Source organism: Lytechinus variegatus, chromosome 12, assembly GCF_018143015.1.
Source record: "Lytechinus variegatus isolate NC3 chromosome 12, Lvar_3.0, whole genome shotgun sequence".
In the NCBI taxonomy this organism is placed as follows: domain Eukaryota; kingdom Metazoa; phylum Echinodermata; class Echinoidea; order Temnopleuroida; family Toxopneustidae; genus Lytechinus; species Lytechinus variegatus.
This window is the reverse complement of record NC_054751.1, coordinates 35,050,672-35,194,850: the sequence shown is the minus strand read 5'-3', so window position 1 is coordinate 35,194,850 and position 144,179 is coordinate 35,050,672. Positions and strand designations below refer to the sequence as shown.

Genomic DNA, 144,179 nt, shown 5'->3' with positions numbered 1-144,179 from the left:
AATGGGAAAGTTCCTTTTTCAAAAATAAATATGCGGTTTTTCGTGTTTTTTCGAAATAAAATACTCTTTTTAAAGTATACAAGTTAAGTTTTCAGGCTGGAATATTGCAAATTTTCAGCTTGTGCTTCGCACTCTCATTCGATTGGTGAAATACGCATCCTAAAGAGGTCACTAAATGCTTTCTTTAACAGGTTCCTTTTCTGGTCAGTATGTTTAAGCTGCGTTTTGTGCTCGTGTTAAATTTTTAGTTAGATGCACATTTTTTTAATGACAGCAGAAATCTGCTCGGATTTTTAAAAACTTATTTTCATTTTTTATTGAAATACCCTAAAGTTTTAGCTTGTGATTCACGCTTGCAACACCTCGCAATTATGCCATTTTAAGAATAATTGACCCCCCAAAACATTTTACAACTTCACCTTTTAATTTATTTTACCAAGCCGCTCGCTCATTACACTCTCTCCCGAAAAATAAAGCCTAAATATACGTTTTGCCATAATAAGAAATCACTTCAAAAAAGGTTTTTCTCTACTTAATCACTATCAAACACAATGACTTCAAGCAGATGATAATCTTAAGGGGAAAATATCACCAAAGTGTCCATTTTGACGTATGAGTTTCATTTTTTGGCTTTACCCCCCAAACAAAAATTCGTTCGACCGCCCTTGCCTTCCCATCCAACAATTGAACAGCAACAGTGTCCCCCGCCCCCTCCCCCTTGCCTCTGCTTTCCCAGTTTTCATTTTTCGGATTAACGAATCTTATTTTGTTTTCGGATTAACGAACCTTATTTCGTTTTCGGATTAACAAACCTTATTTCGTTTTCGGATTATCGAACCTTCGGAACAACGAACCTTATTTCGTTTTCGGATTATCGAACCTTCGGAATAACGAACTGTCGGAATAACGCCACAAATGTTCGGATTAACGAACCCTTTTTCGTTTTCGGATTAACGAACATCGAGGTATAGGCAATTTACGTGTTTTGGAATTCCGAACCTTCGGAATTACGAAGCTTCGGAATTACAAAGTGTAACCTAAAACATAACGATAATGTCTTTGTGGCAAATATTCTAAAGATCATTAACCAAGATGAAAATAATGCAAAACTCACGTAATATGGAAATCCCGCCATGTTATCCGAACCCCTCTTGATTTCGCTGCCCGATAGGTCCTAGCTAAAGCTACGCACTCAATTTATCATGAAAAAAAGTATGGTCAGTTCCCCCATGTCTGCGCGGTCTCCCAAGTCTGCGCACCCGCGTATCTGCGTGATTCTTGTATAAAAACACTCATTCAATGAACAAGGTTATGAAATTAACCTTGTTCTCAGTTACATCTTTATGTGTGGCAAATAAGGTTGACAATGTTTGGCTTATTTTCTCTTTTTCCTATGGACAAATGCTTGATTTTTTTACACTGTCAGTTTCCATTTAGAGCTTATCATTATATAACTTAGCTCTTAGGAAAATTTGATGCTTTAAATTAATTTTTGTTTATTAAAAATAGTGCTTGAAAAATGAAAACTTTCTTGCCATATTACTTTCCACCAATAGAGGGCGTACACAAAAATATGCCCAAAATTCAAGTTTTTGAGCACCCTGGTCAATACAAAAATTATTCTAAGTTACTAATGAAAATTGAATTGCAACTTTATAGAAATTAATAATTTTGGCCACGAAAATTGTATTTTAATGATTTTTTTAAAGTGTGTGCTCTATACAGCATTGGCATATCATAGTCCTACCTATAGAATCCCCACAGACAGGATGGTAGCAGTGAACCAGTGGCCCCTACTATTATTTCATTCCAGAACAAATAAAAAAAGAAGAAAATTTTGCAATCAGCCTGTAGATCTAAAGTTACAGGCTGAATGCAAAATTTTCTTCTTTTTTATTGGAAAAAGAAGTTCTGAGACAATGTAATGGGTCGTGCTTTACTACTTTCAACAAATGCAAACAGAGCAGAGCAAGATTCAATTTAGCCTACAATGTACTCACTGGATAAATATGGAATAAAATTGGATCATGTTGATTCAATCAGTAGACTGATTTAGCAACAGATGGCAACCTAAAGTAAATTTAGACCTATTTACTTCTGAATTTCATTTTTGCAGGTTTTTACTCATTAAAAATTGACCAAAGAAGGCAAACACGACTTTTCCAGTTGATGAATCAGTTCTTTCATTCAAGCAAAGATTGTGTGAGGAAATACTGACAATGGCTCTGAGTCCTACCCTGAGGTCTCGTTTCCAAGGGTGTTTAGTAGCTGCTGTGTCAGGTGATTGCCTTGGTGCTCCATATGAAATACATGGTGTTCCCCAGCTTGACACTTTCGGGTCCCTGACAGCATTCTTTCAACGGATCGGAACAGATATCAAAGAAAAAGGTGGATATTTTGTCAACTTTTCACTTTTTATCCTTGTATGTTGCAAAGAAAGTCACCCTTTGACTTTTATTACAGTTTTAATGAATGCACATTGTAAGATGAAGCTGTGAATTGATTTAGATTGTTTTGTTGAGAATTTATTTTCAATTCGTATGAAGGGGCCCAGTGTCTGCGCACCTAAACTTCAGGATTGAACACAAATTTCTTTTTACTTAACAACAAAATTTTTAGTTGATAGAGTTCCTTATTAAATCTTATAAAAATTTGAAAGAAACCTTGGCCAGTCATTTTCATATTGAATAAAAGAAAAATGGTACCCCATATCTGCGCACCCATTCACTTAGCACACGTTTTTGGGATTTTGATCAGAAAAGCTTCATTTTTAGGCCATCACATGAATGCCCCAAATTTAGTACATTTCCACCATTTTGAGTTCGATTTTTAAAAAGAATATAGGTCTACATGTATGTATTGTATGTGTAAAGTTTCAATTCAATTCAATTAAGAATTGATTGCAATTAATTAGTCAATCATAAAAATACAGGCCTGTATAAATTTGATAAAAACGTGGGATTGGGGGCCTCCGAAGTTAAAAAAAGACAACTTGTGGGTTGGGCAGCACCATGATACAATTAAATGCAAATCAATATAAGACATAAAGTACACAACAAATAACATTGAAGTACAATGGAAAAAACAATGGGCTAATAGAGGGGAAATAAACAAGAAATAATAATCATTAAATCATAGTGACCTACAGTGTGCTATTGGCAGGATTTTCATATTGAGAGAAAAAGTTCAAAGTTTTTTAAACTTCTGTAGAGTTTTACTTTGTTTAATATCATTATTCAAATCATTCCATAGCTTTATTTCTCTACAACGTAGAGTATTATCTAAAATTTTGGTTTTTGGAAGATATTGATGAAGATCAGCTGAATGATGCGTAAAGTGTGAATGGTATAGTTGGAACAAAATTGAAGGGGCTATTTTGAACGTGTTCCAACTTACCCCAATCTTTATGAATATGAGAAAGAAATGTAAACAGTATTTCACACTCTTTTGAACATGTTTTGTAAGCTATGCTTGTTTTGTTTCTGAGTTAGGTCTGAGTGTGCATTTAAGGTCTATTGTAGGCCCCTAATGCAATATTAACCCTCGGGGGGGGGGGGGTCAATTCGAGCCCCCTTGACAAATTTTGTCACTATGCTCTCGTGTGAAATTTTTTGACTTTACCATTCACTGACTTCTTATTTCAAGTCTTGCACATCATTTGAGACCAACTTTGCGATGCCCAGGCGCGATTTCAAAATTACACAAAATTTTATATGTGCATGTCAGACCCAAATTTGCTCAAAAACGTGATTCCTTACGTACAAGCTCAATGCACATTGTGTTTTTGAACCAAAAAATCATCAAATGTGATTATTTTTAATTATATTGGTTCAAATGGATTTATTTTATGCTATTTATGATCACAAGCGTGTACCTGACAAAGTTCATCAAGGAAAAAAGAAGGTTAAAAAAAACAAAGAAACAAAAATGAAAAAAACAAAAAATACATAAGAAATTATATTTGGTGCATTTTTTGTAGATATTTGTTATAAATGTAAAAAATTATACTCTCACCAAAATTTAGCATTTTCCTAGCTAAATAAATTGAGTTATTAAAGGCAAAAACATACACAAAAAACAAATTTAGGGCAAATTTCATATTCTTATTCGCATAATTAATCAATTAATTTTTTCAAAAATGTTCAAAATGTTCCAACTAACCCCAATCTCCCCTAAACATAAGAGCTAAGTCACAGATTTTCAATATTTAATAATCAAGAAATAATGAGTTTGTGTGACTATTAAAATGTGCATTACAAACTGTTCTTTTTAACAATTCTTTTGTGGTTGTTGCATACATCTCCTTTTACTAGAATGGCACAGATACATGTGTGTGCAAACAAGGGGGCACACAGAAGTGGGAGACCTTACCATACTGAATGCAAAAGCATTCTTTTCCCACTATCCAATTATACCAATAAAAAGATTGTGCAGTATTAAATGTATTACAGGTCTGATGAAACTTATTTTGACAGATGAGAAATAACAATAGTTTTCGGTTCAATATTGTAGGGATCATGATAGATATTTGATACATGATCATGTATTATGCCCACGTGCTATTAAACCATTAATTTTCAAATTAGTCATATGAATAAACCTTTTATTTATTTTCATTATCTTATCACAGATTACTTACGATACACAGATGATACGGCAATGTGTCGCTGTATAGCTGAATCACTTGTTGATAATAGGGGCAATTTCAACAGCAAGGATCTAGCTAAGAAGTAAGTTCTATCAGTTGAGAAGTATAAATTTGTCATTGTTTTACAGTTCGAATGCTTGGTTTAGTTCGAATGTGAAATGTGCATCGCAAAATCAGCTTTGTAGCTTGTAGTTGACTATCACTTTCTTTTCAAGAACATTGATTTCTTCACTCTAGATACTCTTGCATGCCGAGTTTTATATTAAAGGGGATTAAGGGAATGAAACCTTTGGAACAAGTAGGCTTATGTCGAAACAGAAAAATCAAAGAGTAAGAACAAAGAAAGTTTGAGAAAAATTGGACAAATAATGAGAAAGTCATGAGCATTTGAACTTTGCAATCACTAATGCAATTGAGATTCTCCCATTGGCAATGCGACAAGGATGTGTGATGTCACCACTGATCTCTCCACTAAACTGGATATGCAGGGACGGTCCTTTGTTTGAAGTCCGCAAGTTCTATTGTCCGCCATACCAGTTACCCCAAAAGGAACGCGATCCCTCCACTGCAGTTGCATTGGAGCGGTACGCTAGCTGTCTGCACACTGAAGCTTTCATTGCTTTTCATACAAAACATATATTTAAAGAAAATGATGATACTTATCCATGCTTTGATTTCCTCCCGTTTAGATTTTTTCAAATTCATTGTTCTGCATCCTCCCACAAAAAGATTTGACAAAACTTCAACATCTACAAAACTCTGCTGCCCGTCTCCTAACGTACACTAAAAAGTATGACTCCATCTCGCCAATCCTCCAGTCCTTACATTGGCTGCCTGTTGATAAAGGAATCACCTTCAAAATTCTATTACTAATACATCATTCAATTTATTCTCTCTTCCCCACATATCTCTGCAACTCTATCTCAAAATATCAGCCTTCACGTAGTCTCCCCGCTCATCATCTGAAGCTCTATTGCTCCCGACACCCAGAACAAAACACAAATGGGGGGACCATGCATTCTCTGTTATAGGACCAAAGCTATGGAATCAATTGCCTATCCAATTACTCCAAATTTCATCAACAGAAAGTTCAAGTCCCAGTTGAAAACTTATTTGATCTCCCATTAACAGTTTGATAGTGTGTATTTAGGAGGATTCAATTTCTTTTTTTTTTCATTTTCTATTGTTACATTTAGAAAACAGTTGTGTGTTGCGTTTATTTTCCTTGAAGCACCATGAGCAACGAAAGGTGGAACATTTTCAGCATTATTGTGTAGTTTTTTTCTCTCACCTACGAAGCAGAGTGAGACTATAGGCGCCGCTTTTCCGACGCGGCGGCGGCGGCGTCAACATCAAATCTTAACCTGAGGTTAAGTTTTTGAAATGACGTCGTAACTTAGAAAGTATATGGACCTAGTTAATAAAACTTGGCCATAAGGTTAATCAAGTATTACTGAACATCCTATTAGAGTTTCATGTCACATGACCAAGGTCAAAGGTCATTTAGGGTCAATGAACTTAGACCATGTTGGAGGGATCAACATCGAAATCTTAACCTGAGGTTAAGTTTTTGAAATGTCATCATAACTTAGAAAATATATGGACCTAGTTCATGAAACTTGGACATAAGGTTAATCAAGTATCACTGAACATCCTGCATGAGTTTCACGTCACATGTCCAAGGTCAAAGGTCATTTAGGGTCAATGAACTTTGGCCGAATTGCAGATATCTGTTGAATTCCCATCATAACTTTGAAAGTTTATGGATCTGATTCATGAAACTTGGACATAATAGTAATCAAGCATCACTGAACATTTTGTGCAAGTTTCAGGTCTCCTGATTAAGGTCAAAGGTCATTTAGGGTCAATGAACTTTGGCCGAATTGGGGGTATCTGTTGAATTACCATCATAACTTTGAAAGTTTATTGGTCTACATGTAGTTCATAAAACTTGGATATTATAGTAATCAAGTATCTCTGAACATCCTGTGCGCATTTCAGGTCACATGACCAAGGTCAAAGGTCAATGAACTTGGTGTATCTGTTGAATTACCATCATAACTTTGAAAGATTATGGATCTGATTCATGAAACTTGTACATAAGAGTAATCAAGTATCACTGAACATCCTGTGCGAGTTTCAGGTCACATGATCAAGGTCACAGGTCATGTAAGGTCAATGAACTTTGGCCATGTTGGGGTTTTTTGTTGAATAACCATCATATCTCTGTAAGTTTATTGGTCTAGTTCATAAAAAGTGGACATAAGAGTAACCATGTATCACTGAACATCTTGTGCGAGTTAGAGTAATATTCAAAGTCAGCACTGCTGCTATATAATAATAATATAGGATATTTATATTGCGCACATTTCCACCTTGTTAGGTGCTCAAGGCGCTCCTATATTACCCGGCTAAGCTAGGCGTTCATAGCGCACACAGCTTCTTAAGGAATTACTTCCTACCGGTACCCATTTACCTCACCTGGGTCGAGTGCAGCACATCGTGGATCAGTTTCTTGCTGAAGGAAATTACGCCATGGCTGGGATTCGAACCCACGACCCTCTGTTTCAAAGTCCGAAGACTAATCCACTGGGCCACAACGCTCCACATATATTGAACCGTGTGGTGCAGGTGAGACGGCCAGAGGCATTCCACTTGTTTCTCTATTCAATTCATCTTTTCCATGAGGTGAACTCACCCTTTAAGAGTGTCTCTCTCTCCCTCCGGCACACCCACCCTCCTCAATTATCCTTACCCCAGTTTGTTCATAGCATATGCGGGGGGGGGGGGGGTCCTGTCCCCCCTAAATTTTAGGTGGGGGACGGACCCACCCCCCTAAAATTTATGTTGATAACCTTAATTGTTTTTTGTTTTGCTTGTCAATTTTGTTTCCTGTGCCCCCCCCCCCTAAATTCAGGTGGACCCCTTTAAAATTATTGTGGTCCCCCCCCCTAAATTTCTTCTTTTTTTTTTTGCTTGACAATTTTTTTTACCTATGTCCAACCATAAATTTCAGGTGGACGCCCCCATCCCTAAATTTTTGGTCTTCTGCCGCCAATGGTTCATAGTTCCATTCTTGCACAATATCACTCCTGCTGTAAACTCATCTGTCTCTCCAACTCTCCCCCTCCCCCATCACAAATACACACTCGTCCCGATTAGTGCAATCATACGCAGCACAGGAGGGCATCTTTAACATTGTATCACATATAAATTCACATTGAAAAGTGCTGTAATAAGAGTTGATCTGGTAAGTAAAATTAGGAATTGACACTATTGCCATGAACACTATCTAGACTCTACTTTGATTTTGGCTTTTTTGGGGGAACTCTGAGTCCGGAGGTACATGTACACAATCAGCGTTATTATTCCTTATCCCAGCCAGTTAGTGGAGAGATCAGTGGATGTCACATGTGAACAACTTTCCCTTTGATGGACTATAAAATACCCTCCAAAAATGTCCCTTTTGCTTTTGCTTACAGTGATACAAACTGTTTATCCATGATGTATTTTTCAAAAATCTGTATGACATGCCCTCCTGTAGAAAGAACACATGATCTACTGATAGATGTGATAAAAGAGGCAATTTAAGTGAAATATATACTACAGTAATGAGGAGAGTTGTTCACAAGTGACATCACTCATCTTTGTCGCATTGCCAATATGAGGATCTACATATGATTAGTGATCGCAATATTCAAATGCTCATAACTCTCATTATTTGTCTGATTTTTCTCAAACTCTCCTTGATTTTTTTCTTTGATTTTTATGTTTTCACACAAGCTATCTTGTTCCAAAGGTTTCATTCTCATTTAACATTAAATGAATCGTCAGCCCCACAGGTACTTTGCACTCAAAGAGAGTTCTAGTCACACATTTGAACATTAAGCGAGTATGAGCAAAGAAATATTTAGAGTTTGTGGGTTCAAATCCCAGGTATGAAGTGATTTCCTTCAGCAAGAAATCTATCCACTTTGTGCAGAATGCAACCCACGTGTGGGAAATTGTAACCTAGCAGTAAGTGGGAATCTAGAAGTACATGTACATAGCACTTATTAATTCTTTATGTTTTGTTCTAAAAAGCCTGCCATGTTAAAGCCTGGGTGAAAATATCCAAAGTCCTTTGTACATGTAAATACACAAAGTTCTGTTAGATGACAACATATCTGCTAAATACAAGATCTTAATGTTATTGTTATTATATCATTTTTATTTCTTTCTTTAAAGGTTTGGGACAGAGTATACTAAGGAGCCTCAAAGAGGTTATGGAGGCAATGTCATCTCAGTCTTAAAGGCATTCAATAAAGAATTAGATGATCCCTTTGAACCAGCAAGGATGCAGTTCAATGGATCAGGTTCCTATGGCAACGGTGGAGCCATGAGGGTGGCCCCTGTCGCACTCTGCCCTGAAGCCAACTTTGAAGAAATGATTGAGGTATTTGTAAAATGCTTCAAGCGATTCTTAAGTCCTTAAAGGGGAAGTTCACCCTAACAAAAAGTTTATTGTAAAAATAGCAGAAAAAATAATCAAAAATATTTCCGAATGTTTGAGAAAAATTCATCAAATAATTAAAAAGTTATTAGAAATTCAATTATTTGATTTGTGACGTCATATGCGAGCAGCATTCCTACATAGCGAATGGTAAAAAATCAATGAAATGTCATTTTCTCAGAAAATTGAAAATAGTTTTCACTGTAACTTTTGTATATCAAAAGACAAATCATTTCACACCCAATCATGAAAAGAAAAAATTAAGTCATCAGGAACCATACAAAATTTGAAATTCATAGATTTTATATTACATAACACATGGGGCAGCTGCTCGTTTATGACGTCACAAATCCAAAATTTTGAACTCTACTAACTTTCTTACTCTTTAACGGATTTTCCTCAAACCTTCACCAATATTTTTTACTATTTTTTCTGCTATTTTTACAACAAAGTTTTCTTCAGGGTGAACTTCCCCTTTAAATTGGCATTGTGATGGTATCCTTGAAATCATTTTTTCTCTTGCAAATCTTTGAATTTTCCTTTCTAAAGATAGAAATTGGCAAATACTAAATTCATTCTTTATCAAAGTTAATTTATTTTTAATGTTTGAACTTTTAAAGGATAAAATGAAACAATGATTGAAAGATAAATTCTGATATTGTCAGTAAGACGAACAAAAGCAAACTGAAGAGGCACTCAAACAATTACCCCCCAAATATCCTTGTATTGCAGGTAGCTAAAGCAGAGTACTCTTTTGATCCATAGCAAATTCTTGATCAATTCTGGTGATTTCTCCAGACATTGCTGCCATTTGTAATTCACCACCTTATTCTCATCTTGTAGGTTGCTAAGCAGACTGCTCTATTGACTCATAGCAACTACCTTGGTTATTCTGGAGCCATCCTTCAGTGCTGTGCAATCCACCTAGCTTTGCACTCTGACCCCATGACCTTTGACACGGATGCTTTCATTGACAGACTCCTAGAGGTGATGGAGAAACAAGATGCCCCAGGTTCACCGGCTGCTAAGGTGTCACGGTGAGTCAGAGGTGTAGAACATTCCTTATAGACGCCTTGTCAAAAGTCATAGATATGTCTGTCCTTGCAGGATTCGTGTAGCATCTTTCCTGCAGGAATCCTGCAAACATGTTGTTCATAATAAATCATCACAGTCACCATGGATAGAAAAGACAATGTGAATTGCAAGAAAGCTGTGCTTCATAGCACCCTTATAGTGGGATCCCTGCTCATAGGCATGACACACACTCTTTTTACTATTGCCTATCCTATATCTTTATTTCCTAATTCGCTAGCTTAACCGGATTGATATTTTCCTATTGAGCCTCTTTCTTTGCAAAAGAAACATATACTATATAATTAATAAATTGGAATTATATTACCTTGAGATGCACCGTACTTCAGCTGCAGGGACAAGACATTTCTCTGCTCTCTCTCTCTTTCTTTTGACTTACATTTGTGATAAAACAGGAATCAGAAAAAGGAAGGTATATTCCTGGATTGTCAAATGTGCTTAATTGATAGACAAGTTTATCAATGTTCTTGACATTTGTTTAGACTCGTTCATTTATCCACTACTTTGTGGAAAATTGAATTCAAAGTTGATCTAGCAGCAATAAAAAAACACGTAACTGCAATTCATCTATGATCACTTAAACATTGTGAATTTTGTGTAAAAACTGAAGGGATCGAAAATATAAATGAGTTTTTAGAAGCGTGACTTGTCCGCTGCGTGCTGAAAACGGTCAATGATTCAAATGACACTTTTAAATGACTGCACACAGTTTAACTTTAACAATAGGAAACGTCATTGTTTCCTAATTCGCTAGCTTAACCGGAAATAAATATTTTCCTATTAAGCCTCTTTCTTTGCAAAAGAAACATATATACTATATAATTGATAAATTAGAATTATATTACCTTGAGAGGCACCGTACTTCAGCTGCAGAAAATGTCTTGTCCCTGCTCTCTCTAAGTCAAGACTAAAGAGCGGGTATGGTTTTATATAGGGTATCAATATTAAGAGTTTTTCATTTAATGATTAAGTTAGATCTTCCTTAAAACAAAAATAAGTTATCAAAGCGATGATCAATACTGGAATGATATGCTGAGATCAACTTTAAAACCATATTGCAATGATTTGCATAAAATTCAAATACCCAAATTCAATGACATAAACATTTTTTAAAGAGATTCTTTGATATATCTGTCTTTAAAAGAATCTGATGCCCATCTGCCGTGCCTTTTAAATAGGCGATCTGGTACTTAGATTTGGGCTGCTGCGGTAGCACCGCCCGCTCTCAAGCTATGTAACCCAAACTGTTTCGAGTTCACCCCGATAGCTTCCAGAACTTCTTTGAAATTCTCCCTACATCTCGAATAGGACATCTTTCCTTTTCTGAGTTTGTAACAATTCTGATATGTACAAAAAGTGAGAGGCCTGAACACAAAACCAATTTCATCTATATTTACTGGACATGTTGCTTTTCCAGTGGTAGAAACGATTACCCAGGCTCCTCTCAAAATTCGTCAGTCTTACTTTTCTCAAGGAAAACTTTCATGGGAGAATCAAATAACTCAATGTCACTTAGCTTAATGTTGGAAAGTTCATCGAATCTTAAAATTCCTGCATATGCTAACAATAACATAGAACAATTACGAAGATCTTTCACAGATCCAGAATCAAACTTATGAACGATACTCAAAAGCATGTCAGGAGTAACAGATTCTTTCCTATTCACGTGTCTTGCTAGGATCCTCTTGATCCCTTCTAAAATCAATTTCAAGAATGTTAAATTGGGTTCGACCTTGTTGCAAATAGCTACAAAATATAGCATCTAGATTAGGGAAAGTTTCCTGTTAACATTTTGAAGAGCTCCGTTTCGAGCAGCTTAGATTTTCCTGTCGTCATCAGAATCACTTCGAATCACTTGCGAGTTCCTCCGATAAGTACCCATCAATCACCTTATCAATCATCTTAATGATCAGACTTGTCTGCAGTCCTAATGAGCTTGTTACGGTTGAGGATATCATTTACTTTCTGAAGAGCAAATCACTGAAGCAGTATCTCTCTTCTTGATCGCCTTCGTCGCGGTTTGCACACGCTCAAGTTGGGAATTAATCAAATCAAATTGAAGCTTATATATAACCTTCGAATTTGAAATTTATTTTAACTGATTCAATCACTTTAGAAGTAGCTTCTATTTGTGAAGCTATAGTTGACCAACGTATTCCCCAATTCAACCAAGAGCCTCTTTGATAATATTTGCGATACATAGTCTGTGCTGATGATTTGAAACTGGCCTGGCTACCAGCCTGGCTATTGTCCATGCGGGTTAGGATTTACCGAATTGATTGTTACTGGGACCGAGCCCGCATTAGGCGATAAATTATTGTCAGGCTTTCGCAAAGAGGAGGGCAATGATCCCCAAAAACAAATTTGTCGGAGGATTCCGCCATTATATAGCTCTTACCTAGTGTACAATATACAGCTATACGACGTCGCTGAGCAAGAAAAGGTTACAATAAAACATGGATCCAACGAGGAGGATATAGAAGCGTGACTTGTCCGCTGCGTGCTGAAAACGGTCAATGATTCAAACGACTCTTACATGACTGCACACCGTTCAAACTTTCCCACCACCCCTGCTGATTTGTATACTTGAATGCAAAGCACGTAACCAAAAATTGGAAATGTCATTGGTTTGTAAGCAATTGGATTAAAAGCAGATGGTCTAATTCTCAGATTGTTTTAAAACCATTAGAGCTTAACCCTCTTGGTCTTTTGTGTCTATCAATTTGGTGTAACTATCCTAAAGGATAATAATCAGATGGTCATACTATCACCTTGTCGACATACATGTATGTATTGTTTTGCACTGGTGGATTTCACCAGGAAAATTAAAAAGCAGGAAAAAGAGAAAAGGGAGGGGGGAAAGAGAAGGAAAATGAAAAAAGTGAAAAGAATTATTAAGAAAAAAATAACATAAAAAATTAAAAACGGAAGGGAAGCGGGAAAGGAACGAAAGAGGAACGTGTGAGAAAGAACAAATCATTCTGATATAGGCTTACTTATACATTAGCATGATTAGTAAGAAAGGGAAATAAATTAAAAGATGACACAATAGCAAACAAAAGTGGGAAATTAAGGTAGAATGGAATGAGCCAAGAGCTAGTTTTGATTACGAAGAAAAGGGACAAGAAAGAAAGAAGAACTTAACAACACGACCAAGCTGCCAAGCCAGGAAAGATAGATGGACTGCATATAGTATTAAGCTTGCTAAATTTTATGCAATAATGGTCACAATCAGGACAAAAATGTCCCTAGCCAAAGGCTTGAAATATTCTCCTATAATTTGTTTTTGCCTTACCAATAGGTAAAGCTTTATTCTGGCAAGAATTACTGTCAAAAAATCTCTTAATGTTTACTTTGGCTAAATCTCCAACATGTCCAGTGAGCTACCGAGACCTCCACCCCATAACCCACACAACACAGTAGGGGCTCTTCATCTGTAACCTTCAAACGGCTCTATTACGCCCCCTGTATGGACCCTTCTTACATTAAGCTTTACTTTCAATCGCTGGTGTATGGGGGGGGTCTTGGTTCCATACCGAAGTAAAGAAAATGGAAGGCAACGTCATGAAATGAATGAAAAACAACAAAATATGTTGTTCTACGTTATTTGCTGAATATAATATAAAAATCTATCAAATAGCTAGAATTTCATTTTAAAAGGCTAATTTTTTTCGGGCTCACTTTGCTCGCCGACGCCTTTTTACAAATTTTCCCACATTGCTATATTGTGAGGCTCAAAACGTTTTTTTTTATAAATAGCGGCAATATGTAAGATTTAAAATGGCTTTGATATCAAGAGGTTCCGGGGGGGGGGGAGGGGGGTTGTCTCTGCCCCGTAACCCACCTGCATAGCACTGGCGGTTTGGCCTTGGCCCTTAAAATTTCTACAACCAAGAACAAAAAGAGAAAAGGAGGAATGAAAAGCAAAGGAAGAGTGCAAGATGATTTTAGGGCCTATTTACTGAATACAATGTCAAAAAATGTCTCAAAGTAAGATTATCATGAAAGGTTTTATTATTTCTTTCTCGCTCTGGACTTTTTTGCACCTCTTTTTTTTTTACTCTTCACGCTACCGCCGCATAGATCTTCTCGCACAATCATTAAAACAGGAATCCTGTTCACAGTAGCATACAGAAAAAAAAGCAAGGAAAGAGAGAAGGGTGAAAAGTGATATCATTTTCTGAATACTATGTCAAAGTCTGTCATAATATTTGATTTCTGATATAAAAATGTAAAAAATTTTGCTTGCTTGCTTTGCTCGCTCGCAACTTTTTTGTGAATAAATTCTGCCCGACACACCATATCTAGCCCCCTCACAAATTTTGCCTCATTACACCACTGCCTGTTCATACCATAAAGACTACAGAATGCCAGAACTCATGAGTCATGACCCATATTCACAAATGAGGTTCCAATTGTATCATGGTACATGAAATTGATTTATTTTACTTCAATTAGACACCCTTTACCAAAAGTATGCATTGATTGGATTGTTCTTTAGTGCATGCGATGAAATAAGCATATATGTTCACAAATCTGCATAGTCCATGGTTATGTTACATGGTGCAATCGAAACCTCTTGAGAATACAGGCCTATATGTCAGCATTTTTCAGGTAAGGACACTTTTCCGTAGGGCATGTGTATATATTACAGCACAAATATGAAAAATTAAAAAGGGGCACAAAAACAGGTTTTAACATGGTCTAGGTGCCTTGAAATAATTTGTGTTTATTGCTTATTTTGTCTTTTTTATCTTCTTCAGGACAAGTGATAACTCTACAACCACAGAAAGCCAGGGCACAGAGTACTGTAGGAGATTAAGGTTATTGAAGCCCCTCTTAGAGGAAGATGCTAATATCAAGAAAGTAGCAGCTGAATTAGGTAATCAACTTTGTTAACAGTGACACAATTCTTTGTTAACAGTGACATAAAGACTAAAAAACACCACAACATCAAGTTGATTTGGATGAATCCAAAGTTCCAAACACACATTTAAAAAATCACCAAATTGGATGTCAAATACAGATACTGATATTTGCTTAGTTTTATAAACTATAGTTGAATGCACCATTGGGGTAGTATTCAGATGTGAGAATCAATGATAGCTCTCTTCCTTTTTTTTATGTGAAATATCAAATGTTTTCAATTTTTGTAGATTTTATGATATAGACGCTCTTGCTTGATTCATGATAAATTATAACAGTGAGATCCCGCGTGGTTTAGGATAATAATAATAATAATAATAAAGCATTTAGGAACGCTATACATAGTACACTATATCATAGCGTTTACACTGTAGATCAATTTACAAATACTTAAAAAGCTACATCTATCCTGGATACAAGTACGTTTTCAACTGTTTCTTAAATCTTTGAAGAGAAGTTTCAGATCTAAATGTCATGGGAAGCTTGTTCCATTCTTTTGCCGCAGCAATAGTAAAACTATGTTCACCAGCCTTACTCCGGGTTGTCTGATAGGTTAGTCGAAGATGATCTCCACCTGACCGCAAACCTTCTCGTTTAGGATAATTATGAACCTAAAGTGCCTTTGATATACATTGGTACATGATCATGAAATGATTTATATACATACCAAAGAATCTTAAATGATATTCTTTGTTTAACTGGTAGCCAGTGTAATGCCCTTATTAATGGAATAGCATCATGTCTACGGTCAACTTTGTGAATAATACGTGCTGCCCAGTTTTGCAGACTCTGTAGTCGCCTTACGTGCATTTGGGGAACTTCTGTAAGGAGTGCATTACAATAATCGATCCGAGATAGTACATGACTACGTATCGCATGATGACATGCATCTACTGTTATGTACTTTCGTATGCGACATGTATTTCTTAATTGAAACCTAACAGATTTACATAAAAAATCAATTTGCTGTGTCATAGACATGTTACTATCCAAATATACACCAAGACTCTTAATTGAAGTTGATGGTAAGACTTGGGATGTACCAATATCAATAGAATTATTATCTAACCCACGAAGGTTATATGGTGAACCTACTACCAGAAATTCAGTTTTTGCTTCATTCAGCTTTAGTCTGTTACTATTCATCCATGTGCTGATGTCTGCAACACATACATAAAATCATGTGTTTTCAATGTAGGATGAAGTATTTCATTATTTATATAACATGGAAAAACAGTAAAGTGTGTGACATCATCGACTCCATCAGTTTTATATTGTCAATGTCATGTACATGTATATCACTGAACACTTAAAATTCAGGAAGAAATTATAATTAAAATTCCAAAACATTATTTCTTACTTTGGATTGAACGAAATACAGTGTTTTAGATTTGTTTGATTGTTTTCTCTATTCTCTTCAAATCTATTTGTTGTAGAAGTTAACTTATTTTTAAACTTTTAATTCAATTCTTATTATTAAAAGTGAGAATTTTAATTAAAGGAGAATGAAACCATTGGAACAAGAGAGCTTGTGTGAAAACAGAAAAATCAAAGAAACAAAAGTTTGAGAAAAATCGGGCAAATAATGAGAAAGTTATGAGCATTTGAATATTGCGATCACTAATGCTATGGAGATAGCAAATTGGCAATGCGATAAAGATGTGTGATGTCACTTGTGAACAACTCTCCCCATTACTTTAGTATATATTTCACTTGAATTGCTTCTTTTATCACATCTATCCATAGATCATGTGTTCTTTCTACATGAGGGCATGTAATACATATTTTTTAAGAATACATCATGGATAGAGAGTTTGTATCATCATAAGAAAAAGCAAAAAGATACATTTTAAGGGTATTTTATAGTCCACCAAAGGGAAAGTTGTTCATCAGTGACATCACACATCCTTGTCGCATTGCCAATGGGAGGATCTCCACAGCATTAGTGATTGCAATATTCAAATGCTCATAACTTTCTCATTATTTGTCCGATTTTTCTCAAACTTTCTTTATTCTTATTCGTTGATTTTTCTGTTTCTACACAAGCCTATTTGTTCCAAAGGTTTCATTCCCCTTTAATAATTTTTTAGAACAAGTGTCAAGATTGGTGAAATGAGGTAAAACAATAGACTTTTAATACATGAACAGACAAAAATATACACCAGAATTCTGTATCACAAATACACCAGAGATATCCAATTAAGTTTCTAGTATCCAATATGTAGTAAATTATGATATAATTAGTTATAAAACATTGAGACATTCTTATGTATTATTACTCAATGAAGATAGTTAGTATTTCTGTGGTCATCTTTTTTTTCTTTAGGAAATGAAATATCAGCTCACAAGAGTGTACCAGCAGCCATTTATTCCTTCCTCCGCTGCCGGACACCGGTAGAAGGCATCGATAACACCAACGCTCTTGAACGCACCATCCTCTATGCCATATCTTTGGATGGTGATACCGATACGATTGCTTCAATGGCAGGGGCCATAGCTGGGGCATTCTATGGCATTGAACAAATCTCTTCCGACTGGATGAATGTGTGTGAGGGAACGGATGTAGCCATTCTTCAGGCTGATGCTATCTATGATATACACTTTGGAAAGAATGAGAAAACCTAGTTTCTTTAGGATGGTTGGAATGTGGTTTTCATTGAACTGAAATAGAACTGAATAAAACTTGTTTTGCTATAGTCCAGGATAGGCCCCATAGAAACTTGACCAAACCTTTTTTTTTATATATACAATATTTTTTGATGGTTTCTTGTCATTTCGAGGGTGCTGATTACGAATCTGGATGATGCCACTCGTGTAACCTTGAGCATTTTCCCCAAATTGGCAAAATCCAATATGGCCGCCAAAATATGCAAATTACCCATGAAAATCCTAAAATTGTCCGCACATTGGCTATGAAATGCATGAAATCGTGTGGCAGGAGTGAAATACTCTCTGAAAAAAATAATTTTTGACAAAATATTTATTTTCCTGATCCTGCATGCAGACCCAAAATTACTCAAAAACGTGAATTTGTGTACAAATCCAATGCTAATACTAAGTGTTTTTAGCCAAAATTCATAAATGTATCATTATTTTTCCTTTTACTGCTTAAAATCAATTGATTTTCTCTTTTTTATGGTCAAAATAAAGTCCCCGACAATTTCCATTGAAAAAAACAATAAAAAACAAAAAGTCGAAAAACAAAGAAATACATAAGAATTTTAGAAAACAATAGAATACATAAGAAAATAAATGCGATGTTGAAATTTTTTTTAAATAAATGTGAAACAAAAATTAGCATTTCAGGGGCATTATCCTTACTATAATTTGGCTAATCTTGTGTGTCCTTCTGTTTGTTTGAAGCAGCTTTTCTCCGTGGTTTTCCACTCAATGGAGCTGGAATTTTTTCTGAACATGGTTAAATTGTTCACAGATTGTCATGAGGGGGGTTGTTTGTGGTATTTTGGTCGCATTATTTAAAGTTTTTTTACAATTCGTAACTTTTTGGCATTCCTTTTCGCAGCCCTGAGTATAGCTTCGAAGTTCCCAGTCCCTTTTACCTCTCTCGGGTCAGCGAAATACAAAGCATGCATGCCCGGCCCGCTGAGGATACCGCTACACGCGTCACTTGCACTTGTACTCTATGCAGCAGCAGTAATCGCAAATGCGTAACACAACTCACAAGCGATGTGTATTTCTTGCGACGGTACATGTTGCAAAACTTCATCACAAAGGTTTTATCTCCCGATTTCTTTGACATACAAACAATATTCTCACTTCACTGTCACCTGCTTGCTGATCAGGTGAGAATGAAGTGAGAATATTATTTGTAGGCCTAGAATCTATGTCAACATCAGTGAAATAGGGAGATAAAACCTTCATGATGAATCTTTGAGAAGGTTACTTTTTCTTGATAATTAGGTCAATCCAATGACCTACCTACCCAGTTTCATTAAAACATCCTTTATATTTAATCCTGTATTTTAACAGATTCAGCTACCTGCTACTCAATGCTCCAAAATCAAACTGTGCCAATGCTCTGTTGTACACAGTTCGTGCATGGTTAGTATTTTGACGTAAAATGTGATATTTATATTGAATGATTGATGCCGCAGTAAATCTAAATTCCAACGTAAAAGGAAGTTGTTTGGTTGAGTCAGATAATAAATTCAGTGCTAACTTTCAAAACCCAAAATTAAAATTGTCTTAAATAGATTTCCTATTAACCCTTTTATTTAAAGGCAAATTTGATCAGATTTTCTTCTGCAAATTGACAACACTGGCATTTTTTCTTTTTTTGCTACACACATTCAATAAAATTAATGTCTCTAAAATTCATTTACAAATAAATTAACTATATTTAACCCTAAATCTCTCGGGGTATTTTGATTCTTGTCATTCCCGGGGGGGGGGCATTATGGCCCCCCCTTAAGATCTCGGCCGCCGATCGCGTGAGCGACACAAAAATTTGCACGCTGGTAGTGTGCGATGTAATCTACAAGGCTGTATGGTAAAATTTTCCAAAATAATGAGATTTTATTTTATATGAATTAATTATGCTAATTTATGCATAAATCATACTTTTTGCTCTAATTCACTAAATAAAGCTCCTAGAATGCTAATTTTTGGTGAAAATTTTCTTTGTAGCATTCTTAACAATCGTAATTCAAAAAAAATTTGGTTTGGAAATAAATTTCTTATGTATTTTATTGTTTTATGAATTTCTTATGTATTTCTTTGTTTTTTTACTTTTTGTTTTTTATTGTTTTTTCAATGGAAATTGTTCCAGACATAATTCTGATCATAAACAAGGCAAAATTAATTAAGTTTAATCAGTAAAAGTAGAAATAATGATACATTTATGAATTTTGGCTAAATACGCAATTTGCATTGGATTTGTACATGAAATCACGTTTATGAGCAATTTTGGGTCTGACATGCACTTGCATAATGTTGCGTAATGTCGTAACCGCGTACCCGGGCGTCACAACTTTGGTCTCAAAATTTGCGCGAGACTTGAATGTAAAAAGTCAGTGAGCTGCGAGGTGAAAAAATTTCGCGCAGCAGATATATCGCAAAAATTGTTGAGGGGGGGCCATTATGGCCCCCCCCCCCCCGGGAGAAGTAGGGTTTGCCAATTCATATGTAAACTTTATTTCTGTGTGATTAACAAAATACAATTCTTTCTATTAAACATAAAAACCTGTGAGGTAATTAAAGTAAGAGTTTGAACACTTTATATATACACTATTACAACTACTACTTTTAATAATAATAACAATGATACTATTTTTTTGGGGGGGCGGGCGAAAATATGTTTTGCCCCCCCACTTTTTTGTTTTGGGGGGCGACTGATGCTTAACTTAATTGAACCTCCTATCTATATTGAAAGAGAAGTCTGCTATGAATCAGTTGTCTAAATATATTTCATCAATAAACTGCTTGGCTTTCAGTGTGAATAGGCAGTCTAGCTGTACATACAAGATTGTCACCCCCTCCCCCCCACACACTTTGATAAAGAAAAATGACTCCTACCCCCTGTGCTGCCACGGGTAATTGCTGCTAGTTTTATTAATTAGAGCAAACTTATGATTTTACGCATAAATTAGCATAATTAATGAAACATGAGATTTTTTGCAGAATTTGATGTTATAGTTTTGTAGATAATGCCATGGGTAACGTGTGTGCCAATTTTCGTCGCGATCGTGCGATCGACGGCCGAGATCATAAGGGGGGGCTGAATCAGCCCCCCCCCCCCCCGCCGTCTTCTTAGGCGTTGAAATAGCCCAGTCTATTTAGGGTTAAACATGATTTCTAACTAAATACATCAAATATTGGTCGTGGAGGTAATAAATGTTGTACTTTGAAATCCAAAATGGCTGCCATAGGTCCTAAAAGTATTGTGTACATTGTAACATGGGACATATAATTTTGAGAGAATTTGGCTTTGCTTGACTCTAAACATTGCATATAATTGTGAATTGTGAAAGGGTGAAATCTAAAACCATGGTTTCTACCAAAATGTATTATATCATGTGTAATTAAGTTGATAAATGCTGCATTTTAAATTGAAAATGGCCACCATAGGCCCTTATCGTATAATATACAATTTGAGTGGAGATAAACAATGTTCACAAAATGGGCATATGGCAGGCATTTTGAATGTTGAAATACAGTTTTTATCACCTGAATTACTTAAGATATGATATATTTTGTTATAAATCATGTTTTCAGACAATATTTCACTCATACATCTCCATTTGGCCAAGCAAAGCCAAATTCTGTTGAAATAATTTGTTCCCATTCACATTGTGCATAATACCATAAGGGCCTGTAGCGGCCATTTTGACTTTCAAATAACAGTATTTATCGCCTAACTGGCAGAATAAATGATACATCTTAATAGAAATTATGCTTTCAGACAATATTTTACTCATTGATCACTATTATGTGCATTTATGGTGCTCACTCCTGTGAATATTGGTTACCCACTTTGCATTGTACATGATACTGTTAATGTCTATGGCGGCCATTTTGAAAGTCAAAATACAGTATTTAACACAAACTTGAGACCTAAATGATATATTTCGTGATGATATATGTTTTTAGACTGTATCCCATTAATTTATCACATACATGTATATATGCATTTTAGTGCTCTCTCTTGTGATTTCTTTGCTCCTGTTTCTCATTGTGCATAATACTTTTAGGGCCTTTGGCAGCCATTTTGAATATCAAAATAAAACATTTTTTTTCAGAGAGTATTTCACTCCTGCCACACAATTTCATGCATTTCATAGCCAATGTGTGGACAATTTTAGGATTATCATGGGTAATTTGCATATTTTGGCGGCCATATTGGATTTTGCCAATTTGCGGAAAATGCTCAAGGTTACACGAGTGGCATCATTCAGATTCGGAATCAGCACCCTCGAATTGACAAGAAACCATCAAAAAATATTGTATATATAAAAACTACAAGGTTATGCCTCTTCTATCCTGGACTACTAGGGCCATGAGCATCTCTGGACAGTGGGTGCAGTCTATTAGACAATACCATTATGATTATTATAGAATTTTTATTTTTCAGTACTGTATAAACTGTGATTGGGGATGGTTTTATTTGCTAGATCATCTGTCAAAATTGAAACTTCTGTATATGGACATTGTTATATATATATGAAAATGAAACAAATATCGAATATACGCACCTGGGAAGCATTTCATTAATAATCAATAATTTGTAATTTTTTGACAAAGTCTATTGTATGTAACATTTACCATTGTAGAAATTAGATACTTGTGTAACTTTTGAAGGTTTCCATGGCGAAGAAGAATCGTGTAGTAGGTTTCACGGTACACCATGTATCTTTCTTGGGCGAGTGTTGGTCGTGAAAAGGACCACCCAATCTCGACGTTTTGACAAGTGTGTTCTTGTCGTCCTGAGGATGATTGGTTGGTCCTTTTCAGGACCAACACTTACCCAAGTAAGATACATGGTGTACCGTGAATCCTACTACACTATTCTCCTTCGCCATGGAAACCTTCAAAAGATACTTGTGCTTCTTAGCCAATCAAAATCAGAGAGGCCAGAAACGGATTTGTGTGAGATGCTCACAAAATTGTCAAACAAGAATACTTCTATTAAAATTATAAAATCTAGTGCTTGTTTTTCATAATTGTGACAGTTTTATTATCAGGGCCCCGTTGAGAAAGAGTTGCAATCAAACGCAACTCTAAAAATCATGCGCAACTTGATATTCAACCAATCAACAGCGCGCATTTGGGACTTGCGATTGATTTTTTGACTTGCGTTTAAACGCAACTCTTTCTGCAACGGGCCCCAGGTTTCATAATTTTTTTGTTCTAAGTGATGAACTTAAAATATTAAACATGCTTTTTTGTAGATATAACAGTGTTTAGTGGCTTTGTATCCTTGTATATGTATCATCTCAATTCTGATATTGTGCTTTTCCAATATTGCCCCCAAAAGCTCTTATAATTTATTAAATTATGTACAATTGATTATAGAATTAAACAAATTATAATTTTAAAAATCATAAAAAAGATTTTAAAAGATGATGATACTAATGAATTAAATTGTAAATTAATATTTTGAAGCTCACAGAGTCAACATTATATGTGAGTCAGAGAATAATATGGAGAAAGGGTCCCAGCTGAACAATGTCCTTAGGTGGGTATATATATATATATATATATATATATATATATACTCAGTACAATTGAATAGCTAATTTGCACAATCATAATGGCCAAATTTTCATAAGACGTATTGGATCTTATTCCTCAATCATAAAAAAATCCTCCTGGCCTGTTTTAGTTTACTGACACCCCTTCAAACGTTTGGGTACACCTGTAATATTGATATAAATTGGTAGATTTCAGTTTATCTACCAGGATTTCATCCTATGATCAAGGAAATATAGTGGTCCATGATATCAGAGGAGTATATTATTAATGAGAAGTCCTGCATTAATATTTGCTGAGGTATGGTTGTTTTGACCTGCAGGCCTGGGGGGTGTTTCATAAAGCTGTTCGTAAAGTTACGAACAACTTTACGCACGACTGGAACATGATCTTAGGTCATAACTCAATTACATAGGGATATCACAGAGCACAAGAAAGGATCACCAGTCGCTCATAAAGTCATTCGTATCTTACGAACAGCTTTATGAAACACCCACCTGGAATAAAGCCTGTCAGAGGCTGGCCAAAGGGCCCAATTAGTGGGTCATGTATTATTATTCTATCTCAAGATTGCATTTTGTGTGTGGCCCATCTACAAGGTGACTATGAAAAAAGAAATAACCCTGATTATTCCTGTTTAAAATAGCAAGTGTTCTAGAGTTCTTATATTGACATTCAGGTATAATAGTCCTAGCATTCTGTGTTACTGTTTTTATTATCAAAATTAGATTTAAAAGTGCACTTATCTGTTCGATATTAGTTTGTCCTAGTGATTGACAGTTTACCAAGTGAAACAACTTCATTATCAATCACTTAAAGAAGGAAACTCTTGAATTTTGAATAGGTTTTCTCCTGCAGTATGAAATGAACAAGTTTAATGTAATGAACATTGTCAAAATGGCAATGTATATTAAACTTGTTTGAAACAAAGAGGTCCGTATTCTGAAGTCAGGTTTAATAGACCATGGTTTAACTCTGTGCTAAAATTATGGGAGGCCAAAAGTGTCAAAATTTGTCTTAAGTTTTATTTTTCTTATGTTTACTGTGCTCTTTCCTGATTCATGGATGGTGAAGACAATCATCTATTCATACTTCCTCGACTATTATGAATGATTTGAGAGCCAAATGAGCTGAAATATGATATCTCTACCGTAAGTGATTTATGTAACAATTGGCTTTCAATACTTAAACGACAACTTTAAACCTGAGTTTAAGTTAACTCCGACTTCAGAATACGGGCTAGATAATTCCAGTTTACTCATTTGGAATCAAATCATTAGTCCTTAGATTAATTGTCAAGCCTTTGGATAATTCATTCCAGAAACACTCCTGTCCTCTTTCATGAATCGGCCACTGAAGATAAGGTCTGCCATCACTGAGATACAAGCGAGCAAGAAATGGTATCTCAGCATCTGGGATGTCTTCCAGAAAGATGGCAACAACAAATTCGGTCCGGGTGTCACTGACATGATCCATTGCAATTCGCAACTTGAGCATGAACCAGCGATCCTGAACAGCAGCTCTGCTGAGCACAATCAAAGTCTTGTAACTCCTACTCACAACATAGTCCACTGAATCTAAATAGTGCATTCCAGGAATAAGGTCCTTGTCACCAAACACCATCCTCTCAAACTGCGGAAGTTTTTCCTCGAGTGCCGGTTGGAGATGTTCTCTTATCCATTCTTCATCGTCCTCGTAGAAAATGATGTTCAGGTCAAACTCAAATTCGTTGTGGTCTCGTGCATCTCTGATCTCTTTGTATCCGAGAGCAGCCAATTTCAACAGAAAAAGTTTGAACCTTAACTGCCATCGATTGTAATAAACAATTCCGACACCTGCCACCAAGCAAATGGCCACCAGTGGAAGTACACAAACCAGAACAATGTTAATTCTACACAATTCTTCTATGTCAAAGTCAAGCAAAGGTTTTTGTCTAGTTCCTTCTAAAGATGCTAATGAACAGATAGTTTCGTCTTTATTTACCAGGTTCAAGGAGTTACTTAGCCAACTCAGGAGCCATGTTAAGTCACAGATACAATTAATTGGATTGACTGAAAGATCAAGAGATGAGAGTGATGTTTTTATATGTTGGAACGTACTTTGGTTCAGACTTGTCAGTTTGTTATCAGCTAATGACAGAGTGGTCAGATTTGCATTGGTTAAAAATATGCCTTTGTCTAGATATTCTAGTTTGTTTCCTTTAAGATTTATGCTTGTCACTTGTACTAATCCTTGAAATAACCTAGGATGAACAGTTTGAATGATATTCCCTCTTAAGCTGAGCTTCTGAAGTGACAACAACCCCTGAAAAGTGAGGTAGTGAACAGTTGAAATGTGGCAATATTCTATTCTCAGTTCTTCCAGTGCACTGAGCTCTCTGAAGGTGTACTTGGGTAAACTCTTCCCAAGATCGGTATTATCACTCAGATCTAGAGTTTTAAGGTTAAATAATCCATCAAAAATAGATACGTTCATTGCAGCATTCCAGAGATTATAATTACGGAGCTCTGACTCAAGCATATCTAAACTTACAAGTGATTTTGTTCCTTTAAAAGTTTCTTCTGGCACCAAAGGGCTAAAGGGGGCTACTAAATTGCTCATTGAAAGCCATCTTAGAGATGGGGTGTATAGTCTCATTTGAAAGACATTGCATTCTGACAAGTTGATGACTTCAAGATTATCAAGACCCGAAAAAGATTCGAGCATAAAGGTAGCAAGTCGATCATTGTCACTCAAATCCAAGAACGTCAAATTCTTAAGACCCCAAAATGTATGTGGAGTAATTTTGGTCAACACATTGCCAGCTAAGTGAAGTTCAGTCAAATCCACATTCCAGCTCCGACTCTCAGTGTTGATATATTTAAGTTGACTATATTCTATAGTCAAGACTTTTAAGCCATGCATACCTTCAAAGTAGTCCGGTTCAATCCTGGGTATATGTTCGTTCCCAAATGAGAGTTGATAAACCTGTGTCAAGTTGGAGAAGACATGAGGATACAGGTTGTCCAGTTCATTGTATGAGAACTCAAGATGACGAAGATGGTGGTCATGTAATGGCTTGAAGAAATCGTTTAGAAAGCCACTTACAGAGGCATTGATTATTACAATTTCATCTATTTCGCCAAGGGAAACTCCATAGAACAAATCTTTGAAGAACTTGAATGTCAAGGGATGGTCACCAATAATTAAAGAATTGACATGCAACGACTTAACCACTTCCGGGTCAACTGACTGGAGTGGATTGCCTAGTAGATCTAAAAGATTAATGTGGCAACCAAGATGGAACGTATCTGGATTTATTTGCTCAATTTTATTACCTGACAGGATCAATGAGTTTAAAGTACCGCAAGATCCCACATGAACGGATTTGAGATGATTATTGAAAAGTCCGACATATTCTAATTGTGGACTCCACTTAAGAATGTCATGATTGGGGAGAGCCTGTAAATTTGAAGAGAACAGGTTTAGAGTGGAAAGATTTCTGGACCATCGTAGAAGCCCTGCGTCTGGAAGAACAAGATGAGGATTATGGGATATATCAAGGTACATTAAATGTTTGAGTGGACGTAAAGCACTCTTTGCTATTACCCGGATATCATTCCGAGAAAGGTCCAAGCGAGTAATCAGAGGATATCTTTCAAACGACCAACTTAACAGAGAAGTGATGTTGTTTCCAAATAATTCAAAGCGCAAGATGTCTTCAAAAAGAGTTTGAGGAATCGAAGTGAGTCCACTGTTTCCGCAGAAGGCTGTCTTAAGCTCTACATTCAGTACACATCCCAGGCTCTCTTGGTCTAAAGTTGAAGGGATCGTTAACGACTCTCTTCTAAATAACTGAAATGTGAAGGGTATAAGACAACAAATCAGGATGCTGGTGTAAAATAGAGGGCCACTTTTGCCCATCATGAAGCTGTCTCTTATGTAATCACTGATCAATGACTTCTAAAGAACTACAAATTCTTGATCATAGATAGAATGTGACAGCTCAAAAAGTCATTTGACTGTGCTTTTGAGGAAGTTGGTCGCAATAAAAAGCACAGAAAAGCAGAAATTTGAGAAATTTTTATCAAGTACTTCCTGATTAATTCATAGTTGTGACATACAATCTTACAAATATTGAATAATGGATTGAAAGCAGCTCAGAATGTCAATCATCCTTTGAAATAATGTTACAAGCAAAAGTAAAAATTGATTTATTGTTGCTCTCATTATTTCTAGTGACAGGATGTAGTGGTGGGTGGGGTTATGTGGCTGTAGGAAGTCAATAGCTCATTTCAATCCAAGTTCAATGAGGCTGGAGGCAGATGGGCTCCATTTTATTTCCTCATAACCGGTTAATAAAGAGAAAAGAAAGAATATTGATCCTGATGATAGCCCTCGTTATGATTTCATTCCAAACCAAGTACATTTATTGAAAGTGTATCCAATATAAAGAATTTCAACCTGCTCATTAATTGATTTGCAAAGCTTACAACATCAATTCTCTCCTTTGCATGTGACTAAATTGTGCATATACATGTAACTATTTTGTGAAAAATTAGCAAAATTTTGAAATGTCATGACTCTCTTATTTTACGTATGATTTTGATGAAATTTTCAGTTTTATGCTTGTTGGATTTTTCTCTTTTTATTCAAATTCAAATTTTTGTTGGGGTGGACTTGCCCTTTAAATTTGTTCATGTTATGTCTCCCAAAAGCATGTTGACTTAAAGGTACTGTTTAACTTTGTGAGCAGCCGATTTAAAAAAATCTCAAACCAAGATAAAACATGTGTACAAGTGCATGTATTAGAACGATAAACCCTGAAAACAACCATTATTGAGAATGAAAAGCTAAAACTACAAGGCAAACCCCAATTTTGTCAATAGGCATCTTATAGACGCCTAAATAGTACACATAAGTGTATGGGATGAAATTTAGATGGTGTTTCCGGTCACTTTATATTTCAATTTTTGAAGCACTAAATAACTATTTTCGAACAAAATTTTTTCTGGGCTTCATTTGTGTAACATATAACAGACACAGGTGATAAGTGTGACCTTCTAGCTCAGATTTTTCAAGAGTCAAATCAGTGTTAACCAATCACTTTAAATGAAAAGATCAAACAAACTCAAATCAAAAATTAGAATTTAGCAAGAAATGGTACCTTGCCTATTCATGCCCATGCCATGTATTCTGATACCATCAATAAAATATTCATGAACAAAGTTTACTTTTATTGTTTCTATTTATAGCTCTACAACTACAAAATATTGTTTTCCTTTTCGGAATTCACATCCGATTTTGAAGTAATTTGTTATAAAATGTTTTTTTAATTGTATAATTCAAATCAATTTTGTATTGAGCTGGACTACAGTATATCATCCTATGTAAGATGAACATACCGGTTGAAGTTTTATGACCAAGATACATCTCAAATCATACTTGTCCAGGTTGTACCAAATGGTCCTCATAAAAATTAATATTCATCGGTAAAAGCTTGTATCTTGATTTAAAAAAAAAAAACAGCTCAGTTAATAGCATTATGAAAAAAAAGTGACACCCTTTTGAGTAGGAAGAGTTCTTTACAGGAACGAGGAGACTGTTTTTAGATAATTTGAGATTGCCACCACTGCCATAATACAGCATTTTAAGAGCAGTCATATAAATTTTGTAATCTTGAGATACGAGGTTTTAACAGCCAACCAACATAATGCAAGTATCTCACTTCCATTCTCGATATTTCTGCTATTCACATCTTCATTTTCTCTGCCTTATTGTTTTCCTTTTTCATTTCCTTTCTCCTTCACCACCACCACCATCATTGTCATCATCATCATCACCATCATTATCATCATCATCGTCATCATCATCATCACCATCATTGCCATCATCATCATCGCCATCATTATCATCATCATCATCACTACCATCTTTATCATCATCGCCATCATCACCATCTTCATCATCGCCATCTCATCACCATCAACGTCTTCATCAACATCATCACCATCATCATCACCATCATCTTCATCATCATCACCATCATCGCCATAATTATCATCACCATCATCATCACCATCATCACCATCATTATCACCATCATTATCATCATCATCGCCATCATCATTATCATCACCATCATCATTATCATCACCATCATCATCTTCATCATCTTCTTCATCATCACCATCATCATCATTGTCATCATCATTATCATCATCACCATCATCACCATCATCATCACCATCATCATCACCATCACCATTGATTTCCCCTTCTCCTCATCATCAATGTCCTCACACAATCCATTGACAAGACACTGTGATCTGAGTACAAGTTTTATTTTCAGCATTGAAAAATTAAAACAAATGGTAGATTTACATAGATTTTCAAACATAATCACATGGCTTAATATACAATTGAGCAAAAAAATAGATATAAAAATAAAATAAAACATTTGTATACAATCATACAAAAAACAGGGATTTGTTCTACAAAAACATGTCTATACATTGATTATTACATTATTAGCATCTTCTGTACAAGATAGACATATGAAATTATACATATTTCGCTCCATATATATGTAGAAAACACAGAAATTACTTGAAAATTCATACAAAAATATAAAATTTCCATTCAAAGTGTTGCATATATTCATGATCAGTAAATAATAATTTAATAATGAATTGAAGGAGAAAATTCAAATGTTAAACTCTGTGCTACATGCTACTTGTGATAAAAATGTATCCTGGGACCCGATTCATAAAAAGTTACAACTATGAGAACTTTGTCATCATGACAGCTATCATAATAATATATAGCATGCTAGTCATTTGTCTGCCTCTGATAAGAAGACAATTGAGAAAAAATATGAGATTTCAATTTATTCAAATATCAAATGTACATCTTCGAGTGTATATTTGCAATCAAATTGATAAATTACTGGAATTCCTTTTAAAAAGACTTTTAATCATCGTCAACTCAAATAACCATATCTTATTCCATAACTTATTTATAACAAGCAGCATATCAATTATTGCTCGTAAAATATGTGTTTGAATGTTTAAATATGATGAACATTAAATGATCTTTTTCTCAGTTAATTAATAACACTAACATGTATCCAATATATCCATTACAATAACCATTCTTTTATTCACTTCAAATAACATCTTTTATTTCACTTTAAATAGCACTTGAGTTTGAATTCCATCCAACGTGCAATAAGCATATATGAAAAGGCCACAACTTTAACCAAAAATGTATGGTTATATGTACATGTAAATTCACTATAATACCATTAAGTACCGTACATGTAACTAGACAAATTAAAAAAAATCATCTATCAGGCAAGTTTTAAAAGATGAGAATGAAATACTGAAAAATTTAAATGAAACACTGATAATTTTCATTTAAATAATCTTGAAACCTCAATGATTTGAATTCAGGGCAAGAATATACATGTAGTACATGAAGTCTTATTTTCTGTTTTATTATTAATACTTTAAGCTAAGTGATGTGTGATTGTACAATAGTAACCTGAATTTTATGGAGAGTGCTTATTTGGCAACATTTGAAATGGATCAACCTGGTATTTCATGATTCATTAATTTTTCCTCTACACATTGACTGCAATGATAATCAATGAAGTCAATATATAGATAGAAACATGACACAAGTAATACAAGACACCTCAGACCACTATCAGACTATCATACAAAAACAAAATAAAACATAAATTCTACAGGTTAAGCTAGGGTAAGTCAGACATCAAATCCTAGTCACTCTCCCACAGTAAGCATAACACTGCCTCACTCTTTCATACATTCATAACATGATATGTATCATTCTCCAATCTTTGAATAAAAAAACAGCTTTTAAGTATCCATAATTCAAGGTAATCGCTATCATTTAAAGGTGAGATATTCATTATTTCATTTCTAAAGTATTTTCTAAGTACATGTATCACTTTTCAGAGTCTCAACACCAAATTCAGATTACATATATATTTTTTTATTTGAAATAGTATAAATACCATTATCCCTTCCTGTAATTTTGACTAGTTATCATGTAGTTATTATCTTTGTACACTACTTAATTTTTGTTAAGGACTAAAGCATTAAAACACAACACTTTCCTTAATTTGAAGAGGTTTTAATTTGAATTTTTCTATATCAGAAATGGTCTAAAAATGATACCAAACTTCTTTCCTTATTGAATAGATGAGTCTGGATCCACATATCAAAAACTTAATGCTCAATCACAACTCATCACTCACATAATAATAATATGCAACATTTGTATTAAGCTCAAAGGATGGATACAAATGTTTCTAAGCGCTGCATACTATGGTATGCAGCACTTGGAAAATGTTACATATTAAATTATTATAATACCCAATTTGTTCAATTGTGCCCATGTGTTACCATATACGTGCATATCAATCCTACATATCTGTGTTACTTGACCATGATGTACTATCTTTACTTGATTGAAATATTCAAAGCCTTGCTAAAGCAGTCAATGTGTTGAATAAAATGGCATATGCTAAACAGTTTTGTTAGAAAAGTGTTAATATTTTCCTTTGGTCAAAAATACACAAATAAAAAATGTCTCAGATACAAAATAAAAAATGCAAGGATATAATCTTTGTATAATACATTCCTATCTAATATTGGATCAATTCATATTATTGAATCGTTACCAAAGCCTTGGAGAAACTTGAAATGTCCATATATTGATACCACTATTCTATCATGGAAATGTACCTTTTTTTTACTTGTCTACTTCGTGCAAGAACCAAATAGAGTTGAGTTTGTAATTTTACCAGGGAACTACTTTCATTTAAGTATCCAGTTGCATTAAACATGTCTTTCATTTCCAAAATCATGTTAATACATTATATCTCAACAAAGCTTTCTAGAATCTGTACTACATGTACAACAAAATTTTAATTATTGAAATAAATTCTATTAACCCCAATCAACAAGAAAGCAACTATGGTATAATGGTAGACAAAAAACTAAATCACAACTATCAATTGTATAAATTAAATAGAAAGTCACTACACATACAACACTTATAGATAGCATTGACAAAAATATATAAATAAAGATGATCATTATGAAAGTGAAAGCACAACAAGTAGATAGCTGAAAGGAGATAAGCATAAAAATATTACTCGGTTTAAAAAATACAAGATATATTCAAGAAAAGGTCTATATAAACAAGGGCTCAAAGCTGTAAATTATACATATCAAATCCAAATGTTTTAATTGGGGAAATCCCCTAATATCATAACATATATGAAATAACTTTTAATTAAACTCCAGGATATAGGGCTCTTTTTAAAGACTTAAAATTATGGTAACTCTCCCATTATGACAATTACGATGGTAACAGGGCTCAGCAGCCAATCACTATCAAGGTTACCATGGTAGTTATAATAATGTGAAAGTGAAAATAATTCTAAGTATTAATGAAGCAAGCCCCAAATGGATTAAAACATGTAAAAGTAAAGGATTTCATTTAAAATCTGGTTTAAAATTCATAAAATTAGACCACTGTATCATTGGATTATCAAGAGGGGTCCCAAATCTTATCTACCAATTTACTTCAAATGAAAAAACTAGAAACATAGAGCATCAAATACATTCAATCTCAACTCTACTTGCATAAGGATATCTAGATATCTGTGATAAAAGTGTCAACAGCAAATGATATGGAAATAGTTGAATATTTTGAAAATAATTAATGTACAAAACACAAAATCTAACCCTGTGGTACTCACACATTATATAGAAGTATTCAGAATTAGAGTATTTTATGAAAATAAACTATTATCAACAAACATGGTAACATCTGAATAACTCAAAATGCCTGTTAATAATTAATAATTTTATTTCACAATACACAAAACCTAACCCTGTGGCACTTTAAGATTAACAATATTTGTGAATTTTAAAGTGCATTTGCAATAATTGTCAAGAATGCCTGCATGTTATATACTTGTTGAATATCTATGCAAAAGGACCCTAAATGTCAACATCATAATAATATGTATCTAACACATTAACACACCCTAACACAGTCACACTACAAAGCTATGTGGCAAATAGTACAGCTAAATTATTTGTTTTTAAATGTTATACATGGCAATATGCTCAAAAGATATCTGTAAATGAAAAATATAAACCTATAAATAATGCAGAGTATACATGAAATATCAAAGAGAACATTGGTTTCTCTCTCTATGCAGATTGTCATGAAAGACATATCACACACATCAATGATAATCAAACTGTATATTTCATATTATATATCTCACATATTCTTATCTTGTGATTCAAACAGTGCAGTCACATGTTGTCTAGCTTACCGCATGTTTTCTATGAAAATCAAGCAATAGTCTGCCGTCCTATCCAATGTGTTTTATCTGATAATGACACTGCTAGTGGAAAAGTTAACACTAAGTCGAAGTCCCAGTAAATACAAAACATTTTCAGAATGTGAATAAAAAAATTAAAACAAAATGGAAGAGGTTTTGAAATTGTTACACTGTTTATTTTAAATGCTTGTGTGTTAAATCCCTGTATTGTAAATGGAGATAGAGCAATACACAGTCACTTTGTTTCTTTCATTGGATCAAAGTATTCAGTGCCTGCAGTTTTGAACAATCAGAATTGGTCCTTTGCATGTAGTAAAAACAAAACAAAATGCCATACACCAAAAACTAACAGAGTAGATAATATAAATGCAATGAAACCTGACAGGTTGTCTCTCTTTCCAGGCGGATGCTTGGTGTATTGTACTTCATCCCTTGATTGAACTGAATTACATGGTACAATTTTGAAAACTAAAGATTTGTTAAGCTATAGGCTGGTCTCTAATATCATGTGACGAGTGCCTGGCCTAAAGACAGTGGGTCCTGTTTTTCAAGACATTGATATGACTCAATTTGGAATACCATCCCAATACCTTCATAGTTTTTCTTTATGATATAACTAGACAGGTACCCAACCAACAGAACTAGCAATCCCACACGGCAGATGTAAACTGGTTTTTGCTCAAACATCTATTAGTAATCATGATCATCAATCATCAAAATACATTTCGCTTTCAAATATCTTCATGAAAAATGTGATCATTTCATACTGATTTTCAAATGAAAGACCTCAAGTCATCTGATACTGTATGAAGTTGGAACTTGACAATTACATCTTGCTTGTCATGTGACCTGTGCACAATGATGTCAGCTGACTACTAGACTGCATCATGTGATCCTTGTCATTTTTGTGAAGATTCTGGATCCCTTCAATGATTATAGATAGGTTTGGAACAAAACTGGTTGAATTCCTGGGAAGCTTTTCATGAAATAAGACTTGTCAGATATTCTTTCCAACAAAGTATGTCTATCCAACAGTTGCCATAGGAACTGTGCTTCTCTTCAAATCAAAATTGAAGAAAGTGGTCAAATCTGTCAGAAAAAATTGTTGATGACATGTTCCCCTTGATAAATTCACGAGGTCTTAATTCATTCTCTTTCATCATTCAACTCTTTCTTCCTCTCCCTTTTATTTCTTTATCTTATGGTCTTATTCAAACATTGCATACAACCACCAATATCTATTACTTGATCTTGACCTAAACAACAAGCTCTTCAATAGCTTAGGCCAAACCGAACTGTCACTAAGCATCAGAGTAATCAACAAGTACACATTTGGTTGTTATTTCAATCAAAATCTTTTGACGTGCCATCATGTGACCTCATCTCGACCAATCGCATTGCAATATTTGTGGTGGGTGGGGAAACATCTAATTTCCAAGCTCCGTTCAACAAAAAGATGGATTCTGGTTCGATTAAATTATTCCATCAAATTTCATTTGAAGGTCAAAGGTCATCGGAAGACAGGGGCTGCTACTTTCAGAATGGTTTTACCTTCGTCTTGAGCAAGTATCAGTGAGTTGGTCATGTGGTGCTCGATGAGCTGAACTGGTGTCTCAAATGCCTGAAATATAGATGATAAAAACAATGAGGACATCAAGAATGATGTTTGGTAATATCTCTGGTTGCAAAGCAAATATGGCATTTTACAATAAAGAGCCACACCTTTCATGCAAGAATCCCAGTCTTCCTTTCATCACAAATTCTCACAATTATTCAAGACAAAACAATCATTGAAAATGCAAGAAAATGATTTGGAAAGATGCATAGGACCTTTAGAGCAGGGTACAAAGGCATTGAGTATCTTTACTCAGTGGCATTCCAACATTGCCCATTATTTTTACTGTGTCTATAAAGAACCCAAAATGGAAAGACCAGGGCCCTGTTGTGCAAAGAGTTATGATTGATGCAATCAATCGCAACTATGGACGGCCAGCAACTTCAACATCTATAATGCATGTTTGTTCAAAATATTTTCTAGCTGTGATGTATATTCATGCATTCATTGTTTTCTTAAAAATTCACTATGCTTCTCTTTGCATAAAAAGGATATTGTGCAAATTATACGTAGAAAAAAATATGACACTGATGGATTTCCATAGAGTTACGATTTATTGAATCAATCATAACTCTTTGTACAACAGGGCGCTGGTGCCCACTGCATACTTTCTTAGCCTTAAAGGGGTGGTCCAGGCTGAAAATATTTATGTCTGAATACACAGAGTAGAATTCACTGAGCAAAACGCTGAAAATTTCATCAAAATCGGATAACAAATAATAAAGTTATTGAAGTTTAAAGTTTAGCAATATTTTGTGAAAACAGTCGTAATGAATATTCATTAGGCAAGCTGATGATGTCACATCTCCACTTTCCATTTTCTTATGTTATTACATAAAATCAGATTTTTTTCATTATTTCATACTTGTGTGAATAATATGTCTCCCTTATAATGAAATAAGTTGCAGCGATAAATATCTAATGCACTAAATCAGTTGTCAATCCAATTTTTCTAGTTCTTGGAGGAAAAAATTTGAATAAACCTAATTTCATATAATAAAATGCAAAAGAACAAGTGGAGATGTGACATCATCAGCCCACCTAATGAATATTCATGACAACTGTTTTTACAAAATATTACTAAACTTTAAAATTCAATAACTTTGCTATTTGTTGTCCGACTTTGACGAAATTTTCGGCATTTTGCTCAGTGAATTCTACTCTATTTATTAAGCTATAAATGCTTTCAGCCTGGACCACCCCTTTAATGGTAACTTCCTAGAATCCTTGATTTTGATTTGATATTCAGTATTATGACCATGGTAGTTACAATTGGAAGGTTACAATTGAAAGTTACCAGAATAGTAACTTTTATGCAACAATTGATTAATGTCCAGTCTCTGACTTCTCGGTAATGTGCCTGAAAGCTCATTAGATAAGAGAGTTTGTTAACCTGTTGAATTTGTAATAACAATCCTGGTGGGAGTTTCATAAAGCTGTTTGTAAGTTAAGAGCGACTTTAAGAACGACTGGTGATCTCTTCTTGTGGTAAAAGGTATTTTCATTGGCAATGATTTAGCGCATAAGAAAGGATCACCAGTCGTTCTTATAGTCACTCTTAACTTACGAACAGCTTTATGAAACAGCCCCCAGGTTTTTCAATCCAGTATAGTCCTGACTAAGGGGTAGCTTGGTTCACTGCACTCACACAGAAATCACACCAACCCTCCCTCCATCTTTTATTTATTCAGTGCATCCTCCTCCCTCAACCTAACCCTCAATACATACACTGACAGATACAGGGGGGGGGGCAAAGCTGGCAAGTGCTCCCCCCCCCCGCCTTTAAAAGTGAAGACGCTTTCGTGGGAAAATGTACCCCCCCCCCCTTTTTGGAAAATCCCTGGATCCGTCTCTGATACATACAATACATACATGCAGATAGGCTTTTATAGAGATCAAAAGTTCCATAGGACACCAAATTAAGCCATCCAAGGAAAGATGAATGGTATGAAATGGTTTCCTTCTGTGTATGCAGCAATAAGAAAGCATAAAATGGGCAACAAGGAAAAAACAAAGGTCACCACTGAAGATGACCACATTGTTATAAACTTACCAATTCATTTTCCTTCTTGGATCCTAAGGCATATCTCTGATCATTCCTCAATCTGATCTGAAGGTTTCTGACGCGCCCGTTGAACCATAGAGCCAAAGAATAGGGGTTAGCTGGGTCACCACGGGCACTGTTCCTCACAATAAACGATCCATCCTGATTGGTAAACAAAGAGGAAGGTTGTCATATTCCTCATATTTCAATTTTGAGGATACTTGATTACATAATTACCTCAAACAAATTTATAACAGAGGTCCCCACTACCGATTCCATCTCCGACCCAAACTACCATCTTAATTTCCCCTTTATCATAGCCTACTCTAATCACCGCAACCCCCAACTACCGCTTCCACTATAACCCCCAATACCTCCACTACTACTCCAGTCACCAATACCATCCCCCCCCCCCACCATCAACCCCCAACTACCGCTTCCACTATAACCCCCAATACTTCCACTACTATTCCAGTCACCAATACTACCACCCCCAATGTTCATACTATCTTTTTACCAACCAAACTAACACCGCCAATGGGATGAAATGGTACCTTTAGGTATCATATCTCACTGGACCAATTCATGCATTTACACATTTTACCCACTAGGAAAATAATGCTTTTGACCATAATCTTCTAACTTCCCACAATTCCCCCAAAATATACAATAACAATCATGTTTACAGACATATCAAGAGCAAAATACAATATTGAAACACAGCACTATACCTTTCTACATTGGTGAAGTATTTGTTCAGACTCCTGCCTTCCAACGTTACTGTGATACCAAGGGTGTCCTTCTAATTCATTTACCTGCAAGATAAACGATATTTCAACTGTAAATTTGTCAATGATTTCAAACCAAATTCACTTATTCAGCTGCAATCGTTTAGATTAGACAGGAATGACCAATGTATTTTATTATAAGAAATTAGGTTTATTCAAATTTTTTCCTCAAACAAACTAAAAAAATTGGATCAACAACTGATTTTATAGTGCATAAGATATTCATTGCTGCAATTTATTTCAGTATAAGGGAGAAATAATCATTCACACATAAAACCAAAAAATGATATAATTATGATTTTCATGTAATAAAATAACAAAAAGGAAGTGGTGAATAAGACATCATCAGCCCATTGAATGAATATTCATGACGACAAGCATTTACAAGTGACTGATTTCACTATATATGGCTAAACTTTGAAATTCAATAATTTCACAATTTCATGTTGTCAGATTTTGATGAAATTTTCAGCATTTTATTGCATGAATTTTACTCTTTTTATTTAGATATAAATATGTTCAGCCTGGAATTCCCATTTAATTTTTCTGACCTTCTGTGGAGGTGTTGGTGGTACAGGTTGCCTGATAGGACTTGGAGGTGCTCTGGATGCACTCGGTGTGGGTTTCGGTGGTTGAGATGGTGCAAGTCGTTCATTGATCTGGAGTACAGAGGACTGGTTCGGTGTTGGAAGTTGGGGCTCTGTCATATTAATTCGTTAGAGAAAACAATATCATTAATTTAAACAATATACAATTAAAATATACCGGATATCTACCAGGATTTCACAAACAGTTTGAGGGCAAATCTAGTAAAAAAAGACCCTTTTATTCATACTTACATGTTATGGTTACAACCTTTTCATCTTCTACTCATAGAGGGTATATAGCAAGGAACCTGCAATTTGTTCTAACTGCATGTTTCTACAGACAATCGTTAAACGGTATTACCTGCGTAAAGTATCTAGAACTTCCCTGTAGAAACAGACGAGATGCGGTTTATCGATGAACTGCATCACACAAAATACGGTAACTCATAACCACCTCTGAGATGAGGTTATTGCCGTGTTAATCCATTTAACTTTTCTGTAGAATTACACAGCGAAAATGCGTAACATGTCTGGCAGAGGTGAATGAACCAGGAAATGCAATTTTGCAGTATATTCGGCCTTTTCGATCTCGCCAGCTGACATACCACAATGCATGGCGAGGTCATAGATTGAATTTCCCGATTTCCAAATGGCCTGGTATTCGCGACGCAGAATGTGAGTTAATGGATTATTCGCTCTGTAGAAACAGGTTGGTTTAACCCTATACATAGCCCGGGGGGGCCTAAAAGGCCCCCCCCCCCTCGACATTTTTCGCGATAATTTCTAAATGGAAAAAAATAATACGCTGAAATTTCATGACTTTTTTCTTTCAAATCTCCCGCACATTTTGAGACCCTGTTACACATAAAATCTTTGTAATAACGGCCTCAAAAATTACTCACGCGATGGTCTTCTGCTTGAAGGCGGAAGAGGGGGCATTTCTGACTGCCATGACGGAGGTTCCACCATGTTGTTGTTGCTGCGCTTCCTAACTGTTGGAACATTTGGAACAGTGCCACTGTCACTACCGCTGGAACTGCTACTGCTCATGGAAGACTCTGATGATGTAGATGATGGGATCCCAGGTTTCCTCTGGACAGAATTATCCCCTGATGTGACTGGTCTCTGGACAACAGGGGAAGGGGTGTGCGTTGGAGAGGGGGGTTGAGGTTGGGGAGGAAACTGTTTAGGGACAGAGCGTGTGAATTTTGAAGGAGGAGGGGGTCTTCTTGAACTGTCAGTGTTGTTATTATCAACTTCAAATCGGTTTTTCATGTTCTGGACACGCGAGGAAATGTCAGATGAAGCATTGCTGTTTTTGTTCTCATTGTCATTGATCGGAGGTGGCATTGTCGGGATCCGCGTCGTACGAGGAGGCGACCTAGGAGGGTCTGGTCTTGTGCTCTCTGTACCATTTGGAAATTCAGGCATGGCCTTGGAAATAAGTGAGCTGTTTTCAAGGTTTGGTATCCTTCTGTTGGAGTGGGGTCTGGAAGGTATCGCGGGAGGAGCGTCCACAGAGGCCGTCGGAGGATTTGGCTTCTCTGGTCTTGGGGGTATGTGTACTTGAGGTGCTCCCCCTTGAGGAACGGTTGGAAGACGTCTGTTTTGAATATTCGGCTGAACTTTTCGAGCTGGCTGTTTGACTGAAAAATCACAGAAAAATAAAAATAATAAACAACAAGAACACCAAAAATGCTTCTTTCTTTATTCATTAAGGCTACTCTCACAAATACATTAACCCTTCTTGAGCAGTGCCCTTAAATAAGAGTAATTAACAAAGTATTGTCAAAAAGATTTAATTTTGTCGCAACATAATGCATGATTATTCTCTGTTTGTGGCTGCATGCCTAGCTGCCTTGTGCATTAATAAAATATCCATGATCATTAGTAATAATATATCTATTTGGAAGATTTGTCAATCGAAGAAAAAAAAATGGAAATTTGCATGGAATCTGCAATAATTTTCACAAATTACTGTACAAAATACATATCATGGTGCAACAAGAAGGGAATAGTTGGTGCCTTTGCATACTCTCATCAGGATAAAACTGTATTAAATAAATGAGAAAAAATTGTAAATGCTACTCACCCTCTAGATCTGGTTCCAAATAATTCTCATCTCCGGATTCCTGCAAAGAAAATGTGGAAAACATGCTCTTTTTTAACAAAAATTTGCAATACATCACTTGAAGAGAAAACATTCAACAAAAATACATTCTAAAGACACAATACTAAAGAGTGTTATGAAAATTTCAAAATGCAGGGCGTTGTCAATAAACTACATGCATGGCAAAGAAACCTCTTTCTTATCATCGCTATAAATAACTTTCTTGGTCATTATAGCACATTATTCGTCCTGATTATTTGGGTTTATGATTACACTTTAATAACAATACATTAATAATGAGACTTTATAAGAGGAAACTTCTTTTTGACCTCAAATTCTAATCAGTGAACAGAGAAAAATATCTGAAATAGGAAGTCAATAACTGATGAAGTGATAATATTCATGTTTATGGAATATCTCTACCAACTACTCCCCCCCCCCTTCAAAGAAATTTTGAAAAGAATGATTCTTCATTTATAATTACTCACCTCAGCATAGTCTTGTCCTTCTCCATCTAGAGTTGAAAAAAATAATTGAATCATAATAACATTTACTACCTGTATGTTAACTCTCAAAATATGAATTCTTACTTCTGGATGGACAGTATTAAAAATAAATCAAACAAAAGTTACACATTTTCATTTATTCTATTTCTAAGAAATATTGTAAATGATTTCATCTCATTTGATGGTTGAATACGTAAATATGAATAGATATAGTATAAACTCCTTAAAAAAAGTGTGGAAATCCGAGTTTGGCCATTAATTTCTCCAAAATCCCAAGTTTACACAATGCATTTTTTATATCATTCAAAAGATCATTTAATTCTCTTTAAAATGGTACCCTACATGTTATCATTATGGTTCACATGGAGGTGCAATGCCTTGAAATGTGGGGCAAGGTCAAAATTCAAAAGTTGCAAAATGACACAATATTGAAAGTCACTGTTCTTTTTTTCCATGGTGATGAGTGAGTTTCTCAGCGGTTTCTTTTGTTTTCATGCACCTTAACATCAACATGAACATGGAATCAAACACACCTCAGCAATTACATAATTTCTTCCAGAATCCTTTGGCACATATGTTTTATTTATACAAACAGACACTTTGGTGGTCATTTCATTGGATTCTGTATGAGCTCATTTTGATATCATTACCAAAACTGGCATTTACCTTTAATAAAAAAAAAATCACAATGCTTACCTGGAAATGCATATTCCTATGAGGGGTTTTAAAAAGAGAAAAAGGAAAGAAAATAAAACAGCTAGACTGTTAGAAACAGAGTAGTAAAAGTCTTCGAGCTCATTCAAATGCAGTAGTGTGTATGTGAAATATTAACAAAAAGTTCAGAAAAAAGCAAAAAAATTGAAAACTGTGGCTTCGATGGTGAGCCTTTGACAAAAACATTTTTTCTCACTTTTACAGTGACATGTCAATTTAAAAGAAGGTGGAAAAGGGAGGCTCTTGCCCCCCTTCCAATAAACTTACACATAAAAGAAAAATCAATTTTGATTATTGCGATTTCGCTAGAAAAAGAACAAAAAAATAATCCACCTCGACTTTACCAGACCATTCAATTCTAATTTAAAAATAAATTTTTTTTTAACCTGATTGCTTTGCTCACTTGCTTGTTGATATTCTTAAATACAACTTTCATATACTTGTCCCCCATCCTCTTCCTCCTTTCCCCCTCCCCTTCAACCTTCTCTCTTTCCCCTACCCAAGAAAGAATCATGTTTACATTGTACACTCACCTGTTCTTCCTCTGGCGTGATTGGTTGAGGCTGTACCCTGCTAGGAATGGGTGGGGCAGGAGGGTCGTTACTATGGTGATGACCTCCTGATTTGGGAAACTGAGGTATCCTCCTGCATAATGGTAAAGACATTTTGTTAAAGTATCAATAGCTTGTGAGGACAGAAATCTTGGTTTTCTCTAGCTAGCTTTCAATTTGAAAATATATAGGTTATTAGTCAAATACTTACATGTAAGTCAAATTCATGCCACTCTCACTGTAAAATGGAGCAAAATTCCTATAGTGATCTCTATGGTAGCAAAAATGTGTAATTTAATTCCCCCAAAGAAATCCTGCAGGCGATGAATGTGATTCATATATTGTTTATAACTAAAATATACAATATCTCCAAAGTTTATCTCAATGGTTTTTCCTCATCAATAATCTGATATGGCTTTTTAAAAAACTAGAGCAGAAAAAAAACATGTCACAAACTCTTTCTACCCACCGTGCTGACATTCTGAAGTGAACCAAGAATAGATCTTCAACAAATCTGATCCACTCAATTCAAATGCAACATATAGCTATCAATGAAGGAACATATACTATCTTACGTTTTGATTCTGATAACATTATCAAAGATTAAACATTCTAACACTGGTTCACCCTCTGAAAGATTACATGATATCAAAGGCCGTCAAATAAAACATACAAAACAGAATTTTGCAACGTCTAGGAACGTAAAAATGTTTGCAATAAGTTGCTAATTTTAGAACAGTGACTTGATTGGTTGATAGAATTATGCAATGATTGTCATGATTTGTCGTTGCCATTTTATGACTGATTGTAAATCTATATTACGTCCCCCAGAATTTGGTATGAGGAAGTTATAAGAGAAATTCAAAGTCTGATTAAATGTTGATCATTCGCTAGATCAGTGATAGGTCAACTTTAAACCAAATGAGCCTGTCAAAATAAAAAAAGGGAATTTTTGTTATATACATGTATGTATTCAAAAAGGCAGACCTAAAGCTTAAGAATGATATAGAACTCGTCAAAAATGATTATAATCTATATAACTATATAGAAGATATTCAAGAAAATATTTTAAATAGGTTTGAAGTTTTAAGTTCACTAGATGATGATAGGAATAACCAAAGAGGGGGAGGTGTTCTCCTTTCGGCTCGATCTCGTCTCCTTCCAAAGCGTCTACTGGATATTGAGTCTCCGGATATGGAAATGGTTATTTGTGAAATAACTTTAAAGAAGAAGGTTAAGTGGATTATTTGCTCAATCTACAGACCACCAAACTCTAAGACTGAATTTTTTGATAATCTTGAAAGGGTGGTAGATAGTATGCAGGCCCGAAGTAGGAAATATCAAGGTATTGTCTTTGTAGGGGACTTTAATATAAACTGGAAAGATGAGAACTGTAGAAATAGGGATAGATTGCTTCAGATATTTGAAACAATGAATATGACCCAATGTGTAACCGATATAACTAGACCACAGCTAGATGACCCAAGCAAAGGTTCAATAATTGATCTTGTTTTCGCTAATCGTCCTGAACTCCTTCAAAGTATTGATGTCACTTCAAACTGTGTCATTAGTGATCACCATGCAATATTGATTAGATTTCATGCTTGTACACCTCAATTACCAAAGTCAATTGTTCGGAAGTTTTTATGTTACCAAAAGGGGGACTATGAACATCTGAACAATCTTCTTAGGCTTGCTCCCTGGGACCTATTCATGAATGACAATGATGTTAATGAAAGCTGGGAAGGTTTTCTGGACTTATATCAAGCTGCTATTAATGATTGTATACCGCATAAAATCCAAAATAAAAGATTTTGCCCTTGGATAACACCAGAAATCAAGCGGCTAACTAATAAAGCTAAGAAGCTTTTCATTATTGCCAAATCGCATGTGAATGATCAAGAGGGTGTAAGGAATGAATGGTGGGCTAAGTACAAAGCAGTTCGCAATCTCGCCAAGCATGAATCTAACAAATCCTATTGGAATTATCTAAATGGGCTTTTCTCCATGCGAGATAACAGAAAACGATTTTTTGGATACATGCGCTCGCTGAGACGCAACCCAACTCCACCAATAATTTCTAGTCATAATGACAGAGTATTGAACAAGCCTGATGAGATTGCCAATTGTTTCTCTGATTATTTTGTTTCAGTGTTTAGTCCATGCGATTCTGACAATGTTCCGGAATTACCGAGTGTATGTAATTTCCCTATTGATTCAATGAGTACCCTTGATTTCCCTGCAAGTGAAATCATGAAGCTTATTGACAACCTATCATTGAACAAATCTCCAGGTATCGATGGGATTACTGCTGTTGTACTCAAGAAAGTTAAAAAACCGATATCAGTGGTATTACAGCGTATGTTCAGAATTTCACTTTCACTAGGTCAACTTCCCATTCAATGGAAACAGTCCATTGTAATTCCAGTTCATAAGTCTGGTAATCCCTCTGATTATCGTAATTATCGTCCGGTTGCACTCACTTCAATAGTTTGTAAGATGATGGAAACTTTTATTGACAGATCAATAGTGTCACATGTCGATTCATATGGTTTGCTCTCTCCAAAACAACACGGTTTCACTCCCAAAAGGTCATGTGTTACCCAATTACTTAATATCACCCATGACTGGTTAACGTCCCTGGATGTACTGCCCACCCCTTTAATCGATGCCATTTTCTTTGATTTTAGCAAGGCGTTTGACCGAATGCCGCATGGTCTTCTACTAATTAAATTATCAAAAAAATACAATATCTAGGGCGATACGTGGAAATGGATTAAATCTTTTGTTTGTGGGAGAGAGCAAACCGTTCAGTTCCGGGGCTCACGATCACGCTGGTCAAAAGTTACTTCAGGAATACCACAGGGAAGTGTATTAGGGCCAAGATTATTCAATCTGTTCGTTAATGATATTACTCATGTAGTAAAATCTCAATGTGTGCTCTTTGCAGATGACACGCTCTTATACCGAATAATACGAAATGAGTCCGATAAACAATTACTCCAATCTGACATTTCATGTGTAATTAACTGGTGTGAATCAAACAAAATGCAACTTAATGCTGCAAAAACTAAAGTTCTCAGGATTGCACCTCGTAAGAAAAATGTCGGGCAAACAGAGTACACAATTGACGAAACAATGATAGAACAAGTACATTCTGTCAAGTACCTCGGGGTCACCCTTAATTCTAGTGTGACCTGGGATGACCAGGTTGATAATGTTATTAAAAGGGCAAATAGAATGCTAGGTCTTATATCGAGATTAGGTAATGGCGTGTCACAACAGGCATTATTCTGTCTCTACAAATCACTTGTGTTGCCAATCTTAGAATACGGGGTCCCGTCATGGTACGTTTTCACTAGGAAACATATTGAGCCCTGGAAAGAGTTCAGCGAAGGGCAACGAGAGTAATCTTGAAACAAAGGCAACAGGAAATGTCTTACCCACAGCGCTTACAGACCCTTTCTTGGTTTACTCTCGAATCCAGAAGGAAGTATTTAATGATGTCATTTGTAATAAAAAACCTGTATAACATTGTATTATGTGAGGCAGTCAATGACAATATAACGGTCCGATCACGCCAGAGTGAACACACAATCCTATTCCACCACATGAAAGCCAGAACCGAACGTTTGCATCAAACTGCAATACATAGATTTCCAATTATATGGGAAAGTATGCCCTCACATATCAAAGATGAAATTGTATCTGGAAACATCTCAAAAGTTCTGAACCTCCTTCGTCGTGAAATTCTTTGTGCGGTTTTTGAATAATTAGATGTCTGATTTATAATATTTCTTTCTATAATGTTTAATTTATTATTTTCCTCATTGACCAATTTCAACTAAAGAGCAAGTTTATTCATAATTTATACACTAAATTTAATCCGGCCTATTTCAGCCTCAACATCATGTCATTTGATCTCTCTTATATGGTCTTATCAATTCTTATTGTCCTATATCCCATTATTTATGGTAGATGCAATATTATTTACAATTTTAAATTTACGATTGCTTTAATGTTTGATGCTTATCATTCTCATGCTTGTAGATACATAATGATGTGATTGGGGAGGCATTGTGGGGGTTGACTTGAGGTGACAAAGTCACATGAATGACCATTGTATTTTGCCGATTCTAAATATCTTATTTTTATTTTCACCATTACTGTTATGACCTGGATGGGGTTGGGAGGTTTGGGGAGGAAGACCTGTGGGTTATGGCTATTAAGTTAGCCTTTTCCATACCCAGGCAGCCTCTCCAACTCTCATCCAGGTCTTATTTTCTCTATCATGTACAAGTTTGATTGATCTTGTCTTTGATCTGTTTGTATTCTTTGTCTTTTGAATGCCAAATAAAATAATAATAATAATAATAGAGCATGAGATGTACATACTGTAAAACGTGTATGACAATTCTAATTCTCATGTTTGGTTTCATTTCACAGAGCTTTATATACTGACAGTAAGAATATTAATATATTCATCTTTTCAATTAAGCTAAAAGCACAAATGTCTACCCTAGTTCGTTTACTTTAAGGACTTCTTATAGGTTTTGAGCTTGGTGTTCACATACATAGATTACCATGGTGCTATTCAGCTTTTAAATTGAACAAAGCAATTTTTCAATCAATAAATGTTAAATAGTCTACTCCTAGACTGGCTTTTACATAGTCCTGTTCAATCGATGGTCTTCTTTGCAGGAAACATATATAGTATGTGCTTAACATTTATACTCTATAAGAAATAAATTGTGCCCATGGATTGAATTACTTGCGTTTATTAGAGACCTGTAGAGTTCAAATCAATCAGATCACCTTTTTAGATCACAACAAACAATCAGGTTCCATGGCCAATAAATTATATTGCATTTTAAAATTCATTTATGATTTTTTTTATTATTCCAATTTATAACCTAGTTTTTTCAAGAGAATGTTTGGTAGAATAAACCTATGTTGGGGCTATTACTTTTTAAGAGCATGAAAACAAATTGTTATGACACTTTGTAACCCACAGTCTACGTCAGTCTGACTTTGATTAATTGTATTTGTTCTCTTATTTCACATTTTATTAATATTTTGTATGTGCCGCTCAATTATTGTTTTATATGAAGTGATTACCTTGCAAATTTTTGCTCAAAGCACAGAACATTCAGCAATGCAGATTTTATATAGAGCTCTATCTAGTACACTTGATCAACCTTCCCTATTAAGTGCAGATTATATGTCTTTGCAGGACTTGTGTAAAGCAATGTAATATCTTTTTTATAACAATTATAAACATTCTTCTGACGAAAATGTAAAAAACACTAGATACTAGGAATATCTGTTTCTGGCCAATGAGATTAGTGGATTTCAGTATAGAATTAAAAGCACATTGCAACTTCAAGTTTTCTAACAGGTTCTAAAAAAAGACTAGAAGAATATAGTCTACATTGTCAAAATTGTTTAATACTCACGCTGGTGGAATCCTAGGACCTTGATTAATCCCATGCCGACTCTGCTGTTGACTCTTAAATAAAAAGAAAAGAGAGAAAAATTAAGTCGAATTTTGAGAAAACATTAACTCCAGTTTGGCTAATGATCATGAATTTGTTTCCAACATATAGCAACAAAATTACCACCACAGTGGCTGTATACACAAGTAAATGGAAGAGATGTGCCAAGTGATTTGGGTAGAAAATGAGTAGCTGATTTAAAATAAAGACTCCCATTCTGTGAATAGAAAAGAAATAATATTTAGTGTTGGATTTGCAAGCATACTCAGTTTAAAGCCAAGATTTATTAAATTCTTCATGTTTGGTTTACATAAACTGTGTGAGAAGTAACAAGATCAAGATCCTTATTGTTGTCGTAATCAACCCAGACTTCAAAGACTCTATCAAATCAGTGCTCACTGCAATTACTTGAGTTCAGCTGCAAGTAACATATGATAAAATACCACACAAATTTTATGTAAGCAAAAATTAAAAAAAATATTGATCTTGGGAATAATTATCAATTTAGAAGAAGCTTTTGAATTAAAAGAGGTCTATTTATACATGTAGTGTGTGGCAAATTAATGCATTGATCTATGCATTCTCCAAGAGAATACTTTATGCCTACACAAACAGGTGGTTAAAAGGATAGTCACCCTTTGACAAGTATGGACAATTGATTATCAACATCCTCCTAACCACTCCCTCTCATCTTCCACCCATCTCTATCCCCCTATCCTGCCTTCTGTCCCTCCCATCGTCTCTCCTCAATTCTCACAATCCCTTCCAGTCTGACAGGTAAGTTATAAGAACTTCTTCAGGCCCCAAATACCCAATAACTCTATATTGCATTTTAACTTTCGCCTAGATTCTTGTAAATTTTGCCCCGACAAAATTATTCCATGCTGTCAAGATCTAGCAGAGATTTAATTCCCTGGATCATATGGATGGCATAAAGCTTCTCAACACTGTCATGAATTTGTAGTGGTAAAAACACCTACCCAATATGTGTGCTTTGTATTTCAAAGTGACGTTTTCCATCAAGCCCTGAACTCCGTAACACAAAGGTGTGTAATCAATCGCTAAATACCATTGACCAATCAAGATCATCGTGGCATGTGCACTCTGTTTAAAAACACTGACTGGGAACAAATCAGTGTGATTCTTTCATATTTTCAATTCATCGCAAACCTTTGTGATACGGAGCCCTAGTTGGCCTATCTTTGCCTGATTAATATTTTTGGACAAAATGATTTCAAACCACATGGGGAAAAACTCTATGAACCTGAGCCGTGTTTTCAATGTACAGGTGTTAAATTGAATGGGACAGTAATCAAAGGGTGATTAACATGCACAAAGTGTGCAGCACTATAAAGGAAGATGTCTTTAATGTGAAAATGTCAAAATAATTATCTCCTTCCTCACCAAGAAGATGGAAGTTACAAATACTACTGGCTAAAAAGACTTGAAGGAATGCACACAGTGGAATACATTACAAAGGTGTCATGCACCTTCAAAAATCTCAAAAGGTTGTTGGGCATACATCTTTATAATGTGCACTACATAAACTTGATTTTCAGCAGTGATTTCAATTTTGTGAATTTGGCAACATAATGGACTTCACCTCTAACTGTCATAAACTAAGTGAGTGGAAATGCAATAAAATTCGAATTGTACTGCAGAGAATTTCCAGACTTCAAGCTGAATTGAAACCCCTTATATCAGGACAAAGTTTTATATCACCACACCATGACCCTTGAGACTTCACAAACTCCAGGAACTGTTTCACCAGTTCTCGATGCATTTTATGAAAGGAATTGTTAGATATTTCTATCTAACGTGTCAAAAGTTTTCCCCAACAGTTACCATAGTAACAGACACCTGTGCTTCTCAGCCAATCACAATCAAGGAAAGTTGTCAGACAACAAATGCTGATGAAACACTCATCTAGGAAGTGTTTTCTGAATGGAATTGTCTGATGTTTTATCAAACAATTACCATAGTAACAGCCAGAAACATGTGCTTCTCAGCTAATCAAAATCAAGAAAAAATGTTGGAGCTGAAAACTTGTCAGAAAACAAATGTTGATGAAACACATCCCAGAACTCAAGCTGATGCTTTTCAATGTTGGAATGCCATATTAACTTTGAATATCAATAGCCTCATCTACATATGACCATCATATATGACACTTTATGATGAGTCTTAAGCTTGAGGATTGAATTTATTAAATCCTCCTCCCAGAGATGTACTTTGGTCCCCATATCCTGGGGAAGGAAACCTAGGCTTGTAAGGCTTAACATGGATTTCACCAATTAGCATAGACCCATACATGTATGAATACATAGAGACTTGACATCAGTGGGTTGCTAGCTTGAAGGGGTACTTCAGAACAGACTGAAAAATCTCTCATTTGAATAAATAGGGTATAATCATTAAACATGACAGTGAAATTTTTATTATATCTGATGGAAAAAAGGTCATTACATTTTTAGTAATTTGCATTATTTCTGTAAATCTTTTTTTTTGGGGGGGGCCTGCACATCAACATGAATGTGCAAATGAATGAACTATAATGTAATTTCCATCGCTTTTCAGTTTTATAATCTATAAAATATAGGAATAATCAATGGTGATTAATGGGAATAATTCCAATTAAAATATATAGCATCAAAATGGTTCAGAGGTATTCATGAAATTTGTCAACCTGAAAATAGTACTGTCATTTAAGAAAGGCTGTGACGAGTGATGAGACACCTTGAATATTCTGAAAACATGCCACGTCACTCAACAGTAAAGGAGGTGTTAATGGATGATTATTATCACTTCAGTGGTAAGATCTGATAGTACTAAAACATACCATAATACTGAAATATTACACATTGGGTATCTCAAAACTGGATCCATTTAAATAGATTTTTACCCATACATGCTGCACAAAAATGTAAACTTCTAATAACTAATTCTATATATTCTAAAACTTCCCAAAGCTTTTATTCATGTTTTATGTAGAATGCATACTACAGAAAATTATTTACTCAAGAAATTTGTATTTTCCTCCTTTTGTAAGGAAGCCATCATAAAGAGGCAGATACAGCTTTCTGCTCAATATTCAATCTTCCTCACAAACATGTTTTGGAAGACAAAACCCGAATACAAGAGGGAGTCTATTTCATTAATGACTGTCATCGACCTCAGGAAGTGAAAATGAATTCAGACAGATTACTTCCTGTTGACCAATGTCTCTGTCAAACATCTGGGAATTTTTCAGTAATAAAGAAACTATTCAATTATGACCTATTAACCTCTTTACATTACAAAAAGAGACACCTTGAAAACATAGGAAAAATATGACTTTTCACTATTCTGTCACAAGGTCAACTGGATAGGACCTGGCAGTTATTAATTGGTTTGGAGCCAATGAAAAGTCTGTAAGTGTCTATATTGTTGCAGATTGAGTTGCATTTAAACACAACTAGAATAAATCAAGTGCAAGTCCTAATATAAATACATGCTTCTGATTGGGTAAAAGTCCAAGTTGCATTCAATTTCTAGAGTTGCATTTGATTGCAAGTTTCTCTGCAACAGGCACTTTGTTTTTGAAACCATAGGCCTATAAAATGAAGGCTCATTTGGTAAAGCATACCTTGAAGTGAACTGATATCCCTTTCAGGTCTAAGTTTTAGTCGGCCAAATTGGTTTAAAAGAGTTTCAGAGTTGGTCTGACCATTGCCATTATCTTCTCATAAAAAGGGGCAATTTATGGATTTTATGAGATTTATTATAACTATGTTTATAAACAAGTGAACAATTATTTAATTGAACACAATTCTATTTCCATGCTCATCACAGCCTCACACTGATTCTAAGTCCTCAGATGCTGCACAAGTTTTAATCACTAAAATTCCACTTTCATACACACCCTTGAAGTTCTGTATTTGTGCAAGAAGCCACGGCGCTCACTCACATTATTTAATTGATGAAATCTGTCTTGGGCCAGCCTGGGGCGCGGGCAGCGTACACAAAGTTTACATACAATGCAGTGACGTAATTAATGCCTGATAATTCAAGCTATAGCTTTTTGCCACGCCATATGACTTAGGCCTAAAGCAAGTTATATTATGTAGCATAACTTGCTCTCAGTGTTTACAACGTGTACACGACCCAAAAACAGGCCGTGCATCAAAAATGGACTTTCAAACTGGGTCTCCTCCCCATCATCCCAGGCCCTAATAAAACAAGGGTTTATCACAAAGAAAAAGTGAAGCATTGTGGCCCAGTGGATTAGTCTCCGGACTTTGAAACAGAGGGTCGTGGGTTCATGTCCCAGCCATGGCGTAGTTTCCTTCAGCAAAAGAAATTTATCCACATTGTGCTGCACTCAACCCAGGTGAGGTGAATGGGTACCTGGCAGGAATTTAATCCTTAAAATGCCCCAGCGATGTAAAAGGCTGTGGGGCTAAAGCCAGGGTAATAATATCCAAGTCCTTTGGAAGCGCATAGAGACGTTATTTATAATGTGTTATGCGCTATACAAGAACTGTCTATTATTAAAGGGGAGGGGTTACCCATGAATAACGGGATGCATGCATTAAGTATGATAATCTTACATAACAACCAGCCCTTAACAATCCCTAATAACCCATAATATAAAATCTGAATGTACAATTAACCTCAATTATAAGCATTAATGACACATAACATAAGATAAAGGCTATGACAAAAGCTATGATATGACACAGGTACAAGTTGAGCCATTAAGGCAAAGTGGGCTGCATTCCATAACAGTCATCTGTCCTTATAAAAGAAATGTGTCAATAAAATTTCACTTGTTATTCCATAATTGTACTGTCTAATAATATATTGATGCCAAGAATAAATTGAAACGGTCTACAATCTAACGAAATATAGACAGGCCATAGACGATTCAGAAAAGTCATTTGTGTTCAAACAAAAGTTCTACAATCTTAATATTTTGGTCGGTCTTTCTTTGGCCACTTAACTACCGTTATACTATATTGTGCACATCAGTGACTCACAAAATCTTTTACAGAGGTAGGTTTTCTTGAGTAAGAAGTGATGTATACTGTGCAAGAAGCATTTAGGATGTAAAAAAACCAACCCTTAATTTGGTGTTTCTGCAGCTAAGTGGGCAGAAGTATAGAGGGTTTCCGATTTATCAAATGGTTTCTATATCATGAATGCATAACTAGAACCATTTGCTCCGGATTTCAAGATATCTTAATATTATGCTTTGATTTGGAGTGTAGATTATCTGTTTGAAGGGCAACAAAGAATCCAAATACAGGATAAGGGGAAGGATATCAATTTGAAAAATTAAAAAAAATTATTCGAGGAATTGTTTATAGAACTATGATAGAACTGTAGAGCAACATATCTGCATGACCCTCTAAAATGTCATCTTATTCCCTATAATAATACTTACCGGTACTCCTCAATTACTTTTTCATCTCCAAATTGTTACTCTTACTTGGTGCACTTAGTTGCTGATACAAGTCATTACTTGATTGCAGACGAGTCGGAGGGGGGGGGCATTTCTATTGACGAGTGGATACCAGGCGTGACCAAAGAAATGTGTAAAAAGGATTTTTTCTTCAAGATGTAACATAATAAGGGTGTCATAAACACAAAAATACTGAAAAAAAAAGAGTATATATTTCGCTAGGAAAGCTATGTGCTTGCGGTCAAATTTGTGAGGGTATAAAAAAGACTATGCAATGCTTAGAGTGTATAAAGGATGTACTTTCTGCCCCAACACTGCGTGCTTAGAGTCCGATTTGAGCGAGGTGTGAGAGGTGGGGCTGTACTAAAGTAAAGGTAAAGCTGACGCCCGTGATCATGTCTGTGACTTAACAATTATATCGCTGTACTTGTTTAGGGGGTCAATTCAGGGAATACTTGTCAAGACAAGGGAACTGTTTGTTTCCATAATTGTCAGGGGTAGGTTTCACATGCTAATACTTATTAAGGGGTTGCATTTTCAGAATATGGAAAATACTTGTTTAGGGTGCTTTTCAAAATCCCATGGTCGCGCCTGGTATCCATTCATCAATGGAAGTGCCCCCCCCCCCCCCCTGGGAACCAAGTGCATCTGATGAAGCAAATGTTGCCATGCCAATGCAAGTTTAGTACAACTAACCCCAAGTAAACTGTAATTAAGAATGAACTCCTAACATCAAACTGATTTCCAAAATGAAATTTACCAGACGACAATATACGTATAACACATAATATCATCAAATGTATTTAATCCAGATTCACATCCCAGCATAAAGGATATCGAATTAGAGACTAACTCTTACTCATCAAATGACCACATGCTTTCACATACAGAGTGATGACCAGATATAAATTTAGACACTAGTTTTGACCACATAGAAAGAGCCTAATTATATAGCGGACAGAAGCTAGTCAATGACTGCAAGGACAGAAATGAATATTAATTTGAGCTGGTTTTCCACCATTTTAAATCATGTCGAGGGAAACAAATATAAAATAATTTCTGTTGTACTACTTCTTCTTCTAATAATAATAGGCATTTATATAGCGCCATCTATCTAGAAATATTCTATTCCGAGGCGGGTTGTTATTATTATTATTACCCCGGCTTTAGCTCGCGCTGCCTCTCAGCGCTCATGCATTCAAGGAATTAATCCTGCCGGGTACCCATTCACCTCACCTGGGTCGAGTGCAGCACAATGTGGATAAATTTCTTGCTGAAGGAAATTACGCCGTGGCTGGGATTCGAGCCCACGACCCTCTGTTTCAAAGTCAGAAGACTTATCCACTGGGCCACAACGCTCCACAACGCTTCTACCCCTAGTGATGCTGCTGCTGCAACTAAACTTCAATGATACAACCAGAACTATTTACTGCTACTAATATTAGTACTACTAGAATGAATGCTACTACGATTGTGCTACACTCAGCCTAGGTGAGGTATTAGATTGGGAACCTAGCAGGATTGATTGACAGCATTCAGCGCTGGAAGAGACAGTTTGACTTAAACCTTGGAGTAATGATAGTTTATCTTTGTAACTTCTTGAAAGGGTGCTGCAAATATCTAGGCATAATTAATTATTACTCCATGACCTTTAAAACAAGTAAGAAGATTATGGCAACAACAACAAATAATAAGCCCCTACTACTACTACTACAACTACTACTACTACGACTACTACTACTACTGCTGCTGCTGCTGCTGCTGCTACTACTGCTACTACTACTACTACTACTATATACTACTACTACTACTACTACTACTACTACTACTACTACTACTACTACTACTACTACTACTACTACTACTACTACTACTACTACTACTACTACTACTACTACTACTACTACTACTACTACTACTACTACTACTACTACTACTACTACTACTATACTACTGCTACTACTACTACTACTACTACTACTACTACTACTACTGCTGCTACTGCTACTATTACTACTACTACTACTACTACTACTACTACTACTACTACTACTACTACTACTACTACTACTACTACTACTACTACTACTGCTGCTGCTGCTGCTGCTGCTGCTGCTACTACTGCTACTACTACTACTACTACTACTACTACTACTACTACTACTACTACTACTACTACTACTACTACTACTACTATTACTACTACTGCTGCTGCTTCTGCAGCTGTTGCAGATGTTACTACTTGTTCTCCTACTGTTGAACACCACTATGATCAGTTTCATCATCTTTGATGAATCTCTAAATCATAACAAAGCTCACAACGTTTTGATTTCATATATCAGATAAAAAAGGCCTCCAAATTTAGTTAATTTCAGTGTCAGAGAGCTAAGCTGAATACATAATAGAAACAGATTCATTTTTAGAAATGCAGCTTCTGAATGAAAAAAAGAATCAATCTAAAAAATAAAAAAAAAGATGAAGAAAATAAATTATTCACCACATTTGCAGAGTAAGTCACATACCAGAAACTGGAAAAACTTGATGTTCTGAGAAACAGAGGGTGGTGGCGTGTAGATATATCCAGAGTGCATCTTCATGGTGATATCCAACGTTGCAATCTTCACTATCAAACAATTATAAACTTAAGAAGTCCTTTGAAAGCTCTAACGTCTAGAGACAACCAAATGGGATTCTCTAAAGAAAATTGCAAGTTGAAGTCAATGAGAATACTTTGCTTTGTGCCATTCACAAAGTGACGTATGACTTCCAAAATGAACACAGGGATAGTACCTAAACTGGTGTCGGTCCCGCGTGGGATACCCGAATGCGTTGTCACTGCTATAAGTGGAGTGAAGGTTGAAATGAGAAGGTCGGCTGAATACACAACCACCTACGCACAGGAGGAGCCGACACGTCAGCTTTTTCTCTTCAGCTCTGTCAGTCCGAGTGGAAGTGGGGTGCCTACCTCATCGTTTTACAGGGAAGCGCTACAGAGTGACCGCACATCCTTTATCCAATTAGAGGCAAGTTGACAAGCCCTCTCGATTGACTAATCAGGCCAAAAAGGTGGCAAAGATTAGGAGGGAACATATCAATAGTCTGATCGTTAGACACAGAATGTACTACATCTACATGTATGTAAGATTGCGACAATGTCATTCCACTTTAAATGCTCTCTTGGTAACAACTTGATATAATCTATTATAAGTACGGTAAGGAGCGTGAATGATCAAGGCACTACGAAATCCTAAGATATTAGGGTTGGATAGACAGACAACAAAGGAATACAAATGAGAAATGTCAACCATACTTCACATTAATGTTTGAAAACATCAACCTGAGCAAGAAAACGGTTGCAATCTATGAAGCAAAGACTCGATGAAAAGACTACAGGCAAAGCAGAAGTGGGAGGAAGACAGGGTTTACCTAGCTATGTATAGGAAACAAAAACATAGTGTTTCATTGATTTACCTTGATTATAATGAAGTCACAGTCTGAAATGTCTCATCGACATAAAGAGACAACTATTCACATTGCCATATTAATGATTTCAAGTATGATGGTATGCTGATTATTTCACAAGAAAAAAAAGATTCTATATTGTGAAAATATTTCTATATTGCTAAAAATGCAGGGGAAAATGAATGCATGTTGTGTATCATAACTAATATTTTGGCTTACAGGTATTTTCATATTTTTAATAACTTTATTTCCAGTATATTCACAATTTCAAAATCACCACAAAAACAAACCAAAAATCATAATAGATGCATAATTCAAACATGAAGAAATTGGGTAACAATGTATTTCATCAATGGACAATTAACCAATATACAAAATGCAGTAAACAAATAAAGTCAATTAATACTTTACAACAAGTATCAGATTTTTATATAAAACAGATTAACAAAGACTCTAAAATTATATATTTCTTTGGTAAATGGAATTACAAATAGCACATTTCCATTCATTTTGTTTTCATTTATAGTTTGTCGATACAAACTGCCTCATGAAATATTCTGTAGACAAGTTATAAACAACCAGAGTGTGGTATACCTGAGGTTTTATTTTATTAATACCTCCCAGACTAAATTATATCAATAAAGACAAGTATCTCCATTAATTTCTTCTGATTTAAGGCACTGCAGAAAAGCATCCATATATTAGCAAGTATTTTAATTTCAGAACGTAATATAACTATGAGTGGCTAGATCATCACCCTAGCGTGTCTTGGCAGAGAGCTCAAATGATCTCATTAACTTCATTCATAACTCTAAACGTCTTCTGGGCAAGAGTAGAGGCCAGATCCTTCCCCCAACCACCACTGGTTGTTAAAAATAGTCCAGTCCGATGTTTATCAGTCTTCGGACAGGAAGAACCTAGATGGCATGCATAAAATAAATGAGATTCTCTTGGACTTGGTTCAAGTGCTGAACCTTGAAGCAGAGCTGCCAACCTGAACAAGAACATTTCAGTATTTTTAAAGCTGAAAATCAGTATTTTGGTGAGGAAATCAGTATTTTCAAAGAAATACCATAGGACAATACATAAAACTGAAATTTGAGAAATCAGTATTTTGCATGAAACCATCAGTATTCTTCTCATTTTTCAGTACTAAATACTGAAAATCCGTACTACTTGCAGCTCTGTTGAAGCCACCTAGGTGTTCTGAGAGCGATAGAGACTGGGAAACTGGCCAATAGGGGTGATTTCACAAAAAAGTTTTGTCAGTGATTTTCAATGACTAATTAGCTCTCATCCAATCAGATGCAATAAATTACAGTAGCTTATAACATCTGTCAGTGATAATCACTCTTCATGAAATGCTAATCAGATTGTACATGGACCAAACACTCCTTGAGTGGAAGTTTTTTAGCTTAGAACTTGAATAATATTTTTTTCTAAGTCCTTCACAGGCTAACTCTATAATACTCTATCTCAGATCTTGAACATACTAAATTTGAATATGAACTATTTGACAGTATCTTCGAGTTGATGATTAAAGGGATGCTACTGCGGTTTGTTTTCTTAGTGACATGCACTTATGGACATGACCTGAGATGACTATACCAAAGTTGTTTCCCATGCTGAAACAACTTCTTTTTATTTTGAAGAATATACCAAGATATTCCAAGACATGTTTTAGAAAAGTGTATAAGTAGTAGTGTGGAAGTTTTCTTAAGAATTCAGAAGATTCTTCTCCCCTCAATATAACAAATCAAGTTTCATATGTCCCATCTAAGGTTTAAAAACACATGGCAGAATACATGGAAAAAGTGCCTATGTCACTCTTTGACATTTCTTCATTTTATTACAAAGTATATTGAATCAATATACCCAATGATGTACATGTAGCTAGCTCACCAAAGCCAAGCAATGAGGCCCACATGTATAGAGACAAAGCTAGAAGTCTGAATGGAATAAAATTGACTTGGGATGGTCTGAATGTAATAATTGAATTACACAACATTACTTCTGCATTTTTAACCTGCTAGAAGATGGAACTGTGAACTGTCAATATCAAACGGTTGACAAATTCATCAGAAAAAAAAAATCAGTAGCTAGAATATCATCAGAAAAAGGTACTACATTGCATTCATGTGGTTTTCAGGTTGAAGTAACAGCTTAGTTCATCACACTAAAGTCATTGGATGCCAGACCTCACAAACCTACTTTAATCTGCCCTAATTTGAAGCGTTATTAACTCGAAATAAACAATAGAACAGAATATGTTAAAAATATCTGTAATTAATGAAAGACAATGGTTGGTGAACTTCACTTCCCACTTAGAACCTCTGCTCTGCCAGAACATAATTGATCTTGTCTGAGCAAGCAAAAAACTGTCAACCAAGCCAGGATATGAATGCTGTAGTTCTTCAAACTTCAAAAAAAAAGAGAAGGGGTGGGAATTCCAAATAGGTAAAAGCACTCAATGACATTCCATTCAAAATGATCATTAGACAATATACTATAAATACTAATAAGTCGATTATATGGTCTGGAAATGTGGTTAAGCAGTATGGATTCTGCAACAAATAAGGTTGGGATAATTTGACATTGTTCAAATCAGATTTTATTTAACCCATTCTCTACTGGAACTAAACAATCCCTGCACAAAGCCAACAGGAATTACAGAATTCAGTAGAAAATGAGTTAATCACTACATCATGCAACAGTGACATCACATTCTCTCCTGCCGTAATTGCTCTGGGCTTATGATTGCGGTTGCAATAGGGTTTTAGGTTAGGTTTAGGGTAGGTTATAGGTATAAACACAGGGTTGAAGTTGGTCATTCAAATTCTCTGTGGAATTTATAGCACAGCAATTTTCACTGGAGCAAATGTGATGAAACCCATGCAACAGTCACATTGGAGAAATTTGTTCCAGACTGACCAAATCTATTACATTATTTTCAATGACATACCATTGGTCAGTTTGGGGTCATATCATTGGTGTGACTGTCACATATCTCAATCTAGATATAAAAGAGGTCTAGGAAAAACGGTGGTTTCAGCTTTTACTTTGCAACATATACATGTATACTAACCCACATGTACACACTGTTCTACCTGTTTGTCAGGATGTTGGAAATGCCCTACAGAGCAATGAAAGACTGGCGACTTCCATGTGGACTAATTGAATTTGCATGACAGCGAAAGGCCCAAGAAAAGAAAGCGGCAGTTCTTTGCAGACAAAAGGAAGGATGGGGGTAGATATTTATAGGCCAGCCCTGATCTTGCGTGCATCTTTGGTATTTTACACTCTTCCTGTGCAAAACATAAAGCTTGACGCTGGGATATGTAAGAAGGCTGGGTTTTATCATGACAAGGTGAAGGATAGGGGGGGTAGGATCACATTAAAGAGTTTATCTGACATGAATCCTGAATTTTTTATAGAGATAAATTTCATAATTGAGAGAAAAGGACATTTACTTTCATAGGAAACAGTACAAAATGCTAAGTATTTTTATTGAGAGTATAAATAATAAAGAAAGCTAGAGAGATGGGGAGGTAATTCAATGTAAAAAAAGTGTTATTATCTGAATTTTAGATTAATAAGAGATGTGAACTTACCACTGGAGGCTGTCTTGTTGCTGGGGTGGGTGCATTGTTACTGGGCTCATCAGGAATGTCATAAATTTCTAATAGATGAGAATGAGCCAAACAAATAAAAAGGATACATATTCATTAAAATTGCATACTATGTGAAGGAAATGGAACTACAACTCATTAATAAAAAAAGTGATTCATGCATGCATCTAATATTGCCTTTATTTTACATTATGTAAACGGGCAGAAATGACTTATTTCAATCCTAATTACCATCAAAAACTGACTGCAGAAAAACATTGCAATTAAATGCAATTTTGAAAATCAAATGCAAACTGGAATTAGACCCATCGGAAATATGCATTTGACACTAGCATTTTTAGTTCTGTTTTAACACAATCTTTCCTGCACCAAAACCTTAATTGTATATGATCTGGTACTTTTTTTTGCATAATTTGTATGTCTCATCTTTGACTTTGTATTTTTTGTTTTAGTTCTGTGATTCTTGTAATTGATGTTAACGTCATATTGAACACATTTTGTCTTATAAGTTTCTCTTTGTGTACCATATTTGTTTTTTATTGTATTATTTTTTGTTGTTATATGCCACACTTATTTTATTTAGTTTATTCCTTATGATTTCAATCTTTTATATTGTAAAAATTTTTTGTAATTCGGCACTGTGCTGTGATGAAAGTTTTTTATCTAAATAAACCATTTTAAATTGAATTGAACTGAAACATTGAATGAAAGAAGTGCCATAACTCATGATGTGTTAACTTTTGATGCACAACTGGTAATTAAATTTTGAATCCAGTGACATGCTGGAAGCATATCACTGGATTTTATCAGACCTGTCCTGGAATTTTGTAATACAACTTGTAATCTATTAGGAAAAGCCTGACATTTCAGGGCACAGAATATACATTTCACCATTATCTTTTTTTTCAAATATTTGTTTTTTCTTCCATAAAAATAAATTAATTAACTAATTAATAAACTAGAAATGTGTTTACACTATCAATCCCCAGTAAGCCTTTAACATTCTTTGCCCATGTCAGACTATACATACAATTCTCATTAAAATCAGAGGATATGAATTACTACTATTATTTGAGAACATATTACTTCATTCGAAAGCACATTACTTCTAAATACCAACATCTTTATTCTGCATTTCTGTTTATTTGTCCATTGACAGTGAATGGATGTGTTACAAATCACATTTGTTCAACACAGATGATGCACAGTTTTGAATTAGAACACAATATCTGATCCTATGAACATAATGAAATCAGTTTTTTTTAATACTTTTTACAACTTAATATGACAAGGGTAATGAATTGAAAGGCTTGAGGTAAAATTAAATAATCTATAATAGGATCTATAATTTGTACATATTAGAATACAATGCATCATCATTAAATCATTCCAATAAATTGGAAATGATACAGTGGAACAATGGAACTATGTTTTGATCTAGATATTGTTAATTATGTATCACGATGATCCATTATTAGAACATATTCAATCCCAATGAATGATCCAGCTAATCCCAAAACCTACTTTTACAAACCTCTCCTGGACATTTCAATTGTCCATCAATTAATCTATGTGGCTGTAAACTAATCACTGTGAGATTTTATACCTGAATCCATCTGTCCATACAACAATTGAGTTATACATTGTTCTGACCAAAATTAATTATCATCACAGGCACTTTGCATGTATCTTTACTGCGGGGGGGTCTACCATTCAAACCTTTGTTCATCATCCACACAATAATAATTTCTTAAAATGGCAGCAATTAAAGGGAGTACATAGTTTTCAGATAAAATGTTTTGATTCTCACAAATAGCCGTTTAGGGAACTTTGTTGTGTTTTTAAGGATGAAATCCATGATAGCACTAAGCAGGATGGCTGTTTTACATATTTACATCTGTTTGAAAATAATGCATGACTTTATAAATATTATGTGATTGTCTAGCTCAAGACCAAACATGAGTCAAATTTCAAGAATCTGAAGCAATGGTCATTTATGGTTAAAATAGTAACTGACCCAATGATAAATTTGGTGATCCTTATCCTTCTTTCAAAGTGTGGATTTGAATTAGACAAAATACGTGGGGAAAAAAATAATTCTTCTGAAAAAATTGTTGGTACTGAGAATTTCAATATATCTTGCACAGGATGAACATTCCATGCTTGAGTAATTGTCAAAACAGCAATCCCATTTTCTCCTTATTTTGTAGATCTATCCCTGAAATTAATACCCACATACCAGCAGTCGTCTGAACCGACATACCTTAATACAACACTGCGAAACCTATTTCAGAAAAAATTTACTTCACCATAATTTTTGTCCCAAACCTTACAAGATTATTGCTAGAATATACATGAGAGGAAAGATCAAGACAGGTGCTGAACAGTGTTGCATGTATCTTTATTTTTACACAGAAAAAAGAATCAGAATTTTTGTAATTTTGGTTTGTGCGGCTTAGATTTTCTCTGAATAAAAATGCCACAGGGAATACAACGCTTATCGTTATTACGTGCAAAGTCAATGAATGCAAAAACAACAATTGAGTTTTCAATCATGATTTAATGTTGCTGCTTAAATTTGTAAATCTACATGGAACATACCCGTAGTTTCTGCAAAAATCTCACAATTGATATTTTGACCAAAGTCGACTGATACGATGGATCAGATGAAAGCCGACAATATACTCGATCAACTTTTGAAAGCTAGATGTCTTTTTAAAGCTTAGGATCAACTTTTTTCAAAATGAATAATGAAACCCTTAAGATAACATTTTGCTAATTGTTGAGTTTTGAGTCAGACTGTCACACATACAAACTCACCATCTTCATGTGCATCATTTTCTGGGACATCATAAGTACATTCTTCTTCTGAAGGCAAAGCAAAATGAATTTCAAATAGCATATATTTTTACTTTATTTAGCAAGTTTGGACAGAGTAAGCATTGTGAATTATATGATAGAAAGAAAAGGATACAGCAATAAATGTATAGATTTCAATTTTCTGTGATCGCTCTGAAAAATGTTTTGTTCACACAGCACAAAAACAGCAGAATATTGTTAAAAATATCGGCATTATTTTTATCCTAATGGATCTAGTCCATACGGAATAAGCTCAACAAACGTATAGTTTTGTAAATTTTTTAAAAGAATAATTCCAGCATAGTACGTAGTAGGAAACATCATTTTATACATTTAATCGCTCACAGAAATTAGAGTTCATAAAGCAAACAAATATCTGAATATTATTTTGAATATCAACAATATGATTTTCACATCATCATCATCAATCATCATCCATAATCATCATCAATCATCATCATCATCATCATCATCATCACCATCATCATCATCGTTATATTTACCTGCAGGGGTCAGGTAGAGGTCACTTTCAGTGCCCTGTAGAGTTGAAACATAGATGTAAGATAGGGGGATGGAGTGACATATGAAGACAGGGGGGTAGAAACATATGAGAGAAGAGGAAATAGATATAGAGAGAAGGGGGATTTTAAATGAGATAGGAGAGAAATATCAGGAGTGAGAGTGGGGGAAAGGTAGAGATGAGGGAAATAATAAAAAAAATGTTCCATGTTAGAAATGACATAATAAAAAAATGAATGAATGAATGAATCTGAGACACATTCATCCATCTACAGCAATGAAATATATCGATAAATAACAAAGCACTACACTTGACCAAATAATATCAGTTTTCAATTAAATAAAAGCAAGCATAGCTATATTTCTAAGAACAAGATGCAATATCAAGGAAGAATGAGGAAATAGTTAAGTGCAAATTTGCAAGGAATAGTTTGATTATAAAAGCAATAAAGAAATAATAGCAATTGTTTAAAGAGCTATACTATTCTCAGAATTATACCCAAGGCCCAAGAGAGCTGTTATGGCTCCCAATGATTTCCATGCTCTTGTATTGTAAATCATATGGCTATTCATAAGTGAACAGCTGATGGCGCTGTTTCAAAGTCTTTCTCTTCAATGATTAAATAATTTCCCCCCTGCTTTGGCAGCAAGGACTTGGGAGAGATTTGTGCAATAAAACTTTATATAGGGTCTTTCACAGCTTACCGGTTTGAAAATACTCATAATTCTAATATGTTGAATTCTCCAATATGAAGATACCCTAGAGTTATTTTAAGCAGTTACACATCACCAAATTTTAAGTTCCCTAACATGAACAATGTATTGTCAATGAAAAAAATATCATTTATCTTTAATAATGATCTCAGCTTATAAAATGCATTGATTACAGTGGCTTTTAACATTTTCCCTTAAATTGCAGTAAAATTGTTAAAAATAAACCCAGGGACCTGTTCCATAAAGGACTATTGTAACTCTGCCATTATACTATGCCAACTACCAGTAGCAACAGTGCTCAGAAACCAATCAAAATGAAGGTTACCATGGTAATTTGCCATAATGGCAAAATTACCAACTTACCACAGTTGAAACTCTTTATAAAATGGGACCCAGGATGCGTATGAGAATTAATACACCATAATGCTTTTATCTTTTGGACAAGGTCCATTTTTAGGCAAGGTCCACAGATACCCGCAGAGATAGTATACATTATTGTTTGTAAGTCTGATAGCAAATTAATTTTCATACTTATACTTATTCATGGACATTCAAAGCATTCTTATCTGTAACTGTTATTTAAACATTGATATATTGCTAAGGAACCCTGTCCATAAATCAATTTCACCTTTAAGCAATCTTTTCTCACCTTTCTATCTGTCTCTGTCAACATTCCTAGCAATTAGGAAATTTTCTAATTACTTATACCCTAACCCTGAAGGTACTCTTCATTCACACTTAAAAGAGATAAGGGGATTCTAAATTAAGAACTTTCTTTTTCAAAAGGAGCTAAAATCCAATTTTGATAAAACGAATGGTTAATAATCTTCTGGGGGGTGTGGATCATGTAGTGTACCAATCTGATTTTCAAATGGACAGGAACATAAAATTTGAAAACATCAGAATCCTTTTTTTCACATCACATTTCTGTAGATGCCTTTTATGCAATTTGCCAAACAAGCATTTGTGATATCTTCCCCATCTCCTCCCCCCCCCCAACTTTCTCTCTCTGTCTCTGTTGCTTTGGAAAGGGATATATCACCTTTTGGAAATAAACTCTTAATTTCTGATCGGATTAGAGCATTTTCATCTCTTCCCATCCACAGATTTTAACTAAAATTATAAAAGAGGTCTTTAGATAGTTTAGGGGTGTCTGCCTGACTAATGAATTGCTTCCATGCTAATTAGATGCCTGCAGACGAGAGATATATATGAATCAGATGATAATTGGATTGTTAAGGAGCAAAAGTCTTGATTTTCACTCATTTTTTTTCTTCCCACTGACTCAGAACTATTTCCAATTTTGTTTAATAGCATATGAAATCAAATATATTACGCAACCCATGAAAATGAACAGAAGAATTTCAAAATCCATTCAAACTGCCTCAAACATACAAATTCATTATAATAGGAGTAGAGAAGGTCAAGAAAATAACCAATAGCTTAATCAGCAGGCAAATATCATACAAATATTTGAATTCTTAAACATCCTTTTTCCCCCTTTTTCTAAGTTAAGACAGTATTTTTTATTTCAATTTGAACTCATTGCCCTGGTTCCCTTTTTGCCATATCATTCCTTAACAATAAAAACTTCATACGTTATAGTACTGTTCAAAATCTATAGTTCAAATATATTCTTTTTAATTCAAGTGCCAATGCAGAATCAAGCCTTCTGTGTTCACAGTTTTAGAAATAGGAAGCAGAAAAGAGATGGTGATAGTCGCATTTCATTTGAAAAACATACCTTTATGCTAATATCTAGTGAGTGGCTAAAGCATAAAAATAGATGTGTTTATTTTGCAATAATATACAGTGGAAGTGTTGTTACTTGTCAATTTTTTCATTAATTGTATATTTTACTAACAAAATAAATATTAAAAATGAGTTATTTTCATAGGTTCTCACAAATGGTTCCAAAATGAGGGCCAAAGTATTCATTACTTTTTTTTCTTAATATGTATGAGTAATTAAACAAAATAAATCCATAGCAACTGCATAGATTTAAAAACTTAAGTTACTTTGCACCATTTTCTTAAGCACCCATCACTCAGAGACAAACCCTCTTTAGGAAGGATATATATATTAACACATAAACATAAGAAAATCTACACACAATGATAGAACAAGATAGTGAAACAAAGTAGAGCAAATAATAGAAAATCATAAACATAGTAAAATGTAAATATCTAAATGAACAAACTTTGTAGGGAAGAAGTGGGCGTCGGATTTAAATTTGTAATTTGGTGCAAAACTGCTTGATGATAGCATTTAATTGAGGAAGAATGTTCTATGAAGCATTGTGCCTTTCCTTTCACCTGAAAGTAATTCAATAAAAAAATGTTTTAAAATAAATATGCATTACACTAGTGTAAACCAATATTCAAGATTGTTTGCTTTCATAAAGATGCATCAACCTTGCAAGGATAGGTTATACATAGAATTTGCCAGCATTGAATTAATTGAAGATATAATGAAACTAAAAAGATGGAGGCATATAAGAAAGAAAAAGAAATATTTTATATATCTGGTGCAAAGATACATCCTTTGTTATATATTTCTACAGTGCGTCCCAGAATAAACGAAACCGAGATTTAGCGATCATTTATCATAACTTAATCATAAATAGAATAGGCAAATGACCTACCAATTTAAAGCTTAGAATCTCCTCTTTCATCTGATATTACTTAGGTTATTTCTTATTCACGCATGAGTGAGCAAAAACCATTTTAAGAAAGGATACCAAAAACTCATTTGGCGGGGGCTATCTGGGTTTCAAAAAGAAAACCACATTTCTAAAAAGTTCAATATCTGCTCTTTAATTTGGTACCAAAATTACAAAAAATGGTCAAGAAATAAAAAAGTTCTGTTCATTTGAAATAAGGCTTGTATTTCCAAAATTTCATGAGATAAACATGTTTTCACCAGTTTCCCACAGAAGCTTTTGCATGGTGAACAAAAGATTTAACGCATGGCTGATCGTCAACAAAGCAGAGTGTCGAGAGAGTTTGAAAGCCATCCTGGAGAACCTCTTCATTTTATGAAATTATTGAAATTCAAGCCTTATTTCAAATGACCAGAACTTTGTTATTTCGTGACCATTTTCTGTAATTTAGGTATCAAATTAAAGAGGAGATATTGAACTTTTCAAAAATGTGGTTTTCTTTTTGAAACCCAGATACCCCCCGCCAAATGAGTTTTTGATATCCTTTCTTCAAATTGCATTTGCTCACTCATGCGTGAATGAGAAATAATCTAAGTAATATCAGATGAAAGAGGAGATTCTAAGCTTTAAATTGGTAGGTCATTTGTCTATTTTATTTATGATTAAGTAATGATAAATGATCACTAAATCTCGGTTTCGTTTTTTCTGAGACGCACTGTATAGGCATTTTGCTACATTTCATTAATTTTCTTGTGTAGGATATACAGTGAGATTATTTAATTACTCACAGTTTCAAATGATGACACAGTGTTTCTCTTCTAAAGAGGAACAACAAAATTGCAAATAATTTTTTTCTTCAAAACTATTAGCTTGTTGACTACAGAATTCAACACATCAAGTAGGCATTGCAAACAGTTTGGAAACTCATGTTTGATTTATCATGAAATTTTAACACAGACGTTGTTTCTTGACATCTTTATGATGGAATTTGAATTCAATGTAATTTTTTTTAGATCCACTAAATCAAATGCAAGTTTATCCATAATTTCAGGATTCTAGCTGCAAACCAAGTTGTGATAATTTTTTATAGTGTTGCCTTCAAATGTAACTTCCTGTAACAGTTCCAAGAATACTTTGAAGGCTTGGAATTTGAAACTGATCAAACTACATAGTTTCCAAACGTCTTCACTATGGAGTAATGCTCAGTTTTCAAAACTACATATTGGAAAAATGGCATCTCAATACTTACAAGCAATTTCTTACCAATCTGAATTAATTGGGAAAAAGGCTCAAAATTTCTTGACTTTATAAGCTAAATGATAATTTGAAGCAAACTGCAAATCAAACATATCTTCGCAAACAGTGACTACAGCATTAATTCTAGATCTGGGCCCAGTAACATACAGTTAAGAGATTGATCTTAGGGATGTCTACAATTGATTGCATTGAGTATTGTGTATGATGAATCATAATCAGCCCCAAAATCAGTTGTTATGATATAGGGTCCTGAGTTTTTTTTACAACTGGACATAAAAAAACTCATCAACTGATAGAAGTTTTCCTGATATTTCTACTAATGGCCGTACACATGGGGGGATGGGCATGCAGTTGCCCCCTTGAAATTTAGAACACTAACATTTCTTTCCTGACAATTTTCACAAAAGTATGCAAGAAATCCTTCAATTTCACTTTGTGAAATGCATAGTGTATAGCGTAGGAAAATACGATGAATAGGATATTGTACTGCGAATGACAAAAGGTGAAAAAGGGTGTTCTCTCTCGCAAACCTATTGTTGCCCATGTTTACGATTGAAAACTCCTAGGCAACATTTCAATCAAGCAAACAAGAGAAAGATCAGAAACTACAATTAAAAAATATATAGAAATAGAATATTCCTATATTTCTTGCACATTAATATGGACAGTTTTTTTTCAACATTAATTTTTAATTACATTTAAACATTGCTTTTACAGACATAGGACGGAAGATTTATTGAAAGCTAATACTTCCTTTTACTGTCAAATAGGGATTGTCCCTATTAAATAGGAATAGTTGACAGGTTTTTCAATGAAAAAAAGGTGAATAGGTCTACAATTCGCCATCATGCATTCTATCAAAACTGAATCCTATTGAACACACAAAAATGCATGATTGCATAGAAAAGGCACTATATTATCCACCAAACTCTCTGCAAAATTTTGGCTGAATATATTGTGGAAACCATCAAATTATGTTAATCAATACTCTGTTGTAAAGAGCAATATAAGCACCTCCCCATATCTCCCATTAACTAAGATTGTCTATAGATCCATCTACATCAGCCAAAGTTTAACCATTTTAGATGGGGAAGACTATCCCCTATTAAGACTACATTATGTCAAGAATATTCGTACTAGAGATGCAACATGATTTTCATCAATGCCACATAAAGTTTGCTTTTAGTTTTACCATTTCTTTTTTTTTCCTTTTTGTTGAATATTCAACTAAATTCACAAGTAAAGATGCACTCTGGATGGGACTGATGAAACACCAGAAGTTACTTTGCATGCTACTCAAACATTTCATAAGCTACAGTCTAAATTCTGCATGCTCTGCAGCCAGTGGTCATATTTCATGCTAAAGCAAGAAAACCCTTATTTTGGTCTGATGGGAATGGTGTTTCTTGAATATCTAGATGAATTTCAATGAGGGCTGATCAGGCTAGAAATGCACATTTGGGCAAAAGTAGATGGATCTAAACTAATTTGCACAACCCACTATTCCAAATTTGATCAATTTTGTGTAAGCCCTGAGTGGTGGAGGGGCACTGACTCTCATCTTGATATTATAGGGTAATGTATTTGAATCCAACTGCGCCAAAGCATTATTGGCAAGGCATCAATCAATACTTTACCATTCTCTATGGGTACCTGGGGCCCGTTGCAGAAAGAGTTGCAATCAATTGCAACTCTAAAAACTTGATTTTCAACCAATCAACAGCGCACATTTTGGACGTGCAATTGATTTTTTGGCTTGCGTTTAAATGCAACTCTTTCTGCAACGGACCCCTGGTATGATGCCAAAGCCTATGTAGTATGCATAGCTAAAAGGCTTCCCCAGTAAGTGGGGAAAGTAACCATTAATTAAAAAGAAAACATTCGCAATTTGCTCTGGTAGCGCTTGACCCCCCCCCCCCCCAAAAAAAAAGGGGGGTTGCCAAAAACCGAAAATTTCAAGTATCATAGGCAACTGGCTGTTCATCAGGTTGTGCAAATTCTATCTATCGCCCTCTTCTGACCTTGACAGACCATACTTGTTTTTGTTAAATATAAACATCACCTGTTCTGGAGGGACCCGAGGTATTTTACTGACGGCCCTCTCACTCATTCTACGCATGAGGTTCTTTTGCTGGAAGAGAACGAAAAAAATGAACATGCAAAGAAAACAAACATAAGATCACAACATAAATAAAGCATGCGGACAGAGACGAAACAAAGCACATTTAGAATCTCACTCAACCTTGCAAGTCTTATTTACATTTTTTCAAACAAAGATATTTCTGAGATGGTTTTATCCATGTATCTTTCATTAATTTTTTTATTTTGAACTTTCTTCTTAGCAAGGTTCAACTTGATGGTTAGGTTTCAGGGTTTTTTCTTCTGTTTCATTTTAAGCAGCTAAACATAAGATTTGAGTTGATTTGTTTTTTTCTGTTGCTGTTCATAAACACAATTTTGTGTGAAATTAAACATTTTGTTAGATGTTGCACACAAAATTTTGATTGATAAAACAAATTACAGACATAAACAATGATTAAACAGTCAATGTTTACGGGCAATATGCTTGCGTTACCTGTAGTTATGGTATAATGAAACATAACAATTGAACATTGAACATATTGGAAGTATTTTAAAGAAGAGAATTGAGCAGCCTATGTAACAATACAATCAGTAAACAGAATGATGTCACATGTATTCACATGCTAGTTCAGTTAGATCTTGACCATCAGAGGGAAATAATGAGGCCTTGGAGAAGATCCTCTGTATTCTCTAAATTATGTAAAAGAACTAGTTCAATTGGACCGAGTGTTATGTCACATGCAATGTCATTCTAGTACAATTATACCCCTTTCAAAAACCCATCCTCCAATTTGCCGCCTAAGAGTAATGCGGATAATTCAATAAATTTTCAATTTTTACGAGTGCCCGTCCTGAAAAAGGCGGATAATCGTCATGGCATCCTCACACACCCCCTCCGATGCGGTTGCGTTGGAAAAGAGTGAGCTTGTGACCGCACCATTGCAATTATCCGCATTACTTTCGAAATGCGTTACTTTCAAAATATGGTCCCGATGCTGCTCTTATACGGATAATTGCAGCTTCAAAATAACCCGGATAACTCTGGTCCTCCTCCGATTTTACAACCAAATTATGCTGCTATTAGCCGCATAATTGGGTTTATGAAAGGGGTATGAGATCACGGTTGTGCAATGGACAGCTTAACAAAGAAGTGCAATTAATTTGCTGAAATGAACCGTACATTAACATGTGACCACTTGAACATGATACATTTATACGTAAAATGATAAAAAAAATCATTATGAAGCAAAATGAAATTTTAAAAAATACATGTATGATTGATGCCATTTGTACTGGATTAGATTGAACAACCTGGTGAGTATTGCAAGCTTGTAACTTCCAAAAAAAGGGTGTGAATTACATTTAATATAAGCAAAAGTTAAACTCATGTCAGACAAGCTTTAATTACAGTTCACAATATATAATCTGGAATTTATATTACAAACAATCGATGCCTTTTATGTAATTTTTAAGCAGATGTTTTTCAAACCACTTCAGGCATGTATGTAACATCAATTCAAAAAAAAAATATTTTAATATACAACAAATATTTTAAAAGAAAAAAAAATATTGATGTATTGTAAATAACACAATGGCCACAAAGCTATCAAAACCCCAACAGCTAATGCTTCTTAAATGTCTAGGTTTAATGACATGTTGCATCAAACTATTTAGTTTTGATATAATAAAATGTCTTCATAAGTGTGTGTTAAGTAGTTTTTTTAAAGAAAAAAATTTGATTAAAAAAATATATAAATAATGGCAATGGTTTCACTCTTTCAGTTCACACAAGGAGTTGAAATTTAATGCTACAAAAGAGTCTTTTGTAGCATTAAATTTCAACTCATTGTGTGAACTGACCAGGGTCCGGTAACACAAGGGTTAGTGATTAATCGTACACTCAATTTTCATAGTTGATTGTACGATGTAGTGACCAATTTAATGGCATAAATCGTAGAAAAAATTCTACAATCTTTACTAAGCTTTGTCGGTCCCCTGTACAGAATAAATTTGTACTTCTGGAGAATGAAACCCCTGAAACCAGCTGAATCCACATAAAAAGAAACAGATCAATGAAAGTTTGAGATCTCTAATGCCAAATGTAGATCCTCCTATTGGCAATGCAACCAATTTCTGCCATGTCATGTACAATATACTTCCCAAAATACCTGAGCAAACAAAAAAGAGATGTTTTGGAGTATATTTTCTGTGTCCAAGGGGAGGGGTAGTTGTACACGTAACAGATCTTGTTCATATTGCCAATGGGACGATTTCCAAAGAACTAGTGATCTTGACATTCAAATGCTCATAACTTTATCATAGTTTGTCCAATTTTACTCAAATTTCATTTACATTGTTATATTGTTATATAACTTGCTCAAATGGTTTCATTTGCTTTTTAACTCCTTGGAACAAAATGTCTTACATGTAGTACATATACACGATTAAGGGCTAAGGATAAGTATGCTATAGGAACACACCATCCACATGCGTTCAAACTTTAACAGGGAAGCATGCATACATTCACACAACCAAAGCATGCTTGATATCTCTGCTTGGATCACATGCTTTATGGCAAAACATTCCAGAAAATTAACCGAACAAGTTCACACACAGTACCAACTACTTAGCTATTTTCTTTCGAGATTATTACAAGTGATTTTCTTTCAAATTGGCAAAAAATTTTCGCATTTTAATACTACGAGGAAAAACAAATTCCTTTGAAAATGCAAGTTTAATCATGATGGATAGCTGAGAGGCTTTGTTGAAAGTTGGTGGACCCAGACAGCATCAGAATCTCTTGACTCTTAACACTAGCCCTACATATTTGCAATTGTTCGTCCGGTGCAGGTTGATCCACTGTCCCAACAACTTTCGACAAGAGCCTCCCACTTGTCCATCATGAATTTAATTGCACTTCCAAAGAAATTGATGCATTGTAGAGTTTTCCTGTACAAAATGTGAAAACTACCTGATTAATTTAAACAAGTGACCCACGTCACAATCACATATATAATCATTTATAGAACTGACCAATAGGCCATAGGGACATACAAGTTGAACATAATGGCCCGAATTCAAAGGTGGTTTCGAAAACCAACGGTTAAATCCATGGATTATGCAGATTTCCAGTATAAATTACCCTTAATTTAGCATGTATAAAAAATGTCCAATGCTGATGTGCGCTTTTGACGCATGTTACCATGCATGGTTAGATAAGCTATTTCATTCATGAGTCCACTGTTTGAAGAGAGGACTCATTATAAAAACAGTGGACTCATGAATAAAATAGCATGGATAACCATGGAAACACGTGTCAATTTGATGCACTGTGACAAAAGCGCGCATACATGTAGCATTGGACATTTTTTTTATACACGCGCCCGATATGCGCTACATTAAGCATAATTTATACTGGAAATCTGCATAAAAAATAGACTCAACCATGGACTTTCAAAACCACCTTTGTGACTTCGGGCCAATCATGTTTCAAACATTTATAAAATCCCAAACAAACAAAACCTTCAACTAATTGAGAAAGTACTCAACTATTTGCCTATTGTAAGGCATGTGTACACACTCACAGAAAATATACAATATGCACACATGAAAACACTCAACAGGAAATCGGTTTCGACTCATGCAAATTACCCGACATTTTGCCCCTTTTTGTTTCTCCTGCACCTCCAATGCACATCCCACAAGGGTTTGATAAAACACCTTGGAGCAATACATATTATCCCTTTTAGTACTTCTACGAGTTCTGGTATCACGTCTAATGAGCGACATCATTCCCATTAAACAAAACAGACCCTAACTGGCTTGCTGTCTTCATTCAGTGATATATAACTATCCCTTTCCGCCGCCCGACTGTACTCCAACAACCTTGTCAGAAGACATTTGGTGGAAATTTCAATTTTTTTGACAGATTCTAGGTTCTTTGTTGATTTAAAGACCCCATTTACAATCACTATCTTAGAATGATCCACGCTGAATCATCTTCAGCTTCGTTCACACCAGCAATGACGGGATCACCCGTTGAACCCTTAAAGGTCAACTTAAACTCAACAGGGAAATATTAAACAAGCAAGTACTGAAATTCAAAGAAAATGAATGTAGAATAAGAAATCTGAGTAAAAGTGAAACTCTCAGCTCAATTTCATAGAAAAAGATATGTAAAATGAGATAGTAAGCAAAAAGTGAAACTCAAAGTCCTTATGTTTATTTTAATTTCACAGAACATTGATATGCGCATTATACAAATCAGAGAGCCAATGTCCTACCAAGAAGGTGATATCTCCTTGGTCCTACGCTATATCTTTTGTATTTCAGTTTCATGAAATATCAAATACATACATATATATATATATATATATATATATATATCCCAGCCCTAAACATATTCTTTTTTAATCATGATTTTTTTTTCTCATATCTAGAAAATCTAATAATATTAGATATTTCAACTAATGAAATAAAGTGTGCAATATCCTTTGTACTACAACTAGGATGCAATGCATATTTTATGAAAATAAGTTAAGCTGCAAGTTTTTATAGCTTTCTTTTTTTTTTACATTGATTTGTCATTTATTGAGCTTATTCAATTTTCTTGAGGTGGACTTGACCATGAAAAATACATTGGGAAGTTTGGTCAAAGTTCTCTCCACCTTCAAAGGCAATGTGAACCAGTCTACATAGATCAATGCATATACCACATCGCATTTCAAATAACCATTTACACCGGTCCACACTAGTACGGACCAGCATTGAATCGGTCTAGGAAAGCGAGTGTATTTAGTATAAAAAGGGTCTAAGACAACCTTTAATTTGCCTCTCATTATTATTATCTGCCAGGGCATGGCAACAGCATGTATTCTTGACATATCTTGAGGCCCTAGGATAAAGACAATAGTTACCTTGTACTTTTCATATTACACTGCAAAAACTCTGGTGTTGATTTAACACCAGCCCGGAATCTATATCTGTCCACACCAGAGAAGTGTTAAACAACACCGGTTTGGGTATTAGTCTAATACCAGATAGGTATTTATACAACACCAATTAGTATTAAAACATCATCGGTTTGATTCCAAACTGGTGTTGTTTCAAAACTTCTCTGGTGTGGACATATATAGATTCCAGGCTGGTGTTAAATCAACACCGGAGTTTTTGCAGTGTAGAACAGAGTAACTATTAGCAGGCCCATTCATGTTTAACAACCCAATAATAATTATGTTTATTAAAAAGAAAATTTGCATTCTTAAGTATCATTGGTACTACTGATATTAATTCATAATATTTTTCATTATCTTGTGATAAAAATTTTCATTAAAAAACCCACAATACAATATTTTATATCAATACCAAATAATTGACATAATCTTCTTCATCATCCTACGCTGATCCCGGAGATCTACAGCTGGTTACTGCATTGTTGAGTAAATAGTTATAAAGAGCACAAAGCACTTCCTTAGTCAAATAACAAGTTTATTACTTTTATTATCTTTCTAGTTGTCATAAAATCTCATCCAATAATGCAGGATATACATTAACACCTTTTATCATGTAGAATGCACTTGAATGATTCATTACAATGATAAACTTTATTTCATTTATGAATGAAATAGGCAATATAAACAATAAATATCTTGTTCAAAATTTAACTCACCAAGTCAGTAAATCCTGTTTTTTCTGCATGCCCCCAAGATGCTGTGAAAAAAATTTGTAAAAATTAAAAGACTAATATATTTTAAAGACTGTTTTGTTTTTCTATTTCAAAAGTTAGTGATGTCAGCATCTCTGGTATTTGCATCGCAAAAAAGCATTCAAAGTAACCTGCGAAAAAATACAAATTAAGTTATGATCATCTTGTACACAGTTCTCTCTGTCCGAACAGCATCTAAATGTAGACTAGACTTAATAATGGGATAACATATTTACCTTCCATTTCTAATAAGTTCTATCTAAAATCCAAAGTACAAATTTTCCATAAAGAAATTGAATATATGACAAATGTCCGTGTGGGCAAACTCGAGATACAAACAAACTCCAAGTGAATGTCTCTAATTGACAGTGGCGCTGATAGTGAGCTCAACCATAAATGAGGGGGAAAGACTTAGCTCCCGTACAATAAAGAGCACAATAATATAGAGGTTAGTATACACTTCACATGAAGAAAAAAAATCAATACTTCCTAAAACTACCTTATAGCCTTTAATAGGGAAAAAAACTCTGGAACTTCCTTGTTTATGTTACCCCATGGCTTTGATTTCCTTATTTCTATATCTTTTAAAATGTATTTGTTGCTACTATTCACAGGTAAAGTTCACAATTAGACTAACTATCCTGATTGATTATCATTAATTAAAGTTTGATAAATTTGAACAAAAAAGGTTTAATGACCATTTACTTCCTCATTCAAAGAGAGGGAAAATCTCCTACTATTTTCCCCAAACAAAAGTTGTTTTTCTCTACCATGACTACTGATTTTAAAGAGTACAATGATGCCGTATGTATACCCTAAGGCTAAATGCAAGGAATAGATATTTATAATTCTTAAGTATGGCATCAGTAGGGTATATGTTTAGGTTGTTTATCTTGTTACAGTATTTGACTCTACTCCAAAGAATAAATGTCAAGATAATAAGCAATTAAGGTAGATAGATAGATAACTGGTTTATTGAAAAAAAACATCATTGCGACAAAGTCGCATTGCGATGAGTTTACAAAGGTAAGTTTACAAAAGAGGCATTACACAATCATAATAATCCAAACAAAGTAAATAAAAATATTAGTTAAGAAAAACATATCACATAATCATACATTCGTAATTTCATGAAAGTAATACATTTTAAACACAATTTAGATGTATAATACGAGATCAGTTTGAAAACAAATATATGAATTCAGAGAAAGGTAATAAAGAATATGCACGTAGATGGAGGAGAAAAAATAGGTGAAGAAGGAAAGGCGGGGAGAAGATACTGAAGTTAAGGAGGGGAGAAATAAGAGAAAAGGTGAAAGGGAAAAGGCATACAAAAGAAAGAGGAAGGAATGACACAGATTGAAATATTGATAATTTAATGAGAAACAAAAAATTGACCCATATATGACAATGATACTCTATGTGATGAAATTATATTGGGTTACAGAGTGTGAACTATATTGGAAGATAACCCCCCCCCCCCCCTTCCTGATCCGAACAAAGTACATGTAGCATTATCCCCGCCCTAAGAAATATACATCTCATTCTCTCACACACACAGTAGGTCAAAATGAAAAACAAAATAAATAAGAAAAAAGGGGGAAAGGTGGACCCTTAAATACTGTTATACCATGGTCTAGGCATTTGCTACGGCGAGTCGAAAACAGCAGTTTTTTTGTACAAACAAATGTTAAAACGACTGTTTTCGACTCACGGTACGGCCGCCGTAGAACAAATGAGACCAAAGTATAACTAAACTGATTCTGATGAATCTTTTCAGTGTTCCAAAACACCTTATATCACAAGGACTAAAAACAAAGTTTAAGGTGGTTTGATCATGTGAGTGTGATATGAAATACACAAATAATGGAAACAGATAAAAGGAAAAAAGTTATGGGTCTGGTCTTTAAAATGTTATCTAAACTTCATTCTTTTCTTTTTCTTCTGTAAAATAATACGTTAAACCTTTATATGCAAGTGAGGCCAATAAGATGGAAAAATTTGACAATTTTTGGAGCAGGAAATATTTTGCATCGTTTGTTTGTCAAATACAATAGCTTTTTCACATATTTCTACATGCTTTCTCTGTATATTTAACCTGCTAAAAATACCCAATGTTTATATCTCAAGGATAGCCAGACTAATACAGGGAAAAGGATAAAACCAAACTCTGAAAAATATGCCCCTTTTATTAAACTGGAATGGGAACACAGAATTTAAACCAGATCCAATTTGATAATGTATACACCCATAAAGTAATTAAAAAATGAAATTATGTAAAAGATATCACTGATCTCAACTCTGAAGATTGTTCTGTCATAAATGAACAATTCGTTAATCTGTTTCTATTCAAGACACCTTGATCTCTTTAAATAATTTCCCATTATCCTGATGTCTGTCTTTATATTCTATCTATGTGCAAAGTACAAATTGGAGAACAATAGAATTTACACCCAATACATTTGGCAAGGTCACAAGTGTCTGAAACACACACACACATGTAAAATAGATGTTACACAAAATGGCAACATTAATAAGCATGTAACCTCGCCCCAAGAGGAGACCTCAAATTATAATTGGTGGCAGCAGTGGGATGTGTACTAAAGGATAAATATTTAGGGGTTCAATCTATGTTATGAAGCTAGAAGCACAAAAAATATTAATCACATATCAAAGCAAACATACAGAAAAGCATTTAAACAACTTTTAACAAAGCTGATTCAATATAGTTCAAGCCCACCCACTGTGTAGTTTGATCCAGAAAGTATGGAGTGAATGCAATGTATATATGCAAACCAGGAAAAAGGGGCATAATTGAATCACAACTAGAGATATCCTTTGCGTTCAATTAAATTTTAATGTGCACAATTCTGCATATTATATTCACTTTTCCTCATGCATTTTTCAGCAATCTTTAGTGTAAAAATAATAGAATGTAAGTTAGTATGTTCATGCTATGCTAATTCACATATCAGACCAGTCTCTACCAAGAATAGTACAGCATCAATTTTTATCATTTATCATTACAACTGGCAAAAAAAAGAACATTAAAAATAATTACTTGAACATCTTTTTATCAAGGCTAAAGAAAGTTTTGATTGAAAGCACCACTAAAAATCCAGCTCATAGTCGATAGACACTTTGTCATGATAGTGTGATGAGGGTAAAAAAAAATCTGATATATTTTCCCTATAAATCTAACATGAGCATATAATTGCAGAATAAATTAGAGAAAATTTCAGAAATATTAAACAAGGGACTGACATTCAATTACACTATAATCAAAGTTAAAAGATGTCCACCCAACAAAATCTTGATTTGAATGAAAATGGAAAAATCCAACAAGCATAAAAATAAAAATGTCATCAAAATCGGATATAAAATACTGGCTAATCGGACTACGCAACATAATATATTAATTTTAAGCCTCCTCATATCTAAGGAATCTATCAAATATACAGAAACACACCTGAAACAAAGCACAAACTACAAACACTATCAAGGTTCTAGCGTTTCGTTGACATTTTTTAAAATCTGGCAAATGTCAGATCTTACAATTTTGTTTGGTTTTGATTGGCTGAGAAGCACAAGATGAAAAATCTGACAGGTGAAAAGGTCCTCTGGGGTATGATCAACAGGTCTAACAGATAACCTTCCTTTCTACAGGTGTACTCACCATTGAGTTGGTGAGGTCTTGATGGAATCTGTGGGGGGCCTCTTTGGCAATTTTCTTCAGTGGGTTCCAAGTACTCATCATCACTCTGAAAAACCAATATGAAATAAATGAGATATAGGCTTACTCTATCGAAATCTGCAATAGTACGAAGAGAAATAAATTTATTGATTAATGGGATGGTGCAAGAAACTTGCAATTGATCTGTATATAAACCTTAATATCATTTGCAAGCCATACACTTCATTCAAAATTTGCAAATTGATATATTCTTGCAACAAGTTAATCTTAACTTTGGTAAAAATTGATAAATTCATAAATATATCTTGCAATGACCCCTAAGAACATTAATATTCTGATTCAAATCAGTATCAGGATTCAGGGTCAACATTAGAAATCTTAACAATCATACCACTGATCATTGAGAGTAACTAATTACCTACGATGGAGAATGGCAAAAGTATTCTTCTTGCCTAATCATATACCAGTGACATGACAAATTGAAAAAAAACTTACATCTATTTCTTCATCATCTGTGAAAGTATCTATATCCTCTTCGGTATCTATGACAGAAATCATGAAAAATGAAACAAATATTGATTATCAGTAACAATAAGAATCACCTTGCTTAAGAACGAACAGAGCCAAGTTCCTGAATCTATTTTAATACCTTGATCATATTTAATTTAATCATTATGTTGCAGACTTCCATCAATAGAGAAACCATGCACAATATTATGACAACATTGAATCTTGAATACCATTACATATTTCAAAAGCAAAGCATAATGGAAAAAGGAAATCTATGCACATTGTGACCCAAGCATGCAGTCAGTAAATGTGACATCACAGAGCTTTTAATCAGTTGATAGTTTTGTTAAGAATTAATTATATTTGATGACCTGTGGTGATTTAAAGTACAGTAGGCCTATCATGAAATTTCACAATAATTTCCTGGTACATCGTTTTGTCTATAAAGAATTAGAAAAGGGTATACAGTGAGCAGAATTGAGCCCCAGCTTAACATGGTGCAGACTTTGTTAACAGTAACAATAATCTTCAATATTAGTATTATGATAATATTGAATCCCAGCATATACATGTACTGCATTCAGCTGCACATAACACAGTGGCAAATACAAATAACTTAGACAAGAAAGAATTGGCACTGATTAGCAAGACAGTGCTGGTTACAATGATAATAATACTAGTAATAATTATAATGATAATAATAATAGCAACAATGTTTTGTTTACCCAGGGTAGCCACTTCAGTTAAGAAACTGCATAACATATTAATGTTATTATTACCCTTCTACAATCTAGTGCCTTGCAAGAAGGCAGAAGGTCCCATTTTTAAAACAATAACATTAATTAATAAATATTTCTGGAAAGGTAAGATAATTCTATGAAATTATCAAAAAGAAAAGAAGTCCATATATTACTGTACATCACATCACTTGATGCTATGATAGGCAGAGAAAGATGGATCCCGGGGGAGGGCACTCGACCAAAAATGTGGTGGGGGTGTGCCGCGGGCAAGACAAAAAACGGGGGCCTTGGAGCGGGCTTATTGTAAAAAGGAGGGTCCTCGGAACGGGCTTCGGAACGATGTTTGTGAAAACGGGGGTCCTTGAACGGATCGCCAGCGTGTGAGTGCGTATATGCATCCCTATGGAACGGTCATGCGTGCATGATGCAGCTAGCGCAGCCTCCACCGGGGGAGCTCTGCGGCCGCTTTTCACCAAAATTCGACTCATTCAATGCGATAGGAGCGGCGTAACGAAAAATATGCGAACCTTTGGAGCGGATTTCCGTCTTCTTTTTCTCGATAAAAAGAAAATGCTATGCCTTGGAGCGGCTTTCTTTGTTCTTTTTCAGTCAACAAGGCAAAACTGCTATGCCTTGGAATGGAAATTTGAGTGTGAAAATGGGGGTCCCCTCCGCGGCACATACCCACCATGCATTATATACTGAGTGCCCCCCCCCCCCGGGAGATAGATCCTCAGGTGTTATCAAAAATGGGTCAGGTCTTAACAATGGGATTACAATGATGTAATCGGTCTGACCCGGTAAGGCTTGGAAGTATGAGTAATGCTCAGGAGATCATTAGGTAGCCTTGGGCTAATATTAGATAGGTGTCACTCCAAATACTTTCTGCATAGCTCCAACAAATGACAATGAACCTATCACAGGTGACCCCCTTGTGGTTTCTCCATCAATAATGAGAGCATGGTCAGATCATGGTCAGACAGTGGTCAACTGGTTTGTCAGGACATGAAATATACCTGAAGCTGAGTGAGAAGCAAAGTTGAAGGTTCAAAGTTCAATCCAGATGATATTGTTATATGTGTGCCAAATGAAAAAGTCATGATAAGTTTTCATATATACCATACCTTACTAAAAGAGTTAATAAAATAAGGTAATTCGTCTACAAACATGCCACTTCCAGCTACTCTTATGTATCACTTCACTTTAAAAAAAAAATTTGAAAGTCTCATAGGTAATGTCCAGCAAATGTTAAAATGTCAGTGGTTCCTGTGCCACAAATATCTTAATGACTCAAATTTTGCATGCCTTTCTGTGTTGTAATATGTATGATTTATATGTTTTTACCTTGTTGTACCTTGTATGTTTTTATCACTTGTATATACATGTTTTGTTTTTATGCTTTTAGGGCCCCTTTTGATACCAGCTTTTGCTAAAAGGGCACCCTATTGAAATATTGTTTAATAAATAAATAAATAGATAATTTCTTTGAGGAAGTTTAGTGCCCACATTTCAGGTCTTGTAAGAATTCAAGAGTTCAAGGAGCTTTCTACTTTTGCAGATTCTTTTTTTTTTAAATTCTCCACAATTTATCTTCCAATTTTAATCTTTCATGGGAATTCTTAAAGAATTTCTCCTATAAAAAATAATAATTTACCAAAATTGATGATGAACATTTCCCTGAAGTACACAAGAAGCTTTATACCTGAAATAGACTGCCAAGGCAAGCCGAAGAGGCATAGTAAAAGATATTGTGTTGATTTCACATGTATGTCATCATTTATATGAGAATAGGCTCATCATTTTAAGACATCTCAAAAGAAGGGCATTGGTGGTAGCATAGGACTCTATGCAAAGCCAATGCCTTTATTAAGGCACCTCCAATCAAAGTGCTTATTAAAGGGATGCATTCATAGAGGACTATTTCACATTACTTTGGTGTCTATCAACAGATTGGTGATACTGAGATTTCAATCCTTCACAAGACTGGTATGAAAACCAATATGGCATTCAACAAACGGTTTGACTGACACCTTAAATAATAAAGAGATTGCCCAATAAGTCCTCCTACACTGTACATCAGCTGGTAAGAGAACTGACTAACTTTCAAATTAAACTGGAAAGTGGAAAAGCTCTAGGATGTTATGACCCTGACCAAGTCTGCACAAGGACAGCATGGGGGAAAGTGGTATAGGTTGAGGGTGGGAGGGGGGGGTGGGATGACTCTTGTTACCAAAACATGGCAATCATATTACTGAACTAGGAGCATGCAGTCACTTAATAGAAACATCATCTCAAGATTACATAACCAAGGGAGGCATGCAATATAATGACTTATTCCCATCATGAACACATCACCCAGCAGGTGCATACAGTGGTACCATCTACACCATGAGGCCACCTTATTGCACAATAGATTGTTTTAAGTCTCACGTAGTTTAACTATGGGGCCACTTTTAATATTGGACAACATATTGCATAATGTCTTACAAAATTTAGGCATTGGCTCAGCTGTTCAGGGAGTGATTGCTTCTGTGATACGACATCCAACACCAAGAGTCGTTAAGGCGAGCACATAATACACCCGCCTCTAATGCAGAAAAATGGAGTTATTGGTCAAGCAAGAAAAGTGGAAGGTAGGGACTTCACCTTTGACCTTTTGACCTTGAGATCAATAGGCTTCCTGGGATCCATTCTAGTATCATACACACCAAATTATATGAGCCTTGGTTAAGTTAAAACGTTATCGTGTTAACAAGGACTTCAGAAGGGTGAGATGAAAACATGTCACTGTGATCTTGACCTTTGACCTTTTGCCCTCAAAATCATTAAGCTTCCTGGGATCCATGCTGGTATCATACAAACCAAATTATATGAGCTTAGGTTTAGTTAAACCAAATTCATCACGTATACAAAGAAAAAGTAACAGACGGATGGACACCGAGCTTGATACCATAATACACCTCCTAGGGCGGGCGTATTGAAAAGTGCTAATAAGCCCTCTAAACACACATTCATTGGAAACTCTGTCAACATCCTCGAGTCAAAGTATGCACTACGTTCATATCTTTATGTGATTACACATTTCCCAAGATTCTACTTCCTTATCATTAATAATCTTGTCACTTGACGTCAAAGACATATCTTCACAACCAAGCAGCTCCTTGAAGACAAGGATAAAGGCAGATATACATTTTTTATTAATTGTTAGCTTGAAGCATACTGGAAGAAAATTAAGGTGAAGCTAAGATAGAAAACGGTAACTGAGGAAATTAATTCAAACCCTGAAGATTACATTCAACAGTCATACACACAGTGTATAGAGATTAAAATATAAATATTTAACTCTAGAACCAAAAAGTATTTGTTGTCTTTGTCTTTTATGATCAGTTATGCCTGGTGTGTTTGTTCGAGTAAAAAACTAAATTTAAAATATTTCTTCAATACATACAAATAGTAAAAACAATCTTATAAAAACATTTGAAATAATATCAGCTGAACTATTATGGAGGATTTATCACTTTAACCAACATCTGGTATGACACTTGCTCCTGTGACAAATGCTCCGCTCTAAATTCTATGCACTAATCAAATGACCAACTTCAACCCTGGCTTTAACACTATACTCTACCCTAAACCTTACCCTAAAGCTAACATAAAACCCTATTTTAACCCTAACCCTACATCTTAGACGAAATAAAGCCCAGAGCAATTGTCGCAGGAGCAAATGTCGTATCAACGTTAGTATACCAGGGGGGGACAACGAGTTAAGTATGACGTAGAGTTGCACTTCAATATCCAGTTGCATGCCGTATAAAAGGCATCACTGCATTGGTCCGATCAAGCTAAGAGGGTGCACACTACTGTGTATTAACCAATAAGATTGCATTTTACATTCAATATGCATGTCAGCATAACTTTAAGTCACATTTCACTCTCTGTAAAACACCACAGATTTAAGATTAGTTTACATTATCCTGTAAGGCAAAGTAACATATTTTCTAAACATATTAGTTATTTGAAGGACGAGTCCACCCTAGCAAAAAACTGATTTGAATAGAAAGAGAAAAATCAAACAGGCATAACACTGAAAATTTCATCAAAATCGGATGTAAAATAAGAAAGTTATAACATTTTAAAGTTTCACTTAATTTCTTAAAACAGATATATGCACATCCTGTTCAGTATGCAAATGAGGGGACCGATGCCATCACCCACTCACTATTTCTTTTGTATTTTATCATATGAAATATTTTGATTTTCCCATCGTTGTCATGTGAAACAAAGTTTCATTCCTCCCTGAACACGTGGAATTTCATTATTTTAACATTTTGTCTTTCAAGCAATTGTCAAATTCGTATAAATTGAAATATTGTACAATTCAAACAATAAAAAACAAAACTGAATTGAGCATATTTAAATAAGCCAAACTTTAAAATGTCATGACTTTCTTATTTTACATCCGATTTTGATGAAGTTTTCAGCATTATTCATGTTTGATTTTTCTCTATTCATTTAAATCAACCTTTTTCTGGGGTGAACTTGACCTTTAACATAATTTTACAGTTAATATCCATAAACTGCAATGACCATGAACATTTCTTAAAATGAGTTCAGCTTTATATTTCTATGCTGTGAGAAAAGATGCAATCAAAAAATATTGCAGCGATTTCAAGTTGAAATAAAATTCAAAATCATTCAAATCCAAGCCAATAGTGTTAAGTGTATGAGCATATTGTGCTTTTGTGCATTTTCAGACCAGCATTGGCAGTGGATATCTATTTTTTTTTACTGAATTCAATTTGCTTTATCAAAAATGTCAACAAAAACGCAGCTTGAAGGATAAATATGTTTAATTTACAAACGAAAAAAAATAATAAGTGTAATTTCACCAAGGTAAGAGTAAAAAGAATTTTCTTTAAATAACACCAAAAATAAATCTTAGTTGGAATGAGGCACAGGAAATGCTAAAAATTGTAAGCTGATAATATCCAGTTCTCAAATTCTATAAAATAGTTTTTGTAGTTGTGAAAGACTGAGAATTTATCTAATAACCGATAAGTATTTCTAAGATTAAATCTATTAAAATCTGCATGTGATCTGATAGCGTTGGTGTTATTCTGTAATTTTCTCTGAATCCAAATATAACTGGTAAAAAGGCATCAATTAAAAAATAAAATATTTGCCATTTAAGCATCAATGTGTATAGCAGAGCTTTTAATGTAGGCAGTGCTAGTATTCATTAAATATAAAAATAAATTTGACATTATATTTTCAATTTGGCACACTTTGGAAGGTGACATTATAACTGCAAAACTTTGTGTTTTACTTTCTGTTACACCCTTTCATTATAATTGAGCATCCTAAAAAATGCTTTTTACACATACATGCACTTTATAATTACAGGTTAAATAAACAGACCAAACCCACCACCTTAAAGGTTACAGATCTATTTGGTGTAAAGTATAAATGAGAATAGTCTGTGTGTAGTTTCATGCGAACTGCTGAAAATTGTAAGCGCAGTTTTCACACTACGTAAGAATAACTTCTCACCTGATTCAAAATCTTCCTCTATGTTTCCTGCACTTTCATCTGGGAGAGGAGCAGGTCACACAATTTTTATAATTAAATCTTATTACCAGGGCCCTCTCTTACAAAGAGTTGTGATTGATCAAATCAATCTAAACTATGGAGAGCCAGTAAGGTCATCATCCAGTCAAAGTATGATGTAAACTTGTGCATGATTTATATCAGTGTTTTCATATTGTTTTTTAATTAACAAGAGATTGTACAAACACCGTGTAAATGAATAATCATGATATAAATGGCTTTCCATAATTGAGATTGATCGGATCAATTGCAACTATTTGTATGATGAGGCCAAGATATACTGTGCATCCAAGAAAATGCAGAACCCAACATGTACGTGTAATGGTGACATACTACTCTTTCATCAGTAAGTGATTCAATAAAAACTAGAAAGTGTATTTCTGTAGTTATGGTGAGAATAAAAACTGTAAAAACTAAAAACATGACAAAATGACCACCTACTGTATACAGGGAGATAAAACAAGTGGAGCGCCTTTGGCAGCCTCGCCTGCATTATACTATTCGATACAGCTGCAGTGCTGCCTTGAAAATAGCTAATGAATTATTATTCACAGAAGAAAGCATTAATATAATAAAATATGTCCATTAACCCAAAATAGCCTTTGATCATGTGACCTAAGACATGTGCAAAACAATCATTCATACTTGATTACCCTTATATCAATGTTTCATGAGCTAGATCTATAAACTTTTTAAGTTATGATGCCAATTCAACACATACTCCAAACACGACCAGAGTTTATTGTCCTTTAAATGACCTTTGATCTTGGCCATATTCCTGAAATGCATACAGGGTAATCAGGGGTACGTTGCTGCTCTTATATCCAAGTTTTGACCTTTGCCATGTGACCTGAAACTTGCACATGATATTCAGGGATATATGGTTGCTCTTATGTACAAGTTTCATGAACTAGATCAATAAACTCTTATGACAGTTCCTCAAATAATCCCAACATGGCCAAAGTTTGTTGACCCTTTAAAGTGATCTTTGACCATTATCATGTGACCTGAAACTCAGGCAGGATCTTCAGTGATATACTATTACCCTTATGTCTAAGTTTTATGAACTACGTCCATATACTTTCGAAGTTATGACATTTCAAAAACTTAACCTTGGTTAAGATTTCGATATTGCTTCTCCCAACATGGTCCAAGTTCATTGACCATAAATAACCTTTGACCTTGGTCATGTGACCTGAAGCTCAGGCAAAATGTTCAGTAATACTTGATTACTCTTGTGTCCAAGTTCCATGAACTCGGTCTATATACTTTCAAAGTTGTGATGACATTTCAAAAACTTAACCTTGGTTTAGATTTCAATGTTAACGACGCCACTGTCGCCGTCAGAAAAGCGGCACCAATAGTCTCGCTCTGCTATGCAGGCCAGGCAAAACAAAAATCAACTGCAAATAAATTGTTGAAATCATACAAAATCATAGAAATCAACCAACACAAATTCAGTTTTATTTCAGTGTTACATAAATTGCCAATATGACAGAAGTATGATTTTTTTACGTCTTAAATTGTCTCCATTTAAGAAAAAAGATCATATTATATGCATTACAAATTTTTAAATGCTGATACTTTAACATGCATTTTAGGTGCTACATTTTTTCATGAAATTACATAAGTGAGGGCCACAAGCTGCACTGTGGTAGAATTATGAAATTTGTCTTGTCTTTTCTATCATCTGTCTCATCTCTGTAAGATAACTGATATATCACCTTAAATCAGTATTTTCAAAAATTAACTTAACCATCCATGTTTTATCTTATACACTCATTCTTCAATTGTCAACCAATCATTAAATGTTTTCTACATATTTATATATCAACCAATCAAAGTGTATATTGTGTAAATAAATTCAGGCATTATTGACATTAAGCATAATACACCCTGCACCACCTTTATATATATATATGTATATTTATAAATATATATAGATAAATGCATGCACAAAAGCAACAAAAGAAAATACTAAAAGTTGCAAAACCCTCTACAATATGCTAAATATGCAACGGCTTATTACATTGTAGTCCTATGTCAGAAGAAAATACTTTATAAAAGGAAAGTTTCCTAAAAACATGGTTTTAGTTATTATTTACCAGATATTCCTCAGCTTATAATACCTAACATGATGCATTTTATTCTAAAATGATGTATGACTGAATGTGTGTGATATGGATGATTGTCATATAGAACTGCACAAGAAAATTCAATATCCTTTTTTTGGAAGTCATTGTGAATGCCTTTGTTTCAATTATTGAAATAGAGAATGATATCATAAAAACACAGAATTAATGGTATCTCAGTTTAAAATATCTAATAACATTTCACAATTCAGAATTCTGGTAGCAAAGATGGAAGAAATTCAGAAAATGGGATGTAAGTTTAAATCGCTGGATCTAGAAGTAAACCAATAATGCACATGTTGCACCTAAATTGTGTAATTATGCTAAAGCTTTGTTATAATGCAAGTAGTTTTAAACCTCCATAAACAGGGAATTTCAGGAGAGCGGAAGACAGTAGATAGAAAAAGAGACATAAATATTTGTGCATCAGAAAAAAAAGAAACACAATTTTCATATTTATTCCTCAGAAAAAATATCAAATCAGTGAGAAAAATGTGTAATATTACTGATAGAATATAAGCCTTCAAATGAAATTTTGATGTTTTGAGAATCATGCATCGCTGCACATCATTGTTTATGAAATATTGTGTAAATTTTACTTTTTTCACCTGAATGTTCCAGAAATTGGACATGATGGAAAATGAAAAATTAAAGGAATAAAAACGTCAAAATTTGTCACAATTCTTCTTGCTTCTTAATCTGTTTTGATACAAAAATATTTTTGCTTCAAACATTTTTTTACATTATTCTGACAAACATGATAAATTCAATACTATGCACACTGTCAGAAATTGCATGTTAAATATGCAGTAGAAGTGAAGCACCTGATATATTGCACTATTTTTCTAAACAAAAATATTCCAGCTTGGTTATAGAAACCTTGTTCAGGTATCTTTGGAATACTAGCATTTTTTACCTCAAATAAATTTTATATTTTTGTAACAAACAAACATAAAATTTGGGTTTCCTTTTTATTGATACACCCTGAAGTGTGGCAGCACTATGTCTATATACTGTGGTGGCATTCTACCACTATGTCTATCTACGAACAAGAACTGATGCAAGGGTGGGGCTAGCGAGGGCCAATCCAAGCACTTATCTTACCTTCATGGAATACTTCATATGTTTCTTCTTCAACACCGACTTTAAACATTGAGAAAAAGTCACAAAAATCATACTATTGATCATAAAGCTTCAATGAAATTATGAGTGATAGGGTGAGTGGACATAAAGTACACTGCTTTATGGGAAGTTATCATGATACTATGAACCCATGGTCATGAGACTTTCTAATGACTAAAATTGTTAATAAATTAAAGATAACTCTAAAATAGATCTTAGCTTTGTTGCTTTTGTATTTTCTCCTCTAGTCTACATGCTGGATTGTTCGGAAAATCATGATTTTTTATGCTTGTGGATGGATTTTATTGAATTTTTAAATAAAATTAATAGAAGGATGGAAAACATTTGAATGGAAGATGAGGAATGACATACATAAAAACAAAAGAAGGAAGAATAAAGATAGTCTCACCTTCTCCTTGAGGATAACCATCTTTTAAAACAAAATTAGAAACAAGAAAACACAGGAAACAGGTTATAAGAGGAGTATTGAGGTAAAATTATTTTAAAATCAAAGGTAAGATGTTCTTGAATATGTGTGTGTGAGGAAACGGACAGGGTGAACATACACACTGACACTAGGCAGTACAATAGGATACAATGCATAAGATAAAAGAATGGAAGAACAGAAATATCGAATACACCTCTAGCTACAGATATTTTTACACAAATTATGGTACCATCTTCTATCTATTAACACCCTGTATAGAGTCCTGTAGCAAATCATTGGCTACCATGGACTCAGTCTGATATGACATCCATCTTTTTTTTTAATTGTGGGTGTACCTATATCACTGTGGGTGTCAGAATTATTTCTAGACAGTTATGGTGCCATCCATTCTATATTTGTAATGCACATCCTTACTACCTTCTTGAAGGGATTGGATTTACATGAAGTCAGGAATATCATACGTAATCTTTATATATTTTGTATGGGCACTTTTATATTTACGGTGTCAAATGATTTTTATATTATCAAATTTAATATTGGTAAAATTTTTGAGTTTCAGCAAATGTTTGGTCCTAGTGTTGGCTTGACTAGGGCAATCAATATCATAAGAGGAGAAATTTAAAGGGGCATCAGTTGTCCCCTTTTCACTCACCTAGCATGTCAGCTTTTACATTTTTTGTAATACATCCCTATAGGCCTACCACTTCCATTTGAATTTGCTGCAGTCTATACATGTACGTTCTATGGGGTCAATAGCGATATAATATTGCCAAAAGGGCATTTTATGGGGTATTGAGGGACTCCACCCTCTCCCCCAGCATGCCAACAGCATTTTCCGAGCTGTTTAGCTTTATTTTCTGAATAATCAAAACACTCATATTCATTTTTTAATTTTAGTTTGTCAAAGCAAGAAAATGATCCTAGAATGTTTTCTTACCTGTTCTATAGTCCCTTTGAGGAGGCTCTGGTGGACCCAAGGGTTGAGGATTGACTTTCCTGTTACTAGAAGAATACAAAAAGATACTGATTTAGAGTTATGATATATTTCTTCTCAACCTCACATCTATTTTGGTATATATTGTTGGTAGATTTACGAAGCACAAAGTGGCATAACTCTTCACTTTAACTGCAATCAAAAATTGAATATGTTCCAGACTACTCTTTGCTATCAGTTGCCATGGAAATGTATCAAATATTTTGTATGATTCAAGTAAAAAAAGAAAAAACACAAAGATCTACTCTCACTTCCACAGTTGAAATAGTAATGCAGCAATTTTTAAAGACATGAGTTGCTTTGAGAAAAGTTTGTGTGTGTGTACCAAGAATCCACACAAGAGCAATTCATGTAAAGAAAACCCTTTTATGCATTGAAAATAATGGCAAGGTCCTTGCACTATTGTGTGCTAATTTCTTTTTATTTAATAAAAAATGATTACACGTTAGAACTTTTGAGATTCAAAATTTAATCCTAGGGATTAAAAATAAAAATAAATCTAATGTTCTGCTTGTCATTATTCACAGGCAATGAGGATTTATTTCAAATCCTTGAAATTTAGAGTTGGTGAACAGAAAATGTGAATTCTTACTTTTTAGAACTGAAATTGGAGTTAGCATTCTTGCTCTTGGCTCTCTTGATGATATTGATATTCTTCCATAGTACACTGGAATTAGAGAAAAAAACAAATAATTTATTAGTGGGCTCGATGAACAATCACAATATGATGGGAGGTTTTAGATGCAAATTGGATGGACATTCAACATGATTACTTTATTTCAAAATCGCATTAGACTTAAAGGGGAAATTGCAATGAAACATTCACCTCATAACAATAAGTTTTATAAATGAGACTGGGGTTAGTATTACTGAAATTAGAAGAAAGATGAATCATTGATAAATGGATGTTCAAAATTTGATGGTAAATTACAAGCATCAATCCATGAACCTAGCATCAAATGAGAGTCTCATTTGATTGAATGAGATCTACCACCTTCTGATCAAACATTCAGCTTTTATAGCAATAACAACTACTCAAGTATTTTCCTCTTTATAGAAGCAGTATCTCATCACAGAGTTTCATTGGATGGTGTGCGCCATGTATATGACAATATATACTGTGTGGGCACGTTGTGGTCTAGAGGTTCTGACTCTCATCTTTCAAACAGAGGGTCGTGGGTTCGAATCGCAGCCATGGCGTGTTTTCCTTCAGCAAGAAATTTATCCACACTGTGCTGCACTCGACCCAGGTGAGGTAAATTGGTACCGGCAGGAAGAAATTCCTCAAACAACTGTGCGCACCAGAATCGCTAGACTAGCTTAGTCGGGTAATATAGGAGCGCCTTGAGCACCTAGCAATGTGGATATGTGTGCTATACAAATCCTGTATTATTTATTTTATTTTAATATATCTTAGACCCTGTTCTCAGTTGCCTTCTCAAACTGGTTTTCCTTAAAATGGTTTCCTAAACTGGTTTAAGGGAAACCGGTTTAAGAAGATCACATCATCAGAATACAATTTATATAGAACAATATCATGTTTCTATCAAATGTGAATGAACTGCGAATACAAAACAGATTCAATATGTTAAATCCTTTTGATCCATTAGCTGATTGCCAACAAACCAATAAACCCATGTAAAATCTTGCCAAAATGTGCACACCCATATCAGACTGCATTTTGGCTTTTCTCTCATCAAATCAAATTGTGAATATATTCAGATTTCAGAACTATGAAATAGTTGTTTTTATATACTACTTTTTATATATTTTACTTTTTAAGTAATTTGTTTAACATGATATCAAAATGAATAAAATATTTTAGTAAATGAGACACCATAAATTAAAGACTACATGTATATTGAATGAACAATGAACTATGTATATATATATATATATATATATATATAGTGTATGAAATAAAAGTTTTGGAACAGGAGTATCCCTAACTATCACAGATTAACACAAGTTGAAGGATAATGTAAGAGGCCAGTTTGCAGCATAAATATACATGTACAGTGTCCAAAACTGATAATTCATTGTTTACTATGTTGTTCCAAAAGCTAATGATGCAGCTGACAGTATCACTCATTTTCCTGATTCATAATTCTTAACTTGAAAGAACATTGGTGCTGCCTGTATGATTAAAATTCAATTAGTATTTTTACAAGATACAAAAGGGGATATGCAATATAGAAACAATGTTCATATCTGTGAGCAAAAAATAATCTGCCATGAAAATAACATGGTTAACCACATTATGGTGTCTTTACCCTTACTTCTAGATTTCCATTTCTTTCTTCCCTTCTTTTTTTTCTTTCTCTTTGCTTCCTTACTTTAATATTTTTTTTTACTTTCTTTCTTCTATCAAAACAATTTTTTGCAGATGCAATGCATAAAGTAATTACAAATCAAGTTAAATTAATTATTTAATGAATTATCTGTTCATTAAACATGTTATTGAGCCTCTGGCTACAAAACATCTCGTTAAAATAAATAAAAAAATAATTGAATTACAAGGAAATTCTGATCAAAGTAGATTTACCCTTCAAATCCATTCAAAAATACACATCATTTTCCACTTATCAACTCACATATGTAGACAAAGACTATCAAGGCAAACTTCTCAATTGCAAAGCATCAAAAAGTGGTATTAATTGTGACATTCACAATAATCAAATGGATATAATTTGTTTACTCTCGCCACCGCAAGAGCTGTGTTTTTTTGTAACTTGGGATAGGGACATGGAAGCTCGTAATTAAAGACCAAGCACGATTTCACATGTATTCCTGCATGGTTCAGTATCTAGTCAGATAGTATAGGCTTGGGGATTTCTTTAGCAATGAGTCACCCTTGACTGGCTTACTCATGCTCGATGTACGAGATCAGTAGCAAATTGGCACCACCTGACGATATCTCGTACAGCATGGCTTCCATATTCAACAGAGACTCAGCACATTGCAGTACATGTGCGTTCATATGTTGTGCTCTATTACCAGTTCGCTAAGTATTTACTGTGAGCTTTTTAAACATTAAAAGTAGTACATTGCAGTAAATTTGTAAACATGTGTTGTGCTCTATTACCAGTTCTTGATTTATTGATTTGGATAAAAAAAAATGAAATATAGAGGCAAGGAATAAGGGGAATTCTCACTTGCATTTAATATTTCAGAATATTCATCACAGGAAGTGATACTGAAATTCTTATATCTATCTTCCATGAATAAACAGTTGCAAAATACTGATACACTGATGAAAGCAAACAATATGACTTTGAATGTTGATTAACCCAAATATATGATATTTGGAAGGAACTCTAAAACTTTGCACAATAATAGACCACTATCATAATTCAAAACGGTCCCATTCAGCATGTGAACGAATTTAATTTTCTAGGTGTTGCAACAGATAAAAACTTACTTGGAATTCTCATATCTCACAATAAATACAAAATTTTCAAAAAGCATAGGAATACTCAGTAAAAGTAGAGTTTTATCACAAAAGGCCCATAAGATCTTGGATCATTGATTTATAACATCATACTTATCTTAGTGTAATGTGGTTTGGGAATTTACTCGCAAAACTAGTTTAATTTGTACACATATCTTGCAGAAGAAGGCTATTCGTATAATTACTCATCCTGAATAACTGTCTCATACCAAACAATTATTTCAAAAAATAAATATACTACCAATTCATGATATGATTCAGTATAATAATGTGATTTTTATGTATCACTTATACAATAACCTTCTTCCCAAAGCATTTGAGTCATTCTTTTTACTTAATAAAGATGCATATAATTGCAATATTCATAATAAAGATAAACATCATCCATGTCTAAAGGGAAACAGGTTACCAAATCATCTGTATTTTATGAAGGTCCATTATTATGGAATTCTTTACCGGATTGCATAATCCAAAGTAAATCGTTTAACCAATTTAATAGAAAATACAAAAAATATCTGTTAGATAAAATGTAATGTAATTTCCAACTTATATATTTCACTTATACTTGTACTACCCCTCTTCCTAAAACCTAATTTTCTTCTTCTTTGTTTTTGTTATATATAATATTATATATATATATACTTATTTAATAATTTGTATGATATTAATGTGTACCATTTATTTTACAAGCATTGATTGTTTTTTCCCATTTAACAGGAGTCTCTCTTGACAATCATGTTAGCTTTTAGTGACACCTCCAATATGTGTAATATTGATTGTTATAACAGAATACATGTAAAAATATGTTATGTGGAAATAAATAAATACAATGTTCACATCATAATGTGCAGAATTATTAAAGAGATTGAAACAAATGAGAACAATTGCCTGTCAAATTCAAAACTGGTTTCATCTATTTTTTTATAAAAACACCTCTTTGACAATTTTGTTCAGATTTCGATATGAAATAAGATCTTCCATGTGGATAAATGTCACTGGACTTTACATTAATACATGTAAATACTCAGATCAATGTGGAAGATACACATCTCAAGGCACAGCTTTTCATCAATCTATTTCATACACAATGATGGCTGCTTAATTACTGCAAATCAAATTTGGAAATACTTTAATGTGCCAAGAGAAATTGACACTGATTAATTTCCATTCACAGAATCTGGTTTGCAATGTGCTACATCCTAAGGGTGAATTTATGCAATTAAGTTACAAATTATCCCATACATTTTTTGAAATGTTGAAAGGCATGTACATTGTTCCTTAACAGTTTTATTGATAATTTTTTCCTCATGTAAGCACATCAAGGGTTTGATAGCATCTACATTGTACAGGTTTCTTTAAACACACTTGATTTGAAATTTTGTTCATGGTTTCTGGGATCTCTTCACTGGCCTTTAGCAGGAACACATTTTTATTATTCATGTTAAAGGCAAAGTCCACCCCAATATCAAAATTCATTTGAAAAAAAGGGAGTGTCATAACAAATCATATGTAAATTAAGAAAGACGTGACATTTAAGAATAGGGACAACCCAGGAGTATCTAAGTTAGGGGACAGATGACTATTCTCCTCCTATATCAAAAAATGGTTTGAATAAATGATCAATAAAATCTTTAAATCAAAATATTATTTATTCATGTCTAGTCTACAAAACTTGAAATCGACATTTCCTATCTGATTTGGGTGAGATTTAGTTATGAGTTATGTTTGTAATCAGTATTTACGCTTGTCTCGTTTTTCTCTATATATAGACTCAAATCAACATTTAAGAATGAAATTTTGTTATACAGTACATACAATATCAGTGCAGTCTTCCACCTCACAACTGCATGTACAATAAAGAATAATTACATTGCTAATATAGAAGACTGTGTATGTGTAATATTCCCCTCGTGACATTTCTGGAGACACTTTGAAATATTCTTATTAATAACATAAAAGCCTATATATGTGTTCCACCCCTTCAGTAATGGAGACACTTTAAAATACTTATAATACACAACACTGTGTGTGTTTATAGTGTAACACCCTCTAGTAATGGAATCACTTTGAAATATTGTGAGTACAGTAGACTATGTGTGTTTATCCTGTATCAACACTCTAGTAATGGAGACACTTTGAAATATTGTGAATATATAGAACACTGTGTATGTTAATTCATTTCAATTTAATTTATTTATTCAACCAGCATCAGGTTCAAACAATTGCACAAAATACATACCAAAATAGATTATACTAATTCTAAAACTAATACAAGTACAGAAATAACAACAGAATGATTTGGTGACCCTGGAGAAAGCAGAGCTTATAAAAAGGGGCCACCGAGTTAAAATGTACAATGAAAATATACAAAATATAACGATAATTACACAAATCAACATCCTTCCAGTAATGGAGACACTTTGAAATATTGCTAATTCAGAAGACTGTGTATGTGAATCATGTAACACCCCTCCAGTAATGGAGACACTTTGAAATATTGTTAATATAGATGGCTATGTATGTATAACACCCCTCAAGTAATGGAGACACTTTCAAATATCCTTATTATAGAAGACTGTGTATGTATAACACCACTCCAGTATTTGGAGACACTTTAACACCATTCTTAGCAAGAATTTGTACTTGTTTACCCCCCCCCCCATAACCTCCAAATATACTCTTCTCTGAATTGAGAAACTTTGTTTATTTAGTTTGAAAAACTAGAAGAAACTAAATAGGATGAATTTATATTAAATAACACATTGTTACTGGTAAGATAGTTGCAATATTTATAAGAAATACATATTTCCTTTTTTTCATGATTTCACAACCACGTATCGACAGAGATACAAAATCAAAAGAACGAATGAAGTTTGAATACTCTTTTTATTCTAATTATATGTCTGGATAATAACATACGAGTAATTTCAATGAAATCATAAGCCAACATGAAAGAAATTTCCAGAATTTTGTTCATGCAACCAAATCAAACCTTTTATTTTGTAATCAGAAACTGTTTTAAATCTAAACCTTAGCAAGTGCTAATAATTGGCCTGGATGTTAATTACCAGAGGCGAATACAAATAGGATTACATAATCATTGCGGTTTATTCTCTGGAATGTTGGCCAGGTACTCTTTAGCTAGGTACTCTTTAGCCTGGGAGTCCATGAGGTAACGATAAGGTTGATCACATTAAAGGATATGTTCTCCATTGGCTTGCACACTATAGTGATAATATACATATGATTCTATTTATTATCATTCAATAGTAGGAGTTCAATGTTTTAATCGTCTTAATATTTTTTTTCTATCTTGACACTTTTAACATTATACATATCGTCGCACGCACCACGAACCGTCCTCTCTGCGCACTTTGATGCAAAAGTTACTTTGGCAGAAAACGCATTTAAAGAAAAGTTTTTTTTCACCAGCAATAAGTGCACCTACAAGGAGAGCAAATTATTTACCAGTGTCTTCGTTAAAAAGTTCAGGTTCCGAAGTTTCATCCCGTATCATTATATTTTCTTGAAGTTAGTTATTTATGCGACAGTGGGCAAAAGAATAGAGAGGACGGTTCGTGGAATACATAGTGACCTTAACTTTCGCATCGAAGTGCGCAGAGAGGACGGTTCGTGGTGCGTGCGACGATATAAAAAATAGACTTTCATGCAATTGCAGGACATTCTAGTGAGGAATATGAAGCATTCTGATAAAACATGTTATAAACCTTGTGCAACACTACTCCAACTATGACTTGCTCAGAATTTACACCTGAATGAAGCCTTGTTTCATTCATTCATTCTTATAGTTTTGAAATATGCAGTTATCTATCACAACAGCGAGCCTTCTCAATTACAATGTGATCTCACTGATATTCATGTGCAGTATTTCACGCTGACACGCAAATAGAAGCACTCATTGACTGCTGAAGTGATTATATTTTGTTTAATGTCATGTTCCTCAAAGCAGGAGATTAAGCATCATATGTTGAAACTAATTACCATCTCAAATTACTTTAAGTTAACATTAGCAAGTTAACATTATTTGATAATTCAAGTTTAAAAAAATCAGTCATTAGAGGGTAGAAAATGTGATGCTGTGCAGCAAAAGTTGACCTTGACTTGATTTCAAAGAAGTGTAGCAGTGAAAATAATAAGGGCATTTTCACACATAATCTTGAATCATCATTGTAATGATGAATACAAGTCATCTTTAGAATCATCGGACCTTTCACACGCTCACTTGAAAACTGTGATTTGAATTCAAATTCCCGGGCAAAAGCAGTATGTGTCTTTGGCGACTTGTCAATCAAAGCACTGCAACACAGATATCTTTGAAAGGGATGAATGAGACAAAGAGAGTGACAGACCCCTGAACAAATGCTTGAAAGGTCACGTAAGCTCCGCCCCCAAAATATGTTTTGTAGGTCATGCCTTTTACACGAAAAATTTGTACTGTAATTTCAGTGAAACTAAACTGGAATTCACCTCCGGGGTAGATTTGGAATTTGTGATTCTAATTTGGTTTCACACGTGCTAAAGATTCATCATTAGCCTTATTTTGCACTGGAATCATCATTCAAATTACAATTTTTTACAGTGTGAAAGGGCAGTAATTCTGTTTATTTAATGTGTTTGTTGACCTAAATTTTATTCATTTAATACAGGGAATAATTTTCCTGGTATCAAATCGCAATTTGCTTAACATTTTTGAATGACTACATAGCATATTTTCACATACGACTGTGAATTACTTAGTTGAGAGCTTTTTCCTCCACAACATATTTCTTAGCATATTTTCTCTCACCTCAAATTCATTAGCTGAAATTCTTTACACATCATCAGCTTTGTTTTTATAACACTTATGTTCTCTTTTGAATAGATGTACAAAGTTATATTCTTTCAAGATTTAATTGCATCTATGACTGGATTGTTTCGTTGTAAATGATAGCGAGGCAGTTGCATGGCAAATCTTTGAGCAGCAGGAGACTATTGTTGAAGATCCAGTCTCCATGTGTCTAGCTGTAAATGGCGCCCTGGGTGGCAAGGCCCATTCTTGTTGTCAATTTGTGCAGATCACTGGATAAGACACCTTTTTTCACTAACATGAGACAATATTACTAAAGGATCATAATAAGAATGTGCCCCATGAAAAGGAAGCCACCAGAAATACACTACTTCTCCACAACTTCTTGGAGACTGAAAACAATTCATTTGTGGGACTGATGTTGAAGCTTATCCAAAGTCACAGAAATCAACCCAATGGTACCTCATAACACTCTTATAGTGCAACAGCAGAACCTCAGTGGCCAGACAGTTTGGCTCAAACAAAGGATTGTGGGTCAAAGCATTGTTTTTCCAAAATGTTTCAACTATCTCTGTGTTTTTATGAGAATGTTCCTGCACCACTGCTGAACTTGACTAATATTAGGCACTGGACCTAATATAGGAACTTGCACCTGACCCTTCCTGCAATTATGATGTGATGTTTATTTCAGAAGAAAAAAAAATACTTGTAACATCACAATGAGCTTGAGAAGGCAAGTTTATCTGCTTCATCAACTTTTCAAGAGAAAATGCCTTCAAGATTTGACACAGTAAAAGACACAAACACTACTTGGTGCACTTGCTCTGTGTCAAGGTCACATACTACATGTGTTAAATTGGGATTTCCCCTATTTGGGCTGATGGAGATGGGGATTGGATCTCAATAGTGGCTGATTGAGATGGAAACTTGATTGGGCAATTACTGCTGATGGAAAACCATCAAATTAGTTCTTCATGGTACATATCAATGCACAGAGACTTTTGTCACTCCACATGAAGGGAAATTATTTACGCGCACTTTCTTTGAGGGACAACCAAGAACTGCTTTAAAATCTTTTATGTCTATTTTGAAATCTGATCTGATATTTTACAGCTGATTGTATATCACAAATTGTAATGATCATAATAAATGTGGTATAGTAAGTCTCAAATGATATTTGAATATCTCAAAAGCCTAGGAAGTCATTGTGGGTTCATTTCCTACACAAAAACCTGTGTCATGGCATGCCAAGTCAGTATACAATTAGTCTTCAAATATGAAAGAAAGATTGGGAAAATCAAAAATATCCATTGTGTTGGCTAGCACATCATGAACCCCCCATGTCACAACCCCTGTCTATAGTTGACCAGGCCACTAAACATGTGCACCCATAGAGAATGCTGCAGTGTGACACTGACCTAGCTGTGACCGACAGTCCCAGAGAACATTGAACTTTTCTTAAGCAAAGTAAATGTATTTGACATGGATAATATAATGATAGAAATTGGAAATGTACACTCACCTTGCTCTATCGTCTCTCCCCATAGATGACTTTATCAGGGAATCAAATCTATCCTTTTGTAGATCCTGCAAGTGATGAAAGGGTACAGACAAAAAGTCATATCTTGTACACACCACCTAACCAAATATATCTCCAGAGGAATTCTGTAATGCTCAGAGGAAAAAGAATTAGCCCCCTGCTTTATAAGTCTCAATTACGTAGTCCTCGAACTCTATATGGTCACGTTATTAATCAACGTCGTGTGGGAGTCGTCTGTAGTTTTAACAGGCTAATATGCAGCGTCCTGACGGTGGTGATCGTGTTATTAGTTGACATGACTTGACAGGAGCTGTTTCGTCTTCGCCAACGATATCCCCATGTAGTTATTTGCAGGGCGTAATGACACGTTGCGCAGCGAAGTATTACCGTACAAGTACAACAGGATATCCCAGACTGGACAGGGGGATTGTAAGGGAGTGTTTATAAATTGAAGGCAGCGAACCACTTACACTGTTTACACCATACCCCTCCCCTTCCCATTCTTTCTTTCTCTCTCTCACTTACTATTAAACTCATCCTCTCTCTCTCTTTTAATGAAAAACAAACTTCCATGCCTATATTCTTCATCCAGTCCACATCAACTTGTTGCGATAAAAATTTCTGAAAAAGCTAAAAATGCATTGAGACTATTTTATTTCATATCATTATACAGACATCGCATCATTATAGAACCTAAATACACGTATTGTATATTCGCTGATCAAAAATGGATCAAAATAGATGGGTGAGCAAAACTGTTCTAAGATTAGAGTGAAATCGGAAGGTGTTCGTTGCTGTGACGTGATTGGCAAGGTCTGCGTCTAATCAGGCCCCTTCCTCCCCCATTTCCCCCTTCTGTAATGGAATGGTCTTCAAGCATACAGTGGCCTCAATTTAGCCTGTGTGTGAGAGAGGGAATGCGTATTTTCACTGTTGAACATTTTGTAACGCACTACAAAATGAACAACTCTAATACAATACTTTTAATTGTTGAAGAGGTGTCTGGGATATGAGTCTATGTACCGAGTCAACATTTCTAGCACACTTTAAGTGTTGCCTAAACATACATATTTAAACATACTTTACGATGATGATGATGATGAAGTGAACAACCAAAAATCCATCTGTCCCTTTACCAAGTAGTCTACAATCGTACAATCACAGAAAAAAAAATGAATTTTGCTAGAGAAAATGATGGAAATAAAAATAATCATTACCTAAGCCAAATATTCAAATTATCAAAATAATAAAATTGTGTTCATTTATATTATACCAAAACATACTTCAAACTACCCATCCATGCTTGTTAGCTGTTAATAAAGATAAGATCCAAAATTGTTTCCTAGCTTTAATCCAAAGGTTTTGTGTTTTAAAGAATGGGTAATAATAATTTTTTTCTATCCTTCCAAGAATCCACCGATACCCAAGTACAAATAATTGCAGCATTTCAAAGGTGCGTGATACACATTTTAGAACTGGTACATTTAATCATTTCATTCATTTATTATTTGGGAATATTTAATTTGACCGTCAAGTGCCATATCTCAGATAATGCATATTTTTAACCCCTTAATCATTAATCTTATATATTTAACTGTTTTAAACATAGATTGGTACATAAATACTTTCCCATTTCATCTTTGAGAAGAGGTTTCGTATTTCATATAAAAAAATAATATCAACTTCGGTTCGAAAGTTACAAACTTGACTTTATTAATTTTGAACTTGAACAGGTGTGTAAAAATAAAGAAATATATAGAATATCACAAGTTTATCATAATATCTTTAATAACATCTGACATTGTATATTTTTTTTAAATCAACGCAAGGTATGATCCTGACAAAGAACACCTAATTTTTGAGACTCTTGTGCTTTAAAGAAAAGAAAAAAAAACAATATTCATAGAACTTGGTATCGAGGATGTGATTCAAGAATTTTAATGCAATTAAAAGTTGTAAAATATTAAATTCTTCATAAAATTTCAGGTCTTTACCCATTTTCCACTGTACTTTTTACAAAATGTTCACTTAGAAGGTTTGCTTGTGATATTTAAAGACCATACAAGTTGAAGAAATGGTCCAGGGTAGATTGGAGCAAAATGCTGAAAATTTAATCAAAATCGGATAACAAATAACAATGTTATTGACTTTTAAAGATATGCATTATTCCAGTGAAACAGTTCCAGGCATGCCTTTATGAATATTCATTAGGTGGGCTGATTATGTCATATCCCCACTTGTTCTTTTGTATTTTATTATATAAATCAGATTTATTCAAATACCTTCTACCAAGAACTAAAACAATTGGATTGACTAAAGTGCATTAGTTATTTATTGCCGCAACTTGTTTCATCATAATGGAGACTCATCACAGTATAAAACGATGAAACATTTATGATTTCATATAATAACATTAGAAAAGGGAAAGTGGGGATGTGATATCATCAGCCCACCTCATGAATATTCATGACGATGTGCATATTACTGTTTTCACAAATTAGTGATGCACTTTAAAATTCAATAATTTGTGTTATTTGTTATCCGATTTTGATGAAATTTTCAGCACTTTGCTCTGTGAATTTTACTCAATTTCTTTATTTCAGCCCAAACCATCCCTTTAAGAAATTCCTTGCCTTTTATCTTGCCAAGTTGTAGTAACGATAACAAAATGGATGTATACTGAATTCAAATATATAAAAATTACACCCTGTTCTTGTAAGTAGCATTTATAAGGCTTAGTTACCAAATTACAATTTTGTTATTGTCTCTTTTCAAGCAGTACTTTAAGTCTATATGTTAACACCTGCATTGCTCAATGCCACACACTTGACTCCAAATTGGTTTTCAAGATTTAAAAACATAAATAGGTCAAAACTTAAAGATCTAGATCAATGATAAATTGGAATCAATTAATCTTACTATATAAGACTTCCTCTGAAATTAATTGCCTGCTGTGAATTCCAGACTTATCGGTAAGCCTAGTTCAAACTCACAATAGAGGTACCTCAAATGTATATACCCTGAAAAGTGGAAAGTCCGAAACATAATTGACTTAATTATCACTTAAGAGTTCCGATTAGCTTTCATAACATTAATACTCATCTACCCTTCTTATTCCCAATGATTACTGGCAATACTTAAAATAATTTTGAATGAATGATAGCGTAAAGATAAAGAGAAAAACACTGACGGTATTATCAATTTTGAATGAAGAAGTACAAAGTTATGGAAATTTGAAATAAATGTTGCATCTTTTAATGGTGCAGTTGTGTGAACTTACTCATAAATATGCAATGCAAGATGTTATTTACTCATTTTTTCTTTCTCTTTTTTTCTTTTCATTCTTTGAAATTTCATTTAATAGTCAGATGGTCTGCTACAAATATAAACTAGAGATGCTCGGCGGGTCGCGCAGCCGAGCACATGAATCCCCCGAACCCACCAAATCATCCGTCATTGCGATATATAGAGCTCACACAGAAATTTGACCAAAAATACAATTATCATGGCGACAATGACCCTAGCATGCAGGTCCCCCAAGTCCATCTACCATCCAAGTTTGGTTGAAAAGCGACTTACGGTTGAAGAGTTAGGTTTCATAAGAGTCTTTCATGTTAACTTAAACGTTGACCTGAAAATGACCTTTGACCTTACCATGTGTTCTCTGACTGCAGCATAACATCCAGGTCCCCCAAGAACATCTACCATCTAGGTTTGGTTGAAAAATGACTTACGGTTGCTGAGTTAGGTGTCATAAGAGAGTCTTGCATGTAAACTTTAACGTTGACCTTAAAATGACCTTTGACATACCATGTTACCTGCAACTGCAGTATAACATGCAGGTACCCCAAATCCATCTATCATCCAAGTTTGGTTGAAAAGTGACTTACGGTTGCAGAGTTACGTGTCATAGGACTCTTGCGTGTAAACTTTAACGTTGACCTGAAAATGACCTTTGACCTTACCATGTGACCTCCAACTGCAGTATAACATGCAGGTTCCCCAGTCCATCTACCATCCAAGTTTGGTTGAAAAGTAACTTACGGTTGAAGAGTTAGGTGTCATAAGAGAGTCTTATATGTAAACTTAAACGTTGACCTGAAAAAGACCTTTGACCTTACCATGTGACCTTTGACTGAAGCATAACGTGGAGCGTTGTGGCCCAGTGGATTAGTCTTTGGACTTTGAAACAGAGGGTCGTGGGTTCTAATCCCAGCCATGGCGTAATTTCCTTCAGCAAGAAACTGATCCACAATGTGCTGCACTCAACCCAGGTGAGGTAAATGGGTACCGGTAGGAAGTAATTCCTTAAGAAGCTGTGTGCGCTATGAACGCCTAGCTTAGTCGGGTAATATAGGAGTGCCTTGAGCACCTAGCAAGGTGGATATGTGCGCAGTATAAATATCCTATATTATTATCATTATAACATGCAGGTTCCCCAAGTCCATCCAAGTTTGATGAAAAGTGACTTACGGTTACGGAGTTAGCTGTCATAACAGAGTCTTGCGTGTAACTTTAATGTTGACCTGAAAATGACCTTTGACCTTACCATGTGACCTCCGCCCTTATCAAAATCGATAGGCTTCTTTGCTATACCTTACTCAACCTTCATGCCAAATTTGAAGCCGATCGGAGAAGAAATGCAGCTGATAGAGCGCTTACAAGGAAATCTGTGGTGGACGCGGCGGAGGCGCGATGAGGCCAAATCCATAGTATCCTCCGAACTCTGTTCGCGGGATACAATAAAACATGGATTGACCAAACCATGAGTATCCTCATGATTGCTGCAACTTTTATAGATAATATAAAAGCGGTTTTAATATAAATTTTGCACCATAAAAATATGACTTTGCCATTTGCTTTTGCTTCACATCTTTCCAGAATCTTTGGAATGCCTGTGAAACCACACTCCTGCACATGCACCCTGACAAAATCAAAAATTATTAACTTCTGCATTAGGCAAACCATTTACTTGTATATGAAAAGGAAAAGAACAGTTCCTTTAAACTTGCAACATTACAGAATATCATAAATCCATGTACAGCTAGAACTCAAAGCAATGGGAAATGATATCTGCACATGAGTAATGCTAGCCAAGTTTAATCTCGGTTATTAATCAAGTCTACATTTAATCGCCAAACCAAACCCCATTTACACTTCGAACAAAAAATGTCAATATATTGGGTCATTTCCTTGGTCTTTGCATATTATTTAGCCAGTTGATGTGAATACAGTGCATGTAACTACCTAACAATGAACATCAAATCAAAACCCTTGACTTACGAAATGACGGACCGCATTGTTTGTTTTTTCCAAAGTTTAGCACCATTTTTTTATTACTTTCTACTTCAAGTGTAAAGGTTTGTATATTTTTTAAAATGTTGCGATTCTCCTTTTTCTGTATAGTAGCATGCATAATCTTGATTGATATTGTGATTTACTACCGAATTGGAATACTTTGATTGTTGTACGATGTTGTTCCGTAAAATGTACAATATTTCATGGAAATGTTTGGAATGTGTAAATGGGCTTATTAGCAGAGACACAGGGGTTTATAGGGTTTACAAAATTTACAAGAATGGGTGGGGTGGGATCGGCAGATAAACATTTGTCTTCATGCACCAATGTGCAAATACAGAAACACGTTCCAGTAAATTCAAATTTAAACACCAACATGAATAATGATTCATATGTGCGTTTTGTAGCAGACACTGTTTCTGCAAAAGGTATTCAGGCAATCTTTAGATGAGATTCTGGACCACAATTAATGGGATCCACCCCCCCCCCCCCCCAGACAAAAGATACAATAATTCTGAGTTGCATATAGGACAAAAGATGCAGGTGTTCTGCATTACACTGATCTTCCAAGTTAAAAGATTAGAACTCAAGTCACAGTGAAACATTATTACTATCTTTAATGAAAGTATGTTAAACTGTGCACCACTCTCTTTGTGAATAGTGCTTTGCCTTCTTAACTATCTTCTGTTGCATTGTGTACACCTAGACAGCATGCATCACCAACATGAACAGAAACAAACAATACGCACATGCCTCCAAGCAGGGATGAATATTTCAGCTTTATCTGACTTTGCCTTACAAGCTTCATTAATTTTTTTTTCTTTTTCTCAAAAAATAATTATGCTCCTATTCATTTTAGATTTAAATATTTCATCAAAATCACCTTATAAATGATATTTCGACCAAAATCATTTTCCCAATTTGACATGGAAATACATGTATATAACATCTCATCTACATGTATACCTCTTTGAATGAGATTCCAGATTGTCTGCTGTGGCACTTTTCCCGTTTCCGTGCACGCTTTCGGGAGAATATCATTGTAAGCTTCCGAGCTTTTCCCATCACTGAAGATTACAAAAATAGTTTTGTTATCACGTCCTGTTCTTCAAGATCCAAAGATTACTCAATCTACATACACTGTGACCGAGCCATTGGGTATATACTCAACAATAGCATAGACCAGTATCATCCAAAGTAAAATCAGCAGATTGGCCAATCTTCAGTCAACAATTGGATTCCTCTTGGCCAACGGATAGATGTGTGGGATATCAACAAAGATGACAAGCAGCAATCTGGAATTCCCATTGCATTTTCCAAAAGTTTCTTTCTGATTAGAGTCTAGACCAATGGACTATCAACATTTTCGCAGAACAGTATCACTGATAAAGTTTTTCCATCAGATACATCATTCATCAGCATAGTATATGTCCCTGTCAATGTCATCCTTAAGAATATCAAAGCATGGCATTAAATTCGCCAATTATTAATCCATGAATTCTTGAGCTTCTTCAGAATTCATTTCAAATAGTATGAAAAAGTTGTAGAAAAGATGATCTATTTCAAACTTTCAGCTTCTTGATATCAAGTTGGTTGGGAAACATTATATGGTGCTCCAGCTATTTCCACATGACCTCAGATACATCAGAGTTTTGTTTTCAAAGACACCGTTCTCACTACCTTCCTAAACCTAGTTTGATGGAAACTAGTTTAACGTGTAGTGAGAACGGTCGAAGCGCTCTTCCAAACCGGTTCAGAAAACCACTTTGCGATTTAGTTTTCAAGATCGCTTTGCCTTGTTAAACTGGTTTTAGCGTGAGAATAAAACCGCTCTTCAGGAAGCGATCTTCGCACATATTGGGCACACTACTTCACACGACAGGTGTAGAATGACTACGCTGTGATTTCGAATTTCGAGCAAAACATGTCACCCCACCGAGAAAAAGTTTCCAAAAAAACAAGATCGCTTTACATGAAATGATTTTGAAAACAAATTTTGTGTGATCAAGTGGGAATGCTAGCAAAGCGATCTTCCAAACTGGTCCCCTGAACCGGTTTCCGGTAAACTAGCTCTCGAAAGAAAAGCGTAATGAGAACTGTGTCATGATCAAAGTCATAGCTGATACTACAGTGTCATTATAGCAGATGTGCTCCAACTGCAGCCAAAATTATTTTCATTCTAGATTGAATTGAAGTAGGGAACAGGTAGCTTTGGGATTACTTCTACTATTACACTGATGTCACAGCAGTCTAAGATAAATATCAGGAATTAAATTCACTGTACTGTTGATCTTCATGTACCAACAATAATCAAAAGATGACGACACTGCTCACCAGGTAACCCTCAAACATTCCAAGATTTCAACAAAATATATATCCATCTCAAGAAGCCGGCTTTGGTCTTTGTTTGATAGCAAGAAACTTTCCAGGCAACCAGCCAGGATATAAATAAGTTTTCGAATCAAATACACAGGTTTGTAGCCTCTATCAAGGCTTTCATCTGTGGTGAGGTTAGTCGGACTTAATTCACCAAACTTTATCTGAAGACTTATCTGTAGCATTGGCGGAAACAAATGGCAGATGCACATTCAACCAGTAACGTCATAGGCACCTTTGAGGACTAGACCGGTATGCTGCACTTGAGACTGGAGGAAGCATAAATTGGAGTGACCAATTTGGACTACCGTTGAAGGATGGGGACAGTGAAAACTGTTTGGATTGCAGTGAAGCATGGACTATTGTACATCCATTGATGTCTTCAGCTGATAAACGGGACTTGAAAGAGAAGTATTTAAATGTGAAACACTACTGAACTAAAAATGTGAAGATTTACCCAAGTTTGATATTTAACGTTTTTGGATACAGGAAGGAGCAAGACACAATGGATGAGAACTTCACTTGGATACCGCTGTTCTCTGGCAACCAGTCAAAGCTGACTATTTTTGCCTTGTTTGTTTAAAACAAAAAAAAATACATCATGCTTGTATATTTTTTTGCCTTCTGCTTTCTATTTTCATCAAACAAATTAGCTTGTAACCAAGGTATTTTGCTTTGCTGTTCATAATTTTCTAGAGGCAGAGGGCAAAAAATGTTTGCTGATGTGACCATCATCTCCTGCTGAAGGAGTGTACAATTACAGCCTCTATGGCAGTGATACTATCATACTACACTACTTAGCAGTCATTTTTTTTTCTGATCAGATGACAAGCAAAGCATATGACATCAACTTAATAGCAAACTACAAACTTTATACAAGATTCCTACTGCTGTTCAATCAGGCCCAATCAAGCTTCTGCACCATCATCATCTGTTTCATTCTCATTATCATCATCTACATCAAATTCACCATCATCATAATCGTCATCATCATCATGATTATCATCTTCACCACCACCATCATCATCATCTTCACCACCACCATCATCATCATCAGTACCATCGTCATCACCATCATCATCATCACCATCATCATCATCATCACCATCATTATCATTATCACCAACACCATTATGATCACCATCACTATCATCAGCCTATATCACTATCACTAAAAAATCACTATCATCATCATCATCACCATCATTATCATCATCATCACAATCATTATCACCATCATCATCACCATCATCATCATCATCACCATCATCATCATCATCATCATCATCACCATCATCATCACCATCATCATCACCATCATCATCATCATCATCACCATCATCATCATCACCATCATCATCACCATCATCATCATCATCACCATCATCATCATCATCACCACCATCATCATCACCATCATCATCACCATAATCATCATCACCATCACCATCATCATCACCATCATCATCATCATCACCATCATCATCACCACCATCATCATCACCACCATCATCATCACCATCATCATCATCATCATCACCATCATCATCATCACCATCATCATCACCATCATCATCACCATCATCATCACCATCATCATCATCACCATCATCATCACCATCATCATCACCATCATCATCAACAACATCACTATCTGTGTATCATAGGGAAAGAGAGGGATGGTATGATCTTGAGAGAAAATAATTCCTAGGCTACGGTTATCATCTGACATACTTTTAATAGAGAGTTAAACAGAGAGAGACACACAATTATCATCATCATTATCATAAAAATGTAGTTGTCATAAAAACATGAAATTTTTTCCATCTATTGAATAATACCTGCTACATGTACTTTAATCTTTAATTTAAACTTTAATTTTTATCTTTGTATGCAATTATGATTCATTATTATCTATGTATTCCATCCTACCAATGGCACAATTATATTTGCCATGAACCTGAGATAAATAAAACTTCTTTTGATTAATATAAAGATGAAACAATTAAAAAGATGTAGTTGTCATTGAAGTTGCCATCAATGTCAAAAAAAATTATAACATACACTGTAATCTTCATAAAAATATAATCATCTTCATCAACATTATCAATAATGCTAGAGCGAAGGAGAGCACTATGGCTTTGCTAGATATAATACCTGATAATTGATCAACCTGTAATACTTTCAACATATCACATGATGCTTACATTCTGTTCATGGTAATCAAAAATACATTGATAAATTAGAAATTATCACTACATAAACCCACCAGTCGAAGTCAAACTTCAAATAATGACAAAATTCATCATTACCATTACCTGGGAAGCATGTACCTTAAAAAAATCTAATTTGTCCGAATTTTAAAGGTCAAGTCCACCTCAGAAAAATGTTTATTGAATCAATAGAGAAAAATCAGACAAGCACAATGCTGAAAATTTCATCAAAATCGGATGTAAAATAAGAAAGTTATGACATTTCAAAGTTTCACTTATTTTTAACAAAATAGTTATATGAACGAGCCAGTTACATCCAAATGAGAGAGTCCATGATGTCACTCACTCACTATTTCTTTTGTTTTTTATTGTTTGAATTATACAATATTTCAATTTTTACAAATTTGACGATTAGGACCTCCTTGCCTGACGCACAAAATGTTAAAATAATGGAATTCCACGTGTTCAGAGAGGAATGAAACTTCATTTCTCATGACAATGACAAGAAAATACAAATATTTCATATAAATACAAAAGAAATAGTGAGTGAGTGATGTCATCGACTCTCTCATTTGGATGTAACTGGCTCGTTCATATAACTATTTCGTTAAAAATAAGCGAAACTTTGAAATGTCATAACTTTCTTATTTCACATCCGATTCTGATGAAATTTTCAGTATTATGCTTGTTGAATTTTTCTCTTTTTATTCAAATCAAGTTTTTGTTGGGGTGGACTTGTCCTTTAAGCCGGCACAAAATTGACAGGTCACACGGTCGCGGCAACGGAACCTCCAAAAATTGTGATCTTTACTATCCCTGGTACACTGACCATTTCTACAACTTCCCTTCACATTGACGTCATTCATTCTTGCCCTTCCTTTTCTCATAATTATATTTTTATTTCACGTTAGCCGGGTAATGGGAGAGAAGAGATGCGAGCAGGCCCTCCTCGTTATATAGAGACATTCTCTATTCTTAGATGCTTCTCCATCAGTCTAAGTTTGCTTATCTTGAGATTCTATTACCTGTCAGTCTTTATTTGCACTGGCCCACTGACTATTAGAACCATTTAGTCCCTGTACAAAACCTACTAAAAGTCAAGTCCACCCCAGAAAGAATGTTGATTTAAATAAAATAGAGAAAAATCAAACTAGCATAACGCTGACAATTTCATCAAAATCGAATGTAAAATAAGGAAGATATGGCATTTTAAAGTATCGCTTATTTTTCACCAAACAGTGATATGTACAACTCAGTGTCATGCAAATGAGTCAGTTGATGATGTTCCTCACTCACTATTTCTTTTGTTTTTATTGATTGAAATATACAATTTTTCATATTTTACAGATTTGACATTGATAAGGACCAAATTGACTGAACACCAAAATGTTAAAACAATGTTAATTCCACATGTTCAGGGAGGAACTAATAATCTTTGTTTCACATAACAATGAGGAGAAAATTAGAACATTTCATATTACACATTTAATGAAATACAAAAGAAATAGTGAGTGGATGACATCATCGGTCTCCTCATTTGCATACCAACCAGGATGTGCATAGAACTGTTTTGTGAAATTAAGCGAAAATTTAAAATGTCATAACTTTCTTATTTTATATCTGATTTTGATGAAATTTTCAGTGTTATGCTTGTTGGATTTTTATATTTTTATTCAAATCAACTTTATGTTGGGGTGGACTTGTCCTTTAAGAAACCTCATCTCCATCAATGTGTAATGATGTGACTACAAGGCATTCATACTGTCAGTTCCTTATTTTAATAGTGTTGAATAGTAAAGTACCATTAAAAAAAATCATCCAAAGCATAAACCAATATCTTCATTTGTGATTTGTGAGTTTAAAAAGAAAAAAAAGTGAAATAATTTGATAAGTTGGGCTGATGAAAATTGACCTCTTGAAATCTATTCCCAACTTCCTCAAGCTTTTGGGCTCCACTTTGCATTTCCGGCTTGGGTCTACTAGTGAGTGCTGTCGTTTGTACATACATGTACATGTAAAATTGAGCACCAATTTTCTACAGCTTCCTCAATTTACAATTTTTAATACAGATATATTTTACCTAATAAGCCATGTTAATATTTCAAATTGCGCATATTTTCATTATTTATATCTTAAACATTCAAAGGAGTATTTATACATTTTTTTTTTAAATCAATTCACAAAATGTGGTTTCTTTTCAACTGTTAATGGAATTGTATTCAGAAATTTGCAAGATTTGGGTGAAAAAAAATAGAACATTCATAGATATTAAACATCCTAAAACATCTTTTGGTAGTTTTGTGAAATTAAAATCACATTTCATTTATATGGTTCACGCTCCAAAATGTAAATTTTATTCTTTTGAAAAGTTTAATGAGTTTCAAGCATGATTTCAATCTAATATTGTGGAGCAATCAACCTTGAGTGAGTTTTTGTAAGCTCTCTGTAGCCTGTGTTCTGTACAGTCCACTGTAGGTTTTGCACTAGTGATGCAAAAAATGATAACCCTCATGCCAACATAGCCAAAATTGTATTGATAAAAAATCATAAAACATGAAAGTTGACAGATATAGATAACATCCTGTCAAAGATGATATGATACTTCCAAAGACAGACTAGTCTGCTATGCAGACTCTGAATGGCTTGTGAGGTGGGATCTGCAGCCACTGTAGACCTCATTGAATCAGCGGTGGTACACACACTGCAGATGTGGCCATGAGGGTCTACATTTGTAGACTAGGCACAGACTAGGAAATCCTACCAAATACTAGGCTAGCTTAGTACCTGCTTTCACATTTTGACAAATTCAACATGGCGATAAGCTAAATCACAATCTGAATAAAAGTGTATTCTGAGAGAATGTAAAAGTTGTATTCAAAGTAGTTCAGAGAAAATTCAAACCGCCTCAAATTTCGAGAATACACATATTCTCTGATCACAAAATATACCCTGATGTAAGTTGCCATAATATACCAGGCATTTTAGCACTCTGATAGCAAAAACACTGAAAGAAATTACCTGATAGATGGTCAGTACTTCACAGCAAAAACTGTACTATGTGTACATAGAGGACCACACCAGATATTTTACATCGGTGTTAAATTGATGTTAGTTTTACACCTACATAGGTTTTATTACAACACCTATGGTTGTTACATTTACCCTCTTTGGTGTTATGTTCAATCTTTAGGGTGTCATTTTAACACCTCAGGGTGTGGTCCTCTATTAACACCAATTGGTGTCATTTTTAACACCACAGTTTTTACAGTATTGTTTTTATGAAAAGTTTCACCAGGACTTTCCCAAGATTGGAGGTATTCTTGAGCTGTGTGAATGCAAATTTATAAGAGGAACTTTCTCAACCCAGCATGTAGTTGGTTCTGGGTGCCGAGGGCTGCTGAGCTGGTGAATTTTAGATCAAGGTTAGTGTGAATATGAAAAATAATTTTTGGTGTTTTTTTTAAACTGTAAACCATTTTCCTAATTCAAAGGGTATTCTAGTGATCGAGTTGATGATTGATCTGAATACACCATACTGGTATACTATTATCTACCAACACCCACCTGACTTGTTTTAGCTTTACTACTAACAAGTGTTGAGCCACATCAATATAGGTTACACACTCTCAAACAACTAAAATATAGGAAAGACAATAATGAATTGAGAAAGCAATAAAAATTAGACAATCTGGATACAGGTCAATGCACAAGCACTCTTACTATTTATTTGTTTGGCGTCACCTGTGCCTGGGAGGCGAAAAGCGAACTGAATCACTATGACCCGCAGGTCTCTCCTCTCAATATAAGACTCCTGTTACATCTGAAAGTTTCCTACCCGAGACCCGACCGAGTCCACTTGCAACCTTGACTGGATTATTGGTGGATTAGCTTCGCGAACGGACCGAGTCCGAAATGTGGTCTGTTTACATCACAGCGTTCATTCCCTCCCCAATCGGTACGGTTTTATCCGATTGCTGACACCAATAAAGGGCGCTCTCAATCTAGGCTCTGAATAATTTGCGCGCGCTAATTGAAGTTGTTCACATTTCGTTATTCTGGAAGAATGCTGATGATCCCAGCAGTCGTTGAAGATTTGATCGACTTGAAAAGGATACTTTTAAAATGCTTCCTTCTTTCCACTCAAATCAAATACTTTATAAATCACAATTCACATGTCGCATGCCGCAAAACATTCGAAGAACGACGGGGCTGGGGAGGGGATAGCGCGCGCTATGACGTAATTTAACAGCTGGCGAACGGACCGAGATAGGTTCGAAAGCTTGTGTGCGTTTACATCTACGAATCGGTGGACCGGGGCCGGCCCGATACCTACCCGAGACTACCTCTGAATGTGGTCTCGGGTAGGTTCGCTAAAAGGTGGCCCGAGGTAGGTTTGGGATGTTTACATCTGATTTCTTTCCGACCCGAGGTAGGCCCCGGGCCGGCCCGAGGTAGGGAATCTCTCAGATGTAACAGGGGTCTAATTGATTGGGTGGAGTGCAGGTGGACCACTACACCGGGGTTTCTCCCTACTCTTATACGAATGGTGCAGTGGGTTTTTAACATGCAAAGGTGGTGACTATCCTCTACACGGGGCCTCCATTTAACGTCCTATCCGAGGGGCGGAGTGTTTTCCATTGTAACATAGCCTACATCTATGAAATATGGGAGAGACATTTTATACACACAATGCACTGGATTCAGTCATCCGCCCGGAGTGGACTCGAACCCATGATCTTTGGTTCGAAGGACAGACCAGTTTATACCAACTGAGCCAACAAAGCTCTCTGATGATTTACTAGGCTGGCATGGTCTATCGCTCCCTCATGTACGTCATTCACATGGACAGTAAATTAATGAAATACAATATTTCTTGACATTTGTCTCATTTTATTCAAGTCTGAACAAGCCCTTTGTCTGGACACAAGGCATCAATTTCATCATTTCCTGTACAAATCACATCCATCTGAACATGATATCAGCATCAAAAGGCAATTATAAGGATTTAAGAATATTGTTTGGAATGGATACAATATCAAAAGTATGACAGAATATTCACATTGTGCATAATTCAACATATAAAATTTGATTGATACTAAATTATTACCAAAAGATTTTTATGTTCACTAATCAAAATTTCTTTAGTAAAATGCCGTAGAAACAAAATCATAGATTTTAAAGCATTTAAATCATAGATTTAATAACAGATTTAAATCACAGATTTTACTACACAAGTTTTTATCATTTTATTCCTTTCTTGTAGAAGCAGATCTTTTCTATTTCAATAGATTTAGAGGCAGACTGTCTACATCTCAGATAAAGTCTCAAATCCAGGCCTGGTCTAATATCACATGGGATAAAACCATTTGATTATACTTCTAATTGTCATTATTAGGTCTACAACACACTTGGTCATATTCACTAATATTACATTCTAATTGTCATTTATAGTCTATTTATGCCTTCCATCTTGTCCATTAATTATCTGAACAAATTAGATTTTTATTCATTAACAGATCATCTAACCATATAGAGTACTAAAGTGTGATGTCAAAAAACCCAACAGATTTCGTACAGGGTGTGTAACTTTTTTTAATCAGATCTGAGAGGATGTGTGCATTTATATGAAAAAAATCATGCCCTAGATTATGAAAAAGGATGAGCTGACGATGTATAATAAAAACCTACCAATTTCCAATAATATTTAAAGGGAACAATAAGCTCAATAGATCAAGTGTTTAAATAGCTGGAGAGCTAGACCAATGATGAATGATGAATGTGAAATGACTATTCTTCAATAATTTTGTGGACTATACTGTTGTCAACAGCAGGGGGCAGTCTTGTTAATCCCTGAATGCTGACATGAAGCTGTGCATTCTATTGATGAAAGATGAATTCATAGTATTTTCAGACCGTGACTGATTTTAAGGGATGTTTTCCGTTGGGTTGAATCACTATTTTTCTTGGGGGCACATGCTATAATTATCACATTTGTTCTTTACTAATCACTGATTCAGGTTAGATTGGTAATCATAATATCATATAGCACCAGTCTACGAAAATCCTGACGTAAAAGAAATGGTTCATATCAGTGCTACACTAAAACTCTCAAAACTAATCAAGACCCAGTTCTCATCTACTTTCTTAAACCGGTTAAAGGGGGATCAAACCTTGGTCATAACATGTTGTATGGGAAAGGAGAAAAATAAGTAAAACAGAATGGTGAAAGTTTGAAAAAAATTGCACAAGCAATAAGAAAGTTACATGTATCACTGATCTCAAATTGAGATCCCTAATACCCTTTTCATAAACCTATCCTCCAATTAGCCGCCTAAGAGTAATGCCGATAATTCAACAAAAATTGCGTTCATAAACTCCGAAAATAAGCCGCATTATTTTTACGAGCGCCCGTCCTGAAAAAGGCGGATAATCGCCATGACAACTGGACATGCCCCCTCCGATGCGGTTGTGTTGAAAAAGGGTGACCTTGTGACCGCACCATGGCAATTATCCGCATTATTTGGAAATGCGTTCATAAACTCAAAATCTTATCCCGATGCCGCTATTATGCGGATAATAGCAGCATCAGAGTAATGCGGAAAACTCTTGTCCTCCTCCAATTTTACGACCAAATTATGCTGCTATTAGCCGCCTAATTCATTTTAATTGGGTTTATGAAAGGGGTATAAGACTATGTAGATTTCAAATTGGCAACTGGATAAGTACCCCATTCCCCTGAGGAGGTAATCTAAATATAACCCGGGTAGTATATTGTTAAATGTCCTCATGAAAGAAAAATATAATTTGAAGAAAAACTTTTGAAAAAATATTACATTTTAGTTTTACTTTACCATTTTATGTAATGGAGTACACAGAAAAATAGTCCTTGCCTTATATCACTATGACATCACATATGCAGTCAATTTGAAGTCTCCATGTCTCCATGGGTGTAGTGATTACCAATTTTTACAATTCATATTTTTGTATTGTTAGTCCGATACTGTTCAAACTGTCACCTATCAACTTGTATGAATTTTCTCTTTCCTCCTTCAAAAACAAGTTTTTATTTGGATTTGGATTGGACCAGTATAGAGGAGTCAGGTAATTGGTTGACTTGAAGCAGTCTTTTAAAGGTCAAGTCCACCTCAGAGAAATGTTGATTTGAATCAATAGAGAAAAACCAGACAAGCACAATGCTGAAGATTTCTTTAAAAAATCGGATGTAAAATAAAAGTTATGACATTTCAAAGTTTCGCTTATTTTTAACAAAGTAGTTATATGAACGAGCCAGTTACATCCAAAATGAGAGAGTCGATGATGTCACTCAATCACTATTTCTTTTGTTTTTTATTGTTTGAATTATACAATATTTCAATTTTTGCGAATTTGATGATTAGGACCTCCTTGCCTGAAGCACAAAATGTTAAAATAATGGAATTCCACGTGTTCAGGGAGGAATGAAACTTCATTTCACATGACAATGATGAGAAAATCAAAATATTTCATATTTCAAACAATAAAAAACAAAAGAAATAGTGAGTGAGTGACATCATCGACTCTCTCATTTTGGATTTAACTGGCTCGTTCATATAACTGTTTTGTGAAATGAAGCGAAATTTTAAAATGTCATAACTTTCTTATTTTACATCCGATTTTGATGAAATTTTCAGTGTTATGCTTATGAATTTTTCCTCTTTTTATTCAAATCAAATTTTTGTTGGGGTGGACTTGTCCTTTAAGTAATCTTAAGTGGTCTCCTAAACCAGGTAGGAAAACCACCAGGAAAGGAGATGCAGAGAATTTCTACCATTTCAATCAGGGTCTGTACATACAGACTATGGTAGTCTACATGTACATTCCATGATTGACACTCAAACTCAACAAGTGGGTTTTGAGACCGACAGAAGTTCAATCTTTGCTTCAGTGTACAAGTCCTATCATACGAACTAGTGTGGTTTGCCGCTTCAAGACGACTATACCCCCCCCCCCCCCCCTGATCTTATGATTGTCAATTCTACCAAAAATCAGAATAGCCTACATGTATGAAAGCAAATTACTAACTTGCAATATCCTCAAAACAAAAAAAAACAGCAAGATAGCATTCACTCATGCAAAATAGCATTCATTCATGTAAAATTACATGAACTTTTGCATGAGTCTCTTTAAGTCACAAAGATATTAGCAATATGAAAGCAAATTTGAAGAACTTTTTACTGGATGGTGGGAACTCACAAAATGAATTATAAAATACAATCAAATGTAAGTCCTTATAATTTACAAAAATTCTTTTGATCAAGAGTGTATGGAAGAGACTTTATTTCCCTCCCTTTCTTCTATTCTTGACAACTCAAGGACATATGACAAATAAATATTATTGCTCTAATGAATCACTATAAACTGGTTACAGATGAACACACACTTAGTCCTATTGTTAACTCAATAAGCGCTCAAAAAAGGGGAATCCCTTTTCATTTTGTGATTCTCATGTACTGTTTCTATATCTTTGGATAAAATTTGGGAGGGGAGAGGGTCATCTTATTGGCTCAATCATGGCTCAATTCAAGGTTTAAATAGCTAATGGGATCCTTTTACTGGGAATAAGGAGACAAGGGGATTTCATGCATTTTTCAACAGAATAATGGAAAGTAAATAACAACAAATTGTTATCATCTTTTTCTTATAATTTTGTTTACCACGTTTTCTATCTAAAAAAATACAACCCAAAACATGGCATGAAGCTGCGGCACTTTGCCCAATACAAATGCATATGCTATAGAGTGAAATACTGAACTAAAAATAAAGATATTCAAAAACCTGATTATAATTCTGAATGAATATTCCATTTGTTTGGGAATACCCAAGTAACATTAGCCATAAGGAAGTAAAATCCTCATGAACAAGATCTGAACATTCAGAAAAAAAAGGAAGGAAGCTTTGAATGTTTCAAAGAAGAAATATAGAAAAACATGACCGGAAGAAATCATGCCATAATGGCATTTTGATGATTTTTCACAATTTCATGCAAAACAAGATGGATTCTCAACTGAATGCAGTCAAAATATAGTCCTCCGCCATCGCCAGATCGCCAAGAAAATGCCCTTTGACCTCGGGATCCCCAAATCTAATCATATCATCCTCACAATAGGAGTCAAATATGAAATTGATCCCTCAAATTGTTTTTTCAGTTTTGAGAGAGATATTTTCAGGTGTATAATTACCTTTGTGACCTTTGACCTCTGACCTCATGACTCTAAAATATATCGAGTACCCTGTCCCGTCACACATTGGATCAAGTTTAAATTCAATCCTTTATGAACTCATCCTATCTGTCCATCTATTTCACAATTTCCTTGTTTGCAGATTTCTCTGTTTATTTCTTTTATTCTCACATAGGCATCTAGAGCACCCAAAGTCATTGTGAAGCAACCGGTGTCTGACAATTATTAGAAGTAAAAATACAATTATACTTACACACAGGGCGACTCCATCGATCCTGTATCTTGTGAATACACCAACAAAGCTTGCAAACTTCTCCTGAAAAAAAAAACGAAAAAGAAATACAATATTCACAATATATTTTTGGTTTTATCATTGAAACTATTGAAATTAATTAATGATAAATGGAATATAGGACGAGATTCTCAAATATCTTAAATTCAATCACACCTGTACCCAGAGAAAATACTGTTCAGAATGCTCTTTGATATTAACCCAGCTGAGTTTATACAGGTAGTTTACCAGTCAGTGCTAAATGGATTGAAATAATCTCTTCCCACACCTTGCTGTATTGTGGCAAATATGCATATAAATCATGCGATTGGGCATTAGTTGGGTAGTGAAATTTGAACCCCTGATTCCATGTCTTAGTATCTACAGAGTTAACCACTGATTTTACAACTCTCTAAAATGATCATGCAATGTAATTATGATCTTTTTAGAATGTTGGATAGTTGTTTACAAGTTCATGTTAACTTCCACATCCCCTTTTGTAGGAAGTTAATACACACAGTAGAATTTGCATACAATAACAACACACAGTAATTGTGTACACTACAGCTCAGAGTTGAAGATAAAGTTCATCCAAAGTTAATAAAGCTGTAATGCTATGTGTCCATGTATAATCAGGAAATTTATCAGGTTTTATTCCTGATTCTTCTTGGTGTTGGAAAAGATATTTTCAATCCCATATTACATGTAATTATGAAAGTTAAGCTTTCTCTGTATACAAGTGCGAGATAGTGTAAAGATTTATTTAATCTAGGTAGTGTACATGAATATTTAGAAATATATTATACATACAGAAATTACAAGGCCTGTTATACAATTTATCATTTTTTAACAAGGAAGAAGGGTCGGTGTTTAGCATCAGAGCCACTTTAAACATTTGCTTGTTCAGGAACTACACTGAATCATGGAGTTATAATATGAAAACATAACTCCATTTAATACACATTCACATCAACATGAAGCAATTAAAACTTTCCCTAAAGCCCAACATAGAGGGATAATTTTATCATCCTCTCCTACATATTTTAGACTTCATATTTTTTGGACCCTGCAGACTGAACAAGCCTTACTTTTTTCATGTAGGTCACCTTATTTAATTAATTGTCTTTGATTTCAAATCACTGAATTATTTAATATAGATGAATGCTGCCATGTCTGATTTATATCACATGTTAATTCCCCTGATGTTGTAATATGTTCATATGTGAAATATGTAAAATACAGTCAAACAATCATGATCAATCAATCAATCATTTTCTAGTTCAGGAACTACATGTACATGTACACTGAATCATGGAGTTATAATATAAAAACCGAACTCCATTCTATAATTACTATGCACATTCACATCAACTTGAAGCAGCTTTCCCAAAACCCAACATAGAGGGATACTCACAAAAGTCACATTACCCCCCCCCCCCCCCCCCCAGCAAGCACCAATCCACTCAGAGGATCTTAAGAAAAAAGAAGGGGGTTGATCACATGGAAAGTAGCATCCCTTTCACAACCTGGGCCAAACTGGACCTCAACACAAGTGAATGGAAATTATAACAATTGGACAGGAACTTGTGTTTGAAGTATCAAAGTTCTTGAAATAACCTACATTTAAAATGCGTTACCTTGACCCACAACACTTATAGTTCACTAGTTTATGTGATTTTGTCTTATCAAAAGGGGCTTCTAAATACACAAATACTGAACATGGTTTAACTGGTGGTATTTTCAAAACAAAACAGAAAAAATCAAATTAAAATATTGAGTGTTTTGTAAATGAAAGGTTGAATGAATGTCAAATAAATTCAAATGGAAATAGGCCAACATCTTCGAGACTAAACATCCAATATTTATTCCATGTTCCATTCTATTTACATTGAGTTTGTGGTATCCGGCATTGTACATTTACAATGTTCAATACATAAAAAGTTTTTGAAAATATATTGCTTTCATGGTGTATTGTCAATACATAAGATTTCAGTATCATCTTTGATTTTAAATACAATGAGACACACCTATCATACACTGGTTCTATTTGCTAACGATGACTGCTAAATGGGGGCAAAGTACAACAGAAAGCAAACTTTGTCTCATTATTTTCAAATGACAATATTAATTCATCCACGGAAGACAGTTTTGCTTTTTAGGCTTCCTTCAATTGACACTTTTTTACCCGAATCATACTTTTACATGAATTTACATGAAATACATGGTTTTCTTTTTAAGTTTAGCTCAGATCATGGTGGGATCCAGGTAACTGTCAGTGGTTGCATAAAAAAGGGAAAAAAATATCCTTAAAAAAATCCAGACATAGTGTAGTAGGTTTCACGGTACACCATGTATCTTTCTTGGGCAAGTGTTGGTCCTGAAAAGGACCAACCAATCTCGACGTTTCAACAAGTGTGTTCTTGTCGTCCTCAGGAGAATGGAGAAATCCAGACATAATATGATGAGAAAGTTGAGTTTTGACACCCAATCCAACAGAACCATGGGCATACCTGTTTAAAAGTCCGGAGACTATAAAAAAGCATTTGAAAACAAAGGTATTTGATAATCTTTTGGGCAATAATTTCCTTAAAGAATAAAAAATAATAAAAAAAAATCAATGTAATAATAAGAAGGGAAAATAAGTAACATTGCAACTTATGACCTTTGAATAATGATAAAAACCCCAAGACAAGAACAACATGTAGCACACAAATCTCCAATAACAAGTTTGAAGTTCAATCCAAACTAAGTAATCTGTATGTACATATATGTGATGTTTAAATCTGTATGATATGCCAGACAAAAGGAAAAATCAATACAAGGAAATGACATGCAAACAACTAAATTTGTTGCTTTTACAAGAATTCAGACTAATTTTTCATGTTAATCTGATATCTAAAGTGTTCAATTCTTTCTTTCCAGATCAAATTTCTTTCAGCAATGCCAAATACATTTTCATGTCTCATTACTTTTGGTGGTGATTTTTTTACATAATTGCCAAGAAAGCATGAATGCTTGTACGCAAGCAACCAGAGGACTGACGGCTTAAGGTCCTCTCTGAGGGACCTGGTAATAAGGATTTTTTTTTTACCTGATTGCTGAATGCTTTTAAGCAAGCAATCAGAGGACCGACGGCTTTAGGTCCTCTCTGAAGGACCTGGTACTGAGGATTAATGCCTTGCCAAAGGGCACTAGTGCACCAAGTGGGAATTGAACCCGGTCACCAAAATACGAATCCCCTGCTCTACCGACTGAGCTATCGCAACTCCTCTTATCCCTCTTTTTGTAGTTCTCTCTCTCCCCACATTCACACTATCTTCCAAATGTAATGGAATTCTAATCAAATCTACAACACCGTTCTCATTACACATTATTCTAACTAGTTTACTGGAAAACGGTTCAGGGAACCAGTTTGGAAGATCACTCTGCTACCATTCCCATTTGATCCCAGGAAAGTGGCTTTCATAGTGCGTGGATCATGACTCAAAAGTTGAGTACTTTATGAGGGCTTTAGTAAGTATTTTAAAGCAGACACTATACCAGAAGTACAATTAATTAGTACACCTATACTATGTGTATTAAATAATATTCATTTATTTCATATATTTTGCTACAATTTGTCAATAGTATACATGTATGTAGGACCCGAGAGAGAAAGTCCTTGCTGTAAAAATGTTTAAATTCAAGGTCTTCAAATGTGAGAAGGCCTATATGAATTGAATACAAGAAACAATCCATTAGAGTTCATTTCAAGTAAACCAAGAAAATTTGGTCAGTTTTTCATTCATTTTCAGCACTTTAGGAATATCTCATGAATAACACAATTTTACCAAGGGGTGGACTTGGCTTGTTCTTTTCTAATACTCCATGCATCTCTGAAAATGGGTTTCCTTTTTTAGGACACATTGTACAGTAGATCAAGTTCCGTGTAATGACTAACGACAGGCTCTCAAGGAAATAGCAACCACATTTCCTATATAGTGTTTTACATATCTACAATACATGTACTTGTGATTTTCAATATATCAGCAGATCTCAAGTCAAAAGCATACAGTTATCCCTGTATGTGTCTCTCATATCACCTTGGGTACTCTGATACTATTCATACATCTCCTCTGTATTAGTTTACAAAGGACTTGATTTCAAAATGTACACAATTGAAAACAAATATTTGTTAAAAAAAGTATCAATTTTTACCAGTATTAGCGTATTGTTCAAAGTTAGGCCTGCACTGATATCCAATTAAGCTATTTTGGACTTTCATCTTTCCCGTCATAACACACGGAACTTGGCTCTAATACATGTATCTACATGTAATGTCTTTTTTTTTATACTTGTAAACAAATTGTTTGCACTGTAGTTCTCAACCTTTATTCAAATGGGTTTTTAGTTTATAACCTGTCGAGGTAAGATTTTTTTTTCTAAACTGATTGAAATAAAACAATGTTATTATCATTGTCACTCCAAATACTCATGTAAATAATGATATTCACACGTGTACAATTCTTATGGGTGCTCAATTAATATCTTACAGAATGAATTAGTCTGGTATAGCTCTAGATAGCAAAGCTTGAATTTGGCACCATAAAGGGGAAGTTATTAATATTGATGTTTAAATAAAAGCAGAAAAATAAAGAGAAATATTGGTATTGGTAATGGTTTTTGGGGTGAAAGTCCATGAAAGAAAAGCATTGTGATTTTTTCCTTTTGTTTTTGTATTGTGATGTCAGAGGTGGCAGCTCCTTCTTGAATTCACAAAAAAAATCCTCAAAAAATTAAAAGCAATTTTAATTGCTGGGGGTCTATCATAAGATGGATCATACATGTCCATTCTACAGAGAAAATACTTGTATTCATCATGATATAGGCCTGTTGGAGGGGGGGGGGCTGCCACGAAGGATGTCTCAAATTTAAAAAAAAAATGAACCAATTCATAGCTCTCTTATTCTTTGCTGGATTAAACCATCATTTTTTCCATAAATTTTCCGAAACCAAACTCATTGTTAAAGTGAACTTTCCATTTAAAAAAGGCATTGTGTTTTGTTTAAAAGCAGGCCTCCAAAGTAACCATTGCAGGGTTTTAATCTCTTTCACCCATTGCCTGAATGAAGGGGCAACATTCTAAAAAGGTTGTTTATGATACAAGAGTAATGGAAAATCCTGATTAGGTATATATATATTTTTCAGAAGCTGTAAAAGTGCAATGCTGAAGTACACCTAGAATAAATATATATAACAAAACATTTATAAAAACTAAAATAATGAATTACCATTCAAACAGGTCTATATGAGCATATTTTCATATTGTGAGCTAATGGGAACAAATTCAACCATAAGTTAGTTGAATTCAACAAGTGCTATGTATTAGATTCTACAACAGAAAAAGTATTTCCCAAATCAAACATTTTGAAAATATGACTATTCCATGCCCTCAGTACTTTCCAATTTTAGTTTTTACATGTAGAGTAGCAAGCTGAAATACATCATGGCAGCTGGCCGCAGGGGCCTGAAATTGTCAAAAAGTTTTCATTCATACACAATCAACAACAAATGTGCTCACATAATACACTTGGAAGTAGATTTTGGTGGGGGCACAGTGTCACTACTTTCCCTTTTGTTGGAAGTAAGAAGAGATATGATTATACCCTTATATGGCCCGACTGCTGCAACTTTAGTTCAATTTGATTCTAAAATGACTATACAGATCGATGTATGAAACTAAGGGTGTGTTTATGATGCCATTGCGAGGACAGAATCAGCGATTTCAAACGTTGATTCAAAACGCTGATCGTAAACATGGTTCTGGGAGTGCTGTTTATGATTAACTTTTCAGAGCAAATCATGATCTCCAGCTGGCTTCGCATCCTAAAGCAATGTCAAATTGGGTGCGCCTTTTTTCGAAAAAATTTTTTCCAATTGTTGTTATTACGTGGAGATAACATGGAGCAATACGACTGTATTTGCCCGCTGATTTTCATCTCACCGGAAGCATGTACCAAATGACGTCATTTAAACACTTTAACGATCGTGGTTCTGTTTATACTTCCCCAGAAAGCCTGACTCTGGTCAAACGACGTTTACAAACGCACCTTTTTGTGAGTTTACGATCGGCGTTTTGAAACAGCTTTTAAATGAAAGTAAGAGTGGACGCAACCGTGTTTTTGGACTAATCACGTTTGGAAACACTGATTCTGGCCTGAAAAAAGGAAGCATAAACACGGCCTAAGCTGACATATGTACTGGGACAGAAGGAAATACAACTTCAACTACAACTTCAACTACAAAAAAACTGTTTACAGAAAGTAAATTCTGTTCAATGACATGCTGCATTTAAGTTTTAGTTTCAGCTTTCAAGTACTCAACTATTGCAATGAAACTTAATGCTCATTGCTCAACCTTGTCAATAATTTAATAACTAGAAGTTTGCAAATTACTAAGATCTACTTCTCACATTCAATTGATGTGATTTTAATTATATATCTAAAGAAATATTCTACTTAGAGTTGGATGTTCAGCAAATTAGCCCCCTACTATTAATGATTTTAATTAGATTTAATTAGGTGGTCTGTCTATGACAGATCACCTATTGATTTTGTCAGAATTTTCTTTATTTATTTATTCTTATCACCTATGTTTGTCGCCAACTTTTCTCCGAATTGGCTGAATCAATTTAAATGATTTTTCTATCATATATAGAATCAATCATAGAGACGGCATACTAAGCTTTTCAAGGTCATCTGGTCATGATGACATCATCTACGCGCCATTTTGTAAAATTCTTCATTTGATCATATCTTCATTATCAATTATCAAAAATTAACAATATTTACATGACATTAACTTCAGGTCAAGGGTCAACTGTCAATGTCATCAAAGGTCATGTAAAGGTCATGACGCGTGCGTACGCGCGCGTCAAAGGTAAAAAAATTCTCCAAATGGCCTTTAAAAATTTTTGGGTACGTTTCAGGTCATTTTAAGCATTTCAAAAATTTGTTGCCTTTATTTTTCATTTTAATAAACTGATCATCCTGAAAAATTGCAAATAATAATAAAGGCATGTCTTTTTCCTCATTTTGCGTGTAATGTCTATGGGACATGACTTTTTCTCAAAACTAGATTCGACATTCCTCTATTTCGTGAGTGATATCTCCATTTTTCCTGGTCAGTTTCCCCTGAGCTTTTAGTATGTTGTAGCTGAGATTCTAAGCTTTCGCAATGTGTCCTTCATTTTTTGATCAGATGCCGGGATCATGCCCGTTTTTCACTTGCAAAATTGGAATTGTAATTCTCAAAATTGCTTACGTGTAATCTCTATGGGGAATATCATGGCTCAATGGATAACGCATTTGACTTGCTTTCTCGAGGGCGCAGGTTCGAATCCTGGGGTGAACAAGATGATTTTTTTTTTCATTTTTTTTTCTTTTTGCCACCTCTTACATGATCCTTTATGATAATTAAAAGGTATTAAAGTTAAAATTTAGCAAGATAAAACAGATTATAATTGCTTTTTTCATATCACATGTATTTTGCGTGTAATCTCTATGGGACATGACTTTTTCTCAAAACTAGATTTGACATTCCTCTATTTCGTGAGCCATATCTCCATTTCTTCTTGTCAGTTTTCCCTGAGCTTTTAGTATGTTGTAGCCGAGATTCTAAGCTTTCACCACTGTTCTCTCCATTTTTTATCAGATGCCGGGATCATGCCCATATTTCGCTTGCAAAATTGGAATTGTAATTCTCAAATTTGCTTACGTGTTATCTCTATGGGGAATATCGTGGCTCAGTGGATAACGCACTTGACTTGCGTTCTCGGGGGCGCAGGTTCGAGTCCTGGCATAAACAAGATGATTTTTTCCCCCATTTTTTCTTTTTACCACCTCAAACATGATCCTTCATGATGATTAAATGTTGTAAAAGTTGAAATTTAGCAAGATAAAACAGATTATAACTACTTTTTTTCATATCACATGTATTTTCATATGTCAAAGAGACCCTTTTACAGTGCTTTATCATCTCCCGTCTTTCACAAGATGTATTCCATCCATAATGAACATTCCGTTGTCATGAAGATCATATCGATCTGCATGAACATGGTTAATAGTGATCATGATGGCGATAATAAAGACAGACCACCTAATTCGTCCGCATGATGAATTAAAATCTAGTTTAATTTATTTCTGTTAAAAAACAAATAACATTACCTATAAAATGATACATTAGAATTGATAATGAAAAAAAAAGGGAGGATGGCCCAACTTAGCAGCATCGGTCATGGTGCTGCTGGTCTACTGAGGGGTTCTCATATAACATAAAAGAAAATTACACAAATATGAATTATACACAATATAAAAATAATATACCAAAACAATAAGAAATAAAACTAATCGGTCATAACATCTTGCCCCCACCCTCCCCTACATTAACACCCCCTACACTTCAATGTATAAGAATTGAGCAACATAGAATAATGTACAGTCAGATCCAATTTAATATGTGGTTATTAACTATGTTATTAAATGAACTATAAGAAACAGAACATTTAGCATCACGTGGAAATTTATTAAAATATGACGTACCCATGTATTAAAACATTCTTCTGCAGTATTCAGTCCATGGTTTGGGGAGAGAATATTTTTATCAGAACAGAGAGAATATTTATGAGTTGGAAACTGAAATTATTCAAGTAAGGCGCACTGAGACCATTCAAACTCTTATAAACCATTGAAAGTATACTTTATTAGTTTATACGCCTTGATTTTAATGACTCCCAGTTTAAGAGTTGATGAACAGTATGGTTAGATGTATATATTTGTACAGACTAATTTTGAGTATTATTCTACAAGCTCTATTTTGCATTTTTGCAATTGTTGGGTATATTTTAAATTTGATGAATCAAAGACTACATCAGCATAATCAAACAATGGTAAAATTACTGAACGGTAAATTAATTTCAGACTAATGATTTTAATTACTGTAATGAAAATGTGAAATACTATGGTATTGGTACATGACTTATTGAATAAATTCATTGGTAAAATTTACAAAAAGAATCTATAAATCAAAGGCAAGAGTAGAAGAAAATAAGGCAGCATTTAAGAAACCCATACATTGTATGTTTGCTTTAAACCGGCCACCCCTAGTAAAAAAAAACCTGCTGACTTTGATTTTCATAAAGTTTGATAAAAAAAATATTTAAAATATATGGTGACTGACCCTAATTTTCATTCATTTTTCTCCATTTTGCTATTAATGTAAGTTTTAGAAATACAGCAATTGGCAAAAGGTGCGATGGAATATCATCCATATTATTGATTTAGCACAAGACACTAAATAGTTCTTGAACCAAAAACAGACCTCTACAGGGGCTATTTTCATCCCACCTAACTATTACTTTAAAATACATTAAAATATTAACTAAACCCAATTATTTTCCTTGTTAGAGCAAACATGTTTTTAAAGGTCTACAATGTATAAGCACTGCAAATTGACCAAGATTTTTTACTGATCTATATGTACATGTATATTTTGTCTCACTTAGCTTTGCTTTGTTTGTTTGTGTTTTTTGGGGGGAGTGGTAACCCCAGAAATTGCGCTGACTGTGATATTCTATGCAACTCTATGGGTTTTTTCTGTACTGCAGAAAACTAGAGATTTTAATCTATAATGAACTGTATTGAACACCCTTATATGCATGGACACTATGCTGCAGCGAATACCAATTTCAATGTACATTACTATAGCTTATGTCCTAAAATTAATGACAGGCAACAGCAAAATCAGGAATATAACTTTGTCATTTAATAACCTCTTGATGTGTGCCTAATTGATGTCATAAGATATCTATTGCAAACTGAATTCATAAACAATGAAAGTAATTACCTGTAAAATTAAATTAGCACCATACTTAATGGGCCTGATTAAGTAAATTGTGTGGCTATATTATAAACTTTTAAGCACTATACTACACCATAAAACAAATGTACATGTAGCAGACAATGTGTGTTCCATTTAATGTATCTGTTATAGCGAAAAGATTGGGCTAACAGTCCTGGGATATCTAAAAGTAGTAGAGGTAGGAGTAGCAGTGAAGTAGTAGTAGTAGTAGTAGTAGTAGTAGTAGTAGTAGTAGTAGTAGTAGTAGAAGTAGTAGTAGTAGTAGTAGTAGTAGTAGTAGTAGTAGTAGTAGTAGTAGTAGTAGTAGTAGAAGTAGTAGTGAAGTAGAAGTAGTAATATCAGTAATAGTAGTGGCAGTAGTAGATTGTTACTAGAAGTAGTAGTATACTGTCCAGTACCAGTAGGCTAAATGTCGCTGTAGTAGTTATCTAGCGTAGAGGGAATATATACATGTACATAATAGAAGGCAGTTTCTGCTACTTCACAAAATCGCTCATATTCACAGTCCTTTGTGAAATAACATGTGACTATAAGAGGAACCTCATGGATTATAAATCTGAAAGAGAATTCACATTTGAATTCTAATAGATGTTCATTCAACCAAACCAATTCATCTTGTGCTCGCAGAGCATACAATGTACTTCTACAAGTTCTACAAGTGGTAGTTGTAGTACAGTATTGCGGTGTAAGTAGAAAGTAGTAGACCTTATTTAAAATTGTAATCATTATTATCCTTACTTTTATCAAATATGTTATCATTATTTGAAGTAGTAGAAGTAGTAGTAGTAGTAGTAGTAGTAGATGTAGTAGTAGTAGTAGTAGTAGTAGCAGTAGTAGTAGTAGTAGTAGTAGTAGTAGTAGTAGTAGTAGTAGTAGTAGTAGTAGTAGTAGTAGAAGTGGTAATTTAATAATGATAATAAAAATAATAATGATAATAATAATAACAATGATAACAAAAATAATAATAACTAGATTTTAATTCGTCATGCGGACAAAGTGGTCTGTCTTTATTCTTGCCATCATGATTACTATTACCATGTTCATGCAGATCAATATGATATGATGACGACGGAATGCTCATTATGGATGGAATACTTGTGAAAGACGGGAGATGATAAAGCACTGTGAAAAGGGTCTCTTTGATGTATGACAATACATGTGATATGAAAAAAGTAATTATAATCTGTTTTATCTTGCTATATTTTAACTTTTATACCTTTTAATTATCATAAAAGATCATGTAAGAGGTGGTAAAAAGAAAAAAATGGAAAAAAAAATCTTGTACACCCCAGGACTCGAACCTGCGCCCCCGAGAAAGCAAGTCAAATGTGTTATCCATTGAGCCACGATATTCCCCATAGAGATTACACGTAAGCAAATTTGAGAATTACAATTCCAATTTTGCAAGCGAAATACGGGCATGATCCCGGCATCTGATCAAAGCTACAACATACTAAAAGCTCAGGGAAAACTGACAAGAAAAATGGAGATATGGCTCACGAAATAGAGGAATGTCGAATCTAGTTTTGAGAAAAAGTCATGTCCCATAGAGATTACACGCAAAATGAGGAAAAATGACATGCCTTTCTGATTTGAAATTTTTTTGGATGATCCGTTTATCAAAATGAAAAATAAAGGGAATAACTCATGAAGAGTAAATTGGGCGAAAATCGACCAATATTCACGAAGTTAGAGCCTAATTTGCATGATTATTATGACGTCATAACAAGGAAAATGGATATTTTGACTTCCGACGCCATTTTGATGACGTCATGATCAAATTGAGGGACAATGGTGACATGAAATCAAATCTAAAACTCATACTCCATCGATATATGAAAAAAAATTGGGGGTCAATGGACTATTTAAAGAGCTACAGTGAATTTTCCATAGGCATGTTTTTGCCCATACATGTATATGGCCTATAGTGAGAGCTCGCGCGCACACGTGCTGCAAACTTTAACGGGTGTTAATTTCGTTTTTAGTGGTCGTAGAGAGCTAAATTGGGTATCAAATTGCTCAGAATCATATTATCAATGCAATGATGTAAAAAAAATGGAGTTTTTGCACTGCATTAAGGCATTACCCGCGGAAACGCATGCGCATACGTGTGTGCACACAAATTTTTGAAATGCTTAGAATGACCTGAAACGTACTCTACTTTGGTCAAAAAGTAATTTTGAGCAGGTGACCTTTGATGACATGACCTGATGACCCTTGACCTGAAGTTGATGTGATGTTTATTTGATCGATTTTTTATATTTGATAATGGAGATACATGTATGATTGATAATGTGAATTTACAAAATGGCGCCTAGATAACGTCATCATGACCTGATGACCTTGAAAAGCTTACATGTATTTTGACGTGTCCATGACAGATCCTATAAATGACATGAAATTCAATGAAATTGACCAAGTCCATTTCGAGATATCTTGGCGACAAAAAAAATCGTTAAAAATAAATAAAAATAAGAAGAAGAAAATTCTGACAAAATTAAGAGGTGATCTGTTAAAGACAGACCACCTAATTATGATAATTATAACAATAGTAATAACTATTATAATACTACTATTAATAGTAATGATAATAACAATGGTTAGGCACTCAAGTAAGAATTTAAGTCACAGTTTACTCTTTGGGAAACTGGCTCGTTAAATTCAATAAGCTTTAGAAATAATACCATGGACAAAGAGGTTGTGCAAAATCATCATAAAGGGATGAAAAGATATATTTTGGAGTTCTTACTTTGTCGGAAGTAGAGGACAATTAAAGTGTGACATCAGATATCTTTGTTGAATTTCCAATGTGAGAAGCTTCGTACATGTTGCATTGGCATCTAAACATTCAATTGAAATGCTAATAATTTTCTGGTCCAATCATTCTTAATCTTTCAGTGATCTTATGTTTCATTTTTTCTGTTCACAAGCCTAGATAGCTTCATGCTTGGAAGTTAACTGGAAGTTACATGTAAGTGTTTCATTCTCCCTTGAGAAAAAGATAACTTTGATAAATTAGAAATAAAACTTTTTTATCTGATTGCAGTGGCCGCCAGAGCTGACTGATCTTTCATACTAGGATAAGTTCAAGCCCCCTCCCCACAAAAAAATGAAAGAAAAGAGAAACTCAAACATGATGTGAACCTCCCCTTCCGAAAAAAAAATCAGATATGAAGAAAAAAAATTTCTCTAAGTAGTTTGATTCTAATATCTAATCTATTTCAACTGAATACAAATGGAGGAGCTGTTATTCATGTTTCTTCTGAAGACCTACTGTATGTATGTAATATGCAATTGAAAATCATGCATTTTAATCTGTCTTATTTAATGGGTAGCAAACATATCATTTTTTATTCTTAGAGAAAATTGACAAATCATTAGGGAATCTTTCTTAAAAAGTTCTTTTAACTTTACAATTAATGTTTATGTGAAATTCTTTGTGAATTCAAAGTTTGAAAATGCAAACTGATCTAACAACACTAAGGCGTAAAATAAGAAAGTTATGAGACAGTCAACGATGTCCTTCACTATTTCTTCTTCTTTTTTTAAATACAATATTACATTTTTACATATTTGACAAGAAGGACCAACTTGACTGAACCACATAAAATTAAACAATGGTAATTCCACTTGTTCAAGGAGGAATTAATTGCTGTTTTGCTTGACAATGAGGAGACAATTAGAATATTTCATATAATAAAATACAAAAAACAATAGTGAGTGGATGACATCATCAGTCTCTTCATTTGCATACCGACCAGGATGTGCATATAGCTGTTTTGTGAAATTTTCTGTTATAATACTTGGAAAGATCAGATTTGATTACAAACAATTTAGCGACACAGTGCATATCTTGAACTCGCAAAACAGAGGAGAAAAAGTGTATATGCCAGGAGGAAGATGTTCCTCCCCGCGCAGAGCAATGAAACTTTAAAATTTTTAGAGGGCTGACGTTTCCTCAAATGCAGATATCTCTAATACCCCACCTGCTCTAATTCAAATGATTTTCTAACATTATTGAACTTCATTACAAGGAAAATAGTGCGCAAAAGTTGAAACTTCTGTGATTCATTGAAATTATATAAAAAAGGATGCCTAATTTCTTTGACTTATCCTGAAGCGCTTCAATTTGAATTATAAAGAAACTTAAGTGCCATTCAAAATTTCAAACTGAGGGTGCAAAACAGGACAGGTGATCAATGTTCAGGGAAATGACATGAAGTTTAGAAGAATTTTATAAAAAAATATTGTACTTTTTTATTTAATACGACACAAATTTTATACCTTCCTCTTTTTTAAATAAGGAACCCGTTTGTCCCAAAATCATGGTTGTTAAGTATTGGCTGAAAAGCGGGAAAAGTTGCCTTTTTGGAGGTGATGCCAGAAATTGATATAAAGATTTTAACCGCTCGGAGCCGACCCGACCAGAAATTGCGCGATCAATGAAAAAAAAGATAACTTCATATACTTTGGCCTAACCTTTTTTTACTCTAATTCCATGCCCTAATGTATACATTTGAACTTTTAAAACTGCCAAGAAACACATATAGCTGAGGTGGAAAAACAGGGCTAGGAAAGGGGTGGGGGAAACAATGGATGACTTCAATATTGTCATTTAACCGCGGAAGCGTGGAAGTAAAATTCATATATAAATTTAAAGCAAGAGTGAAGGAGTTGCTCTTTTGAGAAAGAAAATAAAGAATGAAAAGAAAAAAAACACAAAGCTACCTTTCTTCCACATCCTCCCTTCCCTTTTCTTTTTTTCTCCTCTCTTTTTTCCATTTTTTTCTTTCTGGGGACGTTTTGGGGGGAGGGGCGACCACCCCCCCCCCCTATGGCTACGCGCCTGGTTGTATCCTGCCCTTCCTCTGTTATCATGGGTCGGACGTCGGAGATTGTGAATCTTTATTCCTCATGTTACTGAAGCCTAGCATCCCTACAGAATTTACCCATTTTCTACATTCCAAACTAATATAAGCTATGCCAGCGGTTTTACAATACTACAAATTACTTTACAAACTACAACAACATCGATTGCTCTGCAAGTCGCAGGCGCAGCGGATATATTAAAGTATGTACGGTCTTCTTCCAACCCGCTCTCCCTGAAGTCTGGGGGCGTTCAATCACATTCTCACCTGACGAAGCCATTTCGCTACATCATCGACGCTCCACTCCCTTACGTTTTCGGTGTTCATCTTCGTTTTTAGATGTATTTTATGATATTATCCTGAGATATGTCCATCCAAATATCGACTTAACATCAACTGTCATCCCACTTATCTTGAATTATCGGGAATTAGTCATGCATTTTATCCTGTAGCTCCGGTCCCAACCTTGTCCGTGGGTATACCACACATTTCCGCACAGTGTATATACATTGCATAGAGAATGCAGCCGCATGATGTGTTGTACGGAAATAGCTCGGGTACTTCCTCATTTTCATTAATCTGGCTCTGCGCATGGTTTTGCGCAGAAACACTTTGCAAGTTTCCGAAAGTTTTGACGGCGGTAAATTTGATTGGTTAAAAATTTTGGATGTAACAGGTGTTTTTTTATTCCGAAGCTCGGGGAATGTTCAGACCCCTGTTGCTCCCGCTGTTGCTAAGCTCAGTGGTTGTTGCCATACACTTTTCATACGTGATGTTGCTCACTTATTGAACAAAATGTCCTCTTTTTTCTGCAAGAGCTAATCATGGTGCTTCTGTAAATGTGGACAACGAATGAATGACCAGTCCAAAAAAATTCGTTGTATAAAGTCCACGCTAAAACCAAGTCGGCAAAGTCACATATAATTTGCTGAAGATGAGATCAGAAAATCGCATGTGGCGTGTAAACTAAAAGGTTGTCGGGGGAGGGGCGGGGGTATTTGAAGGGGGCTAACCATGCAAAAAAATAACTTATCAGATGTTTCCATTTTTGTACACGGTTGGGGGGGGGGGATGGAGTAAGAGGTTTAAAAGGGATCATTTTCCAGGCTAAAAAAATGTCATATTCTTCACAGTGGGAGATGAAATGAAAACTAGCAAAACACTGAACGTTTCAATCGAATGAAAAGATAATAATAATAAGTAAGGAAGTCATGACTTTTTTGTACATTTTTTTCCATTATTTAAGTGAATGGGTTGCAAGTTGTTTGCGTGCCTTTAATATTCCTATGCAATGAGCGAGTTGAAAATATAACCACAATACTTCTTTTCATTTTGTTTACTTGCTATGGGTTTTCAATTAGATTTAATGTATAAAGCCGCAATTGGTGTATTTTGGGGTTAGACTCGCACAAAAAGGTAATCCAAGATTTATATTTCCTTTTGCAACACTATAGAAACCATGTTAACTTCTCTCAATGCATAATAATAATAATAATAATAATAATAATAATGATAATGATAATAATAATAATAATGGTCAGCTTTTATATAGCGCATAGCACATAACTTACGTCTCTATATGCGCTTCAGAAAATAAAGGAGAGGAAGAGTATTATGTTGGTGAGTTCACTTTCTTGAGGTTAGGTAGTAGTTATGGGCTGTTTTTTTTTTAAACAAGTTCACACCTAGTTACCAATAATAAATTTAGCATTTCCATTTATTTGAAAGCAGGATAAAAGTGCAATGTATATCAAATGCCTTGCTCACGGGCATAGCGGCCGGGGATCGAACCCCGAACTTTTTTCATGTATAAAAAGGATGGGGAAGGGAGGGGTGCCCCTCGTCTGCCCATGCATGGAATCGATCGATCACTGTCACTGTAAACTGACCTCTGTCCTGTCTGTTATTGGTTGTTGTTTTTTTTCCTTCTAATTGTTCCTGTCTTATGCTTTGTTTGTTTTGGTTTTTTCCTTTTGTTAATGGTTCCTGTCTTTTGTTTTGTTTGTTTGTTTTTTTTTCTATCTCCTTTATGTGTATGGTTTTTTTTTCTGTCTACTATTTTTCCTGTTTGTTGTTGGTGTGTTAGTTTGTTCAGCTTTGGGTCTGAGGGGGGGTCATGGGATGGGCGAACCTCATTTATATATTCATTCTTTTAATTCGCGTAGTTCCGTCTTTGTTTTATTACTTGCTTTAGCTGCATACATAAGTTGTTGAAATGTTATATTTTACATGAGTTCAGATTATGTCTCTGTTCTGATACAATTTGCCTGTTATGTTTATTACACTGTTATTTAATTTGTGTATTGCACTGCTGCAATTATTATCTTGTTCTATATTTTCTTGATTATGTATGTACGAAATTTATTTTGAATGAATAATAAAGATCACTACAAAACAAAATGTATAGCCAGGCGCCTTAGACCACTCGGCCACGGCACCTCCACATTTTTTAAATTAAACGATTGTTTTCAGGGAATCCGGGAGTTTGTTCGATAAAACAGGGGCTGAAGAAGTATTTCGAAATAATTACGCGTAATTGTTTAAATCAATAACAGAGTACAGTCATTGTTTAAATGAATTGTTTACAATTTCCTCAAGCAAAAAAGACAAGCATTGTGCTCTTTTTCTTCATTTTTCTATCATGTCATCACATTGAATGCCCTGTATCTCCAAAGTTCTGGGGAAAATTAATAAACATGAAAAGAAAAGACATTCTCTCGTATTCACTTTCCGAATGTCAGAAAGCAAAATAAACGTTATAAAAATCTGAACAAATTATTTTATATGTGAAAATAATTTGTAAATAATAATGAGCGGCCAACTCCCCACCCCCCCCCCCACCTTCCCACGCATATATATATCGGTATTTCTTTTATGGGGGTGATCAAGAACGTGTTTAATGGTCCTAACCCAACCTATTCCTTATGTGACATTGTCCAATAGGGAGGTCAATGCTGTTTTTATAATATGACGTCCTTTTCATCATATAGAAAGTGTTTAATCATTGGAAAATGCAAAAGGATTATGATTAAAATGGAAAAAAAAAAAAGCTAAATGGAATAAAAAATAAGACGGAATAATTTTTCGTCTACGAAACAAATAGTGTATTATTCCATTTTATAAATTATCATTCAGGCGATACACCATCTACATACACATGATACAGTGCGTATCAAAAAAAGTTTACACTTTAAAAAAGCCCTGGGAATTAAAAAAAGATACAACGTGTGGGTAATTTTTTCACCTATAATCTTCGGTTTGGGTCTCATCTATCCAACGAAAGTAAAAGTTTTGACAGAATAGTAACTTGAGTGAGCACTGTCCATTTTGTAATGCTCGCAGAAATTTGTTTGCGCAGAAATGCTCGTTTTCACACTGTGTCAAGGGGAAAGGGCGAAATCAAACTTACCCTGCGAAATATTTCTCATATACATTTCCCTTGCACTTTTAGTCAATTTGGATGAAGCGGATACATTGAAGCATTTTGTAATAATTTTTCCATCCAAATTGTAATTTCAACACTTAGTAAGCACAACCTTTACCCTTTTTGTGCCAGGTGGATCTGAGTACACAACTGAATCTGGACAAAAAGTTTAGATCAGACATCTCCAGCATTTTTTCACTAAGTTTTTATCATTTAAAGTGGGTTTACACTTCTATTTTCACCTAATTGTTTCTCCACGCTTTTCCCAAGCTTAAAAATGATTAACATAAAAAAAAAATCAAGCCTTAGCCATTTCATGTAAATCACAGCTCGGTGTAAAGCAAATATCGTCACGATGGCCTCGGTTTGTGGGGGAGTGGGGTGAGGCGCAATGCACTCTTCGAAGTGTTTTGGGCAAGGAAACAAGTTAGAAAAGATATCTTCAAATCAATTTCGCTAGCTAAATTCCACGTGCCCTTCATGATTAAGGTCTACTTTTATTCGCATAACTACTTCAAAGTTCTGCGCAAATCATTTTTCACTAACTTTATGAAGGAAGAGGTACTTACTCAAGCGGAAACATTTTTCAACAATTATATCGTCATTTGCTTAAATGGATCTGTACCAATGTTAAAATGTGGAGAAATCTTCAGGATATTACAAATGTATAACTTTATAGGATTATTTCGAAGTGTAAACTTTTTTTATGATACGCACTGTATATTAAATAATACAAGAAACACCGTGGCTTGTCTATTAAGTTGGTAATATTACCCAGTGGCGTCCCTTGGGTCACAGCATTGGGGAGGGCACAAGAAACAAAAAATGAGTCACTTAGGGAGCGCGCGAAGCGCGGTCAGTTGCCAGGTATATTGACCTGGTTACACTTCGTATTTCCGAAGGTTCGTAATTCTGAAGGTTCTTTAGTCCGAAAACGAAATGAACAACGAACCTCATTTCGTTTTCGGATAAACGAACCTTCGGAACAACGAACCTTATTTCGTTTTCGGATTAACGAACCTTCGGAAAAACGAACCTCATTTCGTTTTCGGATTAACGAACCTTCGGAAAAACGAACCTCATTTCGTTTTCGGATTGTCGAACCTTCGGAACAACGAACCTTATTTCGCTTTCGGATTAACGAACCTTCGGAATTACGAATGTATACGTACTGACCTAATAGAGACATTTTAAGGACATGCAGTGCCATTAAACGGATATGTATCTCACTGATTAAATTATGCGAGCGCGAAGCGCGAGCTAAACATTTTTGATACTCAGACCTAAAAAGGGGCATTATAAGCAATTTGTTTGTAATCATGATACGTACCTCTCGCTAAACAAACAATGCGAGCGCGAAGCACGAGCTGGATTTTTTGTATATATTGACCCCAAACATGGACATTTTAAGGACTATATTTTAGGAATCCATTAAGAGTATTCATATCTCATCATAGTCATCTAATGCTATAATGCCATCCTTTGCTGATTTTGTTAGAATTGCATCTAAACACATGAAGCACATTTTGTTGTCATAGTCATACGCATCTCACTAATAGAATACTCCGAGCGCGAAGCGCGAGCTGAAAATTTAGGAAATTCAGACCTGAAGAGGCTTGTTTGCAGGGATTCACTAAGACCTACGTATTTACTTACCAAATGATGCGAGCGCGAAGCGCGAGCTGAAAATTTTTAATATTGAGATCAGAAAAGTTGACATTTTAAGGACTGATTTTAGGAATTTATGAAGAGCAGACATCTCACAAATCAACTAATATGAACGTTAGCACGGATAGGAAATGTTTTATATTAAGACCTTAAAATAGGGCAATCACTTTAAGTGGTCATGAAAAGAAGCAAATGTCACTACATAAAACAAGAACTCGAATTGCGAGGAAATATATTTGGCGTACAGTATATTGATATGAAAACGGGAGGTTTTAGTACAACATGGTTATATATCTCGTTAAACAGTCTATGCGAGCACCACGAACTATGAAGACATAGGCCCTGAGCAAATAATGTTTCATAAAGTGATGAATTTTTTGTGATATAACATAACATAATGTAATATAACATTATATTATTATCAGGGGAGGAAATCTACTGGTAACAAACAATTAAGCATTAAAGTATATGGAGTTGAAATTTAACAAAGGCAGTATACACAGTTTCTAGGTGTGTATGTTAATCAGGATCTAGACTGGAGTGATCATGTCACTCATATTGTTACCAAAATCTCTAGAAATATTGGTGTATTATATAGGGTAAAAACATTTGTTAATGATAGGATATTATTGATGATATACAATACTCTTGTACTGTCACATATTTCACATTACAATGTTCTTTGGGCTACATCTAAAGTGTCAACTACCAATATACAGTGCGTCCCAGAATAAACGAAACCGAGATTTAACGATCATTTATCGTAACTTAATCACAAATACAATAGAACAAATGACCTACCAATTTCAAGCTTAGAATCTCCTCTTTCATCTGATATTACTTAGGTTATTTCTTATTCACGCATGAGTGAGCAAAAACAATTTGAAGAAAGGATACCAAAAACTCATTTGGAGGGGGGTATCTGGGTTTCAAAAAGAAAACCACATTTTTGAAAAGTTCAATATCTGCTCTTTAATTTGGTACCTCAATTACAGAAAATGGTCAAGAAATAAAAAAGTTCTGGTCATTTAAAATAAGGCTTGTATTTCCATAATTTCATGAGATAAATGTGTTTTCACCGGTTTCCCACAGAAGCTTTCGCATGGTGAACAATAGATTTAATGCATGGCTGATCGTCAACAAAACGAAGTGTCGAGTGAGTTTGAAAGCCAGCCTGGAGAACCTCTTCATTTTATGAAATTATTGAAATTCAAGCCTTATTTCAAATGACCATAACTTTGTTATTTCTCGACCATTTTCTGTAATTTAGGTATCAAATTAAAGAAGAAATATTGAACTTTTCACAAATGTGGTTTTCCTTTTGAAACCCAGTTACCCCCCGCCAAATGAGATTTTGGTATCATTTCTTCAAATTGTATTTGCTCACTCATGCGTGAAAGAGAAATAATCTAAGTAGTATCGGATGAAAGAGGAGATTCTAAGCTTTAAATTGGTAGGTCATTTGTCTATTTTATTTATGATTAAGTAATGATAAATGATCGCTAAATCTCGGTTTCGTTTTTTCTGGGACGCAATGTATTTCTCCTGCAAAAGAAAGCAGTTCGCATATGTACGTGGTCTGGTTACAGAGACCATACAAATCCCTTATTTGTAAAGCTGAAGTGCTTGAAGGTAGAATATATAAATTTCTTGCAAACTGCCTTATTTATGTTCCGTTTTAATGCCAATATGCTCCCTGACTCTTTTTCTTCAATGTTTCAGCCTAATAGCACTGTCCATAGCACAAGACAGTCATTGAACATACATTTAGCTCATAAATCAATCAGACACCGTGGTTGCAGATGTTTGGAATTCTCTTCCACATAATATTCGAAATTTGAAAACCTCACATTCTTTTAAATTGGCTGTAAAGCACAATCTCCTTTCAAAATTACAGAATCTGTAAAGTGCTAGCAGGTAATTTTGTTTTCTATCTTTATTTTCTTTGTAACTGAAGATTAAGAATTTAACTTTGTTGAATTACTTTACCATATATTCATTACAATTTGAAACTTAATTGTTATATCTCGGCAGTCCTTTACATTCTTCTCTTTCTTTCCTCTCTTCCTTATTCTTACATTTTTATTTTGTTTGCTTGGATGCAAAACAAGTTTAAAGGTGCTTCAACCAATCAAGCTTTTAGCTTATGTTGCAACACCTTTGTATGTTCATTATTTACTTGTCTTTCGTATAATCATATTTATATATTATCTGTGTATTCTTTTACATTGTAAATTGTGAACATGCATGAATAAATAAATAAATAAATAATGAACAATAATTTCTTCTTTCCCAACTACGTTTTTGTTCCTTTCTCCTAAGTTCTCCTTTCTCCCGCTTTTTTTTGGCCAGCCGATGGGGGGAGGGGCACGTGCCCCCCCCCCCGTAGTTACGCCTCTGATATTACCTAATCTATACCGCTCACAACTCTTTAGACCTACTAAACTATTAATGGAAAAGGAAGGTGGATTTACGGGACTTTCCCCCATATTAAGCCCCAATTATCTTAGTATATCACCCGCCGGTACAACTGTGGATATTTAACATCGGTCATTACAGTTCTTTTTCGGTCGAAACTCTTCTCAGTGATTTCCGGTGAAACATGTCGAATAACTTAGTGAGGTTATCAAACCGGATTTTGGCTAAGGAATAAGAAAAAAAATCACGACTTTCTAAAAAAAAAGTGGGAAACCATAGTTTTCATCCGGGCAATTGCCCCTCCAACCCCCCCCCCCCTCAAAAATATGTTCAACAAAACTGAGGGAGGGATAGACGGTGGGAGGAGAGATAAAGAATATGAAAAGGGTGTCATTAATATATCATTTTCTATATAAGTAAATATTATGTTTAGAGTATATAAAGGAGAAAGGAGTAGGCTCATCATGATCGGTGTTGCAAGGGATACAGAATAAATATGCATATCCGCTTTATTTTTACAACAAAGACCTTAAATACAATCAGAGAAGCAGATCTAAATGAGTTTGAATGAAATCGGGAAAACCAGAAAGTTGAGAACTTTAAAATATTTTAAAGAATTAAAATCACTACAACGGGGATTTCATATTGACAAGTATATGACGTCATAATGTCAAATGCACTTATTTATTGGCAATTAGACATGCTAAATGTGTATGTGTAGTGTGTATTTTTTTTTCCTCACGGAGGAAAAGTGGCAGAGAAGAAAACCACTTATTCTTGGTAACATTTATAAAGTTCTAAATTAAAAAAAAGAACAAGAGTGTAGGCGAGCACATTATACGCCCGCCTGTAACGCAGAAAATGGAGTTATTGATCAAGCAAGAAAAGTAGAATTCACCTCCGACCTTCTGACCTCAAAATCAATAGGCTTCCTGGGATCCATGCATGGTATCATACACACCAAACTATGAACCTAGATTAAGTTAAACTTAAGTTATCGCATT

At 34.7% G+C, this 144,179-nt stretch overlaps 3 protein-coding genes across 11 annotated transcripts in view; 1 reads left to right on the top strand and 2 right to left on the bottom strand.

The window, feature by feature from the left end:
* LOC121425435 (ADP-ribose glycohydrolase ARH3-like) overlaps window positions 1-17,927 on the top strand; it is a 24,063-nt gene extending 6,136 nt beyond the window's left edge. For 2 of the 3 annotated variants that reach the window (XM_041621483.1, XM_041621484.1), the window contains 6 exons: window positions 2,117-2,388; window positions 4,631-4,730; window positions 8,876-9,083; window positions 9,984-10,177; window positions 14,996-15,114; window positions 17,485-17,927. In XM_041621483.1, the coding sequence (XP_041477417.1) occupies window positions 2,220-2,388; window positions 4,631-4,730; window positions 8,876-9,083; window positions 9,984-10,177; window positions 14,996-15,114; window positions 17,485-17,783 (1,089 nt within the window). In that variant the 5' untranslated portion in view covers window positions 2,117-2,219 and the 3' untranslated portion in view covers window positions 17,784-17,927. The remainder of the gene's footprint in view (window positions 1-2,116; window positions 2,389-4,630; window positions 4,731-8,875; window positions 9,084-9,983; window positions 10,178-14,995; window positions 15,115-17,484) is intronic. The other variant, XM_041621485.1, reaches the window with a different exon arrangement.
* A 6,610-nt stretch (window positions 17,928-24,537) lies between these two features.
* Window positions 24,538-27,907, bottom strand: LOC121425568 (toll-like receptor 3). Its single transcript, XM_041621658.1, has one exon. It carries the CDS (start codon window positions 27,270-27,272, stop codon window positions 24,621-24,623), a length of 2,652 nt encoding a protein of 883 aa, XP_041477592.1. The 5' UTR covers window positions 27,273-27,907; the 3' UTR covers window positions 24,538-24,620.
* A 1,766-nt stretch (window positions 27,908-29,673) lies between these two features.
* On the bottom strand, window positions 29,674-136,208 carry LOC121424971 (proteoglycan 4-like). Of its 7 annotated transcripts, XM_041620872.1 has the most exons (26): window positions 135,933-136,208; window positions 120,883-120,945; window positions 101,507-101,571; window positions 92,319-92,393; window positions 91,670-91,734; window positions 90,694-90,714; window positions 90,267-90,305; window positions 86,974-87,012; window positions 80,669-80,715; window positions 80,156-80,240; window positions 76,444-76,484; window positions 70,756-70,824; window positions 68,225-68,254; window positions 64,045-64,078; window positions 63,503-63,550; window positions 60,665-60,732; window positions 48,110-48,162; window positions 42,636-42,747; window positions 42,085-42,100; window positions 41,371-41,396; window positions 40,865-40,904; window positions 39,675-40,418; window positions 38,737-38,885; window positions 38,129-38,212; window positions 37,407-37,559; window positions 29,674-35,359 (listed from the first exon to the last, which is right to left on the bottom strand). In XM_041620872.1, the coding sequence occupies exons 1-26, from the start codon at window positions 135,990-135,992 to the stop codon at window positions 35,249-35,251; spliced, it is 2,337 nt and encodes a 778-aa protein (XP_041476806.1). In that variant the 5' UTR covers window positions 135,993-136,208; the 3' UTR covers window positions 29,674-35,248. The 7 variants fall into 7 exon arrangements, with proteins under 7 accessions (XP_041476806.1, XP_041476809.1, XP_041476808.1 ...); XM_041620875.1 differs by lacking the exon at window positions 86,974-87,012; XM_041620874.1 differs by lacking the exon at window positions 90,267-90,305.
* Between the last annotated feature and the right edge of the window lie 7,971 nt (window positions 136,209-144,179).

Coding starts and splice junctions, on each gene's coding strand:
- LOC121425568 (XM_041621658.1), bottom strand. CDS start 27,272: ATGATGGGCAAAAGTGGCCCTCTATTTTACACCAGCATCCTGATTTGT.
- LOC121424971 (XM_041620872.1), bottom strand. CDS start 135,992: ATGAACACCGAAAACGTAAGGGAGTGGAGCGTCGATGATGTAGCGAAA. Junction 91,735..92,318: donor TCCAATTTCAGTTCTAAAAA/GTAAGAATTCAC, acceptor GTATTCTTCTAG/TAACAGGAAAGTCAATCCTC. Junction 76,485..80,155: donor AAGACCTCACCAACTCAATG/GTGAGTACACCT, acceptor TTTTTTTCACAG/CATCTTGGGGGCATGCAGAA.